The sequence below is a fragment of the Oncorhynchus keta genome, unplaced genomic scaffold (assembly GCF_023373465.1).
Source record: "Oncorhynchus keta strain PuntledgeMale-10-30-2019 unplaced genomic scaffold, Oket_V2 Un_scaffold_6470_pilon_pilon, whole genome shotgun sequence".
NCBI lineage: Eukaryota > Metazoa > Chordata > Actinopteri > Salmoniformes > Salmonidae > Oncorhynchus > Oncorhynchus keta.
In genome coordinates this window covers 332,501-456,011 of record NW_026290984.1, presented here as the reverse complement: position 1 = coordinate 456,011, position 123,511 = coordinate 332,501, and the positions used below count along the sequence as shown (strand labels likewise).

Genomic DNA, 123,511 nt, shown 5'->3' with positions numbered 1-123,511 from the left:
AACAGGAAACAAAGTAAAGAAACAGGAAACAAAGTAAAGAAACAGGAAACAAAGTAAAGATGAACAGGAAACAAAGTAAAGAAACAGGAAACAAAGTAAAGATGAAACAGGAAACAAAGTAAAGATGAACAGGAAACAAAGTAAAGATAAACAGGAAACAAAGTAAAGAAACAGGAAACAAAGTAAAGATGAACAGGAAACAAAGTAAAGAAACAGGAAACAAAGTAAAGATGAACAGGAAACAAAGTAAAGAAACAGGAAACAAAGTAAAGATGAACAGGAAACAAAGTAAAGATGAACAGGAAACAAAGTAAAGATAAACAGGAAACAAAGTAAAGATAAACAGGAAACAAAGTAAAGAAACAGGAAACAAAGTAAAGAAACAGGAAACAAAGTAAAGATGAACAGGAAACAAAGTAAAGATAAACAGGAAACAAAGTAAAGATGAACAGGAAACAAAGTAAAGATAAACAGAAACAAAGTAAAGATGAACAGGAAACAAAGTAAAGATAAACAGGAAACAAAGTAAAGATGAACAGGAAACAAAGTAAAAGATGAACAGGAAACAAAGTAAAGATGAACAGGAAACAAAGTAAAGATGAACAGGAAACAAAGTAAAGATGAACAGGAAACAAAGTAAAGATGAACAGGAAACAAAGTAAAGATGAACAGGAAACAAAGTAAAGATGAACAGGAAACAAAGTAAAGATAAACAGGAAACAAAGTAAAAGATGAACAGGAAACAAAGTAAAGATGAACAGGAAACAAAGTAAAGATAAACAGGAAACAAAGTAAAAGATGAACAGGAAACAAAGTAAAGATGAACAGGAAACAAAGTAAAGATGAACAGGAAACAAAGTAAAGATGAACAGGAAACAAAGTAAAGATAAACAGGAAACAAAGTAAAGATGAACAGGAAACAAAGTAAAGATGAACAGGAAACAAAGTAAAGATAAACAGGAAACAAAGTAAAGATGAACAGGAAACAAAGTAAAGATGAACAGAAACAAAGTAAAAAATGAAACAAAGGAAACAAAACAAAGTAAAGATAAACAGGAAACAAAGTAAAGATGAACAGGAAACAAAGTAAAGATGAACAGGAAACAAAGTAAAGATGAACAGGAAACAAAGTAAAGATGAACAGGAAACAAAGTAAAGATAAACAGGAAACAAAGTAAAGATGAACAGGAAACAAAGTAAAGATGAACAGGAAACAAAGTAAAGATAAACAGGAAACAAAGTAAAGATGAACAGGAAACAAAGTAAAGATGAACAGGAAACAAAGTAAAGATGAACAGGAAACAAAGTAAAGATGAACAGGAAACAAAGTAAAGATGAACAGGAAACAAAGTAAAGAAACAGGAAACAAAGTAAAGATGAACAGGAAACAAAGTAAAGATAAACAGGAAACAAAGTAAAAAAACAGGAAACAAAGTAAAGATGAACAGGAAACAAAGTAAAGAAACAGGAAACAAAGTAAAGATGAACAGGAAACAAAGTAAAGAAACAGGAAACAAAGTAAAGATGAACAGGAAACAAAGTAAAGATAAACAGGAAACAAAGTAAAGATGAACAGGAAACAAAGTAAAGAAACAGGAAACAAAGTAAAGATGAACAGGAAACAAAGTAAAGATGAACAGGAAACAAAGTAAAGATAAACAGGAAACAAAGTAAAGATAAACAGGAAACAAAGTAAAGATAAACAGGAAACAAAGTAAAGATAAACAGGAAACAAAGTGAAAGATAAACAGGAAACAAAGTAAAGATAAACAGGAAACAAAGTAAAGAAACATAAACAGGAAACAAACAAAGTAAAGATGAACAGGAAACAAAGTAAAGATAAACAGAAACAAAGGAAACAAAACAAAGTAAAGATAAACAGGAAACAAAGTAAAGATAAACAGGAAACAAAGTGAAAGATAAACAGGAAACAAAGTAAAGAAACAGGAAACAAAGTAAAGAAACAGGAAACAAAGTAAAGATGAACAGGAAACAAAGTAAAGATAAACAGGAAACAAAGTAAAGATGAACAGGAAACAAAGTAAAGAAACAGGAAACAAAGTAAAGATGAACAGGAAACAAAGTAAAGATAAACAGGAAACAAAGTAAAGATAAACAGGAAACAAAGTAAAGAATGAACAGGAAACAAAGTAAAGAAACAGGAAACAAAGTAAAGATGAACAGGAAACAAAGTAAAGATAAACAGGAAACAAAGTAAAGATAAACAGGAAACAAAGTAAAGATAAACAGGAAACAAAGTAAAGATAAACAGGAAACAAAGTAAAGATAAACAGGAAACAAAGTAAAGATAAACAGGAAACAAAGTAAAGATAAACAGGAAACAAAGTAAAGATAAACAGGAAACAAAGTAAAGATAAACAGGAAACAAAGTAAAGATGAACAGGAAACAAAGTAAAGATAAACAGGAAACAAAGTAAAGATGAACAGGAAACAAAGTAAAGATAAACAGGAAACAAAGTAAAGAAACAAAAAGTAAAGATAAACAGGAAACAAAGTAAAGATAAACAGGAAACAAAGTAAAGAGATAAACAGGAAACAAAGTAAAGATGAACAGGAAACAAAGTAAAGATGAACAGGAAACAAAGTAAAGAAACAGGAAACAAAGTAAAGATAAACAGGAAACAAAGTAAAGATGAACAGGAAACAAAGTAAAGAAACAGGAAACAAAGTAAAGATGAACAGGAAACAAAGTAAAGATGAACAGGAAACAAAGTAAAGATAAACAGGAAACAAAGTAAAGAAACAGGAAACAAAGTAAAAGATAAACAGGAAACAAAGTAAAGATAAACAGGAAACAAAGTAAAAGATAAACAGGAAACAAAGTGAAAGATAAACAGGAAACAAAGTGAAAGATAAACAGGAAACAAAGTAAAGAAACAGGAAACAAAGTAAAGAAACAGGAAACAAAGTAAAGATGAACATGAAACAAAGTAAAGATAAACAGGAAACAAAGTGAAAGATAAACAGGAAACAAAGTAAAGAAACAGGAAACAAAGTAAAAGATAAACAGGAAACAAAGTAAAGATAAACAGGAAACAAAGTAAAAGATAAACAGGAAACAAAGTAAAGATGAACAGGAAACAAAGTAAAGATAAACAGGAAACAAAGTAAAGATAAACAGGAAACAAAGTAAAGAATGAACAGGAAACAAAGTAAAGAAACAGGAAACAAAGTAAAGATGAACAGGAAACAAAGTAAAGATAAACAGGAAACAAAGTAAAGATAAACAGGAAACAAAGTAAAGATAAACAGGAAACAAAGTAAAGATAAACAGGAAACAGAGTAAAAGATAAACAGGAAACAAAGTGAAAGATAAACAGGAAACAAAGTGAGAGAGAAACAGGAAACAAAGTAAAGAAACAGGAAACAAAGTAAAGAAACAGGAAACAAAGTAAAGATGAACATGAAACAAAGTAAAGATAAACAGGAAACAAAGTGAAAGATAAACAGGAAACAAAGTAAAGAAACAGGAAACAAAGTAAAGAAACAGGAAACAAAGTAAAGATGAACAGGAAACAAAGTGAAAGATAAACAGGAAACAAAGTGAAAGATAAACAGGAAACAAAGTAAAGAAACAGGAAACAAAGTAAAGAAACAGGAAACAAAGTAAAGATGAACAGGAAACAAAGTAAAGATAAACAGGAAACAAAGTAAAAGATAAACAGGAAACAAAGTGAAAGATAAACAGGAAACAAAGTAAAGAAACAGGAAACAAAGTAAAGAAACAGGAAACAAAGTAAAGAAACAGGAAACAAAGTAAAGAAACAGGAAACAAAGTAAAGATGAACAGGAAACAAAGTAAAGATGAACAGGAAACAAAGTAAAGATAAACAGGAAACAAAGTAAAGATGAACAGGAAACAAAGTAAAGATGAACAGGAAACACAGTAAAGATGAACAGGAAACAAAGTAAAGAAACAGGAAACAAAGTAAAGATGAACAGGAAACAAAGTAAAGAAACAGGAAACAAAGTAAAGATGAACAGGAAACAAAGTAAAGATGAACAGGAAACAAAGTAAAGAAACAGGAAACAAAGTAAAGATAAACAGGAAACAAAGTAAAGAAACAGGAAACAAAGTAAAGATGAACAGGAAACAAAGTAAAGATAAACAGGAAACAAAGTAAAGATGAACAGGAAACAAAGTAAAGATGAACAGGAAACACAGTAAAGATGAACAGGAAACAAAGTAAAGAAACAGGAAACAAAGTAAAGATGAACAGGAAACAAAGTAAAGAAACAGGAAACAAAGTAAAGATGAACAGGAAACAAAGTAAAGATGAACAGGAAACAAAGTAAAGAAACAGGAAACAAAGTAAAGATAAACAGGAAACAAAGTAAAGAAACAGGAAACAAAGTAAAGATGAACAGGAAACAAAGTGAAAGATAAACAGGAAACAAAGTGAAAGATGAACAGGAAACAAAGTAAAGATGAACAGGAAACAAAGTGAAAGATAAACAGGAAACAAAGTAAAAGATAAACAGGAAACAAAGTGAAAGATAAACAGGAAACAAAGTAAAAGATAAACAGGAAACAAAGTAAAAGATAAACAGGAAACAAAGTAAAAGATAAACAGGAAACAAAGTAAAAGATGAACAGGAAACAAAGTAAAGAAACAGGAAACAACGTAAAGATGAACAGGAAACAAGGTGAAAGATAAACAGGAAACAGAAGTCAGTAAATAGTTGGGTTGGAACTCGTAGGATGTTGCTCCTCACTGTCGGTGCCGTGTGTTGTCCTTCCTGTTCAGCTTCCTGTCTGAACAACGACAGCATTTGTATTTGTATTTTTTTCCAGTTTAGTCTATGGGGGCGCTATTTCATTTTTGGATAAAAAGACGTGCCCGTTTTAAGCTCAATATTTTGTCACAAAAAGATGCTCGACTGTGCATATAATTGATAGCTTTGGAAAGAAAACACTCTGACGTTTCCAGAACTGCAAAGATATTATCTGTGAGTGCCCAAGAACAGAAGCTTCAGGCAAAACCAAGATGAAACTGCAACCAGGAAATGAGCAGGATTTCTGAGGCTCTGTTTTTCATTGTCTCCTTATATGGCTGTGAATGCGACAGGAATGAGCCTGCCCTATCTATCGTTTCCCCAAGGTGTCTGCAGCATTGTGACGTATTTGTAGGCATATCATTGGAAGATTGACCATAAGAGACTACATTTGCCAAGTGTCCCGCACGGTGTCCTGCGTGGAAATTGTTGCGCAAAACCATGCGATTCTGAGACGAAAGCAGGCTTCCACGAACGGCATATCAATGAAGAGATATGTGAAAAAACACCTTGAGGATTGATTCTAAACAACGTTTGCCATGTTTCGGTCGATATTATGGAGATAATTTGGAAAAAAGTTTGACGTTTTGGTGACTGAATTTTCGGTTCGTTTCGGTAGCCAAATGTGATGTACAAAACGGAGCGATTTGTCCTACACAAAGAATCTTTCAGGACAAACTGGACATTTGCTATGTATCTGAGAGTCTCCTCATTGAAAACATTCGAAGTTCTTCAAAGGTAAATTATTTTATTTGATTGCTTTTCTGGTTTTTGTGAAAATGTTGCGTGCTAAATGCTACGCTAAATGCTACAATAGCTATCAAAACTCTTACACAAATGCTTGATTTTCTATGGTTCAAAAGCATATTTTGAAAATATGAGATGACAGTGTTGTTAAGAAAAGGCTAAGCTTGAGAGCAGGCATATTTATTTCATTTAATTTGCGATTTTTAGAAATCGTTAACGTTGCGTTATGGTAATGAGCCTGAGGGTGTAATTCACGATCCCGGATCCGGGATGGGTAGGATCAAGAAGTTTTAACGTAGCTCTTTATTAGCCGGATCCGGGATGGGTAGGATCAAGAAGTTTTAACGTAGCTCTTTATTAGCCGGATCCGGGATGGGTAGGATCAAGAAGTTTTAACGTAGCTCTTTATTAGCCGGATCCGGGATGGGTAGGATCAAGAAGTTTTAACGTAGCTCTTTATTAGCCGGATCCGGGATGGGTAGGCCCCGCCCCCAGTCCCGCCCTGGCCCCGCCCCCAGCCCCGCCCCTGCTTGTGTTCCCTCATGTGCTTTATGTAGCTATAACTGGCATGTTCACGTATGTTTTTAAAATGTATTCATTTATTTATTTTTAATAATAACAAATCAATACATAAAGCACATGAGGGAACACAAGCAGGGGCGGGGCTGGGGGGCGGGGCCAGGGCGGGGCTGGGGGCGGGGCTAGGGGGTACAATATCACATTACAACTATACAAGGACCTTAAGGGACATGCATATACTTACCATTCTAACAGCTTTTTTGTTAGTAGAGCATTTAACCATCTTAAAATACAGTTCCATTTCTTTTTGTAGGTTACGAAAATGTGGCTTTCTGTTTGTAAATTTACATTTTGTGTATATGAAATTTGGCCAAAAGAATAATGAAATTAATTACATAAAAATGATTCCGCTTATTTCTTATTGTATGTAAAGAATCCAAACAGTACATCTCTCCACAATAGTGTGAAATCTGAACGACGACACCATCCGCAGAGAAACACAAGGGAATTACATCACAATGGGAATGTGTAGAATTGTTGGAACTATTGGAATTGAGAGCAAAAGGTTATTATCTCTGAATTCAAAGACTGACCTTTGAAATCATTGAAATGTAATTTAGAGGGAGAGAGTATTTGACTGGAATGAACCCCAACCCTGAGGCACACTTCACTGCATCTCTACTCTGCAGTGTGAACACACACCAATGGCCCTCCCCACCCATTCAGCGTGTTATAGAGAGGGAGGAGGGAGAGGGATAGAGGGAGGGAGAAAGGGAGAGCTCAGGTACAGTCACACATCCCAGAGGAGAGAGAGAGTGAGAGAGAGAGAGAGAGTGAGAGAGAGAGAGAGAGAGAGAGGGGGGAGCTCAGGTACAGTCACGCATCACAGAGAGAGAGAGTGTGTGTGAGAGAGAGAGAGAGAGAGAGAGAGAGAGAGAGAGAGAGAGAGAGAGAGAGAGAGAGAGAGAGAGAGAGAGAGAGAGAGAGAGAGAGAGAGAGAGAGAGAGAGAGAGAGAGAGAGAGAGAGAGAGAGAGAGAGAGAGAGAGAGAGAGAGAGAGAGGGTATATTTATAGCTCAGAGCGAGGCTGCACTAGAGAGATAAGGCTCAAACTGACTGCAGATAGAACAACAGACAGAGAGAGCGAAACGGAGAGAAACAATGAACCGATTCGTGTCGTTGGTGTTGCTGTGGACCCTGGCGGTCCTGTCCACTACCGGGCCCGTTACCGGGGCTGAGGAAGGGGAGATCTCGTTCGAGTATCACCGGTATGAGGAACTACGGAAGGCTCTCGTTTCGGTATGGCTGCAGTGTCCATCAATCACGCGCATCTACACGGTGGGGGAGAGCTTCGAGGGCCGCGAGCTGCTGGTCCTGGAGATGTCAGACAACCCCGGGACGCACGAGGCTGGTCAGTGACACCCCCGTTCCCCGTCTCTCTTTATTAAAACCCGTTGACCTTTTTCACAAGACGGTAATATCGCTCCACGGTATCGCTGCTGTGGCGACGCCTGGTCTGTTTATACAGTCCCTGTTTTAGCGCAGAATGACTAGTCTGTTTATACAGTCCCTGTTTTAGCGCAGAATGACTAGTCCCTGTTTTAGTGCAGAATGACTAGTCTGTTTATACAGTCCCTGTTTTAGCGCAGAATGACTAGTCTGTTTATACAGTCCCTGTTTTAGCGCAGAATGACTAGTCCCTGTTTTAGTGCAGAATGACTAGTCCCTGTTTTAGCGCAGAATGACTAGTCTGTTCATACAGTCCCTGTTTTAGTGCAGAATGACTAGTCCCTGTTTTAGCGCAGAATGACTAGTCCCTGTTTTAGCGCAGAATGGCTGTCTGTAACAGAGGCTACACGTCTGTTTTATGATGTCAGGCCACACTGCCTAGTAAAGGGGTTAGATGATGATGCTGCCTGCGCAGGTGTGTCGTTGTAATGAGGACCGCAGTGTGTGTGTGATGTGTGTGTGTGTGTGTGTGTGTGTGTGTGTGTGTGTGCGTGTTTTGAGGTGGTGTTGAATGGTTTTGGAAGCAAGGCATCGCCGCCATTTTACAGGAGGAGAGGGACTCCCGATATAGGTGCTCCCGGAAGCAGGCCGGGATGCTGAACCAACCGTGATCGCTCTGATCAGACAGTCACTGGCAAAATGGAAGTTAGATGAATTCATCTGTCTCATCATCATCTTTATTCACACCGTTATAGCGACAGTCTGAGCCCCTATTAACACTACGACTCATACCTTTACAATTAGAGAACAGCTGTTTGATGTAAATAGCCTATAGAAAGTAAGGAAGTAAGGACACTGGAAGGAAGGAAGTAAGGACACGGGAAGGAAGGAAGTAAGGACACTGGAAGGAAGGAAGTAAGGACACTGGAAGGAAGGAAGGAAGTAAGGACACTGGAAGGAAGGAAGCAAATATGTGTCTACTTCATTAACCTCCTAGGGTTCTGCTGATGTATCAGTCACCATGACAACAGCGATAGTGCTGTCTGCCCGCTTGCCACTCTGTCTGCCTGTCTGTCTGGTTGCTAGGCTACAGGTGTTAGGGTTACAGTATTATGGGGTGTACACTCTTACCTATAGTGATGTCACGACAGACCCCGTTGATTGACAGATGTAGGCTGAAGAACAGCAGGTGACGTGTGACATGGAATCCCAGTACACATTCCCTGTCTCAGGTCAGTCAGGATCAACACTTTATTTTAAGAATGTGAAATGTCAGAATAATAGTAGAGAGAATGATTTATTTCAGCTTTTATTTCTTTCATCACATTCCCAGTGGGTCAGAAGTTCACATACACTCAATTAGTATTTGGTAGCATTTCCTTATAGTTGTTTAGCTTGGGTCAAATGTTTCGGGTAGCCTTCCACAAGCTTCCCACAATAAGTTGGGTGAATTGTGGCCCATTCCCCCTGACAGAGCTGGTGTAACTGAGTCAGGTTTGTAGGCCTCCTGACCAGAGCTGGTGTAACTGAGTCAGGTTTGTAGGCCTCCTGACAGAGCTGGTGTAACTGAGTCAGGTTTGTAGGCCTCCTGACAGAGCTGGTGTAACTGAGTCAGGTTTGTAGGCCTCCTTGCTCGCACACGCTTTTTCAGTTCTGCCCACACATTTTCTATAGGATTGAGGTCAGGACTTTGTTGTCCTTAAGCTATTTTGCCACAACTTTGGAAGTATGCTTGGGGGTCATTGTCCATTTGGAAGACCCATTTGCGACCAAGCTTTAACTTCCTGTCTGATGTCTTGAGATCTTTCTTCAATATATCCACATAATTTTCCATCCTCATAATGCCATCTATTTTGTGAAGTGCACCAGTCCCTCCTGCAGCAAAGCACCCCCACAACATGATGCTTCCACCCCCGTGCTTCACGGTTGGGATGGTGTTCTTCAGCTTGCAAGCCTCCCCCTTTTTCCTCCAAACATAACGATGGTCATTATGGCCAAACAGTTCTATTTTTGTTTCATCAGACCAGAGGACTTTTCTCCAAAAAGTACGATCTTCGTCCCCATGTGCAGTTGCAAACCGTAGTTTGGCTTTTTTATGGTGGTTTTGTAGCAGTGGCTTCTTCCTTGCCGAGCGGCCTTTCAGGTTATGTTGATATAGGACTCATTTTACTGTGGATATAGATACTTTTGTACCTGTTTCCTCCAGCATCTTCACAAGGTCTTGTGCTGTTGTTCTGGGATTGATTTACACTTTTCGTACCAAAGTACGTTCTAGGATCTCTAGGAGACAGAACGTCTCCTTCCTGAGCGGTATGACGGCTGCGTGGTCCCATGGTGTTTATACTTGCTTACTATTGTTTGTACAGTCGTGACCAAAAGTTTTGAGGATGACACAAATATACATTTTTACAAAGTTTGCTGCTTCAGTGTCTTCAGATATTTTTGTCAGATGTTACTATGGAATACTGAAGTATAATTACAAGCATTTCATAAGTGTCAAAGGCTTTTATTGACAATTACATGAAGTTGATGCAAAGAGTCAATATGTGCAGTGTTGACCCTTCTTTTTCAAGACCTCTGCAATCCGCCCTGGCATGCTGTCAATCAACTTCTGGGCCACATCCTGACTGATGGCAGCCCATTATGGGGCGGCAGGGTAGCCTAGTGGTTAGAGCAGTAACCGAAAGGTTGCAAGTTCAATTCCCGAGCTGACAAGGTACAAAATCTGTCGTTCTGCCCCTGAACATGGCAGTTAACCCACTGTTCCTAGGCCGTCATTGAAAATAAGAATTTGTTCTTAACTGACTTGCCTAGTTAAATAAAGGTTATATAAAAAAATCCTGCATAATCATAAGCTTGGAGTTTGTCAGAATTGGTTTTTGTTTGCCTCTTGAGGATTGACCAGAAGTTCTCAATGGGATTAAGGCCATGGACCCAAAATATCGATGTTTTGTTCCCAGAGCCACATAGTTATCACTTTTGCCTTATGGCAAGGTGCTCCATCATGCTGGAAAAGGCATTGTTCATCACCAAACTGTTCCTGGATGGTTGGGAGAAGTTGCTCTCGGAGGATGTGTTGGTACCATTCTTTATTCACAGCTGTGGTCTTAGGCAACATTGTGAGTGAGCCCTTGGCTGAGAAGGCATGACACTGTTGGCATGACACGGGACTGATATTGGTAGCGTTCACCTTGTCTTCTCCAGACAAGCTTTTTTCCGGATGCCCCAAACAATCGGAAAGGGAATTTATCAGAGAAAATGACTTTACCCCAGTCCTCAGCAGTCCAATCCCTGTACCTTTTGCAGAATATTAGTCTCTCCCTGATGTTTTTCCTGGAGAGAAGTGGCTTCTTTGCTGCCCTTCTTGACACCAGGCCATCCTCCAAAAGTCTTCTCCTCACTGTGCGTGCAGATGCACTCACACCTGCCTGCTGCCATTCCTGAGCAAGCTCTGCACTGGTGGTGCCCCGATCCCACAGCTGAGTCCACTTTAGGAGATGTTCCTGGCGCTTGCTGGACTTTCTTGGGCACCCTGAAGCCTTCTTCACAACAATTCAACCGCTCTCCTTTAAGTTCTTGATGATCCGATAAATGGTTGATTTAGGTGCAATCTTACTGGCAGCAATATCCTTGCCTGTGAAGCTCTTTTTGTGCGAAGCAATGATGACGGCACGTGTTTCCTTGCAGGTAACCATGGTTGACAGAGGAAGAAAAATTATTCCAAGCACCACCCTCCTTTTGAAGCTTCCAGTCTGTTATTCAAACTCAATCAGCATGACAGAGTGATCTCCAGCCTTGTCCTCGTCAACACTCACACCTGTGTTAACGAGAGAATCATTGACATGATGTCAGCTGGTCCTTTTGTGGCAGTGCCGAAATGGAGTGGAATTTTTCATAACATTCTGGAAACGTGCAGCTTGAGTCACGATGGTTATTGGTTCCTGATGAGTTTCCATCCTGTACATGCAGCTCAGCTCCCGTCTCCGGGGGCAACCAGCCTCCCACCCTCCAATGCACACACGCTGTAGAAACACCAGAGAGAGATGGAGAGAGAGAGAGAAAGAAATGGTAGGGAGAGAGAAATAGATAAAAGAGAGAGGGGGAGCGAAAGGGGAAGGGGACGAGAGAGGGGGAGGGGAAGAGAGAGAGAGAGAGAGAGAGGGGACAAGAGAGGGGAAGAGAAAGGGAGAGGGGAAGAGAGAGGGAGAGGGGAAGAGAAAGGGAGAGGGAAGAGAGAGGGGGAGGGGAAGAGAGAGAGAGATAGAGAGAGGAGAAAGGGAGAGGGGAAGAGAGAGGGAGAGGGGAAGAGAAAGGGGGAGGGAAGAGAGAGAGATAGAGAGAGGGGGAGGGAAGAGAGAGAGAGATAGAGAGAGGGGACAAGAGAGGGGAAGAGAAAGGGAGAGGGGAAGAGAGAGGGAGATGAAGAGAAAGGGGGGAGGGAAGAGAGAGAGAGAGAGGGGAAGAGAAAGGGGGAGGGAAGAGAGAGAGAGATAGAGAGAGGGGAAGAGAAAGGGGGAGGGAAGAGAGAGAGAGAGAGGGGAAGAGAAAGGGGGAGGGAAGAGAGAGAGAGAGAGGGGAAGAGAAGGGGGGAAGGAAAAGGGAGAGAGCGATAGAAAGTGAGAGACATTCTCTCCTCTATTTATTTTCATGTTTTCATCTTCTGTCTGTTTCTGTCCATGTTCTGTGTTTTGATCGAACCGTTCTGTCTGAGAGGTGATGGGTCTTTAAGGTGAATCTGAAATAGCTGTGGTTGTCGTGACGACAGATCGGCTTAGTGCTGTGAGCTGCCTGCCTCCCTTCGGGTCGGCCATCTGTCAGGATAGTGTCTCTCTCTCTCTGTGTGTGTGTGGGTAGGGGCGGGTGGGGGTTGTGTGGTGTGTTTGTGTGTGTGGGTAATCAGTTGACAGGAAGTAAATACTCCTACTGAAATTCAGCCACATAACAAACAGGACAAACTATAGAGACTGAGGTAGAGACCAGGTAGAACCAGCCACATAACAAACAGGACAAACTATAGAGACTGAAGTAGAGACCAGTTAGAACCAGCCACATCACAAACTATAGAGACTGAAGTAGAGACCAGGTAGAACCAGCCACATAACAAACAGGACAAACTATAGAGACTGAAGTAGAGACCAGGTAGAACCAGCCACATCACAAACAGGACAAACTATAGAGACTGAAGTAGAGACCAGGTAGAACCAGCCACATCACAAACAGGACAAACTATAGAGACTGAAGTAGAGACCAGGTAGAACCAGCCACATCACGAACAGGACAAACTATAGAGACTGAAGTAGAGACCAGGTAGAACCAGCCACATCACGAACAGGACAAACTATAGAGACTGAAGTAGAGACCAGGTAGAACCAGCCACATCACAAACAGGACAAACTATAGAGACTGAAGTAGAGACCAGGTAGAACCAGCCACATCACAAACAGGACAAACTATAGAGACTGAAGTAGAGACCAGGTAGAACCAGCCACATAACAAACAGGACAAACTATAGAGACTGAAGTAGAGACCAGGTAGAACCAGCCACATCACAAACAGGACAAACTATAGAGACTGAAGTAGAGACCAGGTAGAGACAAACAGAGACTAGAGACCAGGTAGAACCAGCCACCACAAACTATAACAGCCACATCACGAACAGGACAAACTATAGAGACTGAAGTAGAGACCAGGTAGAACCAGCCACATCACAAACAGGACAAACTATAGAGACTGAAGTAGAGACCAGGTAGAGACCAGCCACATAACAAACAGGACAAACTATAGAGACTGAAGTAGAGACCAGGTAGAACCAGCCACATCACAAACAGGACAAACTATAGAGACTGAAGTAGAGACCAGGTAGAACCAGCCACATCACAAACAGGACAAACTATAGAGACTGAAGTAGAGACCAGGTAGAACCAGCCACATAACAAACAGGACAAACTATAGAGACTGAAGTAGAGACCAGGTAGAACCAGCCACATCACAAACAGGACAAACTATAGAGACTGAAGTAGAGACCAGGTAGAACCAGCCACATCACAAACAGGACAAACTATAGAGACTGAAGTAGAGACCAGGTAGAACCAGCCACATAACAAACAGGACAAACTATAGAGACTGAAGTAGAGACCAGGTAGAACCAGCCACATCACAAACAGGACAAACTATAGAGACTGAAGTAGAGACCAGGTAGAACCAGCCACATAACAAACAGGACAAACTATAGAGACTGAAGTAGAGACCAGGTAGAACCAGCCACATAACAAACAGGACAAACTATAGAGACTGAAGTAGAGACCAGGTAGAACCAGCCACATAACAAACAGGACAAACTATAGAGACTGAAGTAGAGACCAGGTAGAACCAGCCACATAACAAACAGGACAAACTATAGAGACTGAAGTAGAGACCAGGTAGAACCAGCCACATCACGAACAGGACAAACTATAGAGACTGAAGTAGAGACCAGGTAGAACCAGCCACATCACAAACAGGACAAACTATAGAGACTGAAGTAGAGACCAGGTAGAACCAGCCACATCACAAACAGGACAAACTATAGAGACTGAAGTAGAGACCAGGTAGAACCAGCCACATAACAAACAGGACAAACTATAGAGACTGAAGTAGAGACCAGGTAGAACCAGCCACATAACGAACAGGACAAACTAAATGTTTCATTATCAGAGAGTGTTGCAGCCAGAGATCATCAATTATACATCTGAGGAAACCCACTCTCTCTCTCTCTCTCTCTCTCTCTGTCTCTCTCTCTCTCTCTCTCTCTCTCTCTCTCTCTCTCTCTCTCTCTCTCTCTCTCTCTCTCTCTCTCTCTGTCTCTCTCTCTCTCTCTCTCTCTCTCTCTGTCTCTCTCTCTCTCTCTCTCTCTCTCTCTCTCTCTCTCTCTCTCTCTCTCTCTCTCTCTCTCTCTCTCTCTCTCTCTCTCTCTCTCTCTCTCTCTCTCTCTCTCTCTCTCTGTCTCTTTCTCTCTCCAACCCTCTCTCTCTCTCTGTCTCTTTCTCTCTCTCCGACCCTCTCTCTCTGTCTCTCTCTCTCTCTCTGTTTGTGCTTGTGTTTCCCAATAAGCTATATAGTTTTGACTGTGTTGTAATTTGGTTTATCCTGATTGATTGAGTTTTGAGTGTTTATTATTAGTGGATATTGGCCTAATTCTGCCCTGCATGAATTGTTTGTAGTTTTCCTCTGGACATGTAGGAGAATCTTACAGAACTCTGCATGCAGGGTTTCAATGGGGTGTTTGTCCCCTTTGATGAAATCTTGTTTTGCAAGTGGACCCCACACCTCACTGCCATAAAGTGGACCCCACACCTCACTGCCATAAAGTGGACCCCACACCTCACTGCCATAAAGTGGACCCCACACCTCACTGCCATAAAGTGGACCCCACACCTCACTGCCATAAAGTGGACCCCACACCTCACTGCCATAAAGTGGACCCCACACCTCTGCCATAAAGTGGACCCAACACCTCACTGCCATAAGTGGATACTGCCAAAAGTGGACCCCACACCTCACTGCCATAAAGTGGACCCCACACCTCACTGCCATAAAGTGGACCCCACACCTCACTGCCATGAAGTGGACCCCACCTCACTGCCATAAAGTGGACCCCACACCTCACTGCCATAAAGTGGACCCCACACCTCACTGCCATAAAGTGGACCCCACACCTCACTGCCATAAAGTGGACCCCACACCTCACTGCCATGTGGACCCCACACCTCACTGCCATAAAGTGGACCCCACACCTCACTGCTAAAGTGGACCCCATCACTGCCATAAAGTGGACCCCACACCTCACTGCTGGACCCCACACCTCACTGCCATAAAGTGGACCCCACACCTCACTGCCATAAAGTGGACCCCACACCTCACTGCCATAAAGTGGACCCCACACACCTCACTGCCATAAAGTGGACCCCACACCATAAAGTGGACCCCACACCTCTGCCATAAAGTGGACCCCACACCTCACTGCCATAAAGTGGACCCCACACCTCACTGCCATAAAGTGGACCCCACACCTCACTGCCATAAAGTGGACCCCACACCTCACTGCCATAAAGTGGACCCCTCACTGCCATAAAGTGGACCCCACACCTCACTGCCATAAAGTGGACCCCACACCTCACTGCCATAAAGTGGACCCCACACCTCACTGCCATAAAGTGGACCCCACACCTCGCTGCCATAAAGTGGACCCCACACCTCGCTGCCATAAAGTGGACCCCACACCTCGCTGCCATAAAGTGGACCCCACACCTCTGCCATAAAGTGGACCCCACACCTCACTGCCATAAAGTGGACCCCACACCTCACTGCCATAAAGTGGACCCCACACCTCGCTGCCATAAAGTGGACCCCACACCTCACTGCCATAAAGTGGACCCCACACCTCACTGCCATAAAGTGGACTCCACACCTCACTGCCATAAAGTGGACCCCACACCTCTCTGCCATAAAGTGGACCCCACACCTCGCTGCCATAAAGTGGACCCCACACCTCGCTGCCATAAAGTGGACCCCACACCTCACTGCCATAAATTGGACCCCACACCTCACTGCCATAAAGTGGACCCCACACCTCGCTGCCATAAAGTGGACTCCACACCTCACTGCCATAAAGTGGACCCCACACCTCACTGCCATAAAGTGGGCCCCACACCTCACTGCCATAAAGTGGACCCCACACCTCACTGCCAAAAGTGGACCCCACACCTCACTGCCATAACGTGGACCTCAACCTCGCTGCCATAAAGTGGACCCCACACCTCACTGCCATAAAGTGGACCCCACACCTCGCTGCCATAAAGTGGACCCCACACCTCACTGCTATAAAGTGGACCCCACACCTAATAAAGTGGACCCCACACCTCGCTGCCATAAAGTGGACCCCACACCTCACTGCCATAAAGTGGACCCCACACCTCGCTGCCATAAAGTGTATATAAAGTGTATATATAGTAAAAAGTATATAAAGTGTACATATATATAAACCTCATTGGCTATATATTTAAACCTCATTAATTGTAGTGTGTATAGTACTCTATATATTTAAACCTCAGTAATTGTAGTGTACAGTACTCTATATATTTAAACCTCAGTAATTGTAGTGTGTACAGTACTCTATATATTTAAACCTCAGTAATTGTAGTGTGTTCAGTACTCTATATATTTAAACCTCAGTAATGTAGTGTGTACAGTACTCTATATATTTAAACCTCAGTATTGTAGTGTGTACAGTACTCTATATATTTAAACCTCATTAATTGTAGTGTGTATAGTACTCTATATATTTAAACCTCAGTAATTGTAGTGTGTATAGTACTCTATATATTTAAACCTCATTAATTGTAGTGTGTATAGTACTCTATATATTTAAACCTCAGTAATTGTAGTGTGTACAGTACTCTATATATTTAAACCTCAGTAATTGTAGTGTACAGTACTCTATATATTTAAACCTCAGTATTGTAGTGTGTACAGTACTCTATATATTTAAACCTCAGTAACTGTAGTGTGTACAGTACTCTATATATTTAAACCTCAGTAATTGTAGTGTGTATAGTACTCTATATATTTAAACCTCAGTATTGTAGTGTGTACAGTACTCTATATATTTAAACCTCAGTAATTGTAGTGTGTACAGTACTCTATATATTTAAACCTCAGTATTGTAGTGTGTACAGTACTCTATATATTTAAACCTCAGTAATTGTAGTGTGTATAGTACTCTATATATTTAAACCTCAGTAATTGTAGTGTGTATAGTACTCTATATATTTAAACCTCAGTAACTGTAGTGTGTACAGTACTCTATATATTTAAACCTCAGTAATTGTAGTGTGTTCAGTACTCTATATATTTAAACCTCAGTAATTGTAGTGTGTATAGTACTCTATATATTTAAACCTCAGTAATTGTAGTGTGTACAGTACTCTATATATTTAAACCTCAGTAATTGTAGTGTGTACAGTACTCCATATATTTAAAGCTCAGTAATTGTAGTGTGTTCAGTACTCTATATATTTAAACCTCAGTAATTGTAGTGTATAGTACTCTATATATTTAAACCTCAGTAATGTAGTGTGTTCAGTACTCTATATATTTAAACCTCAGTAATTGTAGTGTGTACAGTACTCTATATATTTAAACCTCAGTAATTGTAGTGTGTACAGTACTCTATATATTTAAACCTCAGTAATTGTAGTGTGTACAGTACTCTATATATTTAAACCTCAGTAATTGTAGTGTGTACAGTACTCTATATATTTAAACCTCTGTAATTGACAGAACTGTGTTGTGTGTTTCTCCACCAGACAGAACTGTGTTGTGTGTTTCTACACCAGACAGAACTGTGTTGTGTGTTTCTACACCAGACAGAACTGTGTTGTGTGTTTCTACCAGACAGAACTGTGTTGTGTGTTTCTACACAGAACTGTGTTGTGTGTTTCTACACCAGACAGAACTGTGTTGTGTGTTTCTACACCAGACAGAACTGTGTTGTGTGTTTCTGCACCAGACAGAACTGTGTTGTGTGTTTCTGCACCAGACAGAACTGTGTTGTGTGTTTCTGCACCAGACAGAACTGTGTTGTGTGTTTCTACACCAGACAGAACTGTGTTGTGTGTTTCTGCACCAGACAGAACTGTGTTGTGTGTTTCTACACCAGACAGAACTGTGTTGTGTGTTTCTACACCAGACAGAACTGTGTTGTGTGTTTCTACACCAGACAGAACTGTGTTGTGTGTTTCTGCACCAGACAGAACTGTGTTGTGTGTTTCTGCACCAGACAGAACTGTGTTGTGTGTTTCTGCACCAGACAGAACTGTGTTGTGTGTTTCTACACCAGACAGAACTGTGTTGTGTGTTTCTACACCAGACAGAACTGTGTTGTGTGTTTCTACACCAGACAGAACTGTGTTGTGTGTTTCTACACCAGACAGAACTGTGTTGTGTGTTTCTACACCAGACAGAACTGTGTTGTGTGTTTCTACACCAGACAGAACTGTGTTGTGTGTTTCTGCACCAGACAGAACTGTGTTGTGTGTTTCTGCACCAGACAGAACTGTGTTGTGTGTTTCTACACCAGACAGAACTGTGTTGTGTGTTTCTACACCAGACAGAACTGTGTTGTGTGTTTCTACACCAGACAGAACTGTGTTGTGTGTTTCTGCACCAGACAGAACTGTGTTGTGTGTTTCTACACCAGACAGAACTGTGTTGTGTGTTTCTACACCAGACAGAACTGTGTTGTGTGTTTCTGCACCAGACAGAACTGTGTTGTGTGTTTCTACACCAGACAGAACTGTGTTGTGTGTTTCTACACCAGACAGAACTGTGTTGTGTGTTTCTGCACCAGACAGAACTGTGTTGTGTGTTTCTACACCAGACAGAACTGTGTTGTGTGTTTCTACACCAGACAGAACTGTGTTGTGTGTTTCTACACCAGACAGAACTGTGTTGTGTGTTTCTACACCAGACAGAACTGTGTTGTGTGTTTCTGCACCAGACAGAACTGTGTTGTGTGTTTCTACACCAGACAGAACTGTGTTGTGTGTTTCTACACCAGACAGAACTGTGTTGTGTGTTTCTGCACCAGACAGAACTGTGTTGTGTGTTTCTACACCAGACAGAACTGTTTAGTGTTTCTACACCAGACAGAACTGTGTTGTGTGTTTCTACACCAGACAGAACTGTGTTGTGTGTTTCTACACCAGACAGAACTGTTTAGTGTTTCTGCACCAGACAGAACTGTTTAGTGTTTCTACACCAGACAGAACTGTGTTGTGTGTTTCTGCACCAGACAGAACTGTGTTGTGTGTTTCTGCACCAGACAGAACTGTGTTGTGTGTTTCTGCACCAGACAGAACTGTGTTGTGTGTTTCTGCACCAGACAGAACTGTGTTGTGTGTTTCTGCACCAGACAGAACTGTGTTGTGTGTTTCTACACCAGACAGAACTGTGTTGTGTGTTTCTACACCAGACAGAACTGTGTTGTGTGTTTCTACACCAGACAGAACTGTGTTGTGTGTTTCTACACCAGACAGAACTGTGTTTAGTGTTTCTGCACCAGACAGAACTGTGTCGTGTGTTTCTACACCAGACAGAACTGTGTTGTGTGTTTCTGCACCAGACAGAACTGTGTTGTGTGTTTCTGCACCAGACAGAACTGTGTTGTGTGTTTCTGCACCAGACAGAACTGTGTTGTGTGTTTCTACACCAGACAGAACTGTGTTTAGTGTTTCTGCACCAGACAGAACTGTGTTGTGTGTTTCTACACCAGACAGAACTGTGTTGTGTGTTTCTGCACCAGACTGAACTGTGTTGTGTGTTTCTGCACCAGACAGAACTGTGTTTAGTGTTTCTACACCAGACAGAACTGTGTTGTTATGTTTTGTTCTAGTGTTCAGTAGTTAATAAATCATGAACACAAACCACGCAGCCATCTTGGTCCTCTCCTTCAAACAGCCCTTACACAGTAACTAGCAGGTCCAGGCTCTGCTGTTGGCCATGTGCTGTGGGTGTTTACTGCCAGGGCCCAGGTCTGGCAGTACTGCTCTAGCAGGTCCAGGCTCTGTAGGCCATGTGCTGTGGGTGTTTACTGCCAGGGCCCAGGTCTGGCAGTACTACTCTAGCAGGTCCAGGCTCTGTAGGCCATGTGCTGTGGGTGTGTACTGCCAGGGCCCAGGTCTGGCAGTACTACTCTAGCAGGTCCAGGCTCTGTAGGCCATGTGCTGTGGGTGTGTACTGCCAGGGCCCAGGTCTGGCAGTACTGCTCTAGCAGGTCCAGGCTCTGCTGTTGGCCATGTGCTGTGGGTGTGTACTGCCAGGGCCCAGGTCTGGCAGTACTGCTCTAGCAGGTCCAGGCTCTGCTGTTGGCCATGTGCTGTGGGTGTGTACTGCCAGGGCCCAGGTCTGGCAGTACTGCTCTAGCAGGTCCAGGCTCTGTAGGCCATGTGCTGTGGGTGTGTACTGCCAGGGCCCAGGTCTGGCAGTACTGCTCTAGCAGGTCCAGGCTCTGTTGTAGGCCATGTGCTGTGGGTGTTTACTGCCAGGGCCCAGGTCTGGCAGTACTGCTCTAGCAGGTCCAGGCTCTGCTGTAGGCCATGTGTTGTGGGGGTTTACTGCCAGGGCCCAGGTCTGGCAGTACTGCTCTAGCAGGTCCAGGCTCTGTAGGCCATGTGCTGTGGGTGTTTACTGCCAGGGCCCAGGTCTGGCAGTACTGCTCTAGCAGGTCCAGGCTCTGCTGTAGGCCATGTGCTGTGGGGGTTTACTGCCAGGGCCCAGGTCTGACAGTACTGCTCTAGCAGGTCCAGGCTCAGCTGTAGGCCATGTGCTGTGGGTGTTTACTGCCAGGGCCCAGGTCTGGCAGTACTACTCTAGCAGGTCCAGGCTCTGCTGTTGGCCATGTGCTGTGGGTGTGTACTGCCAGAGCCCAGGTCTGTCTGCAGTACTACTCTAGCAGGTCCAGGCTCAGCTGTAGGCCATGTGCTGTGGGTGACAGCAGGCATAGGTCATCTGCCAAGAGAAGGCATTTAACTTCTGAATTGTGGAGACTAACACCAGGGGCTGAGGATTGTTCTAGAATAGAGGCCAGTTCGTTGATGTAAATATTGAAGAGTGCAGGGCTCAGATTACAACCCTGGCGAAGGCCCCGCACCTGGTTAAAGAATTCTGTTATTTTCTTGCCATTTTTAATGCTGCACGTATTGCCAGTAGACATTGATTTAATTATGTCATATGTTTTACCCCCTACACCACTTTCAATTACTGTGTAGAACAGTCCTGTATGCCAAATAGAATCAAATGGTTTTTGGAAGTCGATAAAGCAAGCGTATATTTTGGTATTATTTTGGTGGACATGTTTATCTATTAGGGTGTGTAGGGTGTACATATGATCAGGTGTGCGATGTTTTGGTATGAATCCAATTAGGCTTTTACTCAAGACATTGTGATTATTACGAAGTTTAGAACTGTCTCTCTCCCCAACCCTCTCTCTCTCTCTAACCCTCTCTCTCTCTAACCCCCTCTCTCTCTCTAACCCTCTCTCTCTCCAACCCTCTCTCTCTCTCTCTCTCTCTCTCTCTCTCTCTCTCTCTCTCTCTCTCTCTCTCTCTCTCTCTCTCTAACCCTCTCTCTCTCTCTCTCTCTCTCCTCTCTCTAACCCTCTCTCTCTCTCTCTCTCTCTCCAACCCTCTCTCTCTCTCTAACCCTCTCTCTCTCTCTCTAACCCTCTCTCTCTCTCTAACCCTCTCTCTCTCAACCCTCTCTCTCTAACCCTCTCTCTCTCCAACCCTCTCTCTCTCTCTCTCTCTCTCTCTCTAACCCTCTCTCTTTCTCCAACCCCCCTCTCTCTCTCCAACCCTCTCTCTCTCTCTCTCTCTCTCTCCAACCCTCTCTCTCTCTCTAACCCCCTCTCTCTCCAACCCTCTCTCTCTCTTTCTCTAACCCTCTCTCTCTGCCTCTCTCTCTGTCTCTCTCTCTCTCTCTCTCTCTCTCTCTCTCTCTCAACCCCCTCTTTCTCTCTTTAACCCTCTCTCTCTCCAACCTCTCTCTCTCTCTCCAACCCTCTCTCTCTCTCTCAACCCTCTCTCTCTCTCTCTAACTCTCTCTCTCTCTCTCCAACCCTCTCTCTCTCTCTCAACCCTCTCTCTCTCTCTCTAACCCCTCTCTCTCCAACCCTCTCTCTCTCTCTCTCTCTCTCTAACCCTCTCTCTCCGTCTCTCTCTCTCTCTAACCCCTCTCTCCCCAACCCCCTCTCTCTCTCTTTAACCCTCTCTCTCTCCAACCCTCTCTCTCTCTCTCTCTAACCCTCTCTCTCTCTCCAACCCCCTCTCTCTCTCTAACTCTCTCTCTCTCTCTCTCTCTCTAACCCTCTCTCTCTCTCCCTCTCTCTCTCTCTCTCTCTCTCTCTCTCTCTCTCTCTCTCTCTCTCTCTCTCTCTCTCTCTCTCTCTCTCTCTCTTCAAACCTTTCTCTCTCTCTCTCTCTCTCTCTCTCTCTCTCTCTCTCTCTCTCTCTCTCTCTCTCTCTCTAACCCCATCTCTCTCTTCAAACCTTTCTCTCTCTGTGTTGTGTATGAAGGTGAGGATAGCAGCTGGTGAGATATGAGATAATGGCTGGTCAAAAAACACATGAGTCATTCACCGTGGTTGTCCCTTAATTTGTCTCCTGTATTTGGCACCGTCTCCGTGGTAACAGTGGGAAGTGTAGTGTGACGTGTGTGTGTGTGCGTGTGTTAGCGTGGCAGTGTGAAGCACAGGTCTATCACAGACAGGAGACATCACAGTTCTATCACAGACAGGAGACATCACAGTTCTATCACAGACAGGAGACATCACAGTTCTATCACAGACAGGGGACATCACAGTTCTATCACAGACAGGAGACATCACAGTTCTATCACAGACAGGAGACATCACAGACAGGAGACATCACAGACAGGAGACATCACAGACAGGAGACATCACAGACAGGAGACATCACAGACAGGAGACATCACAGACAGGAGACATCACAGACAGGAGACATCACAGACAGGAGACATCACAGACAGGAGACATCACAGACAGGAGACATCACAGTTCTATCACAGACAGGAGACATCACAGACAGGAGACATCACAGACAGGAGACATCACAGACAGGAGACATCACAGACAGGAGACATCACAGTTCTATCACAGACAGGAGACATCACAGACAGGAGACATCACAGACAGGAGACATCACAGACAGGAGACATCACAGACAGGAGACATCACAGACAGGAGACATCACAGACAGGAGACATCACAGACAGGAGACATCACAGTTCTATCACAGACAGGAGACATCACAGACAGGAGACATCACAGTTCTATCACAGACAGGAGACATCACAGACAGGAGACATCACAGACAGGAGACATCACAGACAGGAGACATCACAGACAGGAGACATCACAGACAGGAGACATCACAGACAGGAGACATCACAGACAGGAGACATCACAGACAGGAGACATCACAGACAGGAGACATCACAGACAGGAGACATCACAGACAGGAGACATCACAGACAGGAGACATCACAGACAGGAGACATCACAGACAGGAGACATCACAGACAGGAGACATCACAGACAGGAGACATCACAGACAGAGACATCACAGACAGGAGACATCACAGACAGGAGACATCACAGACAGGAGACATCACAGACAGGAGACATCACAGACAGGAGACATCACAGACAGGAGACATCGCAGACTGGAGACTCTTGTAGTCTCTCTGACCTGCTGTCAGATTCCATCTCTATTAGACATATTGATGTGTGTATCTGCTGCCATCTTTTGGTTAAATGAAGAACTTCAACTGTTTTCTCAATTTGGTAATTTTATCTCAGCCCCTCCCCCCTGGGGTACTGGGGCACCTCCCCCTGGGGCTCCTCCCCCTGGGCCCTGCCCCCCCCCCCTAGTTCTTGCGGCCCCTCCCCCTTGGTCTTGGGGTCCTTCCCCCCTGAGTCCTAGCGCCCCTCCCCCTGGGTCCTGGCGCCCCTCCCCCTGATTCCTGGCGCCCCTCCCCTGGGTCATGGGGCCCCTCCCCCTGGGTCCTGGGGCCCCTCCCCCTTGGTCCTAGCGACACACCCCTGGGTCCTGGCGCCCCTCCCCTGGGTCCTGGGGCCCCTTCCCCCTGGGTCCTGGGGCCCCTCCCCCTGGGTCCTGGGGCCCCTCCCCCTGGGTCCTGTGGCCCCTCCCCTTGGTCCTAGCGACACTCCCCTGGGTCCTGGGGCCCCTCCCCCTGGTCCTAGAGCCCCTCCCCTGGGTCCTGGCGCCCCTCCCCTTGGGTCATGGGCCCCCCCAGGTACCTGGGTCCTGGGGCCCCTCCCCCTTGGTAATGGGGCCCCTCCCCCTGGGTCCTGGGGCCCCTCCCCTGGGTCCTGGGGCCCCTCGTGTAGGACTGGGTAGATACCTGGGTCCATCAAGCTTTGATTATTATCTGTGTTGCTAGAGGGAAAACCAAAGTGTTCACCCAGGGGGAACAGGTACTCTGTAGGACTGAACATGGGTAGGTACTCTGTAGGACTGAACATGGGTAGATACTCTGTAGGACTGAACATGGGTAGATACTCTGTAGGACTGAACATGGGTAGATACTCTGTAGGACTGAACATGGGTAGATACTCTGTAGGACTGAACATGGGTAGATACTCTGTAGGACTGAACATGGGTAGATACTCTGTAGGACTGAACATGGGTAGATACTCTGTGGGACTGAACATGGGTAGATACTCTGTGGGACTGAACATGGGTAGATACTCTGTAGGACTGAACATGGGTAGATACTCTGTAGGACTGAACATGGGTAGATACTCTGTAGGACTGAACATGGGTAGATACTCTGTAGGACTGAACATGGGTAGATACTCTGTGATACTCTGTAGGACTGAACATGGGTAGATACTCTGTGGGACTGAACATGGGTAGATACTCTGTAGGACTGAACATGGGTAGATACTCTGGGACTGAACATGGACTGAACATGGGTAGATACTCTGTAGGACTGAACATGGGTAGATACTCTGTGGGACTGAACATGGGTAGATACTCTGTAGGACTGAACATGGGTAGATACTCTGTAGGACTGAACATGGGTAGATACTCTGTAGGACTGAACATGGGTAGATACTCTGTAGGACTGAACATGGGTAGATACTCTGTGATACTCTGTAGGACTGAACATGGGTAGATACTCTGTAGGACTGAACATGGGTAGATACTCTGTGATACTCTGTAGGACTGAACATGGGTAGATACTCTGTGGGACTGAACATGGGTAGATACTCTGTAGGACTGAACATGGGTAGATACTCTGTGGGACTGAACATGGGTAGATACTCTGTAGGACTGAACATGGGTAGATACTCTGTAGGACTGAACATGGGTAGATACTCTGTAGGACTGAACATGGGTAGATACTCTGTGGGACTGAACATGGGTAGATACTCTGTAGGACTGAACATGGGTAGATACTCTGTAGGACTGAACATGGGTAGATAATAACATGTGGGACTGAACATGGATTTGTGCAACTTCATATCATAGACCTAACCTGTGTGTGTTGACCTAACCTGTGTGTATTGACCCAACCTGTGTGTGTGTGTGGTGTAGACCTAACCTGTGTGTGTTTTGACCTAACCTGTGTGTGTACTGTGTGTGTTGACCTAACCTGTGTGTGTGTTGACCCAACCTGTGTGTTTTGACCTAACCTGTGTGTGTGTTGACCTAACCTGTGTGTGTGTTGACCTAACCTGTGTGTGTGTTGGCCTAACCTGTGTGTGTTGACCTAACCTGTGTGTGTGTTGACCTAACCTGTGTGTGTGTTGACCCAACCTGTGTGTTTTTTGACCTAACCTGTGTGTGTTGACCCAACCTGTGTGTGTGTTGACCCCTGTGTGTGTTTTGAAACCTGTGTGTTTTGACCTAACCTGTGTGTGTGTTGACCTGTGTGTTTTGACCTAACCTGTGTGTGTTTTAACCTGACCTAACCTGTGTGTGTGTGTGTGTGTTGACCTAACCTGTGTGTGTTTGACCTAACCTGTGTGTGTGTTGACCCAACCTGTGTGTTTTGACCTAACCTGTGTGTGTGTTGACCTAACCTGTGTGTTTTGACCTAACCTGTGTGTGTGTTGACCTAACCTGTGTGTGTTTTGACCTAACCTGTGTGTGTTTTGACCTAACCTGTGTGTGTTGACCTAACCTGTGTGTTTTGACCTAACCTGTGTGTGTTGACCTAACCTGTGTGTTTTGACCTAACCTGTGTGTAACCTGTGTTTTGACCTAACCTGTGACCTGTGTGTGTTGTGTGTGTAACCTGTGTTGACCTAACCTGTGTGTGTTTTGACCTAACCTGTGTGTTGACCTAACCTGTGTGTTTTGACCTAACCTGTGTGTGTTGACCTAACCTGTGTGTTTTGACCCAACCTGTGTGTGTTTGACCTAACCTGTGTGTTTTGACCCAACCTGTGTGTTTTGACCCAACCTGTGTGTATTGACCCAACCTGTGTGTGTTTGACCTTGACCTAACCTGTGTGTTTTGACCTAACCTGTGTGTATTGACCCAACCTGTGTGTTTTGACCTAACCTGTGTGTATTGACCCAACCTGTGTGTGTGTGTTGACCTAACCTGTGTGTTTGACCTAACCTGTGTGTTTTGACCTAACCTGTGTGTGTTGACCTAACCTGTGTGTTTTGACCCAACCTGTGTGTGTTGACCTAACCTGTGTGTTTTGACCTAACCTGTGTGTATTGACCCAACCTGTGTGTTTTGACCTAACCTGTGTGTATTGACCCAACCTGTGTGTGTGTGTTGACCTAACCTGTGTGTTTTGACCTAACCTGTGTGTATTGACCCAACCTGTGTGTTTTGACCCAACCTGTGTGTATTGACCCAACCTGTGTGTGTGTGTTGACCTAACCTGTGTGTGTTTTGACCTAACCTGTGTGTGTTGTGTGTGTTGACCTAACCTGTGTGTGTGTTGACCCAACCTGTGTGTTTTGACCTAACCTGTGTGTGTGTTGACCTAACCTGTGTGTGTGTTGACCTAACCTGTGTGTGTGTTGACCTAACCTGTGTGTGTGTTGACCTAACCTGTGTGTGTTGACCTAACCTGTGTGTGTGTTGACCTAACCTGTGTGTATGTTGACCTAACCTGTGTGTTTTGACCTAACCTGTGTGTTTTGACCTAACCTGTGTGTGTTGACCTAACCTGTGTGTGTGTTGACCTAACCTGTGTGTGTGTTGACCTAACCTGTGTGTTTTGACCTAACCTGTGTGTGTGTTGACCTAACCTGTGTGTGTGTTGACCTAACCTGTGTGTTTTGACCTAACCTGTGTGTGTGTTGACCTAACCTGTGTGTGTTTTGACCTAACCTGTGTGTTTTGACCTAACCTGTGTGTGTGTTGACCTAACCTGTGTGTGTGTTGACCTAACCTGTGTGTGTTGACCTAACCTGTGTGTTTTGACCTAACCTGTGTGTGTGTTGACCCAACCTGTGTGTTTTGACCTAACCTGTGTGTGTGTTGACCTAACCTGTGTGTGTTTTGACCTAACCTGTGTGTGTTGACCTAACCTGTGTGTGTGTTGACCTAACCTGTGTGTGTTGACCTAACCTGTGTGTGTGTTGACCTAACCTGTGTGTTTTGACCTAACCTGTGTGTGTGTTGACCTAACCTGTGTGTGTTGACCTAACCTGTGTGTATTGACCTAACCTGTGTGTATGTTGACCTAACCTGTGTGTGTGTTGACCTAACCTGTGTGTGTTGACCTAACCTGTGTTTCTCTTTCCCCAGGTGAGCCAGAGTTTAAGTACATCGGAAACATGCATGGCAACGAGGCGGTAGGACGGGAACTCATCGTCTACCTGGCTCAGTACCTCTGTAACCAATACCAACAGGTAATATAACCTGTCTGTACCTCTGTAACCAACAGGTAATATAACCTGTCTGTACCTCTGTTACCAACAGGTAATATAACCTGTCTCAGTACCTCTGTTACCAACAGGTAATATAACCTGTCTCAGTACCTCTGTTACCAACAGGTAATATAACCTGTCTCAGTACCTCTGTTACCAACAGGTAATATAACCTGTCTCTGTACCTCTGTTACCAACAGGTAATATAACCTGTCTGTACCTCTGTTACCAACAGGTAATATAACCTGTCTCAGTACCTCTGTTACCAACAGGTAATATAACCTGTCTCTGTACCTCTGTTACCAACAGGTAATATAACCTGTCTCTGTACCTCTGTTACCAACAGGTAATATAACCTGTCTCAGTACCTCTGTTACCAACAGGTAATATAACCTGTCTGTACCTCTGTTACCAACAGGTAATATAACCTGTCTCTGTACCTCTGTTACCAACAGGTAATATAACCTGTCTCTGTACCTCTGTTACCAACAGGTAATATAACCTGTCTCTGTACCTCTGTTACCATCAGGTAATATAACCTGTCTCTGTACCTCTGTTACCAACAGGTAATATAACCTGTCTCTGTACCTCTGTTACCAACAGGTAATATAACCTGTCTCTGTACCTCTGTTACCAACAGGTAATATAACCTGTCTCTGTACCTCTGTTACCAACAGGTAATATAACCTGTCTCTGTACCTCTGTTACCAACAGGTAATATAACCTGTCTCTGTACCTCTGTTACCAACAGGTAATATAACCTGTCTCTGTACCTCTGTTACCAACAGGTAATATAACCTGTCTCTGTACCTCTGTTACCAACAGGTAATATAACCTGTCTCTGTACCTCTGTTACCAACAGGTAATATAACCTGTCTCTGTACCTCTGTTACCAACAGGTAATATAACCTGTCTCTGTACCTCTGTTACCAACAGGTAATATAACCTGTCTCTGTACCTCTGTTACCAACAGGTAATATAACCTGTCTCTGTACCTCTGTTACCAACAGGTAATATAACCTGTCTCTGTACCTCTGTTACCAACAGGTAATATAACCTGTCTCTGTACCTCTGTTACCAACAGGTAATATAACCTGTCTCTGTACCTCTGTTACCAACAGGTAATATAACCTGTCTCTGTACCTCTGTTACCAACAGGTAATATAACCTGTCTCTGTACCTCTGTTACCAACAGGTAATATAACCTGTCTCTGTACCTCTGTTACCAACAGGTAATATAACCTGTCTCTGTACCTCTGTTACCAACAGGTAATATAACCTGTCTCTGTACCTCTGTTACCAACAGGTAATATAACCTGTCTCTGTACCTCTGTTACCAACAGGTAATATAACCTGTCTCAGTACCTCTGTTACCAACAGGTAATATAACCTGTCTCTGTACCTCTGTTACCAACAGGTAATATAACCTGTCTCTGTACCTCTGTTACCAACAGGTAATATAACCTGTCTGTACCTCTGTTACCAACAGGTAATATAACCTGTCTCTGTACCTCTGTTACCAACAGGTAATATAACCTGTCTCTGTACCTCTGTTACCAACAGGTAATATAACCTGTCTCTGTTACCAGTACCTCTCTGTTACCAACAGGTAATATAACCTGTCTCTGTACCTCTGTTACCAACAGGTAATATAACCTGTCTCTGTACCTCTGTTACCAACAGGTAATATAACCTGTCTCTGTACCTCTGTTACCAACAGGTAATATAACCTGTCTCTGTACCTCTGTTACCAACAGGTAATATAACCTGTCTCTGTACCTCTGTTACCAACAGGTAATATAACCTGTCTCTGTACCTCTGTTACCAACAGGTAATATAACCTGTCTCTGTACCAACAGGTCTGTTACCAACAGGTAATATAACCTGTCTCTGTACCTCTGTTACCAACAGGTAATATAACCTGTCTCTGTACCTCTGTTACCAACAGGTAATATAACCTGTCTCTGTACCTCTGTTACCAACAGGTAATATAACCTGTCTCTGTACCTCTGTTACCAACAGGTAATATAACCTGTCTCTGTACCTCTGTTACCAACAGGTAATATAACCTGTCTCTGTACCTCTGTTACCAACAGGTAATATAACCTGTCTCTGTACCTCTGTTACCAACAGGTAATATAACCTGTCTCTGTACCTCTGTTACCAACAGGTAATATAACCTGTCTCTGTACCTCTGTTACCAACAGGTAATATAACCTGTCTCTGTACCTCTGTTACCAACAGGTAATATAACCTGTCTCTGTACCTCTGTTACCAACAGGTAATATAACCTGTCTCTGTACCTCTGTTACCAACAGGTAATATAACCTGTCTCTGTACCTCTGTTACCAACAGGTAATATAACCTGTCTCTGTACCTCTGTTACCAACAGGTAATATAACCTGTCTCTGTACCTCTGTTACCAACAGGTAATATAACCTGTCTCTGTACCTCTGTTACCAACAGGTAATATAACCTGTCTCTGTACCTCTGTTACCAACAGGTAATATAACCTGTCTCTGTACCTCTGTTACCAACAGGTAATATAACCTGTCTCTGTACCTCTGTTACCAACAGGTAATATAACCTGTCTCTGTACCTCTGTTACCAACAGGTAATATAACCTGTCTCTGTACCTCTGTTACCAACAGGTAATATAACCTGTCTCTGTACCTCTGTTACCAACAGGTAATATAACCTGTCTCTGTACCTCTGTTACCAACAGGTAATATAACCTGTCTCTGTACCTCTGTTACCAACAGGTAATATAACCTGTCTGTACCTCTGTACAGGTAATATAACCTGTCTGTTACCAACAGGTAATATAACCTGTCTCTGTACCTCTGTTACCAACAGGTAATATAACCTGTCTCAGTACCTCTGTTACCAACAGGTAATATAACCTGTCTCTGTACCTCTGTTACCAACAGGTAATATAACCTGTCTGTACCTCTGTTACCAACAGGTAATATAACCTGTCTCTGTACCTCTGTTACCAACAGGTAATATAACCTGTCTCTGTACCTCTGTTACCAACAGGTAATATAACCTGTCTCTGTACCTCTGTTACCAACAGGTAATATAACCTGTCTCTGTACCTCTGTTACCAACAGGTAATATAACCTGTCTGTACCTCTGTACCTAATATAACTGTCTACCAACAGGTAATATAACCTGTCTCTGTACCTCTGTTACCAACAGGTAATATAACCTGTCTCTGTACCTCTGTTACCAACAGGTAATATAACCTGTCTCTGTACCTCTGTTACCAACAGGTAATATAACCTGTCTCTGTACCTCTGTTACCAACAGGTAATATAACCTGTCTCTGTACCTCTGTTACCAACAGGTAATATAACCTGTCTCTGTACCTCTGTTACCAACAGGTAATATAACCTGTCTCTGTACCTCTGTTACCAACAGGTAATATAACCTGTCTCTGTACCTCTGTTACCAACAGGTAATATAACCTGTCTCTGTACCTCTGTTACCAACAGGTAATATAACCTGTCTCTGTACCTCTGTTACCAACAGGTAATATAACCTGTCTCTGTACCAACAGGTCTGTTACCAACAGGTAATATAACCTGTCTCTGTACCTCTGTTACCAACAGGTAATATAACCTGTCTCTGTACCTCTGTTACCAACAGGTAATATAACCTGTCTCTGTACCTCTGTTACCAACAGGTAATATAACCTGTCTCTGTACCTCTGTTACCAACAGGTAATATAACCTGTCTCTGTACCTCTGTTACCAACAGGTAATATAACCTGTCTCTGTACCTCTGTTACCAACAGGTAATATAACCTGTCTCTGTACCTCTGTTACCAACAGGTAATATAACCTGTCTCTGTACCTCTGTTACCAACAGGTAATATAACCTGTCTCTGTACCTCTGTTACCAACAGGTAATATAACCTGTCTCTGTACCTCTGTTACCAACAGGTAATATAACCTGTCTCAGTACCTCTGTTACCAACAGGTAATATAACCTGTCTCAGTACCTCTGTTACCAACAGGTAATATAACCTGTCTCTGTACCTCTGTTACCAACAGGTAATATAACCTGTCTCTGTTACCAACAGTACCTGTCTGTTACCAACAGGTAATATAACCTGTCTCTATACCTCTGTTACCAACAGGTAATATAACCTGTCTCTGTACCTCTGTTACCAACAGGTAATATAACCTGTCTCTGTACCTCTGTTACCAACAGGTAATATAACCTGTCTCTGTACCTCTGTTACCAACAGGTAATATAACCTGTCTCTGTACCTCTGTTACCAACAGGTAATATAACCTGTCTCTGTACCTCTGTTACCAACAGGTAATATAACCTGTCTCTGTACCTCTGTTACCAACAGGTAATATAACCTGTCTCTGTCTCTGTACCTCTGTTACCAACAGGTAATATAACCTGTCTCTGTACCTCTGTTACCAACAGGTAATATAACCTGTCTCTGTACCTCTGTTACCAACAGGTAATATAACCTGTCTCTGTACCTCTGTTACCAACAGGTAATATAACCTGTCTCAGTACCTCTGTTACCAACAGGTAATATAACCTGTCTCTGTACCTCTGTTACCAACAGGTAATATAACCTGTCTCTGTACCTCTGTTACCAACAGGTAATATAACCTGTCTCTGTACCTCTGTTACCAACAGGTAATATAACCTGTCTGTACCTCTGTTACCAACAGGTAATATAACCTGTCTCAGTACCTCTGTACCAACAGGTAATATAACCTGTCTCTGTACCAACAGGTAATATAACCTGTCTCTGTACCTCTGTTACCAACAGGTAATATAACCTGTCTCTGTACCTCTGTTACCAACAGGTAATATAACCTGTCTCTGTACCTCTGTTACCAACAGGTAATATAACCTGTCTCTGTACCTCTGTTACCAACAGGTAATATAACCTGTCTCTGTACCTCTGTTACCAACAGGTAATATAACCTGTCTCTGTACCTCTGTTACCAACAGGTAATATAACCTGTCTCTGTACCTCTGTTACCAACAGGTAATATAACCTGTCTCTGTACCTCTGTTACCACCAACAGGTAATATAACCTGTCTCAGTACCTCTGTTACCAACAGGTAATATAACCTGTCTCTGTACCTCTGTTACCAACAGGTAATATAACCTGTCTGTACCTCTGTTACCAACAGGTAATATAACCTGTCTCAGTACCTCTGTTACCAACAGGTAATATAACCTGTCTGTACCTCTGTTACCAACAGGTAATATAACCTGTCTCAGTACCTCTGTTACCAACAGGTAATATAACCTGTCTGTACCTCTGTTACCAACAGGTAATATAACCTGTCTCAGTACCTCTGTTACCAACAGGTAATATAACCTGTCTCAGTACCTCTGTTACCAACAGGTAATATAACCTGTCTCAGTACCTCTGTTACCAACAGGTAATATAACCTGTCTCTGTACCTCTGTTACCAACAGGTAATATAACCTGTCTCAGTACCTCTGTTACCAACAGGTAATATAACCTGTCTCTGTACCTCTGTTACCAACAGGTAATATAACCTGTCTGTACCTCTGTTACCAACAGGTAATATAACCTGTCTCTGTACCTCTGTTACCAACAGGTAATATAACCTGTCTCTGTACCTCTGTTACCAACAGGTAATATAACCTGTCTCTGTACCTCTGTTACCAACAGGTAATATAACCTGTCTGTAATATAGTTAATATGTTGTTGTGTTGTATCAGTGCAACTAAACGATCACAGAGTTAATATGTTGTTGTGTTGTATCAGTGCAACTAAACGATCACAGAGTTAATATGTTGTTGTGTTGTATCAGGGCAACTAAACGATCACAGAGTTAATATGTTGTTGTGTTTTCACAGGGCAACTAAACGATCACAGAGTTAATATGTTGTTGTGTTGTAACAGAGCAACTAAACGATCACAGAGTTAATATGTTGTTGTGTTGTATCAGAGCAACTAAACGATCACAGAGTTAATATGTTGTTGTGTTGTATCAGGGCAACTAAACGATCACAGAGTTAATATGTTGTTGTGTTTTAACAGAGCAACTAAACGATCACAGAGTTAATATGTTGTTGTGTTGTATCAGAGCAACTAAACGATCACAGAGTTAACATGTTGTTGTGTTGTATCAGAGCAACTAAACGATCACAGAGTTAATATGTTGTTGTGTTTTCACAGGGCAACTAAACGATCACAGACTTAATATGTTGTGTTGTATCAGTGCTACTAAACGATCACAGAGTTAATATGTTGTTGTGTTTTAACAGAGCAACTAAACGATCACAGAGTTAATATGTTGTTGTGTTGTATCAGTGCAACTAAACGATCACAGAGTTAACATGTTGTGTTGTATCAGTGCAACTAAACGATCACAGAGTTAACATGTTGTGTTGTATCAGTGCAACTAAACGATCACAGAGTTAATATGTTGTTGTGTTGTATCAGAGCAACTAAACGATCACAGAGTTAATATGTTGTTGTGTTGTATCAGTGCAACTAAACGATCACAGAGTTAATATGTTGTGTTGTATCAGTGCAACTAAACGATCACAGAGTTAGTATGTTGTGTTGTATCAGTGCAACTAAACGATCACAGAGTTAATATGTTGTTGTGTTGTATCAGTGCAACTAAACGATCACAGAGTTAATATGTTGTTGTGTTGTATCAGTGCAACTAAACGATCACAGAGTTAGTATGTTGTGTTGTATCAGTGCAACTAAACGATCACAGAGTTAATATGTTGTTGTGTTTTAACAGAGCAACTAAACGATCACAGAGTTAATATGTTGTTGTGTTGTATCAGAGCAACTAAACGATCACAGAGTTAACATGTTGTGTTGTATCAGTGCAACTGAACGATCATAGAGTTAACATGTTGTGTTGTATCAGTGCAACTAAACGATCACAGAGTTAACATGTTGTTGTGTTGTATCAGAGCAACTAAACGATCACAGAGTTAATATGTTGTTGTGTTGTATCAGTTCAACTAAACGATCACAGAGTTAATATGTTGTTGTGTTGTATCAGTGCAACTAAACGATCACAGAGTTAAAATGTTGTTGTGTTTTAACAGGGCAACGAGTCGATCACAGAGTTAATATGTTGTTGTTTTATCATAGGGCAACGAGTCGATCATCGATCTGATCCACACCACACGTATCCACCTGATGCCCTCCATGAACCCTGATGGCTTTGAGAAAGCTGCCTCCCAGGTAACACACACACCACAACTGACACACACACAGACTGGTTCATGGGTTTTTGTCTTGTGGACAGACCAGGTAACATCTCTCCTCCCTCTGTGTGTCAGTCGGGGGAGCTGAAGGATTGGTTCGTAGGTCGTAGTAACGCCCAGGGGATTGACCTGAACAGGAACTTCCCTGACCTGGACCGCATCGTCTACGGCAACGAGAAGGAGGGCGGAGCCAACAACCACCTGCTCAACAACATGAAGAAGGCCGTGGACGAAAATACCAAGGTAACACACCTGTCTGTCTGTCTGGTAACACACCTGTCAGTCTGTCTGGTAACACACCTGTCAGTCTGTCTGGTAACACACCTGTCTGTCTGGTAACACGTCTGTCTGTCTGTCTGTCTGTCTGTCTGTCTGTCTGTCTGTCTGCCTGTCTGCCTGCCTGCCTGCCTGCCTGCCTGCCTGCCTGCCTGTCTGTCTGTCTGTCTGTCTGTCTGTCTGTCTGTCTGTCTGTGTTGTCTCCAGCTGGCTCCAGAGACCTAGTCAGTGATCCTGTCTGTCTGTGTCTGTGTTGTCTCCAGCTGGCTCCAGAGACCTAGTCAGTGATCCTGTCTGTCTGTGTCTCTGTTGTCTCCAGCTGGCTCCAGAGACCTAGTCAGTGATCCTGTCTGTCTGTGTCTGTGTTGTCTCCAGCTGGCTCCAGAGACCTAGTCAGTGATCCTGTCTGTCTGTGTCTGTGTTGTCTCCAGCTGGCTCCAGAGACCTAGTCAGTGATCCTGTCTGTCTGTGTTGTCTCCAGCTGGCTCCAGAGACCTAGTCAGTGATCCTGTCTGTCTGTGTCTGTGTTGTCTCCAGCTGGCTCCAGAGACCTAGTCAGTGATCCTGTCTGTCTGTGTCTGTGTTGTCTCCAGCTGGCTCCAGAGACCTAGTCAGTGATCCTGTCTGTCTGTGTTGTCTCCAGCTGGCTCCAGAGACCTAGTCAGTGATCCTGTCTGTCTGTGTCTGTGTTGTCTCCAGCTGGCTCCAGAGACCTAGTCAGTGATCCTGTCTGTCTGTGTCTGTGTTGTCTCCAGCTGGCTCCAGAGACCTAGTCAGTGATCCTGTCTGTCTGTGTCTGTGTTGTCTCCAGCTGGCTCCAGAGACCTAGTCAGTGATCCTGTCTGTCTGTGTCTGTGTTGTCTCCAGCTGGCTCCAGAGACCAAGGCAGTGATCCTGTCTGTCTGTGTCTATGTTGTCTCCAGCTGGCTCCAGAGACCTAGTCAGTGATCCTGTCTGTCTGTGTCTCTGTTGTCTCCAGCTGGCTCCAGAGACCTAGTCAGTGATCCTGTCTGTCTGTGTCTGTGTTGTCTCCAGCTGGCTCCAGAGACCTAGTCAGTGATCCTGTCTGTGTCTGTGTTGTCTCCAGCTGGCTCCAGAGACCTAGTCAGTGATCCTGTCTGTGTCTGTGTTGTCTCCAGCTGGCTCCAGAGACCAAGGCAGTGATCCTGTCTGTCTGTGTCTGTGTTGTCTCCAGCTGGCTCCAGAGACCTAGTCAGTGATCCTGTCTGTCTGTGTCTCTGTTGTCTCCAGCTGGCTCCAGAGACCTAGTCAGTGATCCTGTCTGTCTGTGTCTGTGTTGTCTCTAGCTGGCTCCAGAGACCTAGTCAGTGATCCTGTCTGTCTGTGTCTGTGTTGTCTCCAGCTGGCTCCAGAGACCAAGGCAGTGATCCTGTCTGTCTGTGTTGTCTCCAGCTGGCTCCAGAGACCTAGTCAGTGATCCTGTCTGTCTGTGTCTGTGTTGTCTCCAGCTGGCTCCAGAGACCTAGTCAGTGATCCTGTCTGTCTGTGTCTGTGTTGTCTCCAGCTGGCTCCAGAGACCTAGTCAGTGATCCTGTCTGTCTGTGTCTGTGTTGTCTCCAGCTGGCTCCAGAGACCTAGTCAGTGATCCTGTCTGTCTGTGTCTGTGTTGTCTCCAGCTGGCTCCAGAGACCTAGTCAGTGATCCTGTCTGTCTGTGTCTGTGTTGTCTCCAGCTGGCTCCAGAGACCTAGTCAGTGATCCTGTCTGTCTGTGTTGTCTCCAGCTGGCTCCAGAGACCTAGTCAGTGATCCTGTCTGTCTTGTCTCCAGCTGGCTCCAGAGACCTGTCAGTGATCCTGTCTGTCTGTGTTGTCTCCAGCTGGCTCCAGAGACCTAGTCAGTGATCCTGTCTGTCTGTGTCTCTGTTGTCTCCAGCTGGCTCCAGAGACCAAGGCAGTGATCCTGTCTGTCTGTGTCTCTGTTGTCTCCAGCTGGCTCCAGAGACCTAGTCAGTGATCCTGTCTGTCTGTGTCTGTGTTGTCTCCAGCTGGCTCCAGAGACCTAGTCAGTGATCCTGTCTGTCTGTGTCTGTGTTGTCTCCAGCTGGCTCCAGAGACCTAGTCAGTGATCCTGTCTGTCTGTGTCTGTGTTGTCTCCAGCTGGCTCCAGAGACCTAGTCAGTGATCCTGTCTGTCTGTGTCTGTGTTGTCTCCAGCTGGCTCCAGAGACCTAGTCAGTGATCCTGTCTGTCTGTCTGTGTCTCCAGCTGGCTCCAGAGACCTGTCTCCTGCTGGCTCCAGCTGGCTCTAGAGACCTAGTCAGTGATCCTGTCTGTCTGTGTCTGTGTTGTCTCCAGCTGGCTCCAGAGACCTAGTCAGTGATCCTGTCTGTCTGTGTCTGTGTTGTCTCCAGCTGGCTCCAGAGACCTAGTCAGTGATCCTGTCTGTCTGTGTCTGTGTTGTCTCCAGCTGGCTCCAGAGACCTAGTCAGTGATCCTGTCTGTCTGTGTCTGTGTTGTCTCCAGCTGGCTCCAGAGACCTAGTCAGTGATCCTGTCTGTCTGTGTCTGTGTTGTCTCCAGCTGGCTCCAGAGACCTAGTCAGTGATCCTGTCTGTCTGTGTCTGTGTTGTCTCCAGCTGGCTCCAGAGACCTAGTCAGTGATCCTGTCTGTGTCTGTGTTGTCTCCAGCTGGCTCCAGAGACCTAGTCAGTGATCCTGTCTGTGTCTGTGTTGTCTCCAGCTGGCTCCAGAGACCAAGGCAGTGATCCTGTCTGTCTGTGTCTCTGTTGTCTCCAGCTGGCTCCAGAGACCTAGTCAGTGATCCTGTCTGTCTGTGTCTGTGTTGTCTCCAGCTGGCTCCAGATACCTAGTCAGTGATCCTGTCTGTCTGTGTCTGTGTTGTCTCCAGCTGGCTCCAGAGACCTAGTCAGTGATCCTGTCTGTCTGTGTCTGTGTTGTCTCCAGCTGGCTCCAGAGACCTAGTCAGTGATCCTGTCTGTCTGTGTCTGTGTTGTCTCCAGCTGGCTCCAGAGACCAAGGCAGTGATCCTGTCTGTCTGTGTCTGTGTTGTCTCCAGCTGGCTCCAGAGACCTAGTCAGTGATCCTGTCTGTCTGTGTCTGTGTTGTCTCCAGCTGGCTCCAGAGACCTAGTCAGTGATCCTGTCTGTCTGTGTTGTCTCCAGCTGGCTCCAGAGACCTAGTCAGTGATCCTGTCTGTCTGTGTCTGTGTTGTCTCCAGCTGGCTCCAGAGACCAAGGCAGTGATCCTGTCTGTCTGTGTTGTCTCCAGCTGGCTCCAGAGACCTAGTCAGTGATCCTGTCTGTCTGTGTCTGTGTTGTCTCCAGCTGGCTCCAGAGACCTAGTCAGTGATCCTGTCTGTCTGTGTCTGTGTTGTCTCCAGCTGGCTCCAGAGACCTAGTCAGTGATCCTGTCTGTCTGTGTCTGTGTTGTCTCCAGCTGGCTCCAGAGACCTAGTCAGTGATCCTGTCTGTCTGTGTCTGTGTTGTCTCCAGCTGGCTCCAGAGACCTAGTCAGTGATCCTGTCTGTCTGTGTCTGTGTTGTCTCCAGCTGGCTCCAGAGACCTAGTCAGTGATCCTGTCTGTCTGTGTTGTCTCCAGCTGGCTCCAGAGACCTACTCAGTGATCCTGTCTGTCTGTCTGTGTTGTCTCCAGCTGGCTCCAGAGACCTAGTCAGTGATCCTGTCTGTCTGTGTTGTCTCCAGCTGGCTCCAGAGACCTAGTCAGTGATCCTGTCTGTCTGTGTCTCTGTTGTCTCCAGCTGGCTCCAGAGACCAAGGCAGTGATCCTGTCTGTCTGTGTCTGTGTTGTCTCCAGCTGGCTCCAGAGACCTAGTCAGTGATCCTGTCTGTCTGTGTTTGTCTTGTCTCCAGCTGGCTCCAGAGACCTAGTCAGTGATCCTGTCTGTCTGTGTCTGTGTTGTCTCCAGCTGGCTCCAGAGACCTAGTCAGTGATCCTGTCTGTCTGTGTCTGTGTTGTCTCCAGCTGGCTCTAGAGACCTAGTCAGTGATCCTGTCTGTCTGTGTCTGTGTTGTCTCCAGCTGGCTCCAGAGACCTAGTCAGTGATCCTGTCTGTCTGTGTCTGTGTTGTCTCCAGCTGGCTCCAGAGACCTAGTCAGTGATCCTGTCTGTCTGTGTCTGTGTTGTCTCCAGCTGGCTCCAGAGACCTAGTCAGTGATCCTGTCTGTCTGTGTTGTCTCCAGCTGGCTCCAGAGACCTAGTCAGTGATCCTGTCTGTCTGTGTTGTCTCCAGCTGGCTCCAGAGACCTAGTCAGTGATCCTGTCTGTCTGTGTCTGTGTTGTCTCCAGCTGGCTCCAGAGACCAAGGCAGTGATCCGATGGATAATGGAGATTCCATTCGTCCTCTCAGCGAATCTGCATGGAGGAGATGTGGTGGCCAACTACCCCTACGACGAGACACGCAGTGGTAAACACACACACACACCACGCTACACACACACCACGCTACACACACACCACGCTACACACACACCACGCTACACACACACCACGCTACACACACACCACGCTACACACACACCACGCTACACACACACCACGCTACACACACACACCACGCTACACACACACCACGCTACACACACACCACGCTACACACACACCACGCTACACACACACACCACGCTACACACACACCACGCTACACACACACCACGCTACACACACACCACGCTACACACACACCACGCTACACACACACCACGCTACACACACACCACGCTACACACACACCACGCTACACACACACCACGCTACACACACACCACGCTACACACACACCACACACACCACGCTACACACACACCACGCTACACACACACCACGCTACACACACATAAACCACTGTGAACCAGACTCTCCTACAGTATAGTGTAGAGCATCTTCTTAGACTTCATTTCAATGAGAATTTCAGATCTATAACTCATATTTCTATGTGAATTTGGTCAGGTCACCCAAAAAGTTACATAATGCCAATAAGTGCAAATAAGTTATCCCCTCCCTCCCTCCCTCCCACCTCCCTCCCTCCCCATCCTCTCTCCCATCCTCCCTCCCTCCCTCCCTCTCCCATCCTCCCTCCCACCCCCCTCCCTCCCTCCCATCCTCCCCCTCCCTCCCTCCCTCCCTCTCCCATCCCCCCCCTCCCCTCCCTCTCTCCCATCCTCCCTCCCTCCCTCCCTCCCTCTCCCATCCTCCCTCCCACCCCCTCCCTCCCTCCCTCCCTCCCATCCTCCCCCTCCCTCCCTCCCTCCCTCTCCCATCCCCCCCCCTCCCCTCCCTCTCTCCCATCCTCCCTCCCTCCCTCCCTCCCTCTCCCATCCTCCCTCCCACCCCCCCCTCCCTCCCTCCCTCCCACCTCCCTCCCTCCCCATCCTCTCTCCCATCCTCCCTCCCTCCCTCCCTCCCTCCCTCCCTCCCATCCTCCCCCTCCCTCCCTCCCTCCCTCTCCCTCCCTCTCCCATCCTCCCTCCCACCCCCCCTCCCTCCCTCCCATCCTCCCCCTCCCTCCCTCCCTCCCTCTCCCATCCCCCCTCCCCTCCCTCTCTCCCATCCTCCCTCCCTCCCTCCCTCCCTCTCCCATCCTCCCTCCCACCCCCCCCTCCCTCCCTCCCTCCCTCCCATCCTCCCCCTCCCTCCCTCCCTCTCCCATCCCCCCTCCCCTCCCTCTCTCCCTCCCTCCCTCCCTCCCTCCCTCCCTCCAGGTTCGACCCATGAGTACAGCGCCAGTCCTGATGACGTCACCTTTAAGTCTCTGGCGAAGTCCTACTCCCAGTTTAATCCTGTGATGTCAGACCCCCAACGGGCTCCGTGCAGGAAGAACGACGATGATACCAGCTTCACAGACGGCATCACCAACGGAGGGGCCTGGTACAGCGTACCCGGAGGTACCACACAGACATTAGGTTACCTGTGTAGTGTCAGTAGGTTACCTGTGTAGTGTCAGTAGGTTACCTGTGTAGTGTCAGTAGGTTACCTGTGTAGTGTCAGTAGGTTACCTGTGTAGTGTCAGTAGGTTACCTGTGTAGTCTCAGTAGGTTACCTGTGTAGTGTCAGTAGGTTACCTGTGTAGTGTCAGTAGGTTACCTGTGTAGTGTCAGTAGGTTACCTGTGTAGTGTCAGTAGGTTACCTGTGTAGTCACAGTAGGTTACCTGTGTAGTGTCAGTAGGTTACCTGTGTAGTGTCAGTAGGTTACCTGTGTAGTGTCAGTAGGTTACCTGTGTAGTGTCAGTAGGTTACCTGTGTAGTGTCAGTAGGTTACCTGTGTAGTCTCAGTAGGTTACCTGTGTAGTGTCAGTAGGTTACCTGTGTAGTGTCAGTAGGTTGCCTGTGTAGTGTCAGTAGGTTACCTGTGTAGTGTCAGTAGGTTACCTGTGTAGTGTCAGTAGGTTACCTGTGTAGTGTCAGTAGGTTACCTGTGTAGTGTCAGTAGGTTACCTGTGTAGTGTCAGTAGGTTACCTGTGTAGTGTCAGTAGGTTACCTGTGTAGTGTCAGTAGGTTACCTGTGTAGTCTCAGTAGGTTACCTGTGTAGTGTCAGTAGGTTACCTGTGTAGTGTCAGTAGGTTACCTGTGTAGTGTCAGTAGGTTACCTGTGTAGTGTCAGTAGGTTACCTGTGTAGTGTCAGTAGGTTACCTGTGTAGTGTCAGTAGGTTACCTGTGTAGTGTCAGTAGGTTACCTGTGTAGTGTCAGTAGGTTACCTGTGTAGTGTCAGTAGGTTTCCTGTGTAGTGTCAGTAGGTTACCTGTGTAGTGTCAGTAGGTTACCTGTGTAGTCTCAGTAGGTTACCTGTGTAGTGTCAGTAGGTTACCTGTGTAGTGTCAGTAGGTTACCTGTGTAGTGTCAGTAGGTTACCTGTGTAGTGTCAGTAGGTTACCTGTGTAGTGTCAGTAGGTTACCTGTGTAGTCTCAGTAGGTTACCTGTGTAGTGTCAGTAGGTTACCTGTGTAGTGTCAGTAGGTTACCTGTGTAGTGTCAGTAGGTTACCTGTGTAGTGTCAGTAGGTTACCTGTGTAGTCTCAGTAGGTTACCTGTGTAGTGTCAGTAGGTTACCTGTGTAGTGTCAGTAGGTTACCTGTGTAGTGTCAGTAGGTTACCTGTGTAGTGTCAGTAGGTTACCTGTGTAGTGTCAGTAGGTTACCTGTGTAGTGTCAGTAGGTTACCTGTGTAGTGTCAGTAGGTTACCTGTGTAGTGTCAATAGGTTACCTGTGTAGTGTCAGTAGGTTACCTGTGTAGTGTCAGTAGGTTACCTGTGTAGTGTCAGTAGGTTACCTGTGTAGTGTAGTAGTCTCAGTAGGTTACCTGTGTAGTGTAGTAGTCTCAGTAGGTTACCTGTGTAGTGTAGTAGTCTCAGTAGGTTACCTGTGTAGTCTCAGTAGGTTACCTGTGTAGTCTCAGTAGGTTACCTGTGTAGTGTAGTAGTCTCAGTAGGTTACCTGTGTAGTGTAGTAGTCTCAGTAGGTTACCTGTGTAGTGTAGTAGTCTCAGTAGGTTACCTGTGTAGTGTAGTAGTCTCAGTAGGTTACCTGTGTAGTCTCAGTAGGTTACCTGTGTAGTCTTAGTAGGTTACCTGTGTAGTGTTGTAGTCTCAGTAGGTTACCTGTGTAGTGTAGTAGTCTCAGTAGGTTACCTGTGTAGTGTAGTAGTCTCAGTAGGTTACCTGTGTAGTGTTGTAGTCTCAGTAGGTTACCTGTGTAGTGTAGTAGTCTCAGTAGGTTACCTGTGTAGTGTAGTAGTCTCAGTAGGTTACCTGTGTAGTGTTGTAGTCTCAGTAGGTTACCTGTGTAGTGTAGTAGTCTCAGTAGGTTACCTGTGTAGTGTAGAAGTCTCAGTAGGTTACCTGTGTAGTGTAGTAGTCTCAGTAGGTTACCTGTGTTGTCTCAGTAGGTTACCTGTGTAGTGTAGTAGTCTCAGTAGGTTACCTGTGTAGTGTAGTAGTCTCAGTAGGTTACCTGTGTAGTCTCAGTAGGTTACCTGTGTAGTCTCAGTAGGTTACCTGTGTAGTGTCAGTAGGTTACCTGTGTAGTGTCAGTAGGTTGCCTGTGTAGTGTCAGTAGGTTACCTGTGTAGTGTCAGTAGGTTACCTGTGTAGTGTCAGTAGGTTACCTGTGTAGTGTCAGTAGGTTACCTGTGTAGTGTCAGTAGGTTACCTGTGTAGTGTCAGTAGGTTACCTGTGTAGTGTCAGTAGGTTACCTGTGTAGTGTCAGTAGGTTACCTGTGTAGTGTCAGTAGGTTACCTGTGTAGTGTCAGTAGGTTACCTGTGTAGTGTCAGTAGGTTACCTGTGTAGTGTCAGTAGGTTACCTGTGTAGTGTCAGTAGGTTACCTGTGTAGTGTCAATAGGTTACCTGTGTAGTGTCAGTAGGTTACCTGTGTAGTGTCAGTAGGTTACCTGTGTAGTGTCAGTAGGTTACCTGTGTAGTGTCAGTAGGTTTCCTGTGTAGTGTCAGTAGGTTACCTGTGTAGTGTCAGTAGGTTACCTGTGTAGTCTCAGTAGGTTACCTGTGTAGTGTCAGTAGGTTACCTGTGTAGTGTCAGTAGGTTACCTGTGTAGTGTCAGTAGGTTACCTGTGTAGTGTCAGTAGGTTACCTGTGTAGTGTCAGTAGGTTACCTGTATAGTGTCAGTAGGTTTCCTGTGTAGGGTCAGTAGGTTACCTGTGTAGTGTCAGTAGGTTACCTGTGTAGTCTCAGTAGGTTACCTGTGTAGTGTCAGTAGGTTACCTGTGTAGTGTCAGTAGGTTACCTGTGTAGTGTCAGTAGGTTACCTGTGTAGTGTCAGTAGGTTACCTGTGTAGTCTCAGTAGGTTACCTGTGTAGTGTCAGTAGGTTACCTGTGTAGTGTCAGTAGGTTACCTGTGTAGTGTCAGTAGGTTACCTGTGTAGTGTCAGTAGGTTACCTGTGTAGTGTCAGTAGGTTACCTGTGTAGTGTCAGTAGGTTACCTGTGTAGTGTCAGTAGGTTACCTGTGTAGTGTCAGTAGGTTACCTGTGTAGTGTCAATAGGTTACCTGTGTAGTGTCAGTAGGTTACCTGTGTAGTGTCAGTAGGTTACCTGTGTAGTGTCAGTAGGTTACCTGTGTAGTGTAGTAGTCTCAGTAGGTTACCTGTGTAGTGTAGTAGTCTCAGTAGGTTACCTGTGTAGTGTAGTAGTCTCAGTAGGTTACCTGTGTAGTCTCAGTAGGTTACCTGTGTAGTCTCAGTAGGTTACCTGTGTAGTGTCAGTAGGTTACCTGTGTAGTGTAGTAGTCTCAGTAGGTTACCTGTGTAGTGTAGTAGTCTCAGTAGGTTACCTGTGTAGTGTAGTAGTCTCAGTAGGTTACCTGTGTAGTGTAGTAGTCTCAGTAGGTTACCTGTGTAGTCTCAGTAGGTTACCTGTGTAGTCTTAGTAGGTTACCTGTGTAGTGTTGTAGTCTCAGTAGGTTACCTGTGTAGTGTAGTAGTCTCAGTAGGTTACCTGTGTAGTGTAGTAGTCTCAGTAGGTTACCTGTGTAGTGTTGTAGTCTCAGTAGGTTACCTGTGTAGTGTAGTAGTCTCAGTAGGTTACCTGTGTAGTGTAGAAGTCTCAGTAGGTTACCTGTGTAGTGTAGTAGTCTCAGTAAGTTACCTGTGTAGTGTAGTAGTCTCAGTAGGTTACCTGTGTAGTGTTGTAGTCTCAGTAGGTTACCTGTGTAGTGTAGTAGTCTCAGTAGGTTACCTGTGTTGTCTCAGTAGGTTACCTGTGTAGTGTAGTAGTCTCAGTAGGTTACCTGTGTAGTGTAGTAGTCTCAGTAGGTTACCTGTGTAGTCTCAGTAGGTTACCTGTGTAATGTAGTAGTCTCAGTAGGTTACCTGTGTAGTGTCAGTAGGTTACCTGTGTAGTGTTGTAGTCTCAGTAGGTTACCTGTGTAGTCTCAGTAGGTTACCTGTGTAGTGTAGTAGTCTCAGTAGGTTACCTGTGTAGTGTAGTAGTCTCAGTAGGTTACCTGTGTAGTCTCAGTAGGTTACCTGTGTAGTGTAGTAGTGTCAGTAGGTTACCTGTGTAGTCTCAGTAGGTTACCTGTGTAGTCTCAGTAGGTTACCTGTGTAGTGTAGTAGTCTCAGTAGGTTACCTGTGTAGTGTAGTAGTCTCAGTAGGTTACCTGTGTTGTCTCAGTAGGTTACCTGTGTTGTCTCAGTAGGTTACCTGTGTTGTCTCAGTAGGTTACCTGTGTAGTGTCAGTAGGTTACCTGTGTAGTGTCAGTAGGTTACCTGTGTAGTGTCAGTAGGTTACCTGTGTAGTGTCAGTAGGTTACCTGTGTAGTCTCAGTAGGTTACCTGTGTAGTGTCAGTAGGTTACCTGTGTAGTGTCAGTAGGTTACCTGTGTAGTGTCAGTAGGTTACCTGTGTAGTGTCAGTAGGTTACCTGTGTAGTGTCAGTAGGTTACCTGTGTAGTGTCAGTAGGTTACCTGTGTAGTGTCAGTAGGTTACCTGTGTAGTGTCAGTTGGTTACCTGTGTAGTGTAGTAGTCTCAGTAGGTTACCTGTGTAGTGTAGTAGTCTCAGTAGGTTACCTGTGTAGTGTAGTAGTCTCAGTAGGTTACCTGTGTAGTGTAGTAGTCTCAGTAGGTTACCTGTGTAGTCTCAGTAGGTTACCTGTGTAGTGTAGTAGTCTCAGTAGGTTACCTGTGTAGTGTTGTAGTCTCAGTAGGTTACCTGTGTAGTGTAGTAGTCTCAGTAGGTTACCTGTGTAGTGTAGTAGTCTCAGTAGGTTACCTGTGTAGTCTCAGTAGGTTACCTGTGTAGTGTTGTAGTCTCAGTAGGTTACCTGTGTAGTCTCAGTAGGTTACCTGTGTAGTGTAGTAGTCTCAGTAGGTTACCTGTGTAGTCTTAGTAGGTTACCTGTGTAGTGTTGTAGTCTCAGTAGGTTACCTGTGTAGTGTAGTAGTCTCAGTAGGTTACCTGTGTAGTGTAGTAGTCTCAGTAGGTTACCTGTGTAGTGTTGTAGTCTCAGTAGGTTACCTGTGTAGTGTTGTAGTCTCAGTAGGTTACCTGTGTAGTCTCAGTAGGTTACCTGTGTAGTGTAGTAGTCTCAGTAGGTTACCTGTGTAGTGTAGTAGTCTCAGTAGGTTACCTGTGTAGTGTAGTACTCTCAGTAGGTTACCTGTGTAGTCTCAGTAGGTTACCTGTGTAGTGTAGTAGTCTCAGTAGGTTACCTGTGTAGTGTTGTAGTCTCAGTAGGTTACCTGTGTAGTGTTGTAGTCTCAGTAGGTTACCTGTGTAGTGTTGTAGTCTCAGTAGGTTACCTGTGTAGTGTAGTAGTCTCAGTAGGTTACCTGTGTAGTGTTGTAGTCTTAGTAGGTTACCTGTGTAGTGTTGTAGTCTCAGTAGGTTACCTGTGTAGTCTCAGTAGGTTACCTGTGTAGTGTAGTAGTCTCAGTAGGTTACCTGTGTAGTGTTGTAGTCTCAGTAGGTTACCTGTGTAGTGTTGTAGTCTCAGTAGGTTACCTGTGTAGTGTTGTAGTCTCAGTAGGTTACCTGTGTAGTGTAGTAGTCTCAGTAGGTTACCTGTGTAGTCTCAGTAGGTTACCTGTGTAGTGTTGTAGTCTCAGTAGGTTACCTGTGTAGTGTAGTAGTCTCAGTAGGTTACCTGTGTAGTGTTGTAGTCTCAGTAGGTTACCTGTGTAGTCTCAGTAGGTTACCTGTGTAGTGTAGTAGTCTCAGTAGGTTACCTGTGTAGTGTTGTAGTCTCAGTAGGTTACCTGTGTAGTGTTGTAGTCTCAGTAGGTTACCTGTGTAGTGTTGTAGTCTCAGTAGGTTACCTGTGTAGTGTAGTAGTCTCAGTAGGTTACCTGTGTAGTCTCAGTAGGTTACCTGTGTAGTGTAGTAGTCTCAGTAGGTTACCTGTGTAGTGTAGTAGTCTCAGTAGGTTACCTGTGTAGTGTTGTAGTCTCAGTAGGTTACCTGTGTAGTGTAGTAGTCTCAGTAGGTTACCTGTGTAGTGTTGTAGTCTCAGTAGGTTACCTGTGTAGTGTTGTAGTCTCAGTAGGTTACCTGTGTAGTGTAGTAGTCTCAGTAGGTTACCTGTGTAGTGTAGTAGTCTCAGTAGGTTACCTGTGTAGTGTAGTAGTCTCAGTAGGTTACCTGTGTAGTGTAGTAGTCTCAGTAGGTTACCTGTGTAGTGTAGTAGTCTCAGTAGGTTACCTGTGTAGTGTTGTAGTCTCAGTAGGTTACCTGTGTATTGTTGTAGTGTCAGTAGGTTACCTGTGTAGTGTAGTAGTCTCAGTAGGTTACCTGTGTAGTCTCAGTAGGTTACCTGTGTAGTGTAGTAGTCTCAGTAGGTTACCTGTGTAGTGTAGTAGTCTCAGTAGGTTACCTGTGTAGTGTAGTAGACTCAGTAGGTTACCTGTGTAGTGTAGTAGTCTCAGTAGGTTACCTGTGTAGTGTAGTAGTCTCAGTAGGTTACCTGTGTAGTGTAGTAGTCTCAGTAGGTTACCTGTGTAGTCTCAGTAGGTTACCTGTGTAGTCTCAGTAGGTTACCTGTGTAGTGTTGTAGTCTCAGTAGGTTACCTGTGTAGTGTTGTAGTCTCAGTAGGTTACCTGTGTAGTCTCAGTAGGTTACCTGTGTAGTGTTGTAGTCTCAGTAGGTTACCTGTGTAGTGTTGTAGTCTCAGTAGGTTACCTGTGTAGTGTAGTAGTCTCAGTAGGTTACCTGTGTAGTGTTGTAGTCTCAGTAGGTTACCTGTGTAGTGTTGTAGTCTCAGTAGGTTACCTGTGTAGTCTCAGTAGGTTACCTGTGTAGTGTTGTAGTCTCAGTAGGTTACCTGTGTAGTGTTGTAGTCTCAGTAGGTTACCTGTGTAGTGTTGTAGTCTCAGTAGGTTACCTGTGTAGTGTTGTAGTCTCAGTAGGTTACCTGTGTAGTCTCAGTAGTGTAGTAGTCTCAGTAGGTTACCTGTGTAGTCTCAGTAGGTTACCTGTGTAGTGTTGTAGTCTCAGTAGGTTACCTGTGTAGTGTAGTAGTCTCAGTAGGTTACCTGTGTAGTGTTGTAGTCTCAGTAGGTTACCTGTGTAGTCTCAGTAGGTTACCTGTGTAGTGTAGTAGTCTCAGTAGGTTACCTGTGTAGTGTAGTAGTCTCAGTAGGTTACCTGTGTAGTGTTGTAGTCTCAGTAGGTTACCTGTGTAGTGTTGTAGTCTCAGTAGGTTACCTGTGTAGTGTAGTAGTCTCAGTAGGTTACCTGTGTAGTCTCAGTAGGTTACCTGTGTAGTGTAGTAGTCTCAGTAGGTTACCTGTGTAGTGTAGTAGTCTCAGTAGGTTACCTGTGTAGTGTTGTAGTCTCAGTAGGTTACCTGTGTAGTGTAGTAGTCTCAGTAGGTTACCTGTGTAGTGTTGTAGTCTCAGTAGGTTACCTGTGTAGTGTTGTAGTCTCAGTAGGTTACCTGTGTAGTGTAGTAGTCTCAGTAGGTTACCTGTGTAGTGTAGTAGTCTCAGTAGGTTACCTGTGTAGTGTAGTAGTCTCAGTAGGTTACCTGTGTAGTGTAGTAGTCTCAGTAGGTTACCTGTGTAGTGTAGTAGTCTCAGTAGGTTACCTGTGTAGTGTTGTAGTCTCAGTAGGTTACCTGTGTATTGTTGTAGTGTCAGTAGGTTACCTGTGTAGTGTAGTAGTCTCAGTAGGTTACCTGTGTAGTCTCAGTAGGTTACCTGTGTAGTGTAGTAGTCTCAGTAGGTTACCTGTGTAGTGTAGTAGTCTCAGTAGGTTACCTGTGTAGTGTAGTAGTCTCAGTAGGTTACCTGTGTAGTGTAGTAGTCTCAGTAGGTTACCTGTGTAGTGTAGTAGTCTCAGTAGGTTACCTGTGTAGTGTAGTAGTCTCAGTAGGTTACCTGTGTAGTCTCAGTAGGTTACCTGTGTAGTCTCAGTAGGTTACCTGTGTAGTGTTGTAGTCTCAGTAGGTTACCTGTGTAGTGTAGTAGTCTCAGTAGGTTACCTGTGTAGTCTCAGTAGGTTACCTGTGTAGTGTTGTAGTCTCAGTAGGTTACCTGTGTAGTCTCAGTAGGTTACCTGTGTAGTGTAGTAGTCTCAGTAGGTTACCTGTGTAGTGTAGTAGTCTCACTAGGTTACCTGTGTAGTGTAGTAGTCTCAGTAGGTTACCTTTGTAGTCTCAGTAGGTTACCTGTGTAGTGTAGTAGTCTCAGTAGGTTACCTGTGTAGTCTCAGTAGGTTACCTGTGTAGTGTTGTAGTCTCAGTAGGTTACCTGTGTAGTGTTGTAGTCTCAGTAGGTTACCTGTGTAGTGTCAGTAGGTTACCTGTGTAGTGTTGTAGTCTCAGTAGGTTACCTGTGTAGTCTCAGTAGGTTACCTGTGTAGTGTTGTAGTCTCAGTAGGTTACCTGTGTAGTCTCAGTAGGTTACCTGTGTAGTGTAGTAGTCTCAGTAGGTTACCTGTGTAGTGTAGTAGTCTCAGTAGGTTACCTGTGTAGTGTAGTAGTCTCAGTAGGTTACCTGTGTAGTCTCAGTAGGTTACCTGTGTAGTGTAGTAGTCTCAGTAGGTTACCTGTGTAGTGTAGTAGTCTCAGTAGGTTACCTGTGTAGTCTCAGTAGGTTACCTGTGTAGTCTCAGTAGGTTACCTGTGTAGTGTTGTAGTCTCAGTAGGTTACCTGTGTAGTGTAGTAGTCTCAGTAGGTTACCTGTGTAGTCTCAGTAGGTTACCTGTGTAGTGTTGTAGTCTCAGTAGGTTACCTGTGTAGTCTCAGTAGGTTACCTGTGTAGTGTAGTAGTCTCAGTAGGTTACCTGTGTAGTGTAGTAGTCTCACTAGGTTACCTGTGTAGTGTAGTAGTCTCAGTAGGTTACCTTTGTAGTCTCAGTAGGTTACCTGTGTAGTGTAGTAGTCTCAGTAGGTTACCTGTGTAGTCTCAGTAGGTTACCTGTGTAGTGTTGTAGTCTCAGTAGGTTACCTGTGTAGTGTTGTAGTCTCAGTAGGTTACCTGTGTAGTGTCAGTAGGTTACCTGTGTAGTGTTGTAGTCTCAGTAGGTTACCTGTGTAGTGTTGTAGTCTCAGTAGGTTACCTGTGTAGTGTTGTAGTCTCAGTAGGTTACCTGTGTAGTGTAGTAGTCTCAGTAGGTTACCTGTGTAGTCTCAGTAGGTTACCTGTGTAGTGTTGTAGTCTCAGTAGGTTACCTGTGTAGTCTCAGTAGGTTACCTGTGTAGTGTCAGTAGGTTACCTGTGTAGTCTCAGTAGGTTACCTGTGTAGTCTCAGTAGGTTACCTGTGTAGTGTCAGTAGGTTACCTGTGTAGTCTCAGTAGGTTACCTGTGTAGTGTTGTAGTCTCAGTAGGTTACCTGTGTAGTGTAGTAGTCTCCGTAGGTTACCTGTGTAGTGTTGTAGTCTCAGTAGGTTACCTGTGTAGTGTAGTAGTCTCCGTAGGTTACCTGTGTAGTGTTGTAGTCTCAGTAGGTTACCTGTGTAGTCTCAGTAGGTTACCTGTGTAGTGTAGTAGTCTCAGTAGGTTACCTGTGTAGTCTCAGTAGGTTACCTGTGTAGTGTTGTAGTCTCCGTAGGTTACCTGTGTAGTGTAGTAGTCTCCGTAGGTTACCTGTGTAGTGTAGTGTTCTCAGTTGGCTGCAGTACTTAATGCAGCTGGTGGCCACACCAGATACTGACTGTTACTTTTTATATTGACCCCCCCTTTGTTCAGGGACACTTTATTCCATTTCTGTTTGTCACATGTCTGTGGAACTTGTTCAGTTTATGAATCTTGTTGTATACTAATATTTACACATGTTAAGTTTGCTGAATTTATTCCCCTCTCTCTCTCTCTCTCTCTCTCTCTCTCTCTCTCTCTCTCTCTCTCTCTCTCTCTCTCTCCCCCCTCCCTCCCTCTCTTGCCCCTCCCCTCTCCCATCCCCCTCCCTCCCTCTCTTGCCCCTCCCCCTCTCCCATCCCTCTCCCCCTCCCTCCCTCCCTCCCTCCCTCCCTCCCTCCCTCCCTCCCTCCCTCCCTCCCTCCCTCCCCCTCCCTCCCTCCCTCCCTCTCTCCCCCCCCCCTCTCCCCCCCCTCCATCCCTCTCTCTCTTTCTCTCCCTCCCTCCCTCCCTCCCTCCCTCCCCCCTCCCCTCCCCTCCATCCCTCTCTCTCTTTCTCTCTCTCTCTCCCTCCCTCCCTCCCTCCCTCCCTCCCTCCCCCCTCTCCCATCCCCCTCCCTCCCTCTCTTGCCCCTCCCCCTCTCCCTCCCTCCCTCCCTCCCTCTCCCCAGGCATGCAGGATTTTAACTACCTGAGCAGTAACTGTTTTGAGATAACTCTGGAGCTGAGCTGTGACAAGTTTCCTGCTGAAGACACACTGAAGACTTATTGGGAGGAGAACCGCAACTCACTGGTCAACTACATAGAACAGGTACACCTACACACACACACACACTCACTGGTCAACTACACAGGTACACCTACACACACATACACATACACACACACACCGACAACTCACTGGTCAACTACATAGAACAGGTACACCTACACACACACACACACACACACACACACACACACACACACACACACACACACACACACACACTACACACACACACACACACACACACAACACACACACACACACACACACACACACACACACACACACACACACACACACACACACACACACACACACACACACACACACAGACACACACACACACACACACACACACACACACACACACACACACACACACACACACACACACACACACACACACACACACACACACACACACACACACACACACACACACACACACACACACACACACACACACACACACACACACACACACACACACACACACACACACACACACACACAACACACACAGACACACACAACACACACACACACACACAGACAAACACACACCACAACTCACTGGTCACACACACAGAACAGGTACACACACACACACACACACAGACACACACACACACACACACACACAACTCACTGGTCAACTATATAGAACAGGTACACCTACACACACACACACACACACACACACACCGCAACTCACTGGTCAACTACATAGAACAGGTACACCTACACACACACACACACACACACACACACTGGTCACACACACACAACACACACACACACACACACACACACACACACACACACACACACACACACACACACACACACACACACACACACTGGTCAACTACACAGGTACACACACACACACACACACACACACACACACACACACTCACTGGTCACTACACAGAACACACACACACACACACACACACACACACACACACACACCACAACTCACTGGTCAACTACATAGAACAGGTACACCTACACACACACACACACACAACTCACTGGTCAACTACATAGAACAGGTACACCTACACACACACACACACACACACACACACACACACACACACACACACACACACACACACACACACACACACACACACACACACACAACTCACTGGTCAACTACATAGAACAGGTACACCTACACACACACACACACACACACACACACACACACACACACACACACACACACACACACACACACCACAACTCACTGGTCAACTATATAGAACAGGTACACCTACACACACACACACACACTCACTGGTCAACTACATAGAACAGGTACACCTACACACACACACACACACAACTCACTGGTCAACTACATAGAACAGGTACACCTACACACACACACACAGACATACACACACACACACACACCACAACTCACTGGTCAACTACATAGAACAGGTACACCTACACACACACACACACACACCGCAACTCACTGGTCAACTACATAGAACAGGTACACCTACACACACACACACACACACACACACACACACACACACACACACACACACACACACAACACACATAAACACACACACACAAACATGAACTCACTGGTCAACTACATAGAACAGGTACACCTACACACACACACACACACACACCACACCATCACACACCATCTCACAGGGCACACACACACACACACACACACATCACACACCACACCTCACACCACACACTCACTGGTCATGACTTACATAGAACAGGTATATTGTTGATTGGAGAAAACACATTACCATATTGATCACTGGTTAACTGATTATTATGAACAGGTACACCTGATTAGAGTTGATTGATTATTATGATATTGATTACAGTTCACTGATTATTATATATTGATTAGGTACATTGATTATTATGACATTGATTATAGTTGATTGATTATGGTCATCATATTGATTAGGTTTATTGATTATTATGATATTGATTAGAGTTGATTGATTACACATATTGATTAGAGTTGATTGATTATTATGATATTGATTAGAGTTGATTGATTATTACAGATATTGATTAGAGTTGATTGATTATTAAGATATTGATCAGAGTTATTATTGAATATTAAGATATTGATTAGAGGTATTATCATATTGATTAGACACATTGATTATTATCATATTGACAGAGTTTATTGATCATTATCATATTGATTAGAGTTTATTGATTATTATTATATTGATAAATTGTTATTGATTATTACAGATATTGATACACACACACACACACTGGTTTATTATTATCATATTGATTAGAGTTGATTGATTATTATCATATTGATTAGAGTTTATTGATCATTATCATATTGATTAGAGTTTATTGATTATTATTATATTGATAAATTGTTATTGATTATTAAGATATTGATAAGGTTGATTTATTATTATCATATTGATTAGAGTTGATTGATTATTATTATATTGATAAATTGTTATTGATTATTATGATATTGATCATAGTTAAGGACTGTGATAATGTTATTGATAACTATATATTGATTATTCAGTGTATTGATTACTAATGTACTTTCTTATTGTAGCAACTCACTGGTCATTACATTGATTGGTATTACACACACACTCCTGGCACAGGACACACACTACTCACACACACACACACACACACACACACACACACATACACACACACACACACACTGTTCAGTACAGGTTACACACACACACACAGTCAACTACTAGAACAGGTATGTTACAGTAGAACACATGACAACACATATTGATTACCAGTAGTAACACCATGACACACACACATGTTCACACATACACACACATGACAACAGCTATGTTCAGTACAGTTACACATGACAACAGCTATGTTCAGTACATAGAACAGGTACACCTACACATGTTCAGTAGTAGTTACACATGACACAGTCATGGTCATTAGTAGTAGTTACCATGACAACACATGTTCAGTAGTAGTTACCATGACACACCACAGCTATGTTCAACTAGTAGTTAACATGACATCAGTATTACAGTAGTAGTTACACATGACAACAGTATGTCACTAGTAGTTACCATGACAGGTACAGCTATGTTCAGTAGTAGTTACCATGACAACACATGTTCACAGTAGTTACACACACACCACACACACACACACACACACACACATGTTCACAGTAGTTACCATGACAACAGTATGTTCAGTAGTAGTTACACATGACAACAGTATGCACACTAGTAGTTACATGACAACAGGTATGTTCAGTAGTAGTTACCATGACAACAGTATGTTCAGTAGTAGTTAACATGACAACAGTATGTTCAGTAGTAGTTACACATGACAACAGTATGTTCAGTAGTAGTTACCATGACAACAGTATGTTCACTGGTAGTTACATGACAACAGTATGTTCTAGTAGTAGTTACCATGACACACAGTATGTTCACTAGTAGTTACCATGACAACAGGTATGTTCAGTAGTAGTTACACATGACAACAGTATGTTCAGTACAGTTAACATGACAACAGTATGTTCAGTAGTAGTTAACATGACAACAGTATGTTCAGTAGTAGTTACCATGACAACAGTATTTTCACACAGTATTTACCATGACAACAGTATGTTCAGTAGTAGTTACCATGACACATATGTTCAGTACACAGTTAACATGACAACAGTATGTTCAGTACTAGTTACCATGACAACAGTATGTTCAGTAGTAGTTACCATGACAACAGTATGTTCTGGTAACTACCATGACAACAGTATGTTCAGTACAGTTACCATGACAACAGTATGTTCAACTATATAACAGTTACCATGACAACAGTATGTTCAGTACTAGTCAACATGACAACAGTATGTTCAGTAGTAGTTACCATGACAACAGTACTAGTTACCATATTTTCTGTAGTAGTTACCATGACAACAGTATGTTCAGTAGTAGTTACCATGACAACAGTATGTTCATAAATATGTTACCATGACAAAACAGTATGTTCAGTAGTAGTTACCATGACAACAGTATGTTCAGTGTAGTAGTGAACCATGACAACAGTATGTTCAGTGACAACAGTATGTTCGTGACCATCATGACAACAGTATGTTCTCAGTAGTAGTTACCATGACAACAGTATGTTACAGTGACCAATCCCAGTAGTAGTTACATGACAACAGTATGAGTTACTGTGAGTATATTGTTGATTGGAGAAAACATGTATTTCATATTGATGACAACAGTATTGATTATTATGATATTGACAATAGTTGATTGATTATTATCATATTGATTAGAGTTGTTGATTATTATGATATGACAAGAGTATGTTGATTAGTAAGATATTGACAACAGTATATTCTGATTATTTACCATGACAACAGTATGTTCATAGTATTATCATGACAACATTATGTTCAGTACTAGTTACCATGACAACAGTATGTTCAGTATTAGTTATATGACAAGAGTATGTTGATTATTATTATATGATAAAGTATGTTATTAGATTACCATGACATTGTTCAGTAGTTAGTTACTGTGATAATGTATTGTTAATATAGTATTGATTATTAATGTATGTTCAGTACTAATGTACTTTCTTACAGCTAAGTACAGTGATATTGATGATTGATGTTCTGTAGTAGTTAACATGACAACAGTATGTTCAGTAGTATTGACAACAGTATGTTCGGTAGACTACTATGCGTTACCATGACAACAGTATGTTCAAGGTTCTGCCTATGTTCAGTTACTTGACATGACAACAGTATGTTCTGTCCTGTATTTAAGAACCATGACATGACAGTATGTTCAGTAGTAGTTACCATGACAACAGTATGTTCATGACACTATTAACATGACAACAGTATGTTCAGTAGTAGTTAACATGACAACAGTATGTTCAGTAGTAGTTACCATGACAACAGTATGTTCAGTAGTAGTTACCATGACAACAGTATGTTCAGTAGTAGTTACCATGACAACAGTATGTTCAGTACTAGTTAACATGACAACAGTATGTTCAGTAGTAGTTACCATGACAACAGTATGTTCAGTAGTAGTTAACATGACAACAGTATGTTCAGTACTAGTTAACATGACAACAGTATGTTCAGTAGTAGTTAACATGACAACAGTATGTTCAGTAGTAGTTAACATGACAACAGTATGTTCAGTACTAGTTACCATGACAACAGTATGTTCAGTACTAGTTAACATGACAACAGTATGTTCAGTAGTAGTTAACATGACAACAGTATGTTCAGTACTAGTTAACATGACAACAGTATGTTCAGTAGTAGTTAACATGACAACAATATGCTCAGTAGTAGTTACCATGACAACAGTATGTTCAGTAGTAGTTACCATGACAACAGTATGCTCAGTAGTAGTTAACATGACAACAGTATGCTCAGTAGTAGTTACCATGACAACAGTATGTTCAGTAGTAGTTAACATGACAACAGTATGTTCAGTACTAGTTACCATGACAACAGTATGTTCAGTAGTAGTTAACATGACAACAGTATGTTCAGTAGTAGTTACCATGACAACAGTATGTTCAGTACTAGTTAACATGACAACAGTATGTTCAGTAGTAGTTAACATGACAACAGTATGTTCAGTAGTAGTTACCATGACAACAGTATGTTCAGTAGTAGTTACCATGACAACAGTATGTTCAGTACTAGTTACCATGACAACAGTATGTTCAGTACTAGTTACCATGACAACAGTATGTTCAGTACTAGTTAACATGACAACAGTATGTTCAGTACTAGTTAACATGACAACAGTATGTTCAGTAGTAGTTACCATGACAACAGTATGTTCAGTAGTAGTTAACATGACAACAGTATGTTCAGTAGTAGTTAACATGACAACAGTATGTTCAGTACTAGTTAACATGACAACAGTATGTTCAGTAGTAGTTAACATGACAACAGTATGTTCAGTACTAGTTAACATGACAACAGTATGTTCAGTAGTAGTTAACATGACAACAGTATGTTCAGTACTAGTTAACATGACAACAGTATGTTCAGTAGTAGTTAACATGACAACAGTATGTTCAGTACTAGTTAACATGACAACAGTATGTTCAGTAGTAGTTAACATGACAACAGTATGTTCAGTACTAGTTAACATGACAACAGTATGTTCAGTACTAGTTAACATGACAACAGTATGTTCAGTACTAGTTAACATGACAACAGTATGTTCAGTACTAGTTAACATGACAACAGTATGTTCAGTACTAGTTAACATGACAACAGTATGTTCAGTACTAGTTACCATGACAACAGTATGTTCAGTACTAGTTAACATGACAACAGTATGTTCAGTAGTAGTTAACATGACAACAGTATGTTCAGTACTAGTTACCATGACAACAGTATGTTCAGTACTAGTTAACATGACAACAGTATGTTCAGTACTAGTTAACATGACAACAGTATGTTCAGTACTAGTTACCATGACAACAGTATGTTCAGTACTAGTTACCATGACAACAGTATGTTCAGTACTAGTTAACATGACAACAGTATGTTCAGTACTAGTTAACATGACAACAGTATGTTCAGTACTAGTTAACATGACAACAGTATGTTCAGTACTAGTTACCATGACAACAGTATGTTCAGTACTAGTTACCATGACAACAGTATGTTCAGTACTAGTTAACATGACAACAGTATGTTCAGTACTAGTTAACATGCATTATCTACAGGTGGAGAGGATTAGTGTTTAACTGTTTGTCTAACCGTCTAACCTGTGTGTGTCTCCAGGTGGACTTTGAGCTGGAGTCCTTGGTAGAGAGGAAGGAAGAGGAAAAGGAGGAGCTGATGGACTGGTGGAAGATGATGTCAGAGACACTCAACTTCTGAACACTCTGATTGGTCCATAGGGCCACTGGCACGTCTGATTGGTTGACAGGTTGATTGACGTGTGCGTCTACAAATGGGTGTACTATATTGTGTGTTGTCCCGCCCACTGTACAGGTCTTCTCTCTTCTCTCTTTTTCTGTCTTTATTTAATTTGGTTTAATGGTTGATGTTGTTGTCAAGGGTTACCCCATTCCAGGGGGCTCCAACCTTTTCTAGCATGCGATCTACTCATTATTTATCTGGCTTTCCAATAGGCCCTTTTCTCCCCTGCAACTCTTCCCTGGTCCTTAGTGACCTAGAGGAAGTAGGGCACTATGTTGTCAACTCTTCCCTGGTCCTTAGTGACCTAGAGGAAGTAGGGCACTATGTTGTCAACTCTTCCCCTGGTCCTTAGTGTACTAGAGGAAGTAGGGCACTATGTTGTCAACTCTTCCCTGGTCCTTAGTGACCTAGAGGAAGTAGGGCACTATGTTGTCAACTCTTCCCTGGTCCTTAGTGTACTAGAGGAAGTAGGGCACTATGTTGTCAACTCTTCCCTGGTCCTTAGTGTACTAGAGGAAGTAGGGCACTATGTTGTCAACTCTTCCCTGGTCCTTAGTGTACTAGAGGAAGTAGGGCACTATGTTGTCAACTCTTCCCTGGTCCTTAGTGTACTAGAGGAAGTAGGGCACTATGTTGTCAACTCTTCCCTGGTCCTTAGTGTACTAGAGGAAGTAGGGCACTATGTTGTCAACTCTTCCCTGGTCCTTAGTGTACTAGAGGAAGTAGGGCACTATGTTGTCAACTCTTCCCTGGTCCTTAGAGAGGAAGTAGGACACTGTTGTCAACTCTTCCCTGGTCCTTAGTGTACTAGAGGAAGTAGGGCACTATGTTGTCAACTCTTCCCTGGTCCTTAGTGTACTAGAGGAAGTAGGGCACTATGTTGTCAACTCTTCCCTGGTCCTTAGTGTACTAGAGGAAGTAGGGCACTATGTTGTCAACTCTTCCCTGGTCCTTAGTGTACTAGAGGAAGTAGGGCACTATGTTGTCAACTCACCCTATAAAATCTGTTATTATGTTTTCTGTCAATATACCTAGTTAATAAACAGCTCTAAGGCCCTATAAAATCTGTTATGTTTTCTGTCAATATACCTGTATAATAAACAGCTCTAAGGCCCTATACAATCTGTTATGTTTTCTGTCAATATACCTAGTTAATAAACAGCTCTAAGGCCCTATACAATCTGTTATGTTTTCTGTCAATATACCTAGTTAATAAACAGCTCTAAGGCCCTATACAATCTGTTATGTTTTCTGTCAATATACCTAGTTAATAAACAGCTCTAAGGCCCTATACAATCTGTTATGTTTTCTGTCAATATACCTAGTTAATAAACAGCTCTAAGGCCCTATAAAATCTGTTATGTTTTCTGTAAATATACCTAGTTAATAAACAGCTCTAAGGCCCTATACAATCTGTTATGTTTTCTGTCAATATACCTAGTTAATAAACAGCTCTAAGGCCCTATACAATCTGTTATTATGTTTTCTGTCAATATACCTAGTTAATAAACAGCTCTAAGGCCCTATACAATCTGTTATGTTTTCTGTCAATATACCTAGTTAATAAACAGCTCTAAGGCCCTATAAAATCTGTTATTATGTTTTCTGTCAATATACCTGTATAATAAACATTTACTTTACATTTAAGTCATTTAGCAGACGCTCTTATCCAGAGCGACTTACAAATTGGTGCATTACCTTATGACATCCAGTGGAACAGCCACTTTACAATAGTGCATCTAAATCTTTTAAGGGGGGTGAGAAGGATTACTTTATCCTATCCTAGGTATTCCTTAAAGAGGTGGGGTTTCAGGTGTCTCCGGAAGGTGGTGATTGACTCCGCTGTCCTGGCGTCGTGAGGGAGTTTGTTCCACCATTGGGGGGCCAGAGCAGCGAACAGTTTTGACTGGGCTGAGCGGGAACTGTACTTCCTCAGTGGTAGGGAGGCGAGCAGGCCAGAGGTGGATGAACGCAGTGCCCTTGTTTGGGTGTAGGGCCTGATCAGAGCCTGGAGGTACTGAGGTGCCGTTCCCCCTCACAGCTCCGTAGGCAAGCACCATGGTCTTGTAGCGGATGCGAGCTTCAACTGGGAGCCAGTGGAGAGAGCGGAGGAGCGGGGTGACGTGAGAGAACTTGGGAAGGTTGAACACCAGACGGGCTGCGGCGTTCTGGATGAGTTGTAGGGATTTAATGGCACAGGCAGGGAGCCCAGCCAACAGCGAGTTGCAGTAATCCAGACGGGAGATGACAAGTGCCTGGATTAGGACCTGCGCCGCTTCCTGTGTGAGTCAGGGTCGTACTCTGCGGATGTTGTAGAGCATGAACCTACAGGAACGGGCCACCGCCTTGATGTTAGTTGAGAACGACAGGGTGTTGTCCAGGATCACGCCAAGGTTCTTAGCGCTCTGGGAGGAGGACACAATGGAGTTGTCAACCGTGATGGCGAGATCATGGAACGGGCAGTCCTTCCCCGGGAGGAAGAGGAGCTCCGTCTTGCCGAGGTTCAGCTTGAGGTGGTGATCCGTCATCCACACTGATATGTCTGCCAGACATGCAGAGATGCGATTCGCCACCTGGTCATCAGAAGGGGGAAAGGAGAAGATTAATTGTGTGTCGTCTGCATAGCAATGATAGGAGGGACCATGTGAGGTTATGACAGAGCCAAGTGACTTGGTGTATAGCGAGAATAGGAGAGGGCCTAGAACAGAGCCCTGGGGACACCAGTGGTGAGAGCGCGTGGTGAGGAGACAGATTCTCGCCACGCCACCTGGTAGGAGCGACCTGTCAGGTAGGACGCAATCCAAGCGTGGGCCGCGCCGGAGATGCCCAACTCGGAGAGGGTGGAGAGGAGGATCTGATGGTTCACAGTATCGAAGGCAGCCGATAGGTCTAGAAGGATGAAAGCAGAGGAGAGAGAGTTAGCTTTAGCATTGCGGAGCGCCTCCGTGATACAGAGAAGAGCAGTCTCAGTTGAATAACTAGTCTTGAAACTTGACTGATTTGGATCAAGAAGGTCATTCTGAGAGAGATAGCGGGAGAGCTGGCCAAGGACGGCATGTTCAAGAGTTTTGGAGAGAAAAGAAAGAAGGGATACTGGTCTGTAGTTGTTGACATCGGAGGGATCGAGTGTAGGTTTTTTCAGAAGGGGTGCAACTCTCACTCTCTTGAAGACGGAAGGGACGTAGCCAGCGGTCAGGGATGAGTTGATGAGCGAGGTGAGGTAAGGGAGAAGGTCTCTGGAAATGGTCTGGAGAAGAGAGGAGGGGATAGGGTCAAGCGGGCAGGTTGTTGGGCGGCCGGCCGTCACAAGACGAAATTTCATCTGGAGAGAGAGGGAGAAAGAGGTCAGAGCATAGGGTAGGGCAGTGTGAGCAGAACCAGCGGTGTCGTTTGACTTAGCAAACGAGGATCGGATGTCGTCGACCTTCTTTTCAAAATGGTTGACGAAGTCATCTGCAGAGAGGGAGGAGGGGGTGGGGGAGGAGGATTCAGGAGGGAGGAGAAGGTGGCAAAGAGCTTCCTAGGGTTAGAGGCAGATGCTTGGAATTTAGAGTGGTAGAAAGTGGCTTTAGCAGCAGAGACAGAGGAGGAAAATGTAGAGAGGAGGGAGTGAAAGGATGCCAGGTCCGCAGGGAGGCGAGTTTTCCTCCATTTCCGCTCGGCTGCCCGGAGCCCTGTTCTGTGAGCTCGCAATGAGTCGTCGAGCCACGGAGCGGGAGGGGAGGACCGAGGCGGCCTGGAGGATAGGGGACATAGAGAGTCAAAGGATGCAGAAAGGGAGGAGAGGAGGGTTGAGGAGGCAGAATCAGGAGATAGGTTGGAGAAGGTTTGAGCAGAGGGAAGAGATGATAGGATGGAAGAGGAGAGAGTAGCGGGGGAGAGAGAGCGAAGGTTGGGACGGCGCGATACCATCCGAGTAGGGGCAGTGTAGGAAGTGTTGGATGGGAGCGAGAGGGAAAAGGATACAAGGTAGTGGTCGGAGACTTGGAGGGGAGTTGCAATGAGGTTAGTGGAAGAACAGCATCTAGTAAAGATGAGGTCGAGCGTATTGCCTGCCTTGTGAGTAGGGGGGAAGGTGAGAGGGTGAGGTCAAAAGAGGAGAGGAGTGGAAAGAAGGAGGCAGAGAGGAATGAGTCAAAGGTAGACATGGGGAGGTTAAAGTCGCCCAGAACTGTGAGAGGTAAGCCGTCCTCAGGAAAGGAGCTATCAAGGCATCAAGCTCATTGATGAACTCTCCGAGGGGAGAGCATGGAATTCAAACGAGGCGATAGACAGATGGGTAAGGGGAGAAAGAGAGAATGACCACTTGGGAGAGATGAGGATCCCGGTGCCACCACCCCGCTGACCAGAAGCTCTCGGGGTGTGCGAGAACACGTGGGCGGACGAAGAGAGAGCAGTAGGAGTAGCAGTGTTATCTGTGGTGATCCATGTTTCCGTCAGTGCCAAGAAGTCGAGGGACTGGAGGGAGGCATAGGCTGAGATGAACTCTGCCTTGTTGGCCGCAGATCGGCAGTTCCAGAGGCTACCGGAAACCTGGAACTCCACGTGGGTCGTGCGCTGGGACCACCAGATTAGGGTGGCCGCGGCCACGCGGTGGAGCGTTTGTATGGTCTGTGCAGAGAGGAGAGAACAGGGATAGACAGGCACATAGTTGACAGGCTACAGAAGAGGCTACGCTAATGCAAGGAGATTGGAATGTCAAGTGGACTACACGTCTCGAATGTTCAGAAAGTTAAGCTTACGTAGCAAGAATCTTATTAACTAAAATGATTAAAATGATACAGTACTGCTGAAGTAGGCTAGCTGGCAGTGGCTGCGTTGTTGACTTTGTAGGCTAGCTGGCAGTGGCTGCGTTGTTGACACTACACTAATCAAGTCGTTCCGTTGAGTGTAATAGTTTCTACTGTGCTGCTATTCGGGGCTAGCTGGCTAGCTAGCAGTGTTGATTACGTTACGTTGCGTTAAAAGAACGACAATAGCTGGCTAGCTAACCTAGAAAATCGCTCTAGACTACACAATTATCTTTGATACAAAGACGGCTATGTAGCTAGCTATGTAGCTAGCTACGATCAAACAAATCAAACCGTTGTGCTGTAATGAAATGAAATGAAAATGTGATACTACCTGTGGAGCGAGCGAAAATGCGACCGGGTTGTTGAGTGCGGAAGTTCTATTCGGTAGACGTTGGCTAGCTGTTGGCTAGCTAGCAGTGTCTCCTACGTTAAGGACGACAAATAGCTGGCTAGCTAACCTCGGTAAATTAAGATAATCACTCTAAGACTACACGCTCTAAACTACACAATTATCTTGGATACGAAGACAGCAAAGACAACTATGTAGCTAGCTAACACTACACTAATCAAGTCGTTCAGTTGAGTGTAATAGTTTCTACAGTTCTGCTATTCGGTAGACGGTGGACGCTTGCTAGCTGGCTAGCTGCTGGGCAGATAGCAGTGTAGACTACGTTAGGACGACGAAATACGATAATTACGCAATTATCTTTGATACAAAGACGGCTATGTAGCTAGCTAAGAAGAAATTGCTAAGATTAGACAAATCAAACCGTTGTACTATAATGAAATGTAATGAAATGTAATGAAAAGTTATACTACCTGCGGAGCGAAGTGCGGATGCGACCGCTCACTCCAATAAAATCTGTTATTATGTTTTCTGTCAATATACCTAGTTAATAAACAGCTCTAAGGCCCTATACAATCTGTTATGTTTTCTGTCAATATACCTATATAATAAACAGCTCTAAGGCCCTATACAATCTGTTATGTTTTCTGTCAATATACCTAGTTAATAAACAGCTCTAAGGCCCTATAAAATCTGTTATTATGTTTTCTGTCAATATACCTGTATAATAAACAGCTCTAAGGCCCTATACAATCTGTTATGTTTTCTGTCAATATACCTAGTTAATAAACAGCTCTAAGGCCCTATACAATCTGTTATTATGTTTTCTGTCAATATACCTAGTTAATAAACAGCTCTAAGGCCCTATACAATCTGTTATTATGTTTTCTGTCAATATACCTGTATAATAAACAGCTCTAAGGCCCTATACAATCTGTTATGTTTTCTGTCAATATACCTAGTTAATAAACAGCTCTAAGGCCCTATAAAATCTGTTATGTTTTCTGTAAATATACCTAGTTAATAAACAGCTCTAAGGCCCTATACAATCTGTTATGTTTTCTGTCAATATACCTGTATAATAAACAGCTCTAAGGCCCTATACAATCTGTTATGTTTTCTGTCAATATACCTAGTTAATAAACAGCTCTAAGGCCCTATACAATCTGTTATTATGTTTTCTCATTTTTATCTTTCTTGGATTTAGGTTTTGTTTTTTACTCTCAAAATATATATTTTTCAACGAAATTAGATTAAATTAGATTACATTAGATTAAATTAGATTACATTAGATTACATTAGATTAAATTAGATTACATTAGATTAAATTAGATGAAATTAGATTACATTAGATGAAATTAGATTACATTAGATTACATTAGATTACATTAGATTACATTAGATTAAATTAGATTACATTAGATTAAATTAGATTACATTAGATTACATTAGATTACATTAGATTAAATTTGATTACATTAGATGACATTCGATTAAATTAGATTACATTAGATTAAATTAGATTACATTAGATTAAATTAGATTACATTAGATTACATTAGATTAAATTAGATTACATTAGATTAAATTAGATTACATTAGATTAAATTAGATTACATTAGATTACATTAGATTACATTAGATTAAATTAGATTACATTAGATCACATTTGATTAAATTAGATTACATTAGATTACATTACAATACATTCGATTACATTAGATTAAATTAGATTACATTAGATTCAATTAGATTACATTAGATTAAATTAGATTACATTAGATTAAATTAGATTACATTAGATACAATTAGATTACATTAGATTAAATTAGATTACATTAGATTAGATTACATTAGATTACATTAGATTACATTAGATTAAATTAGATTACATTAGATTACATTACATTACATTCGATTACATTAGATTAAATTAGATTACATTAGATTCAATTAGATTACATTAGATTAAATTAGATTACATTAGATTACATTAGATTAAATTAGATTACATTAGATTAAATTACATTACATTAGATTAAATTACATTACATTAGATTACATTAGATTAAATTAGATTACATTAGATTAAATTAGATTACATTAGATTACATTAGATTAAATTAGATTACATTAGATTAAATTACATTACATTAGATTACATTAGATTAAATTAGATTACATTAGATTAAATTAGATTACATTAGATTAAATTAGATTACATTAGATTACATTAGATTAAATTAGATTACATTAGATTAAAATAGATTACATTAGATTACATGAGATTAAATTAGATTACATTAGATTAAATTAGATTACATTAGATTAGTTCTGAGTCCATGTCAATACTTAATGAAATGAAATAATGAAAAATAAAAGTAGGTCGAAGAAAACAAACACATTTAGATTTTGGGGTGTAATTCCCCTTTAATTGTGCGTCTGGCCCTTTAATTATGGGTCTGGCCCTTTAATTATGCGTCTGGCCCTTTAATTATGCGTCTGGCCCTTTAATTATGCGTCTTGCCCTTTAATTATGAGTCTGGCCCTTTAATTATGCGTCTGGCCCTTTAATTATGAGTCTGGCCCTTTAATTATGCGTCTGGGCCTTTAATTATGCGTCTGGCCCTTTAATTATGCGTCTGGCCCTTTAATTATGAGTCTGGCCCTTTAATTATGCGTCTGGCCCTTTAATTATGCGTCTGGCCCTTTAATTATGCGTCTGGCCCTTTAATTATGCGTCTGGCCCTTTAATTCTGCATCTAGTGAGTGAGGGATGTCCCATCTAATGTACCAGTTTAGTGACGTTTTAAAATAACAAGTATTACATACAGATGATGTACTTCCTCATTAATATACCTCTGCCAGGTCAGGCTACTTTACAGTTAACATTTAATTGAGAAGGGTTTTGGGTAAAATATTTCAGTCAACCCACAAGACGGTTAATCACGTCAACTTGCTACACACGGTGTGATAGACAAACGCACGCAACCGCACAGACACACAGGGGCCATATTACTGGAAATGAAATGGGCAGATATTGTGTTAGGATTGGCTTGTTTTTTAAAGGCAGTAGTGGCTAACCAGGGGTGGGATTATATCAACGTTGTGTTGATTAGTGGGTAGCTGGCAGCTTGTTCCGATACTGTGTGAGATTTAGTTTATTACCGTTTGCAGTGGTTGAACACGTGAACATTTCATGTACTATTCAGAATAGTTTGGCGAGCAACTCATAGGTGGGCTGGTAGCTACCGGCAGCTGGAGATCGACCTGTTGGAGAGGCCTACACCCTAACCTACCCAGAAATAGTCTGACTCACACAGACTGATCCCTGGAAATACTCTGACTCACACAGACTGATCCCTGGAAATACTCTGACTCACACAGACTGATCCCCGGAAATACTCTGACTCACACAGACTGATCCCCGGAAATACTCTGACTCACACAGACTGATCCCTGGAAATACTCTGACTCACACAGACTGATCCCCAGAAATACTCTGACTCACACAGACTGATCCCTGGAAATACTCTGACTCACACAGACTGATCCCCGGAAATACTCCGACTCACACAGACTGATCCCCGGAAATAGTCTGACTCACACAGACTGATCCCCGGAAATACTCTGAGTCACACAGACTGATCCCCGGAAATACTCTGAGTCACACAGACTGATCCCTGGAAATACTCCGACTCACACAGACTGATCCCCGGAAATACTCCGACTCACACAGACTGATCCCCGGAAATACTCTGACTCACACAGACTGATCCCCGGAAATACTCCGACTCACACAGACTGATCCCTGGAAATAGTCTGACTCACACAGACTGATCCCCGGAAATACTCTGACTCACACAGACTGATCCCCGGAAATACTCTGACTCACACAGACTGATCCCTGGAAATACTCTGACTCACACAGACTGATCCCTGGAAATACTCCGACTCACACAGACTGATCCCTGGAAATACTCCGACTCACACAGACTGATCCCCGGAAATACTCTGACTCACACAGACTGATCCCCGGAAATACTCCGACTCACACAGACTGATCCCTGGAAATAGTCTGACTCACACAGACTGATCCCCGGAAATACTCTGACTCACACAGACTGATCCCCGGAAATACTCTGACTCACACAGACTGATCCCTGGAAATACTCTGACTCACACAGACTGATCCCTGGAAATACTCCGACTCACACAGACTGATCCCTGGAAATACTCCGACTCACACAGACTGATCCCTGGAAATAGACCACGATTTCGGGCGTTTGAAAAGGACACCCAGAACGTCGATATAATGATTGGCCGGCAGATTGAACTGGTGATGCTCAGACCAGTGCAGTTCAGAACGCTCGAGCCAGCCGTCAGATTACTTGATGGCAAAAGCGAGTCATTTGTTATTATTTTGTTCCTTGTCTTCCCCAAACCACAGCCCTAACTTTAACCACTCTGGATGAATACCTTGTCTTCCCCAAACCATAGCCCTAACTTTAACCACTCTGGATGAATACCTTGTCTTCCCCAAACCACAGCCCTAACTTTAACCACTCTGGATGAATACCTTGTCTTCCCCAAACCATAGCCCTAACTTTAACCACTCTGGATGAATACCTTGTCTTCCCCAAACCACAGCCCTAACTTTAACCACTCTGGATGAATACCTTGTCTTCCCCAAACCACAGCCCTAACTTTAACCACTCTGGATGAATACCTTGTCTTCCCCAAACCACAGCCCTAACTTTAATCACTCTGGATGAATACCTTGTCTACCCCAAACCATAGCCCTAACTTTAACCACTCTGGATGAATACCTTGTCTTCCCCAAACCATAGCCCTAACTCTAACCACTCTGGATGAATACCTTGTCTTCCCCAAACCACAGCCCTAACTTTAACCACTCTGGATGAATACCTTGTCTTCCCCAAACCACAGCCCTAACTTTAACCACTCTGGATGAATACCTTGTCTTCCCCAAACCATAGCCCTAACTTTAACCACTCTGGATGAATACCTTGTCTTCCCCAAACCACAGCCCTAACTTTAACCACTCTGGATGAATACCTTGTCTTCCCCAAACCACAGCCCTAACTTTAACCACTCTGGATGAATACCTTGTCTTCCCCAAACCACAGCCCTAACTTTAACCACTCTGGATGAATACCTTGTCTTCCCCAAACCATAGCCCTAACTTTAACCACTCTGGATGAATACCTTGTCTTCCCCAAACCATAGCCCTAACTTTAACCACTCTGGATGAATACCTTGTCTTCCCCAAACCATAGCCCTAACTTTAACCACTCTGGATGAATACCTTGTCTTCCCCAAACCATAGCCCTAACTTTAACCACTCTGGATGAATACCTTGTCTTCCCCAAACCACGGCCCTAACTTTAACCACTCTGGATGAATACCTTGTCTACCCCAAACCATAGCCCTAACTTTAACCACTCTGGATGAATACCTTGTCTACCCCAAACCATAGCCCTAACTTTAACCACTCTGGATGAATACCTTGTCTTCCCCAAACCATAGCCCTAACTTTAACCACTCTGGATGAATACCTTGTCTTCCCCAAACCATAGCCCTAACTTTAACCACTCTGGATGAATACCTTGTCTTCCCCAAACCATAGCCCTAACTTTAACCACTCTGGATGAATACCTAAACTTCACCCTTTGAGTTGTTTAAACCCTGTAACCATGCAGAATTTACCTTGTAACCACACAGAATTAATGGGTCAAAAATAGACAGTCATCCACAATACACCCACACACACACACACACACACACACACACACACACACACACACACACACACACACACACACACACACACACACACACACACACACACACACACACACACACACACACACACACACGTAACAGTACAATTTTAAACCGTCCCCTCGCCCATACCCTGGCTCGAACCAGGGACCCTCTGCACTCATCAACAACAGTCACCCAGAGCAAGGGGAACCACTACTTCAAGGTCTCAGAGCAAGTGACGTAAACGATTGAAACGCTATTTAGCGCGAACCACCGCTAACTTAGCTAGCCGTTTCACATCCTTTACACACACACACACACACACACACACACACACACACACACACACACACACACACACACACACACACACACACACACACACACACACACACACACACACACACACACACACACACACACACACAGGTGGACGAGCATCTCGAGGTGGTTTTGTGATTGGTGTAGGGCAGCGACATCATCTTTCGTCACTTCCCGTTGTGCTGTGTTCTGTATCGTCATGTGACCAGTAACCACGGTAACACCCATCTCTGTAGTCAACGACCAGAGTCGTCAACGTGTATCATGTATGTGCTATATCCTCTAACAGACAAACCTTAATCATGTATGTGCTATATCCTCTAACAGACAAACCTTAATCATGTATGTTCTATATCCTCTAACAGACAAACCTTAATCATGTTAATTCTATACCATGATAATATAATATACTGCTGAACCTCTGTGAATGATACCATGATAATATAATATACTGCTGAACCTCTGTGAATGATACCATGATAATATAATATACTGTAGAACCTCTGTGAATGATAATATAATATACTGTAGAACCTCTGTGAATGATAATATAATATACTGTTGAACCTCTGTGAATGATACCATGATAATATAATATACTGTAGAACCTCTGTGAATGACACCATGATAATATAATATACTGCTGAACCTCTGTGAATGATAATATAATATACTGTAGAACCTCTGTGAATGATAATATAATATACTGTAGAACCTCTGTGAATGATAATATAATATACTGTTGAACCTCTGTGAATGATACCATGATAATATAATATACTGTAGAACCTCTGTGAATGATACCATGATAATATAATATACTGCTGAACCTCTGTGAATGATACCATGATAATATAATATACTGTTGAACCTCTGTGAATGATACCATGATAATATAATATACTGTTGAACCTCTGTGAATGATACCATGATAATATAATATACTGTTGAACCTCTGTGAATGATAATATAATATACTGTAGAACCTCTGTGAATGATAATATAATATACTGTTGAACCTCTGTGAATGATACCATGATAATATAATATACTGTTGAACCTCTGTGAATGATACCATGATAATATAATATACCGTTGAACCTCTGTGAATGATACCATGATAATATAATATACTGCTGAACCTCTGTGAATGATACCATGATAATATAATATACTGCTGAACCTCTGTGAATGATACCATGATAATATAATATACTGTTGAACCTCTGTGAATGATACCATGATAATATAATATACTGTTGAACCTCTGTGAATGATAATATAATATACTGCTGAACCTCTGTGAATGATACCATGATAATATAATATACTGTAGAACCTCTGTGAATGATACCATGATAATATAATATACTGCTGAACCTCTGTGAATGATACCATGATAATATAATATACTGTTGAACCTCTGTGAATGATACCATGATAATATAATATACTGCTGAACCTCTGTGAATGATACCATGATAATATAATATACTGTAGAACCTCTGTGAATGATACCATGATAATATAATATACTGCTGAACCTCTGTGAATGATACCATGATAATATAATATACTGTTGAACCTCTGTGAATGATACCATGATAATATAATATACTGCTGAACCTCTGTGAATGATACCATGATAATATAACATACTGTTGAACCTCTGTGAATGATACCATGATAATATAATATACTGCTGAACCTCTGTGAATGATAATATAATATACTGCAGAACCTCTGTGAATGATACCATGATAATATAACATACTGCTGTACCTCTGTGAATGATACCATGATAATATAACATACTGTTGAACCTCTGTGAATGATACCATGATAATATAATATACTGCTGAACCTCTGTGAATGATACCATGATAATATAATATACTGCTGAACCTCTTTGAATGATACCATGATAATATAATATACTGCTGAACCTCTGTGAATGATAATATAATATACTGTTGAACCTCTGTGAATGATACCATTATAATATAATATACTGTAGAACCTCTGTGAATGATGCCATTATAATATAATATACTGTATAACCTCTGTGAATGATACCATGATAATATAACATACTGCTGAACCTCTGTGAATGATAATATAATATACTGTTGAACCTCTGTGAATGATACCATGATAATATAACATACTGTTGAACCTCTGTGAAAGATACCATGATAATATAATATACTGCTGAACCTCTGTGAATGATAATATAATATACTGTTGAACCTCTGTGAATGATAATATAATATACTGCTGAACCTCTGTGAATGATACCATGATAATATAATATACTGCTGAACCTCTGTGAATGATACCATGATAATATAATATACTGCTGAACCTCTGTGAATGATACCATGATAATATAATATACTGTTGAACCTCTGTGAATGATACCATGATAATATAATATACTGCTGAACCTCTGTGAATGATACCATGATAATATAATATACTGTTGAACCTCTGTGAATGATACCATGATAATATAATATACTGTAGAACCTCTGTGAATGATACCATGATAATATAAAATACTGCTGAACCTCTGTGAATGATACCATGATAATATAAAATACTGCTGAACCTCTGTGAATGATACCATGATAATATACTGTTGAACCTCTGTGAATGATACCATGATAATATAATATACTGTTGAACCTCTGTGAATGATACCATGATAATATAATATACTGCTGAACCTCTGTGAATGATAATATAATATACTGTAGAACCTCTGTGAATGATAATATAATATACTGTTGAACCTCTGTGAATGATACCATGATAATATAATATACTGCAGAACCTCTGTGAATGATATCATGATAATATAACATACTGCTGAACCTCTGTGAATGATAATATAATATACTGTTGAACCTCTGTGAATGATACCATTATAATATAATATACTGCTGAACCTCTGTGAATGATACCATGATAATATAATATACTGCTGAACCTCTGTGAATGATACCATGATAATATAAAATACTGTTGAACCCCTGTGAATGATACCATGATAATATAACATACTGCTGAACCTCTGTGAATGATACCATGATAATATAATATACTGTTGAACCTCTGTGAATGATACCATGATAATATAACATACTGTTGAACCTCTGTGAATGATACCATGATAATATAATATACTGTAGAACCTCTGTGAATGATACCATGATAATATAATATACTGCTGAACCTCTGTGAATGATAATATAATATACTGTAGAACCTCTGTGAATGATAATATAATATACTGTTGAACCTCTGTGAATGATACCATGATAATATAATATACTGTAGAACCTCTGTGAATGATACCATGATAATATAATATACTGTAGAACCTCTGTGAATGATACCATTATAATATAATATACTGTAGAACCTCTGTGAATGATACCATGATAATATAATATACTGTTGAACCTCTGTGAATGATACCATGATAATATAATATACTGTTGAACCTCTGTGAATGATACCATGATAATATAATATACTGCTGAACCTCTGTGAATGATACCATGATAATATAATATACTGTTGAACCTCTGTGAATGATACCATGATAATATAATATACTGTTGAACCTCTGTGAATGATACCATGATAATATAATATACTGTTGAACCTCTGTGAATGATACCATGATAATATAATATACTGTTGAACCTCTGTGAATGATACCATGATAATATAATATACTGTTGAACCTCTGTGAATGATACCATGATAATATAATATACTGCTGAACCTCTGTGAATGATAATATAATATACTGTAGAACCTCTGTGAATGATAATATAATATACTGTTGAACCTCTGTGAATGATACCATGATAATATAATATACTGTAGAACCTCTGTGAATGACACCATGATAATATAATATACTGCTGAACCTCTGTGAATGATAATATAATATACTGTAGAACCTCTGTGAATGATAATATAATATACTGCTGAACCTCTGTGAATGATACCATGATAATATAACATACTGTTGAACCTCTGTGAATGATACCATGATAATATAATATACTGCTGAACCTCTGTGAATGATACCATGATAATATAATATACTGCTGAACCTCTGTGAATGATACCATTATAATATAATATACTGTAGAACCTCTGTGAATGATACCATGATAATATAATATACTGTAGAACCTCTGTGAATGATACCATGATAATATAATATACTGCTGAACCTCTGTGAATGATACCATGATAATATAATATACTGCTGAACCTCTGTGAATGATACCATGATAATATAATATACTGTTGAACCTCTGTGAATGATACCATGATAATATAATATACTGTAGAACCTCTGTGAATGATACCATTATAATATAATATACTGTAGAACCTCTGTGAATGATACCATGATAATATAATATACTGCTGAACCTCTGTGAATGATAATATAATATACTGTAGAACCTCTGTGATGATAATATAATATACTGTTGAACCTCTGTGAATGATACCATGATAATATAATATACTGTTGAACCTCTGTGAATGATACCATGATAATATAATATACTGCTGAACCTCTGTGAATGATACCATGATAATATAATATACTGTTGAACCTCTGTGAATGATACCATGATAATATAATATACTGTTGAACCTCTGTGAATGATACCATGATAATATAATATACTGCTGAACCTCTGTGAATGATACCATGATAATATAACATACTGTAGAACCTCTGTGAATGATACCATGATAATATAATATACTGCTGAACCTCTGTGAATGATACCATGATAATATAATATACTGTAGAACCTCTGTGAATGATACCATGATAATATAATATACTGCTGAACCTCTGTGAATGATACCATGATAATATAATATACTGTTGAACCTCTGTGAATGATACCATGATAATATAATATACTGTTGAACCTCTGTGAATGATACCATGATAATATAATATACTGTAGAACCTCTGTGAATGATACCATGATAATATAATATACTGTAGAACCTCTGTGAATGATACCATGATAATATAATATACTGCTGAACCTCTGTGAATGATAATATAATATACTGTAGAACCTCTGTGAATGATACCATGATAATATAATATACTGTTGAACCTCTGTGAATGATACCATGATAATATAATATACTGTAGAACCTCTGTGAATGATACCATGATAATATAATATACTGCTGAACCTCTGTGAATGATACCATGATAATATAATATACTGTTGAACCTCTGTGAATGATATCATGATAATATAACATACTGTTGAAACTCTGTGAATGATACCATGATAATATAATATACTGCTGAACCTCTGTGAATGATAATATAATATACTGTAGAACCTCTGTGAATGATACCATGATAATATAATATACTGTTGAACCTCTGTGAATGATACCATGATAATATAATATACTGTAGAACCTCTGTGAATGATACCATGATAATATAATATACTGTAGAACCTCTGTGAATGATACCATGATAATATAATATACTGCTGAACCTCTGTGAATGATACCATGATAATATAATATACTGCTGAACCTCTGTGAATGATACCATGATAATATAATATACTGTAGAACCTCTGTGAATGATACCATGATAATATAATATACTGCTGAACCTCTGTGAATGATAATATAATATACTGCTGAACCTCTGTGAATGATACCATGATAATATAATATACTGTTGAACCTCTGTGAATGATACCATGATAATATAATATACTGCTGAACCTCTGTGAATGATACCATGATAATATAATATACTGCTGAACCTCTGTGAATGATAATATAATATACTGTAGAACCTCTGTGAATGATACCATGATAATATAACATACTGTTGAACCTCTGTGAATGATACCATGATAATATAACATACTGTTGAACCTCTGTGAATGATACCATGATAATATAATATACTGCTGAACCTCTGTGAATGATACCATGATAATATAATATACTGCTGAACCTCTGTGAATGATACCATGATAATATAATATACTGCTGAACCTCTGTGAATGATACCATGATAATATAACATACTGCTGAACCTCTGTGAATGATACCATGATAATATAATATACTGTTGAACCTCTGTGAATGATACCATGATAATATAATATACTGCTGAACCTCTGTGAATGATACCATTATAATATACTGTAGAACCTCTGTGAATGATACCATGATAATATACTGCTGAACCTCTGTGAATGATACCATGATAATATAATATACTGTAGAACCTCTGTGAATGATACCATGATAATATAATATACTGTTGAACCTCTGTGAATGATACCATGATAATATAATATACTGCTGAACCTCTGTGAATGATACCATGATAATATAATATACTGTGAATGTTCTTTGAATACACACTTACAACATAACTAGTGTCCTAGTGTCCATTTATTCCTGACAAGATTGTGCTTCATGCAAGTTTGATATAATATATATATATATATATATATATATAGCTAGGGTTTATAATGGAGTCCATATGTCATGGTATCTCTACCTCCTAGCTAGGGTTTATAATGGAGTCCATATGTAATGGTATACTCTACCTCCTAGCTAGGGTTTATAATGGAGTCCATATGTCATGGTATCTCTACCTCCTAGCTAGGGTTTATAATGGAGACCATATGTCATGGTATCTCTACCTCCTAGCTAGGGTTTATAATGGAGACAGACCATATGTCATGGTATCTCTACCTCCTAGCTAGGGTTTATAATGGAGACAGACCATATGTCATGGTATCTCTACCTCCTAGCTAGGGTTTATAATGGAGACCATATGTCATGGTATCTCTACCTCCTAGCTAGGGTTTATAATGGAGACCATATGTCAGACCATATGTCATGGTATCTCTACCTCCTAGCTAGGGTTTATAATGGAGACAGACCATATGTCATGGTATCTCTACCTCCTAGCTAGGGTTTATAATGGAGACAGACCATATGTCATGGTATCTCTACCTCCTAGCTAGGGTTTATAATGGAGACCATATGTCATGGTATCTCTACCTCCTAGCTAGGGTTTATAATGGAGTCCATATGTCATGGTATCTCTACCTCCTAGCTAGGGTTTATAATGGAGACCATATGTCATGGTATCTCTACCTCCTAGCTAGGGTTTATAATGGAGTCCATATGTCATGGTATCTCTACCTCCTAGCTAGGGTTTATAATGGAGACCATATGTCATGGTATCTCTACCTCCTAGCTAGGGTTTATAATGGAGTCCATATGTCATGGTATCTCTACCTTCTAGCTAGGGTTTATAATGGAGTACATATGTCATGGTATCTCTACCTCCTAGCTAGGGTTTATAATGGAGACCATATGTCATGGTATCTCTACCTCCTAGCTAGGGTTTATAATGGAGACAGACCATATGTCATGGTATCTCTACCTCCTAGCTAGGGTTTATAATGGAGACAGACCATATGTCATGGTATCTCTACCTCCTAGCTAGGGTTTATAATGGAGACCATATGTCATGGTATCTCTACCTCCTAGCTAGGGTTTATAATGGAGACCATATGTCATGGTATCTCTACCTCCTAGCTAGGGTTTATAATGGAGACAGACCATATGTCATGGTATCTCTACCTCCTAGCTAGGGTTTATAATGGAGTCCATATGTCATGGTATCTCTACCTCCTAGCTAGGGTTTATAATGGAGACCATATGTCATGGTATCTCTACCTCCTAGCTAGGGTTTATAATGGAGACCATATGTCATGGTATCTCTACCTCCTAGCTAGGGTTTATAATGGAGACCATATGTCATGGTATCTCTACCTCCTAGCTAGGGTTTATAATGGAGACAGACCATATGTCATGGTATCTCTACCTCCTAGCTAGGGTTTATAATGGAGACCATATGTCATGGTATCTCTACCTCCTCCTAGCTAGGGTTTATAATGGAGTCCATATGTCATGGTATCTCTACCTCCTAGCTAGGGTTTATAATGGAGACCATATGTCATGGTATCTCTACCTCCTAGCTAGGGTTTATAATGGAGACCATATGTCATGGTATCTCTACCTCCTAGCTAGGGTTTATAATGGAGACCATATGTCATGGTATCTCTACCTCCTAGCTAGGGTTTATAATGGAGACCATATGTCATGGTATCTCTACCTCCTAGCTAGGGTTTATAATGGAGACCATATGTCATGGTATCTCTACCTCCTAGCTAGGGTTTATAATGGAGACCATATGTCATGGTATCTCTACCTCCTAGCTAGGGTTTATATAATGGAGACCATATGTCATGGTATCTCTACCTCCTAGCTAGGGTTTATAATGGAGTCCATATGTAATGGTATACTCTACCTCCTAGCTAGGGTTTATAATGGACAGACCATATGTCATGGTATCTCTACCTCCTAGCTAGGGTTTATAATGTCCATATGTCATGGTATCTCTACCTCCTAGCTAGGGTTTATAATGGAGACCATATGTCATGGTATCTCTACCTCCTAGCTAGGGTTTATAATGGAGACAGACCATATGTCATGGTATCTCTACCTCCTAGCTAGGGTTTATAATGGAGACAGACCATATGTCATGGTATCTCTACCTCCTAGCTAGGGTTTATAATGGAGACCATATGTCATGGTATCTCTACCTCCTAGCTAGGGTTTATAATGGAGACCATATGTCATGGTATCTCTACCTCCTAGCTAGGGTTTATAATGGAGACAGACCATATGTCATGGTATCTCTACCTCCTAGCTAGGGTTTATAATGGAGACAGACCATATGTCATGGTATCTCTACCTCCTAGCTAGGGTTTATAATGGAGACCATATGTCATGGTATCTCTACCTCCTAGCTAGGGTTTATAATGGAGTCCATATGTCATGGTATCTCTACCTCCTAGCTAGGGTTTATAATGGAGCCATATGTCATGGTATCTCTACCTCCTAGCTAGGGTTTATAATGGAGTCCATATGTCATGGTATCTCTACCTCCTAGCTAGGGTTTATAATGGAGACAGACCATATGTCATGGTATCTCTACCTCCTAGCTAGGGTTTATAATGGAGACCATATGTCATGGTATCTCTACCTCCTAGCTAGGGTTTATAATGGAGACCATATGTCATGGTATCTCTACCTCCTAGCTAGGGTTTATAATGGAGACAGACCATATGTCATGGTATCTCTACCTCCTAGCTAGGGTTTATAATGGAGACAGACCATATGTCATGGTATCTCTACCTCCTAGCTAGGGTTTATAATGGAGACCATATGTCATGGTATCTCTACCTCCTAGCTAGGGTTTATAATGGAGTCCATATGTCATGGTATCTCTACCTCCTAGCTAGGGTTTATAATGGAGACAGACCATTTATGTCATGGTATCTCTACCTCCTAGCTAGGGTTTATAATGGAGACCATATGTCATCTCTACCTCCTAGCTGGTATCTCTACCTCCTAGCTAGGGTTTATAATGGAGACCATATGTCATGGTATCTCTACCTCCTAGCTAGGGTTTATAATGGAGACAGACCATATGTCATGGTATCTCTACCTCCTAGCTAGGGTTTATAATGGAGTCCATATGTCATGGTATCTCTACCTCCTAGCTAGGGTTTATAATGGAGACCATATGTCATGGTATCTCTACCTCCTAGCTAGGGTTTATAATGGAGACCATATGTCATGGTATCTCTACCTCCTAGCTAGGGTTTATAATGGAGACCATATGTCATGGTATCTCTACCTCCTAGCTAGGGTTTATAATGGAGACAGACCATATGTCATGGTATCTCTACCTCCTAGCTAGGGTTTATAATGGAGACCATATGTCATGGTATCTCTACCTCCTAGCTAGGGTTTATAATGGAGTCCATATGTCATGGTATCTCTACCTCCTAGCTAGGGTTTATAATGGAGACCATATGTCATGGTATCTCTACCTCCTAGCTAGGGTTTATAATGGAGACCATATGTCATGGTATCTCTACCTCCTAGCTAGGGTTTATAATGGAGACCATATGTCATGGTATCTCTACCTCCTAGCTAGGGTTTATAATGGAGACCATATGTCATGGTATCTCTACCTCCTAGCTAGGGTTTATAATGGAGACCATATGTCATGGTATCTCTACCTCCTAGCTAGGGTTTATAATGGAGACCATATGTCATGGTATCTCTACCTCCTAGCTAGGGTTTATAATGGAGACCATATGTCATGGTATCTCTACCTCCTAGCTAGGGTTTATAATGGAGTCCATATGTCATGGTATCTCTACCTCCTAGCTAGGGTTTATAATGGAGTCCATATGTCATGGTATCTCTACCTCCTAGCTAGGGTTTATAATGGAGACCATATGTCATGGTATCTCTACCTCCTAGCTAGGGTTTATAATGGAGACAGACCATATGTCATGGTATCTCTACCTCCTAGCTAGGGTTTATAATGGAGACAGACCATATGTCATGGTATCTCTACCTCCTAGCTAGGGTTTATAATGGAGACCATATGTCATGGTATCTCTACCTCCTAGCTAGGGTTTATAATGGAGACCATATGTCATGGTATCTCTACCTCCTAGCTAGGGTTTATAATGGAGACAGACCATATGTCATGGTATCTCTACCTCCTAGCTAGGGTTTATAATGGAGACAGACCATATGTCATGGTATCTCTACCTCCTAGCTAGGGTTTATAATGGAGACCATATGTCATGGTATCTCTACCTCCTAGCTAGGGTTTATAATGGAGACCATATGTCATGGTATCTCTACCTCCTAGCTAGGGTTTATAATGGAGACCATATGTCATGGTATCTCTACCTCCTAGCTAGGGTTTATAATGGAGTCCATATGTCATGGTATCTCTACCTCCTAGCTAGGGTTTATAATGGAGACCATATGTCATGGTATCTCTACCTCCTAGCTAGGGTTTATAATGGAGTCCATATGTCATGGTATCTCTACCTCCTAGCTAGGGTTTATAATGGAGTACATATGTCATGGTATCTCTACCTCCTAGCTAGGGTTTATAATGGAGACCATATGTCATGGTATCTCTACCTCCTAGCTAGGGTTTATAATGGAGACAGACCATATGTCATGGTATCTCTACCTCCTAGCTAGGGTTTATAATGGAGACAGACCATATGTCATGGTATCTCTACCTCCTAGCTAGGGTTTATAATGGAGACCATATGTCATGGTATCTCTACCTCCTAGCTAGGGTTTATAATGGAGACCATATGTCATGGTATCTCTACCTCCTAGCTAGGGTTTATAATGGAGACAGACCATATGTCATGGTATCTCTACCTCCTAGCTAGGGTTTATAATGGAGTCCATATGTCATGGTATCTCTACCTCCTAGCTAGGGTTTATAATGGAGACCATATGTCATGGTATCTCTACCTCCTAGCTAGGGTTTATAATGGAGACAGACCATATGTCATGGTATCTCTACCTCCTAGCTAGGGTTTATAATGGAGACCATATGTCATGGTATCTCTACCTCCTAGCTAGGGTTTATAATGGAGTCCATATGTCATGGTATCTCTACCTCCTAGCTAGGGTTTATAATGGAGACCATATGTCATGGTATCTCTACCTCCTAGCTAGGGTTTATAATGGAGACCATATGTCATGGTATCTCTACCTCCTAGCTAGGGTTTATAATGGAGACCATATGTCATGGTATCTCTACCTCCTAGCTAGGGTTTATAATGGAGACCATATGTCATGGTATCTCTACCTCCTAGCTAGGGTTTATAATGGAGACCATATGTCATGGTATCTCTACCTCCTAGCTAGGGTTTATAATGGAGACCATATGTCATGGTATCTCTACCTCCTAGCTAGGGTTTATAATGGAGACCATATGTCATGGTATCTCTACCTCCTAGCTAGGGTTTATAATGGAGTCCATATGTCATGGTATCTCTACCTCCTAGCTAGGGTTTATAATGGAGACAGACCATATGTCATGGTATCTCTACCTCCTAGCTAGGGTTTATAATGGAGACCATATGTCATGGTATCTCTACCTCCTAGCTAGGGTTTATAATGGAGTCCATATGTCATGGTATCTCTACCTCCTAGCTAGGGTTTATAATGGAGTCCATATGTCATGGTATCTCTACCTCCTAGCTAGGGTTTATAATGGAGACCATATGTCATGGTATCTCTACCTCCTAGCTAGGGTTTATAATGGAGACCATATGTCATGGTATCTCTACCTCCTAGCTAGGGTTTATAATGGAGACAGACCATATGTCATGGTATCTCTACCTCCTAGCTAGGGTTTATAATGGAGACCATATGTCATGGTATCTCTACCTCCTAGCTAGGGTTTATAATGGAGACCATATGTCATGGTATCTCTACCTCCTAGCTAGGGTTTATAATGGAGACAGACCATATGTCATGGTATCTCTATCTCCTAGCTAGGGTTTATAATGGAGTCCATATGTCATGGTATCTCTACCTCCTAGCTAGGGTTTATAATGGAGACCATATGTCATGGTATCTCTACCTCCTAGCTAGGGTTTATAATGGAGACCATATGTCATGGTATCTCTACCTCCTAGCTAGGGTTTATAATGGAGACCATATGTCATGGTATCTCTACCTCCTAGCTAGGGTTTATAATGGAGACAGACCATATGTCATGGTATCTCTACCTCCTAGCTAGGGTTTATAATGGAGACCATATGTCATGGTATCTCTACATCCTAGCTAGGGTTTATAATGGAGTCCATATGTCATGGTATCTCTACCTCCTAGCTAGGGTTTATAATGGAGACCATATGTCATGGTATCTCTACCTCCTAGCTAGGGTTTATAATGGAGACCATATGTCATGGTATCTCTACCTCCTAGCTAGGGTTTATAATGGAGACCATATGTCATGGTATCTCTACCTCCTAGCTAGGGTTTATAATGGAGACAGACCATATGTCATGGTATCTCTACCTCCTAGCTAGGGTTTATAATGGAGACCATATGTCATGGTATCTCTACCTCCTAGCTAGGGTTTATAATGGAGTCCATATGTCATGGTATCTCTACCTCCTAGCTAGGGTTTATAATGGAGTCCATATGTCATGGTATCTCTACCTCCTAGCTAGGGTTTATAATGGAGTCCATATGTCATGGTATCTCTACCTCCTAGCTAGGGTTTATAATGGAGACCATATGTCATGGTATCTCTACCTCCTAGCTAGGGTTTATAATGGAGTCCATATGTCATGGTATCTCTACCTTCTAGCTAGGGTTTATAATGGAGTACATATGTCATGGTATCTCTACCTCCTAGCTAGGGTTTATAATGGAGACCATATGTCATGGTATCTCTACCTCCTAGCTAGGGTTTATAATGGAGACAGACCATATGTCATGGTATCTCTACCTCCTAGCTAGGGTTTATAATGGAGACAGACCATATGTCATGGTATCTCTACCTCCTAGCTAGGGTTTATAATGGAGACCATATGTCATGGTATCTCTACCTCCTAGCTAGGGTTTATAATGGAGACCATATGTCATGGTATCTCTACCTCCTAGCTAGGGTTTATAATGGAGACAGACCATATGTCATGGTATCTCTACCTCCTAGCTAGGGTTTATAATGGAGTCCATATGTCATGGTATCTCTACCTCCTAGCTAGGGTTTATAATGGAGACCATATGTCATGGTATCTCTACCTCCTAGCTAGGGTTTATAATGGAGACAGACCATATGTCATGGTATCTCTACCTCCTAGCTAGGGTTTATAATGGAGACCATATGTCATGGTATCTCTACCTCCTAGCTAGGGTTTATAATGGAGTCCATATGTCATGGTATCTCTACCTCCTAGCTAGGGTTTATAATGGAGACCATATGTCATGGTATCTCTACCTCCTAGCTAGGGTTTATAATGGAGACCATATGTCATGGTATCTCTACCTCCTAGCTAGGGTTTATAATGGAGACCATATGTCATGGTATCTCTACCTCCTAGCTAGGGTTTATAATGGAGACCATATGTCATGGTATCTCTACCTCCTAGCTAGGGTTTATAATGGAGACCATATGTCATGGTATCTCTACCTCCTAGCTAGGGTTTATAATGGAGACCATATGTCATGGTATCTCTACCTCCTAGCTAGGGTTTATAATGGAGACCATATGTCATGGTATCTCTACCTCCTAGCTAGGGTTTATAATGGAGTCCATATGTCATGGTATCTCTACCTCCTAGCTAGGGTTTATAATGGAGACAGACCATATGTCATGGTATCTCTACCTCCTAGCTAGGGTTTATAATGGAGACCATATGTCATGGTATCTCTACCTCCTAGCTAGGGTTTATAATGGAGTCCATATGTCATGGTATCTCTACCTCCTAGCTAGGGTTTATAATGGAGTCCATATGTCATGGTATCTCTACCTCCTAGCTAGGGTTTATAATGGAGACCATATGTCATGGTATCTCTACCTCCTAGCTAGGGTTTATAATGGAGACCATATGTCATGGTATCTCTACCTCCTAGCTAGGGTTTATAATGGAGACAGACCATATGTCATGGTATCTCTACCTCCTAGCTAGGGTTTATAATGGAGACCATATGTCATGGTATCTCTACCTCCTAGCTAGGGTTTATAATGGAGACCATATGTCATGGTATCTCTACCTCCTAGCTAGGGTTTATAATGGAGACAGACCATATGTCATGGTATCTCTATCTCCTAGCTAGGGTTTATAATGGAGTCCATATGTCATGGTATCTCTACCTCCTAGCTAGGGTTTATAATGGAGACCATATGTCATGGTATCTCTACCTCCTAGCTAGGGTTTATAATGGAGACCATATGTCATGGTATCTCTACCTCCTAGCTAGGGTTTATAATGGAGACCATATGTCATGGTATCTCTACCTCCTAGCTAGGGTTTATAATGGAGACAGACCATATGTCATGGTATCTCTACCTCCTAGCTAGGGTTTATAATGGAGACCATATGTCATGGTATCTCTACATCCTAGCTAGGGTTTATAATGGAGTCCATATGTCATGGTATCTCTACCTCCTAGCTAGGGTTTATAATGGAGACCATATGTCATGGTATCTCTACCTCCTAGCTAGGGTTTATAATGGAGACCATATGTCATGGTATCTCTACCTCCTAGCTAGGGTTTATAATGGAGACCATATGTCATGGTATCTCTACCTCCTAGCTAGGGTTTATAATGGAGACAGACCATATGTCATGGTATCTCTACCTCCTAGCTAGGGTTTATAATGGAGACCATATGTCATGGTATCTCTACCTCCTAGCTAGGGTTTATAATGGAGTCCATATGTCATGGTATCTCTACCTCCTAGCTAGGGTTTATAATGGAGACCATATGTCATGGTATCTCTACCTCCTAGCTAGGGTTTATAATGGAGACCATATGTCATGGTATCTCTACCTCCTAGCTAGGGTTTATAATGGAGACAGACCATATGTCATGGTATCTCTACCTCCTAGCTAGGGTTTATAATGGAGACCATATGTCATGGTATCTCTACCTCCTAGCTAGGGTTTATAATGGAGTCCATATGTCATGGTATCTCTACCTCCTAGCTAGGGTTTATAATGGAGTCCATATGTCATGGTATCTCTACCTCCTAGCTAGGGTTTATAATGGAGACCATATGTCATGGTATCTCTACCTCCTAGCTAGGGTTTATAATGGAGACCATATGTCATGGTATCTCTACCTCCTAGCTAGGGTTTATAATGGAGTCCATATGTCATGGTATCTCTACCTCCTAGGTAGGGTTTATAATGGAGACAGACCATATGTCATGGTATCTCTACCTCCTAGCTAGGGTTTATAATGGAGACCATATGTCATGGTATCTCTACCTCCTAGCTAGGGTTTATAATGGAGACCATATGTCATGGTATCTCTACCTCCTAGCTAGGGTTTATAATGGAGACCATATGTCATGGTATCTCTACCTCCTAGCTAGGGTTTATAATGGAGTCCATATGTCATGGTATCTCTACCTCTACCAAGTGTTTATAATAAAACACACCACTACTACTAATCTAACTGTCTGTAGGTCCAACAGAACACAACACACCACTACTACTAATCTAACTGTCTGTAGGTCCAACAGAACACATTAAAACACACCACTACTACTAATCTAACTGTCTGTAGGTCCAACAGAACACAACACACCACTACTACTAATCTAACTGTCTGTAGGTCCACCAGAACACATTAAAACACACCACTACTACTAATCTAACTGTCTGTAGGTCCAACAGAACACATTAAAACACACCACTACTACTAATCTAACTGTCTGTAGGTCCAACAGAACACAACACACCACTACTACTAATCTAACTGTCTGTAGGTCCAACAGAACACATTAAAACACACCACTACTACTAATCTAACTGTCTGTAGGTCCAACAGAACACAACACACCACTACTACTAATCTAACTGTCTGTAGGTCCAACAGAACACAACACACCACTACTACTAATCTAACTGTCTGTAGGTCCAACAGAACACATTAAAACACACCACTACTACTAATCTAACTGTCTGTAGGTCCAACAGAACACAACACACCACTACTACTAATCTAACTGTCTGTAGGTCCAACAGAACACAACACACCACTACTACTAATCTAACTGTCTGTAGGTCCAACAGAACACATTAAAACACACCACTACTACTAATCTAACTGTCTGTAGGTCCAACAGAACACATTAAAACACACCACTACTACTAATCTAACTGTCTGTAGGTCCAACAGAACACATTAAAACACACCACTACTACTAATCTAACTGTCTGTAGGTCCAACAGAACACAACACACCACTACTACTAATCTAACTGTCTGTAGGTCCAACAGAACACATTAAAACACTACCACTACTACTAAGAACACAACACACCACTACTACTAATCTAACTGTCTGTAGGTCCAACAGAACACATTAAAACACACCACTACTACTAATCTAACTGTCTGTAGGTCCAACAGAACACAACACACCACTACTACTAATCTAACTGTCTGTAGGTCCAACAGAACACATTAAAACACACCACTACTACTAATCTAACTGTCTGTAGGTCCAACAGAACACATTAAAACACACCACTACTACTAATCTAACTGTCTGTAGGTCCAACAGAACACATTAAAACACACCACTACTACTAATCTAACTGTCTGTAGGTCCAACAGAACACATTAAAACACACCACTACTACTAATCTAACTGTCTGTAGGTCCAACAGAACACAACACACCACTACTACTAATCTAACTGTCTGTAGGTCCAACAGAACACATTAAAACACACCACTACTACTAATCTAACTGTCTGTAGGTCCAACAGAACACAACACACCACTACTACTAATCTAACTGTCTGTAGGTCCAACAGAACACATTAAAACACACCACTACTACTAATCTAACTGTCTGTAGGTCCAACAGAACACATTAAAACACACCACTACTACTAATCTAACTGTCTGTAGGTCCAACAGAACACAACACACCACTACTACTAATCTAACTGTCTGTAGGTCCAACAGAACACAACACACCACTACTACTAATCTAACTGTCTGTAGGTCCAACAGAACACATTAAAACACACCACTACTACTAATCTAACTGTCTGTAGGTCCAACAGAACACATTAAAACACACCACTACTACTAATCTAACTGTCTGTAGGTCCAACAGAACACATTAAAACACACCACTACTACTAATCTAACTGTCTGTAGGTCCAACAGAACACATTAAAACACACCACTACTACTAATCTAACTGTCTGTAGGTCCAACAGAACACAACACACCACTACTACTAATCTAACTGTCTGTAGGTCCAACAGAACACATTAAAACACACCACTACTACTAATCTAACTGTCTGTAGGTCCAACAGAACACATTAAAACACACCACTACTACTAATCTAACTGTCTGTAGGTCCAACAGAACACAACACACCACTACTACTAATCTAACTGTCTGTAGGTCCAACAGAACACAACACACCACTACTACTAATCTAACTGTCTGTAGGTCCAACAGAACACAACACACCACTACTACTAATCTAACTGTCTGTAGGTCCAACAGAACACATTAAAACACACCACTACTACTAATCTAACTGTCTGTAGGTCCAACAGAACACATTAAAACACACCACTACTACTAATCTAACTGTCTGTAGGTCCAACAGAACACATTAAAACACACCACTACTACTAATCTAACTGTCTGTAGGTCCAACAGAACACAAACACACCACTAAAACACACCACTACACACTAATCTAACTAATCTGTGTAGGTCCAACAGAACACAACACACCACTACTACTAATCTAACTGTCTGTAGGTCCAACAGAACACAACACACCACTACTACTAATCTAACTGTCTGTAGGTCCAACAGAACACAACACACCACTACTACTAATCTAACTGTCTGTAGGTCCAACAGAACACAACACACCACTACTACTAATCTAACTGTCTGTAGGTCCAACAGAACACATTAAAACACACCACTACTACTAATCTAACTGTCTGTAGGTCCAACAGAACACATTAAAACACACCACTACTACTAATCTAACTGTCTGTAGGTCCAACAGAACACAACACACCACTACTACTAATCTAACTGTCTGTAGGTCCAACAGAACACAACACACCACTACTACTAATCTAACTGTCTGTAGGTCCAACAGAACACAACACACCACTACTACTAATCTAACTGTCTGTAGGTCCAACAGAACACAACACACCACTACTACTAATCTAACTGTCTGTAGGTCCAACAGAACACAACACACCACTACTACTAATCTAACTGTCTGTAGGTCCAACAGAACACAACACACCACTACTACTAATCTAACTGTCTGTAGGTCCAACAGAACACAACACACCACTACTACTAATCTAACTGTCTGTAGGTCCAACAGAACACATTAAAACACACCACTACTACTAATCTAACTGTCTGTAGGTCCAACAGAACACAACACACCACTACTACTAATCTAACTGTCTGTAGGTCCAACAGAACACAACACACCACTACTACTAATCTAACTGTCTGTAGGTCCAACAGAACACAACACACCACTACTACTAATCTAACTGTCTGTAGGTCCAACAGAACACATTAAAACACACCACTACTACTAATCTAACTGTCTGTAGGTCCAACAGAACACATTAAAACACACCACTACTACTAATCTAACTGTCTGTAGGTCCAACAGAACACAACACACCACTACTACTAATCTAACTGTCTGTAGGTCCAACAGAACACATTAAAACACACCACTACTACTAATCTAACTGTCTGTAGGTCCAACAGAACACATTAAAACACACCACTACTACTAATCTAACTGTCTGTAGGTCCAACAGAACACAACACACCACTACTACTAATCTAACTGTCTGTAGGTCCAACAGAACACAACACACCACTACTACTAATCTAACTGTCTGTAGGTCCAACAGAACACAACACACCACTACTACTAATCTAACTGTCTGTAGGTCCAACAGAACACAACACACCACTACTACTAATCTAACTGTCTGTAGGTCCAACAGAACACAACACACCACTACTACTAATCTAACTGTCTGTAGGTCCAACAGAACACAACACACCACTACTACTAATCTAACTGTCTGTAGGTCCAACAGAACACATTAAAACACACCACTACTACTAATCTAACTGTCTGTAGGTCCAACAGAACACATTAAAACACACCACTACTACTAATCTAACTGTCTGTAGGTCCAACAGAACACAACACACCACTACTACTAATCTAACTGTCTGTAGGTCCAACAGAACACAACACACCACTACTACTAATCTAACTGTCTGTAGGTCCAACAGAACACAACACACCACTACTACTAATCTAACTGTCTGTAGGTCCAACAGAACACAACACACCACTACTACTAATCTAACTGTCTGTAGGTCCAACAGAACACATTAAAACACACCACTACTACTAATCTAACTGTCTGTAGGTCCAACAGAACACAACACACCACTACTACTAATCTAACTGTCTGTAGGTCCAACAGAACACATTAAAACACACCACTACTACTAATCTAACTGTCTGTAGGTCCAACAGAACACAACACACCACTACTACTAATCTAACTGTCTGTAGGTCCAACAGAACACAACACACCACTACTACTAATCTAACTGTCTGTAGGTCCAACAGAACACAACACACCACTACTACTAATCTAACTGTCTGTAGGTCCAACAGAACACATTAAAACACACCACTACTACTAATCTAACTGTCTGTAGGTCCAACAGAACACAACACACCACTACTACTAATCTAACTGTCTGTAGGTCCAACAGAACACATTAAAACACACCACTACTACTAATCTAACTGTCTGTAGGTCCAACAGAACACATTAAAACACACCACTACTACTAATCTAACTGTCTGTAGGTCCAACAGAACACATTAAAACACACCACTACTACTAATCTAACTGTCTGTAGGTCCAACAGAACACAACACACCACTACTACTAATCTAACTGTCTGTAGGTCCAACAGAACACAACACACCACTACTACTAATCTAACTGTCTGTAGGTCCAACAGAACACAACACACCACTACTACTAATCTAACTGTCTGTAGGTCCAACAGAACACAACACACCACTACTACTAATCTAACTGTCTGTAGGTCCAACAGAACACACACACACCACTACTACTAATCTAACTGTCTGTAGGTCCAACAGAACACAACACACCACTACTACTAATCTAACTGTCTGTAGGTCCAACAGAACACAACACACCACTACTACTAATCTAACTGTCTGTAGGTCCAACAGAACACAACACACCACTACTACTAATCTAACTGTCTGTAGGTCCAACAGAACACAACACACCACTACTACTAATCTAACTGTCTGTAGGTCCAACAGAACACAACACACCACTACTACTAATCTAACTGTCTGTAGGTCCAACAGAACCATTAAAACACACCACTACTACTAATCTAACTGTCTGTAGGTCCAACAGAACACAACACACCACTACTACTAATCTAACTGTCTGTAGGTCCAACAGAACACAACACACCACTACTACTAATCTAACTGTCTGTAGGTCCAACAGAACACAACACACCACTACTACTAATCTAACTGTCTGTAGGTCCAACAGAACACATTAAAACACACCACTACTACTAATCTAACTGTCTGTAGGTCCAACAGAACACAACACACCACTACTACTAATCTAACTGTCTGTAGGTCCAACAGAACACAACACACCACTACTACTAATCTAACTGTCTGTAGGTCCAACAGAACACAACACACCACTACTACTAATCTAACTGTCTGTAGGTCCAACAGAACACATTAAAACACACCACTACTACTAATCTAACTGTCTGTAGGTCCAACAGAACACAACACACACCACTACTACTAATCTAACTGTCTGTAGGTCCAACAGAACACAACACACCACTACTACTAATCTAACTGTCTGTAGGTCCAACAGAACACAACACACCACTACTACTAATCTAACTGTCTGTAGGTCCAACAGAACACAACACACCACTACTACTAATCTAACTGTCTGTAGGTCCAACAGAACACAACACACCACTACTACTAATCTAACTGTCTGTAGGTCCAACAGAACACAACACACCACTACTACTAATCTAACTGTCTGTAGGTCCAACAGAACACATTAAAACACACCACTACTACTAATCTAACTGTCTGTAGGTCCAACAGAACACAACACACCACTACTACTAATCTAACTGTCTGTAGGTCCAACAGAACACATTAAAACACACCACTACTACTAAATCTAACTGTCTGTAGGTCCAACAGAACACATTAAAACACACCACTACTACTAATCTAACTGTCTGTAGGTCCAACAGAACACAACACACCACTACTACTAATCTAACTGTCTGTAGGTCCAACAGAACACATTAAAACACACCACTACTACTAATCTAACTGTCTGTAGGTCCAACAGAACACAACACACCACTACTACTAATCTAACTGTCTGTAGGTCCAACAGAACACAACACACCACTACTACTAATCTAACTGTCTGTAGGTCCAACAGAACACATTAAAACACACCACTACTACTAATCTAACTGTCTGTAGGTCCAACAGAACACATTAAAACACACCACTACTACTAATCTAACTGTCTGTAGGTCCAACAGAACACATTAAAACACACCACTACTACTAATCTAACTGTCTGTAGGTCCAACAGAACACAACACACCACTACTACTAATCTAACTGTCTGTAGGTCCAACAGAACAAAACACACCACTACTACTAATCTAACTGTCTGTAGGTCCAACAGAACACAAAAACACACCACTACTACTAATCTAACTGTCTGTAGGTCCAACAGAACACAACACACCACTACTACTAATCTACAACAGAACACACACACCACTACTACTAATCTAACTGTCTGTAGGTCCAACAGAACACAACACACCACTACTACTAATCTAACTGTCTGTAGGTCCAACAGAACACAACACACCACTACTACTAATCTAACTGTCTGTAGGTCCAACAGAACACATTAAAAACACACAGAACACAACACACCACTACTACTAATCTAACTGTCTGTAGGTCCAACAGAACACAACACACCACTACTACTAATCTAACTGTCTGTAGGTCCAACAGAACACAACACACCACTACTACTAATCTAACTGTCTGTAGGTCCAACAGAACACATTAAAACACACCACTACTACTAATCTAACTGTCTGTAGGTCCAACAGAACACATTAAAACACACCACTACTACTAATCTAACTGTCTGTAGGTCCAACAGAACACAACACACCACTACTACTAATCTAACTGTCTGTAGGTCCAACAGAACACAACACACCACTACTACTAATCTAACTGTCTGTAGGTCCAACAGAACACATTAAAACACACCACTACTACTAATCTAACTGTCTGTAGGTCCAACAGAACACATTAAAACACACCACTACTACTAATCTAACTGTCTGTAGGTCCAACAGAACACAACACACCACTACTACTAATCTAACTGTCTGTAGGTCCAACAGAACACAACACACCACTACTACTAATCTAACTGTCTGTAGGTCCAACAGAACACATTAAAACACACCACTACTACTAATCTAACTGTCTGTAGGTCCAACAGAACACATTAAAACACACCACTACTACTAATCTAACTGTCTGTAGGTCCAACAGAACACAACACACCACTACTACTAATCTAACTGTCTGTAGGTCCAACAGAACACAACACACCACTACTACTAATCTAACTGTCTGTAGGTCCAACAGAACACATTAAAACACACCACTACTACTAATCTAACTGTCTGTAGGTCCAACAGAACACAACACACCACTACTACTAATCTAACTGTCTGTAGGTCCAACAGAACACAACACACCACTACTACTAATCTAACTGTCTGTAGGTCCAACAGAACACAACACACCACTACTACTAATCTAACTGTCTGTAGGTCCAACAGAACACATTAAAACACACCACTACTACTAACCACTAACTGTCTGTAGGTCCAACAGAACACAACACACCACTACTACTAATCTAACTGTCTGTAGGTCCAACAGAACACATTAAACACACACTACTACTAATCTAACTGTCTGTAGGTCCAACAGAACACAACACACCACTACTACTAATCTAACTGTCTGTAGGTCCAACAGAACACAAAAACACACCACTACTACTAATCTAACTGTCTGTAGGTCCAACAGAACACAACACACCACTACTACTAATCTAACTGTCTGTAGGTCCAACAGAACACATTAAAACACACCACTACTACTAATCTAACTGTCTGTAGGTCCAACAGAACACAACACACCACTACTACTAATCTAACTGTCTGTAGGTCCAACAGAACACATTAAAAGGTCCAACAGAACACACACCACTACTACTAAAACAACAGAACACAACACACCACTAACTGTCTGTAGGTCCAACAGAACACAACACACCACTACTACTAATCTAACTGTCTGTAGGTCCAACAGAACACATTAAAACACACCACTACTACTAATCTAACTGTCTGTAGGTCCAACAGAACACAACACACCACTACTACTAATCTAACTGTCTGTAGGTCCAACAGAACACAAAAACACACCACTACTACTAATCTAACTGTCTGTAGGTCCAACAGAACACAACACACCACTACTACTAATCTAACTGTCTGTAGGTCCAACAGAACACATTAAAACACACCACTACTACTAATCTAACTGTCTGTAGGTCCAACAGAACACAACACACCACTACTACTAATCTAACTGTCTGTAGGTCCAACAGAACACATTAAAACACACCACTACTACTAATCTAACTGTCTGTAGGTCCAACAGAACACAACACACCACTACTACTAATCTAACTGTCTGTAGGTCCAACAGAACACACCACTACTACTAATCCTAACTGTCTGTAGGTCCAACAGAACACAACACACCACTACTAATCTAAAAACAGAACACCACTACTACTAATCTAACTGTCTGTAGGTCCAACAGAACACATTAAAACACACCACTACTACTAATCTAACTGTCTGTAGGTCCAACAGAACACAACACACCACTACTACTAATCTAACTGTCTGTAGGTCCAACAGAACACAACACACCACTACTACTAATCTAACTGTCTGTAGGTCCAACAGAACACAACACACCACTACTACTAATCTAACTGTCTGTAGGTCCAACAGAACACAAAAACACACCACTACTACTAATCTAACTGTCTGTAGGTCCAACAGAACACAAAAACACACCACTACTACTAATCTAACTGTCTGTAGGTCCAACAGAACACAACACACCACTACTACTAATCTAACTGTCTGTAGGTCCAACAGAACACAACACACCACTACTACTAATCTAACTGTCTGTAGGTCCAACAGAACACATTAAAACACACCACTACTACTAATCTAACTGTCTGTAGGTCCAACAGAACACAACACACCACTACTACTAATCTAACTGTCTGTAGGTCCAACAGAACACAAAAACACCACTACTACTAATCTAACTGTCTGTAGGTCCAACAGAACACAACACACCACTACTACTAATCTAACTGTCTGTAGGTCCAACAGAACACATTAAAACACACCACTACTACTAATTTAACTGTCTGTAGGTCCAACAGAACACATTAAAACACACCACTACTACTACTAATCTAACTGTCTGTAGGTCCAACAGAACACATTAAAACACACCACTAATACTAATCTAACTGTCTATAGGTCCAACAGAACACAACACACCACTACTACTAATCTAACTGTCTGTAGGTCCAACAGAACACAACACACCACTACTACTAATCTAACTGTCTGTAGGTCCAACAGAACACAACACACCACTACTACTAATCTAACTGTCTGTAGGTCCAACAGAACACATTAAAACACACCACTACTACTAATCTAACTGTCTGTAGGTCCAACAGAACACAAAAACACACCACTACTACTAATCTAACTGTCTGTAGGTCCAACAGAACACAACACACCACTACTACTAATCTAACTGTCTGTAGGTCCAACAGAACACATTAAAACACACCACTACTACTAATCTAACTGTCTGTAGGTCCAACAGAACACAACACACCACTACTACTAAACTCTAACAGAACACAACACACCACTGTCTGTAGGTCCAACAGAACACAAAAACACACCACTACTACTAATCTAACTGTCTGTAGGTCCAACAGAACACAACACACCACTACTACTAATCTAACTGTCTGTAGGTCCAACAGAACACAACACACCACTACTACTAATCTAACTGTCTGTAGGTCCAACAGAACACATTAAAACACACCACTACTACTAATCTAACTGTCTGTAGGTCCAACAGAACACATTAAAACACACCACTACTACTAATCTAACTGTCTGTAGGTCCAACAGAACACAACACACCACTACTACTAATCTAACTGTCTGTAGGTCCAACAGAACACATTAAAACACACCACTACTACTAATCTAACTGTCTGTAGGTCCAACAGAACACAACACACCACTACTACTAATCTAACTGTCTGTAGGTCCAACAGAACACAACACACCACTACTACTAATCTAACTGTCTGTAGGTCCAACAGAACACAACACACCACTACTACTAATCTAACTGTCTGTAGGTCCAACAGAACACAAAAACACACCACTACTACTAATCTAACTGTCTGTAGGTCCAACAGAACACAAAAACACACCACTACTACTAATCTAACTGTCTGTAGGTCCAACAGAACACAACACACCACTACTACTAATCTAACTAGGTCCAACAGAACACAACACAACTACTCTAACTGTCTGTAGGTCCAACAGAACACAAAAACACACCACTACTACTAATCTAACTGTCTGTAGGTCCAACAGAACAGAACACACTACTACTAATCTACACCACTACAGAACACTAAAACACCACTCTAACTAACTGTCTGTAGGTCCAACAGAACACATTAAAACACACCACTACTACTAATCTAACTGTCTGTAGGTCCAACAGAACACAACACACCACTACTACTAATCTAACTGTCTGTAGGTCCAACAGAACACAACACACCACTACTACTAATCTAACTGTCTGTAGGTCCAACAGAACACAACACACCACTACTACTAATCTAACTGTCTGTAGGTCCAACAGAACACATTAAAACACACCACTACTACTAATCTAACTGTCTGTAGGTCCAACAGAACACAACACACCACTACTACTAATCTAACTGTCTGTAGGTCCAACAGAACACATTAAAACACACAGAACACAACACACCACTACTAATCTAACTGTCTGTAGGTCCAACAGAACACAACACACCACTACTACTAATCTAACTGTCTGTAGGTCCAACAGAACACATTAAAACACACCACTACTACTAATCTAACTGTCTGTAGGTCCAACAGAACACAACACACCACTACTACTAATCTAACTGTCTGTAGGTCCAACAGAACACAAAAACACCACTACTACTAATCTAACTGTCTGTAGGTCCAACAGAACACAACACACCACTACTACTAATCTAACTGTCTGTAGGTCCAACAGAACACATTAAAACACACCACTACTACTAATCTAACTGTCTGTAGGTCCAACAGAACACATTAAAACACACCACTACTACTAATCTAACTGTCTGTAGGTCCAACAGAACACAACACACCACTACTACTAATCTAACTGTCTGTAGGTCCAACAGAACACAACACACCACTACTACTAATCTAACTGTCTGTAGGTCCAACAGAACACAACACACCACTACTACTAATCTAACTGTCTGTAGGTCCAACAGAACACAACAGGTCCACAGAACACAACACACCACTACTACTAATCTAACTGTCTGTAGGTCCAACAGAACACATTAAAACACACCACTACTACTAATCTAACTGTCTGTAGGTCCAACAGAACACAAAAACACACCACTACTACTAATCTAACTGTCTGTAGGTCCAACAGAACACAACACACCACTACTACTAATCTAACTGTCTGTAGGTCCAACAGAACACACCACAACACCAACAGAACTACTACTAATCTAACTGTCTGTAGGTCCAACAGAACACAACACACCACTACTACTAATCTAACTGTCTGTAGGTCCAACAGAACACATTAAAACACACCACTACACACCACTACTACTAATCTAACTGTCTGTAGGTCCAACAGAACACAACACACCACTACTACTAATCTAACTGTCTGTAGGTCCAACAGAACACAACACACCACTACTACTAATCTAACTGTCTGTAGGTCCAACAGAACACATTAAAACACACCACTACTACTAATCTAACTGTCTGTAGGTCCAACAGAACACATTAAAACACACCACTACTACTAATCTAACTGTCTGTAGGTCCAACAGAACACAACACACCACTACTACTAATCTAACTGTCTGTAGGTCCAACAGAACACAACACACCACTACTACTAATCTAACTGTCTGTAGGTCCAACAGAACACAAAACACCACTACTACTAATCTAACTGTCTGTAGGTCCAACAGAACACATTAAAACACACCAATCTAACTGTCTGTAGGTCCAACAGAACACAAAAACACACCACTACTACTAATCTAACTGTCTGTAGGTCCAACAGAACACAACACACCACTACTACTAATCTAACTGTCTGTAGGTCCAACAGAACACAACACACCACTACTACTAATCTAACTGTCTGTAGGTCCAACAGAACACAACACACCACTACTACTAATCTAACTGTCTGTAGGTCCAACAGAACACAACACACCACTACTACTAATCTAACTGTCTGTAGGTCCAACAGAACACATTAAAACACACCACTACTACTAATCTAACTGTCTGTAGGTCCAACAGAACACAACACACCACTACTACTAATCTAACTGTCTGTAGGTCCAACAGAACACAACACACCACTACTACTAATCTAACTGTCTGTAGGTCCAACAGAACACAAAAACACACCACTACTACTAATCTAACTGTCTGTAGGTCCAACAGAACACAACACACCACTACTACTAATCTAACTGTCTGTAGGTCCAACAGAACACATTAAAACACAACAGAACACTACTACTAATCTAACTGTCTGTAGGTCCAACAGAACAGAACACATTAAACACACCACTACTACTAATCTAACTGTCTGTAGGTCCAACAGAACACAACACACCACTACTACTAATCTAACTGTCTGTAGGTCCAACAGAACACAACACACTACTACTAATCTAACTGTCTGTAGGTCCAACAGAACACAAAAACACACCACTACTACTAATCTAACTGTCTGTAGGTCCAACAGAACACACTAATAAAAACAGAACACAACACTACTACTAATCTAACTGTCTGTAGGTCCAACAGAACACATTAAAACACACCACTACTACTAATCTAACTGTCTGTAGGTCCAACAGAACACAACACACCACTACTACTAATCTAACTGTCTGTAGGTCCAACAGAACACAAAACACACCACTACTACTAATCTAACTGTCTGTAGGTCCAACAGAACACATTAAAACACACCACTACTACTAATCTAACTGTCTGTAGGTCCAACAGAACACAACACACCACTACTACTAATCTAACTGTCTGTAGGTCCAACAGAACACAACACACCACTACTACTAATCTAACTGTCTGTAGGTCCAACAGAACACAACACACCACTACTACTAATCTAACTGTCTGTAGGTCCAACAGAACACAACACACCACTACTACTAATCTAACTGTCTGTAGGTCCAACAGAACACATTAAAACACACCACTACTACTAATCTAACTGTCTGTAGGTCCAACAGAACACAAAAACACACCACTACTACTAATCTAACTGTCTGTAGGTCCAACAGAACACAACACACCACTACTACTAATCTAACTGTCTGTAGGTCCAACAGAACACAAAAACACACTACTACTACTAATCTAACTGTCTGTAGGTCCAACAGAACACAACACACCACTACTACTAATCTAACTGTCTGTAGGTCCAACAGAACACACCACTTAAAACACACCACTACTACTAATCTAACTGTCTGTAGGTCCAACAGAACACAACACACCACTACTACTAATCTAACTGTCTGTAGGTCCAACAGAACACAACACACCACTACTACTAATCTAACTGTCTGTAGGTCCAACAGAACACAACACACCACTACTACTAATCTAACTGTCTGTAGGTCCAACAGAACACAAAAACACACCACTACTACTAATCTAACTGTCTGTAGGTCCAACAGAACACATTAAAACACACCACTACTACTAATCTAACTGTCTGTAGGTCCAACAGAACACAACACACCACTACTACTAATCTAACTGTCTGTAGGTCCAACAGAACACAACACACCACTACTACTAATCTAACTGTCTGTAGGTCCAACAGAACACAACACACCACTACTACTAATCTAACTGTCTGTAGGTCCAACAGAACACAAAAACACACCACTACTACTAATCTAACTGTCTGTAGGTCCAACAGAACACAACACACCACTACTACTAATCTAACTGTCTGTAGGTCCAACAGAACACAACACACCACTTAAAACACACAGAACACTACTACTACTAATCTAACTGTCTGTAGGTCCAACAGAACACAACACACACACTACTACTAATCTAACTGTCTGTAGGTCCAACAGAACACAACACACCACTACTACTAATCTAACTGTCTGTAGGTCCAACAGAACACAACACACCACTACTACTAATCTAACTGTCTGTAGGTCCAACAGAACACATTAAAACACACCACTACTACTAATCTAACTGTCTGTAGGTCCAACAGAACACATTAAAACACACCACTACTACTAATCTAACTGTCTGTAGGTCCAACAGAACACAACACACCACTACTACTAATCTAACTGTCTGTAGGTCCAACAGAACACAAAAACACACCACTACTACTAATCTAACTGTCTGTAGGTCCAACAGAACACAAAACACCACTACTACTAATCTAACTGTCTGTAGGTCCAACAGAACACAACACACCACTACTACTAATCTAACTGTCTGTAGGTCCAACAGAACACATTAAAACACACCACTACTACTAATCTAACTGTCTGTAGGTCCAACAGAACACAAAAACACACACTACTACTAATCTAACTGTCTGTAGGTCCAACAGAACACAACACACCACTACTACTAACTAACTGTCTGTAGGTCCAACAGAACACAACACACCACTACTACTAATCTAACTGTCTGTAGGTCCAACAGAACACATTAAAACACACCACTACTACTAATCTAACTGTCTGTAGGTCCAACAGAACACAACACACCACTACTACTAATCTAACTGTCTGTAGGTCCAACAGAACACAACACACCACTACTACTAATCTAAATCTGTCTGTAGGTCCAACAGAACACAACACACCACTACTACTAATCTAACTGTCTGTAGGTCCAACAGAACACAAAACACACCACTACTACTAATCTAACTGTCTGTAGGTCCAACAGAACACAACACACCACTACTACTAATCTAACTGTCTGTAGGTCCAACAGAACACAAAAACACACCACTACTACTAATCTAACTGTCTGTAGGTCCAACAGAACACAACACACCACTACTACTAATCTAACTGTCTGTAGGTCCAACAGAACACAAAAACACACCACTACTACTAATCTAACTGTCTGTAGGTCCAACAGAACACAACACACCACTACTACTAATCTAACTGTCTGTAGGTCCAACAGAACACATTAAAACACACCACTACTACTAATCTAACTGTCTGTAGGTCCAACAGAACACAACACACCACTACTAACAGAACAGAACACAAAACACACCACTACTACTAATCTAACTGTCTGTAGGTCCAACAGAACACAACACACCACTACTACTAATCTAACTGTCTGTAGGTCCAACAGAACACAACACACCACTACTACTAATCTAACTGTCTGTAGGTCCAACAGAACACAACACACCACTACTACTAATCTAACTGTCTGTAGGTCCAACAGAACACAAAAACACACCACTACTACTAATCTAACTGTCTGTAGGTCCAACAGAACACAACACACCACTACTACTAATCTAACTGTCTGTAGGTCCAACAGAACACAAAAACACACCACTACTACTAATCTAACTGTCTGTAGGTCCAACAGAACACAACACACCACTACTACTAATCTAACTGTCTGTAGGTCCAACAGAACACAACACACCACTACTACTAATCTAACTGTCTGTAGGTCCAACAGAACACATTAAAACACACCACTACTACTAATCTAACTGTCTGTAGGTCCAACAGAACACAACACACCACTACTACTAATCTAACTGTCTGTAGGTCCAACAGAACACAACACACCACTACTACTAATCTAACTGTCTGTAGGTCCAACAGAACACAACACACCACTACTACTAATCTAACTGTCTGTAGGTCCAACAGAACACAACACACCACTACTACTAATCTAACTGTCTGTAGGTCCAACAGAACACAACACACCACTACTACTAATCTAACTGTCTGTAGGTCCAACAGAACACATTAAAACACACCACTACTACTAATCTAACTGTCTGTAGGTCCAACAGAACACAACACACCACTACTACTAATCTAACTGTCTGTAGGTCCAACAGAACACAACACACCACTACTACTAATCTAACTGTCTGTAGGTCCAACAGAACACAAAAACACACCACTACTAATCTGTCTGTAGGTCCAACAGAACACAACACACCACTACTACTAATCTAACTGTCTGTAGGTCCAACAGAACACAACACACCACTACTACTAATCTAACTGTCTGTAGGTCCAACAGAACACAACACACCACTACTACTAATCTAACTGTCTGTAGGTCCAACAGAACACAACACACCACTACTACTAATCTAACTGTCTCTGTAGGTCCAACAGAACACAACACACCACTACTACTAATCTAACTGTCTGTAGGTCCAACAGAACACAACACACCACTACTACTAATCTAACTGTCTGTAGGTCCAACAGAACACAACACACCACTACTACTAATCTAACTGTCTGTAGGTCCAACAGAACACAAAAACACCACTACTACTAATCTAACTGTCTGTAGGTCCAACAGAACACAACACACCACTACTACTAATCTAACTGTCTGTAGGTCCAACAGAACACAACACACCACTACTACTAATCTAACTGTCTGTAGGTCCAACAGAACACATTAAAACACACCACTACTACTAATCTAACTGTCTGTAGGTCCAACAGAACACAACACACCACTACTACTAATCTAACTGTCTGTAGGTCCAACAGAACACAACACACCACTACTACTAATCTAACTGTCTGTAGGTCCAACAGAACACATTAAAACACACCACTACTACTAATCTAACTGTCTGTAGGTCCAACAGAACACAACACACCACTACTACTAATCTAACTGTCTGTAGGTCCAACAGAACACAACACACCACTACTACTAATCTAACTGTCTGTAGGTCCAACAGAACACAACACACCACTACTACTAATCTAACTGTCTGTAGGTCCAACAGAACACATTAAAACACACCACTACTACTAATCTAACTGTCTGTAGGTCCAACAGAACACACACCACTACTACTAAAACACACAGAACACTACTACTAATCTAACTGTCTGTAGGTCCAACAGAACACAACACACCACTACTACTAATCTAACTGTCTGTAGGTCCAACAGAACACAAAAACACACCACTACTACTAATCTAACTGTCTGTAGGTCCAACAGAACACATTAAAACACACCACTACTACTAATCTAACTGTCTGTAGGTCCAACAGAACACAACACACCACTACTACTAATCTAACTGTCTGTAGGTCCAACAGAACACACAACACACCACTACTACTAATCACTACTAACTGTCTGTAGGTCCAACAGAACACAACACACCACTACTACTAATCTAACTGTCTGTAGGTCCAACAGAACACAACACACCACTACTACTAATCTAACTGTCTGTAGAACACAACACACCACTCCAACAGAACAGAACACAAAAACACACCACTACTACTAATCTAACTGTCTGTAGGTCCAACAGAACACAACACACCACTACTACTAATCTAACTGTCTGTAGGTCCAACAGAACACAACACACCACTACTACTAATCTAACTGTCTGTAGGTCCAACAGAACACAACACACCACTACTACTAATCTAACTGTCTGTAGGTCCAACAGAACACAACACACCACTACTACTAATCTAACTGTCTGTAGGTCCAACAGAACACAACACACCACTACTACTAATCTAACTGTCTGTAGGTCCAACAGAACACATTAAAACACACCACTACTACTAATCTAACTGTCTGTAGGTCCAACAGAACACAACACACCACTACTACTAATCTAACTGTCTGTAGGTCCAACAGAACACAACACACCACTACTACTAATCTAACTGTCTGTAGGTCCAACAGAACACAACAAACACCCACTACTACTAATCTAACTGTCTGTAGGTCCAACAGAACACAACACACCACTACTACTAATCTAACTGTCTGTAGGTCCAACAGAACACAACACACCACTACTACTAATCTAACTGTCTGTAGGTCCAACAGAACACAACACACCACTACTACTAATCTAACTGTCTGTAGGTCCAACAGAACACAACACACCACTACTACTAATCTAACTGTCTGTAGGTCCAACAGAACACAACACACCACTACTACTAATCTAACTGTCTGTAGGTCCAACAGAACACAACACACCACTACTACTAATCTAACTGTCTGTAGGTCCAACAGAACACATTAAAACACACCACTACTACTAATCTAACTGTCTGTAGGTCCAACAGAACACAACACACCACTACTACTAATCTAACTGTCTGTAGGTCCAACAGAACACATTAAAACACACCACTACTACTAATCTAACTGTCTGTAGGTCCAACAGAACACATTAAAACACACCACTACTACTAATCTAACTGTCTGTAGGTCCAACAGAACACATTAAAACACACCACTACTACTAATCTAACTGTCTGTAGGTCCAACAGAACACAACACACCACTACTACTAATCTAACTGTCTGTAGGTCCAACAGAACACAACACACCACTACTACTAATCTAACTGTCTGTAGGTCCAACAGAACACAACACACCACTACTACTAATCTAACTGTCTGTAGGTCCAACAGAACACAACACACCACTACTACTAATCTAACTGTCTGTAGGTCCAACAGAACACAACACACCACTACTACTAATCTAACTGTCTGTAGGTCCAACAGAACACAACACACCACTACTACTAATCTAACTGTCTGTAGGTCCAACAGAACACAACACACCACTACTACTAATCTAACTGTCTGTAGGTCCAACAGAACACAACACACCACTACTACTAATCTAACTGTCTGTAGGTCCAACAGAACACAACACACCACTACTACTAATCTAACTGTCTGTAGGTCCAACAGAACACAACACACCACTACTACTAATCTAACTGTCTGTAGGTCCAACAGAACACAACACACCACTACTACTAATCTAACTGTCTGTAGGTCCAACAGAACACAACACACCACTACTACTAATCTAACTGTCTGTAGGTCCAACAGAACACATTAAAACACACCACTACTACTAATCTAACTGTCTGTAGGTCCAACAGAACACAACACACCACTACTACTAATCTAACTGTCTGTAGGTCCAACAGAACACAACACACCACTACTACTAATCTAACTGTCTGTAGGTCCAACAGAACACAACACACCACTACTACTAATCTAACTGTCTGTAGGTCCAACAGAACACAACACACCACTACTACTAATCTAACTGTCTGTAGGTCCAACAGAACACAACACACCACTACTACTAATCTAACTGTCTGTAGGTCCAACAGAACACAACACACCACACCACTACTACTAATCTAACTGTCTGTAGGTCCAACAGAACACAACACACCACTACTACTAATCTAACTGTCTGTAGGTCCAACAGAACACATTAAAACACACCACTACTACTAATCTAACTGTCTGTAGGTCCACCAGAACACAACACACCACTACTACTAATCTAACTGTCTGTAGGTCCAACAGAACACACCACACCACTACTACTAATCTAACTGTCTGTAGGTCCAACAGAACACAACACACCACTACTACTAATCTAACTGTCTGTAGGTCCAACAGAACACATTAAAACACACAAAAACACACCACTACTACTAATCTAACTGTCTGTAGGTCCAACAGAACACAAACACACCACTACTACTAATCTAACTGTCTGTAGGTCCAACAGAACACAACACACCACTACTACTAATCTAACTGTCTGTAGGTCCAACAGAACACAACACACCACTACTACTAATCTAACTGTCTGTAGGTCCAACAGAACACATTAAAACACACCACTACTACTAATCTAACTGTCTGTAGGTCCAACAGAACACAACACACCACTACTACTAATCTAACTGTCTGTAGGTCCAACAGAACACATTAAAACACACCACTACTACTAATCTAACTGTCTGTAGGTCCAACAGAACACATTACACACCACTACTACTAATCTAACTGTCTGTAGGTCCAACAGAACACAACACACCACTACTACTAATCTAACTGTCTGTAGGTCCAACAGAACACAACACACCACTACTACTAATCTAACTGTCTGTAGGTCCAACAGAACACAACACACCACTACTACTAATCTAACTGTCTGTAGGTCCAACAGAACACAAAAACACACCACTACTACTAATCTAACTGTCTGTAGGTCCAACAGAACACAACACACCACTACTACTAATCTAACTGTCTGTAGGTCCAACAGAACACAACACACCACTACTACTAATCTAACTGTCTGTAGGTCCAACAGAACACAACACACCACTACTACTAATCTAACTGTCTGTAGGTCCAACAGAACACAACACACCACTACTACTAATCTAACTGTCTGTAGGTCCAACAGAACACATTAAAACACACCACTACTACTAATCTAACTGTCTGTAGGTCCAACAGAACACAACACACCACTACTACTAATCTAACTGTCTGTAGGTCCAACAGAACAGAACACATTAAAAACACAGAACACACCACTACTACTAATCTAACTGTCTGTAGGTCCAACAGAACACAAAACACACCACTACTACTAATCTAACTGTCTGTAGGTCCAACAGAACACAACACACCACTACTACTAATCTAACTGTCTGTAGGTCCAACAGAACACATTAAAACACACCACTACTACTAATCTAACTGTCTGTAGGTCCAACAGAACACATTAAAACACACCACTACTACTAATCTAACTGTCTGTAGGTCCAACAGAACACAACACACCACTACTACTAATCTAACTGTCTGTAGGTCCAACAGAACACAAAAACACACCACTACTACTAATCTAACTGTCTGTAGGTCCAACAGAACACAACACACCACTACTACTAATCTAACTGTCTGTAGGTCCAACAGAACACAAAAACACACCACTACTACTAATCTAACTGTCTGTAGGTCCAACAGAACACAACACACCACTACTACTAATCTAACTGTCTGTAGGTCCAACAGAACACAACACACCACTACTACTAATCTAACTGTCTGTAGGTCCAACAGAACACATTAAAACACACCACTACTACTAATCTAACTGTCTGTAGGTCCAACAGAACACAACACACACTACTACTACTAATCTAATCTGTCTGTAGGTCCAACAGAACACAACACACCACTACTACTAATCTAACTGTCTGTAGGTCCAACAGAACACAACACACCACTACACTAATCTAACTGTCTGTAGGTCCAACAGAACACAACACACCACTACTACTAAACAGAACACATTAAAACACACCACTACTAATCTAACTGTCTGTAGGTCCAACAGAACACAAAAACACACCACTACTACTAATCTAACTGTCTGTAGGTCCAACAGAACACATTAAAACACACCACTACTACTAATCTAACTGTCTGTAGGTCCAACAGAACACAAAAACACACCACTACTACTAATCTAACTGTCTGTAGGTCCAACAGAACACATTAAAACACCACTACTACTAATCTAACTGTCTGTAGGTCCAACAGAACACAACACACCACTACTACTAATCTAACTGTCTGTAGGTCCAACAGAACACAACACACCACTACTACTAATCTAACTGTCTGTAGGTCCAACAGAACACAACACACCACTACTACTAATCTAACTGTCTGTAGGTCCAACAGAACACAACACACCACTACTACTAATCTAACTGTCTGTAGGTCCAACAGAACACAAACAGAACACACCACTACTACTAATCTAACTGTCTGTAGGTCCAACAGAACATTAAAACACACCACTACTACTAATCTAACTGTCTGTAGGTCCAACAGAACACATTAAAACACACCACTACTACTAATCTAACTGTCTGTAGGTCCAACAGAACACAACACACCACTACTACTAATCTAACTGTCTGTAGGTCCAACAGAACACAACACACCACTACTACTAATCTAACTGTCTGTAGGTACAACAGAACACATTAAAACACCACTACTACTAATCTAACTGTCTGTAGGTCCAAAAGAACACAACACACCACTACTACTAATCTAACTGTCTGTAGGTCCAACAGAACACAACACACCACTACTACTAATCTAACTGTCTGTAGGTCCAACAGAACACAACACACCACTACTACTAATCTAACTGTCTGTAGGTCCAACAGAACACAACACACCACTACTACTAATCTAACTGTCTGTAGGTCCAACAGAACACAACACACCACTACTACTAATCTAACTGTCTGTAGGTCCAACAGAACACAAAAACACACCACTACTACTAATCTAACTGTCTGTAGGTCCAACAGAACACAAAAACACACCACTACTACTAATCTAACTGTCTGTAGGTCCAACAGAACACAACACACCACTACTACTAATCTAACTGTCTGTAGGTCCAACAGAACACAACACACCACTACTACTAATCTAACTGTCTGTAGGTCCAACAGAACACAACACACCACTACTACTAATCTAACTGTCTGTAGGTCCAACAGAACACAACACACCACTACTACTAATCTAACTGTCTGTAGGTCCAACAGAACACAACACACCACTACTACTAATCTAACTGTCTGTAGGTCCAACAGAACACAACACACCACTACTACTAATCTAACTGTCTGTAGGTCCAACAGAACACAACACACCACTACTACTAATCTAACTGTCTGTAGGTCCAACAGAACACAACACACCACTACTACTAATCTAACTGTCTGTAGGTCCAACAGAACACAACACACCACTACTACTAATCTAACTGTCTGTAGGTCCAACAGAACACAAAAACACACCACTACTACTAATCTAACTGTCTGTAGGTCCAACAGAACACAACACACCACTACTACTAATCTAACTGTCTGTAGGTCCAACAGAACACAACACACCACTACTACTAATCTAACTGTCTGTAGGTCCAACAGAACACAAAAACACACCACTACTACTAATCTAACTGTCTGTAGGTCCAACAGAACACATTAAAACACACCACTACTACTAATCTAACTGTCTGTAGGTCCAACAGAACACAACACACCACTACTACTAATCTAACTGTCTGTAGGTCCAACAGAACACATTAAAACACACCACTACTACTAATCTAACTGTCTGTAGGTCCAACAGAACACATTAAAACACACCACTACTACTAATCTAACTGTCTGTAGGTCCAACAGAACACAACACACCACTACTACTAATCTAACTGTCTGTAGGTCCAACAGAACACAACACACCACTACTACTAATCTAACTGTCTGTAGGTCCAACAGAACACAAAAACACACCACTACTACTAATCTAACTGTCTGTAGGTCCAACAGAACACAACACACCACTACTACTAATCTAACTGTCTGTAGGTCCAACAGAACACAACACACCACTACTACTAATCTAACTGTCTGTAGGTCCAACAGAACACAACACACCACTACTACTAATCTAACTGTCTGTAGGTCCAACAGAACACAACACACCACTACTACTAATCTAACTGTCTGTAGGTCCAACAGAACACAACACACCACTACTACTAATCTAACTGTCTGTAGGTCCAACAGAACACAACACACCACTACTACTAATCTAACTGTCTGTAGGTCCAACAGAACACAACACACCACTACTACTAATCTAACTGTCTGTAGGTCCAACAGAACACAACACACCACTACTACTAATCTAACTGTCTGTAGGTCCAACAGAACACATTAAAACACACCACTACTACTAATCTAACTGTCTGTAGGTCCAACAGAACACAACACACCACTACTACTAATCTAACTGTCTGTAGGTCCAACAGAACACATTAAAACACACCACTACTACTAATCTAACTGTCTGGTCCAGGTCCAACAGAACACAGAACACACACACTACTACTAATCTAACTGTCTGTAGGTCCAACAGAACACAAAAACACACCACTACTACTAATCTAACTGTCTGTAGGTCCAACAGAACACAACACACCACTACTACTAATCTAACTGTCTGTAGGTCCAACAGAACACAACACACCACTACTACTAATCTAACTGTCTGTAGGTCCAACAGAACACAACACACCACTACTACTAATCTAACTGTCTGTAGGTCCAACAGAACACAACACACCACTACTACTAATCTAACTGTCTGTAGGTCCAACAGAACACAACACACCACTACTACTAATCTAACTGTCTGTAGGTCCAACAGAACACATTAAAACACACCACTACTACTAATCTAACTGTCTGTAGGTCCAACAGAACACAACACACCACTACTACTAATCTAACTGTCTGTAGGTCCAACAGAACACAAAAACACACCACTACTACTAATCTAACTGTCTGTAGGTCCAACAGAACACATTAAAACACACCACTACTACTAATCTAACTGTCTGTAGGTCCAACAGAACACAACACACCACTACTACTAATCTAACTGTCTGTAGGTCCAACAGAACAGAACACAACACACCACTACTACTAATCTAACTGTCTGTAGGTCCAACAGAACACAACACACCACTACTACTAATCTAACTGTCTGTAGGTCCAACAGAACACAACACACCACTACTACTAATCTAACTGTCTGTAGGTCCAACAGAACACAACACACCACTACTACTAATCTAACTGTCTGTAGGTCCAACAGAACACAACACACCACTACTACTAATCTAACTGTCTGTAGGTCCAACAGAACACATTAAAACACACCACTACTACTAATCTAACTGTCTGTAGGTCCAACAGAACACAACACACCACTACTACTAATCTAACTGTCTGTAGGTCCAACAGAACACAACACACCACTACTACTAATCTAACTGTCTGTAGGTCCAACAGAACACAACACACCACTACTACTAATCTAACTGTCTGTAGGTCCAACAGAACACAACACACCACTACTACTAATCTAACTGTCTGTAGGTCCAACAGAACACATTACACACCACTACTACTAATCTAACTGTCTGTAGGTCCAACAGAACACAAAAACACACCACTACTACTAATCTAACTGTCTGTAGGTCCAACAGAACACAACACACCACTACTACTAATCTAACTGTCTGTAGGTCCAACAGAACACAACACACCACTACTACTAATCTAACTGTCTGTAGGTCCAACAGAACACATTAAAAACACACCACTACTACTAATCTAACTGTCTGTAGGTCCAACAGAACACAACACACCACTACTACTAATCTAACTGTCTGTAGGTCCAACAGAACACAACACACCACTACTACTAATCTAACTGTCTGTAGGTCCAACAGAACACAACACACCACTACTACTAATCTAACTGTCTGTAGGTCCAACAGAACACAAAAACACACCACTACTACTAATCTAACTGTCTGTAGGTCCAACAGAACACAAAAACACACCACTACTACTAATCTAACTGTCTGTAGGTCCAACAGAACACAACACACCACTACTACTAATCTAACTGTCTGTAGGTCCAACAGAACACAACACACCACTACTACTAATCTAACTGTCTGTAGGTCCAACAGAACACAACACACCACTACTACTAATCTAACTGTCTGTAGGTCCAACAGAACACAACACACCACTACTACTAATCTAACTGTCTGTAGGTCCAACAGAACACAACACACCACTACTACTAATCTAACTGTCTGTAGGTCCAACAGAACACAAAAACACACCACTACTACTAATCTAACTGTCTGTAGGTCCAACAGAACACAACACACCACTACTACTAATCTAACTGTCTGTAGGTCCAACAGAACACAACACACCACTACTACTAATCTAACTGTCTGTAGGTCCAACAGAACACATTAAAACACACCACTACTACTAATCTAACTGTCTGTAGGTCCAACAGAACACAACACACCACTACTACTAATCTAACTGTCTGTAGGTCCAACAGAACACAACACACCACTACTACTAATCTAACTGTCTGTAGGTCCAACAGAACACAACACACCACTACTACTAATCTAACTGTCTGTAGGTCCAACAGAACACAACACACCACTACTACTAATCTAACTGTCTGTAGGTCCAACAGAACACAACACACCACTACTACTAATCTAACTGTCTGTAGGTCCAACAGAACACAACACACCACTACTACTAATCTAACTGTCTGTAGGTCCAACAGAACACAACACACCACTACTACTAATCTAACTGTCTGTAGGTCCAACAGAACACAACACACCACTACTACTAATCTAACTGTCTGTAGGTCCAACAGAACACAACACACCACTACTACTAATCTAACTGTCTGTAGGTCCAACAGAACACAACACACCACTACTACTAATCTAACTGTCTGTAGGTCCAACAGAACACAACACACCACTACTACTAATCTAACTGTCTGTAGGTCCAACAGAACACAACACACCACTACTACTAATCTAACTGTCTGTAGGTCCAACAGAACACATTAAAACACACCACTACTACTAATCTAACTGTCTGTAGGTCCAACAGAACACAACACACCACTACTACTAATCTAACTGTCTGTAGGTCCAACAGAACACAACACACCACTACTACTAATCTAACTGTCTGTAGGTCCAACAGAACACAACACACCACTACTACTAATCTAACTGTCTGTAGGTCCAACAGAACACAAAAACACACCACTACTACTAATCTAACTGTCTGTAGGTCCAACAGAACACAACACACCACTACTACTAATCTAACTGTCTGTAGGTCCAACAGAACACATTAAAACAACACACCACTACTACTAATCTAACTGTCTGTAGGTCCAACAGAACACAACACACCACTACTACTAATCTAACTGTCTGTAGGTCCAACAGAACACAACACACCACTACTACTAATCTAACTGTCTGTAGGTCCAACAGAACACAACACACCACTACTACTAATCTAACTGTCTGTAGGTCCAACAGAACACAACACACCACTACTACTAATCTAACTGTCTGTAGGTCCAACAGAACACAACACACCACTACTACTAATCTAACTGTCTGTAGGTCCAACAGAACACAACACACCACTACTACTAATCTAACTGTCTGTAGGTCCAACAGAACACAACACACCACTACTACTAATCTAACTGTCTGTAGGTCCAACAGAACACAACACACCACTACTACTAATCTAACTGTCTGTAGGTCCAACAGAACACAAAAACACACCACTACTACTAATCTAACTGTCTGTAGGTCCAACAGAACACAACACACCACTACTACTAATCTAACTGTCTGTAGGTCCAACAGAACACAACACACCACTACTACTAATCTAACTGTCTGTAGGTCCAACAGAACACAACACACCACTACTACTAATCTAACTGTCTGTAGGTCCAACAGAACACAACACACCACTACTACTAATCTAACTGTCTGTAGGTCCAACAGAACACAACACACCACTACTACTAATCTAACTGTCTGTAGGTCCAACAGAACACAACACACCACTACTACTAATCTAACTGTCTGTAGGTCCAACAGAACACAACACACCACTACTACTAATCTAACTGTCTGTAGGTCCAACAGAACACATTAAAACACACCACTACTACTAATCTAACTGTCTGTAGGTCCAACAGAACACATTAAAACACACCACTACTACTAATCTAACTGTCTGTAGGTCCAACAGAACACAACACACCACTACTACTAATCTAACTGTCTGTAGGTCCAACAGAACACAACACACCACTACTACTAATCTAACTGTCTGTAGGTCCAACAGAACACAACACACCACTACTACTAATCTAACTGTCTGTAGGTCCAACAGAACACAACACACCACTACTACTAATCTAACTGTCTGTAGGTCCAACAGAACACAACACACCACTACTACTAATCTAACTGTCTGTAGGTCCAACAGAACACATTAAAACACACCACTACTACTAATCTAACTGTCTGTAGGTCCAACAGAACACAACACACCACTACTACTAATCTAACTGTCTGTAGGTCCAACAGAACACAACACACCACTACTACTAATCTAACTGTCTGTAGGTCCAACAGAACACAACACACCACTACTACTAATCTAACTGTCTGTAGGTCCAACAGAACACATTAAAACACACCACTACTACTAATCTAACTGTCTGTAGGTCCAACAGAACACAACACACCACTACTACTAATCTAACTGTCTGTAGGTCCAACAGAACACAACACACACCACTACTACTAATCTAACTGTCTGTAGGTCCAACAGAACACATTAAAACACACCACTACTACTAATCTAACTGTCTGTAGGTCCAACAGAACACAACACACCACTACTACTAATCTAACTGTCTGTAGGTCCAACAGAACACAACACACCACTACTACTAATCTACCTGTCTGTAGGTCCAACAGAACACATTAAAACACACACTACTACTAATCTAACTGTCTGTAGGTCCAACAGAACACAACACACCACTACTACTAATCTAACTGTCTGTAGGTCCAACAGAACACAACACACCACTACTACTAATCTAACTGTCTGTAGGTCCAACAGAACACAACAAAACACCCACTACTACTAATCTAACTGTCTGTAGGTCCAACAGAACACATTAAAACACACCACTACTACTAATCTAACTGTCTGTAGGTCCAACAGAACACAACACACCACTACTACTAATCTAACTGTCTGTAGGTCCAACAGAACACAACACACCACTACTACTAATCTAACTGTCTGTAGGTCCAACAGAACACAACACACCACTACTACTAATCTAACTGTCTGTAGGTCCAACAGAACACAACACACCACTACTACTAATCTAACTGTCTGTAGGTCCAACAGAACACAACACACCACTACTACTAATCTAACTGTCTGTAGGTCCAACAGAACACAACACACCACTACTACTAATCTAACTGTCTGTAGGTCCAACAGAACACAACACACCACTACTACTAATCTAACTGTCTGTAGGTCCAACAGAACACAACACACCACACCACTACTACTAATCTAACTGTCTGTAGGTCCAACAGAACACAACACACCACTACTACTAATCTAACTGTCTGTAGGTCCAACAGAACACAACACACCACTACTACTAATCTAACTGTCTGTAGGTCCAACAGAACACATTAAAACACACCACTACTACTAATCTAACTGTCTGTAGGTCCAACAGAACACAACACACCACTACTACTAATCTAACTGTCTGTAGGTCCAACAGAACACATTAAAACACACCACTACTACTAATCTAACTGTCTGTAGGTCCAACAGAACACATTAAAACACACCACTACTACTAACTGTCTAACTGAACACTGTAGGTCCAACAGAAACACAACACACCACTACACTAACTCTAACTGTCTGTAGGTCCAACAGAACACAACACACCACTACTACTAATCTAACTGTCTGTAGGTCCAACAGAACACAACACACCACTACTACTAATCTAACTGTCTGTAGGTCCAACAGAACACATTAAAACACACCACTACTACTAATCTAACTGTCTGTAGGTCCAACAGAACACAACACACCACTACTACTAATCTAACTGTCTGTAGGTCCAACAGAACACATTAATACACACCACTACTACTAATCTAACTGTCTGTAGGTCCAACAGAACACATTAAAACACACCACTACTACTAATCTAACTGTCTGTAGGTCCAACAGAACACATCATTAAAACACACCACTACTACTAATCTAACTGTCTGTAGGTCCAACAGAACACATTAAAACACACCACTACTACTAAATCTAACTGTCTGTAGGTCCAACAGAACACAACACACCACTACTACTAATCTAACTGTCTGTAGGTCCAACAGAACATTAAAACACACCACTACTACTAAGGAACTGTCTGTAGGTCCAACAGAACACATTAAAACACACCCCTACCCCCCCCCACACTGTCCCCCTCCCACCCACCCCCACACTGTCCCCTCCCCCACACTGCCCCCCCCCCACACTGCCCCCCACACTGCCTCCCCCTCCCACACTGTCCCCCCCCCCACTGTCCCCCTCCCACTGCTCCCCCCTCCCCCCCCCCCCCCCCACAGAGGTTCCCCCTCCCACACTGCTCCCCCTCCCACACTGTTCCCCCTCCACACTGCCCCCCCCACACTGTCCCCCTCCACACTGCTCCCCCCCCCACACTGCCCCCTCCCCCACACTGTCCCCCCCCCACACTGCCCCCCCCACACTGTTCCCCCCACACTGTTCCCCCTCCCACACTGGGAGGACACTGCCCCCTCCCACACTGTTCCCCCCCACTGCTCCCCTCCACTGCTCCCCCCCCACACTGCTCCCCTCCCACACTGTTCCCCCCACACTGCTCCACACTGCTCCCCCCCACACTGTTCCCCCCCCACACTGCTCCCCCCCCACACTGCTCCCCCCCACACTGTTCCCCCTCCACACTGCTCCCCCTCCCACACTGTTCCCCCTCCCCCCCCCTCCCACACTGCTCCCCCTCCCACACTGTTCCCCTCCCACACTGCTCCCCCCCCCACACTGTTCCCCCTCCACACTGCTCCCCCCACACTCCCCCTCCACTGCTCCCCCCCACACTGTTCCCCCTCCACACTGGACACTGACACTGCTCCCCCTCCCACACTGTTCCCCCCCTGTCCCCCTCCACTGCTCCCCCCACACTGGGACTGTCCCCCCACACTGTTCCCCCCACACTGCTCCCCCTCCCACACTGCTCCCCCCCTAGGAGAGGGGACACTGGGAGAAGGGAGGAGAGGGGAGAGGGGAGGAGAGAGGAGAGGGGAGAGAGAGGAGAGGGGAGGAGGGAAGGAGAGAGGAGAGAGAGGGGAGGGGAGGGGAGGGTCCTGGAGAGGGGAGGGGAGGAAGAGAGCACTCTCCTGCCCAATGTATGACCATATTAGAGACACATATTTCCCTCAGATTACACAGATCCACAAAGAATTCGAAAACAAATCCAATTTTGAAAAACTCCCAAATCTACTGGGTGAAATTCCACAGTGTGACATCACAGCAGCAAGATGTGTGACCTGTTGCCACGAGAAAAGGGCAACCAGTGAAGAACAAACACCATTGTAAATACAACCCATATTTATGCTTATTTATTTTCCTTTTGTACTTCAACTATTTGTACATCGTTACAACCCTGTATATATATATAATATGACATTTAAAATGTCTCTATTCTTTTGGAACTTCAATGAGTAACTGTTTTTATTGTTTATGATCTACTTTGCTTTACTAATGTTAACGTTTCCCATCAGCCAATGAAACCCTTTGATTTAATTTAATTGGGAGGAGACGAGGGAGAGGAGGTCTGTCTGTCTGTCTGTCTGTCTGTCTGTCTGTCTGTCTGTCTGTCTGCCTGCCTGCCTGCCTGCCTGTCTGTCTGTCTGTCTGTCTGTCTGTCTGTCTGTCTGTCTGTCTGTCTGTCTGTCTGTCTCTGTCTCTGTCTGTCTGTACGTCTGTTATTGGCCAGATTGTCCACCAGAGGGCAGTCTTGTCTGTCTGTTAGAGGAGAGGAGAGTCCCCCCAGTGTCTAGGCTCAGATAGAGATAGATTAACACCGACACAGAATGGGTGACAGATTGTTTCAGTTATTTAAACCAACAACCATATTCAAGTCATTAATGAACCTGGAAACTCTTCCTGCTCTGTTTGTTCAGCAAAGATATTCCAACTCATTGATCGTGCTTTGAAGTGGCCCACCTATTCCCTATATAGAGGGCTCCCTGGTGGTGCAGCGGTCTATGGCACCTCCTCTCAGTGCTAGAGGGCTCCCTGGTGGTGCAGAGGTCTAAGGGACCTCCTCTCAGTGCTAGAGGGCTCCCTGGTGGTGCAGAGGTCTAAGGCACCTCCTCTCAGTGCTAGAGGGCTCCCTGGTGGTGCAGAGGTCTAAGGCACCTCCTCTCAGTGCTAGAGGGCTCCCTGGTGGTGCAGAGGTCTAAGGCACCTCCTCTCAGTGCTAGAGGGCTCCCTGGTGGTGCAGAGGTCTAAGGCACCTCCTCTCAGTGCTAGAGGGCTCCCTGGTGGTGCAGAGGTCTAAGGCACCTCCTCTCAGTGCTAGAGGGCTCCCTAGTGGTGCAGAGGTCTAAGGCACCTCCTCTCAGTGCTAGAGGGCTCCCTGGTGGTGCAGAGGTCTAAGGCACCTCCTCTCAGTGCACCTCCTCTCAGTGCTGAGGGCTCCCTGGTGGTGCAGTGCAGGTCCTCTCAGTGCACCTCCTCTCAGTGCTAGAGGGCTCCCTAGTGGTGCAGAGGTCTAAGGCACCTCCTCTCAGTGCTAGAGGGCTCCCTGGTGGTGCAGAGGTCTAAGGCACCTCCTCTCAGTGCTAGAGGGCTCCTCTGGTGGTGCAGCCTCCTCTAAGGCACCTCCTCTCAGTGCTAGAGGGCTCCCTGGTGGTGCAGAGGTCTAAGGCACCTCCTCTCAGTGCTAGAGGGCTCCCTAGTGGTGCAGAGGTCTAAGGTACCTCCTCTCAGTGCTAGAGGGCTCCCTGGTGGTGCAGAGGTCTAAGGCACCTCCTCTCAGTGCTAGAGGGCTCCCTGGTGGTGCAGCGGTCTAAGGCACCTCCTCTCAGTGCACCTCCTCTCAGTGCTAGAGGGCTCCCTGGTGGTGCAGAGGTCTAAGGCACCTCCTCTCAGTGCTAGAGGGCTCCCTAGTGGTGCAGAGGTCTAAGGCACCTCCTCTCAGTGCTAGAGGGCTCCCTAGTGGTGCAGAGGTCTAAGGCACCTCCTCTCAGTGCTAGAGGGCTCCCTAGTGGTGCAGAGGTCTAAGGCACCTCCTCTCAGTGCTAGAGGGCTCCCTAGTGGTGCAGAGGTCTAAGGTACCTCCTCTCAGTGCTAGAGGGCTCCCTGTGGTGCAGAGGTCTAAGGCACCTCCTCTCAGTGCTAGAGGGCTCCCTAGTGGTGCAGAGGTCTAAGGCACCTCCTCTCAGTGCTAGAGGGCTCCCTGGTGGTGCAGAGGTCTCAAGGCACCTCCTCTCAGTGCTAGAGGGCTCCCTAGTGGTGGGTTTGAGGTCTAAGGCACCTCCTCCCAGTGCTAGAGGGCTCCCTAGTGGTGCAGAGGTCTAAGCACCTCCTCTCAGTGCTGTTGTGAGGGCTCCCTAGTGGTGCAGAGGTCTCTGAAGGCACCTCCTCCCTCAGTGCTAGAGGGGCTCCCTAGTGGTGCAGAGGTCTAAGGCACCTCCTCTCAGTGCTAGAGGGCTCCCTAGTGGTGCAGAGGTCTAAGGCACCTCCTCTCAGTGCTAGAGGGCTCCCTGGTGGTGCAGAGGTCTAAGGCACCTCCTCTCAGTGCTAGAGGGCTCCCTAGTGGTGCAGAGGTCTAATGCACCTCCTCTCAGTGCACCTCCTCTCAGTGCACCTCCTCTCAGTGCTAGAGGGCTCCCTGGTGGTGCAGAGGTCTAAGGCACCTCCTCTCAGTGCTAGAGGGCTCCCTAGTGGTGCAGAGGTCTAAGGCACCTCCTCTCAGTGCTAGAGGGCTCCCTAGTGGTGCAGAGGTCTAAGGCACCTCCTCTCAGTGCTAGAGGGCTCCCTAGTGGTGCAGAGGTCTAAGGCACCTCCTCTCAGTGCTAGAGGGCTCCCTAGTGGTGCAGAGGTCTAAGGCACCTCCTCTCAGTGCTAGAGGGCTCCCTGGTGGTGCAGCGGTCTAAGGCACCTCCTCTCAGTGCTAGAGGGCTCCCTGGTGGTGCAGAGGTCTAAGGCACCTCCTCTCAGTGCTAGAGGGCTCCCTAGTGGTGCAGAGGTCTAAGGCACCTCCTCTCAGTGCTAGATGAGTCACTACAGACACCCTGGTTCGAATCCAGGCTGTATCACAACCGGCCGTGATTGGGAGTCCCGTAGGGCGGTGCACAATTGCCCCAGTGTCGCCTGGGTTTGGCCGTCATTGTAAATAGGAATTTGTTCTCATCTGACTTGCCTAGTTATTAAATAGTGCTTTTAGCCTCTCAGCCAGTTTAGTGCTGTTGTGTCTAATTGGTTCTATTTTCTGCCTGGATCGATCTGACCAAGTCTCTGAAACTATGAAAGTACCAACGCCAGCATTCTGCCCTAACACTGTACCAGAGACACCAGAGGTTGGTGACACCGAGACACACCACACACACAAACACACACACACACACACACACACACACACACACACACACACAACACAGGAGGTTGGTGACACACACAGACTACTGCACTTACAGAAACACACAGGAGGTTGGTGACACACTGCCCATACAGAGACACCACAGGAGGTCTCTCTGACACTCTCTACTCTCTCACTACAGGAGGTTGGTGCTCTCTCTCTCTCTCTCTCTCTCTCTCTCTCTCTCTCTCTCTCTCTCTCTCTCTCTCTCTCTCTGTCTCTCTCTCTCTGGTGACTCTCTCTCTCTCTCCTCTCAGAGACTCTCTCTCTCTCTCTGGTGACACCTCTCTCTCTGCTTTCTCTCTTGGTCTCTCTCTCTCTGCCCTCAGAGACTCTCAGGAGGTTGGGGACTCTGTCTCTCAGAGACTCACAATGCTCCTCATTTAGAGGAAGACCGTGGCCAGGATTCAATACAAGGCATTTTCCCTTAACGGCTCAAACTGAAATGCCCTTTTAAAACCCTTTCGACCATACAGTGAAGTGGTCTCCCCTAAAGTCAACAAAGTGACTGGCGCGAGGGAGGGGAGGAGAGGAAGAGAGGATATCCTCTGGTTTGAACTCCACGCTGGGTTCATGGGACTATGTCTCTTTCTCTGCCCTCTACGTGTAACGGGCTTCCACCCGGTTATCAAGCATAGACCTTAGAGACGACTGCCCTTACAGAGACACCGCAGGAGGTTGGTGCCCTCTGTACAGAGACACCGCAGGAGGTTGGTGCCCTATGTACAGAGACACCGCAGGAGGTTGGTGACACCTTAGAGACTACTGCCCTTACAGAGACACCACAGGAGGTTGGTGACACCGTAGAGACTACTGCCCTATGTACAGAGACACCACAGGAGGTTGGTGACACCTTAGAGACTACTGCCCTTACAGAGACACCACAGGAGGTTGGTGACACCTTAGAGACTACTGCCCTTACAGAGACACCACAGGAGGTTGGTGCCCTATGTACAGAGACACCACAGGAGGTTGGTGACACCTTAGAGACTACTGCCCTATGTACAGAGACACCACAGGAGGTTGGTGACACCTTAGAGACTACTGCCCTATGTACAGAGACACCACAGGAGGTTGGTGACACCTTAGAGACTACTGCCCTATGTACAGAGACACCACAGGAGGTTGGGGGCACCTGTTAATTGTGGTGGTGTTGGTGGTGGTGGTGGTGGTGGTGATGGTGGTGGTGGTGGTGGTAGTTGTGGTTGTGGTGGTGTTGGTGGTGGTGTTAGTGGTGTTGGTGGCGGTTTTGGTGCTGGTGGCGGTGTTGGTGGTGTTGCTGGTGGGGTTGGTGGAGGTGGTGGTGTGGGAGGTGGTGGTGATGGTGGCCACAGTGTCTCCTGACCCCTCCTGTCTCAGCCTCCAGTATTTATGCTGCAGTAGTTTGTGTCGGGGGGCTAGGGTCAGTTTGTTATATCTGGAGTACTTCTCCTGTCCTATTCGGTGTCCTGTGTGAATCTAAGTGTGCGTTCTCTAATTCTCTCCTTCTTTCTTTCTCTCTCTAGGAGGACCTGAGCCCTAGGACCATGCCCCAGGACTACCTGACATGATGACTCCTTGCTGTCCCCAGTCCACCTGGCCATGCTGCTGCTCCAGTTTCAACTGTTCTGCCTTATTATTATTCGACCATGCTGGTCATTTATGAACATTTGAACATCTTGGCCATGTTCTGTTATAATCTCCACCCGGCACAGCCAGAAGAGGACTGGCCACCCCACATAGCCTGGTTCCTCTCTAGGTTTCTTCCTAGGTTTTGGCCTTTCTAGGGAGTTTTTCCTAGCCACCGTGCTTCTACACCTGCATTGCTTGCTGTTTGGGGTTTTAGGCTGGGTTTCTGTACAGCACTTTGAGATATCAGCTGATGTACGAAGGGCTATATAAATAAATTTGATTTGATTTGATGGTTCCGACCTTGAATATGTGGACACCTATAAGTACCTAGGTGTCTGGCTAGACTGTAAACTCTCCTTCCAGACTCATATCAAACATCTCCAATTGAAAATCAAATCAAGAGTCGGCTTTCTATTCCGCAACAAAGCCTCCTTCACTCACGCCGCCAAACTTACCCTAGTAAAACTGACTATCCTACCCATCCTCGACTTCGGCGATGTCATCTACAAAATTGCGTCCAACACTCTACTCAGCAAACTGAATGCAGTTTATCACAGTGCCATCCGTTTTGTCACTAAAGCACCTTATACCACCCACCACTGCGACCTGTATGCTCTAGTCGGCTGGCCCTCGCTACATATTCGTCGCCAGACTTATTAGACCCACTGGCTCCAGGTCATCTACAAGTTCATGCTAGGTAAAGCTCCGCCTTATCTCAGTTGGTCACGATGGCAACACCCACCCGCAGCACTCGCTCCAGCAGGTGTATCTCACTGATCATCCCTAAAGCCAACACCTCATTTGGCCGCCTTTCGTTCCAGTTCTCTGCTGCCTGTGACTGGAACGAATTGCAAAAATCACTGAAGTTGGAGACTTTTATCTCCCTCAACAACAAAGACAGCTAACCGATCGCTGCAGCTGTACATAGTCTATTGGTAAATAGCCCACCCATTTTCACCTACCTCATCCCCATGCTGTTTTTATTTATTTACTTTTCTGCTCTTTTGCACACCAATATCTCTACCTGTACAT

At 42.8% G+C, this 123,511-nt stretch overlaps 1 protein-coding gene and 4 long non-coding RNA genes across 22 annotated transcripts; 1 reads left to right on the top strand and 4 right to left on the bottom strand.

Annotated features, from left to right (window-relative positions):
- The first annotated feature begins 7,079 nt into the window (after positions 1-7,079).
- cpe (carboxypeptidase E) lies at positions 7,080-60,163 on the top strand. The gene is made up of 8 exons (XM_052517292.1): positions 7,080-7,473; positions 27,873-27,976; positions 35,134-35,226; positions 35,325-35,492; positions 39,811-39,928; positions 41,223-41,405; positions 51,729-51,885; positions 58,592-60,163. The coding sequence occupies exons 1-8, from the start codon at positions 7,224-7,226 to the stop codon at positions 58,746-58,748; spliced, it is 1,230 nt and encodes a 409-aa protein (XP_052373252.1). The 5' UTR covers positions 7,080-7,223; the 3' UTR covers positions 58,749-60,163.
- Positions 28,017-33,680, bottom strand: LOC127929321 (uncharacterized). 3 transcript variants are annotated; one of them, XR_008134424.1, is made up of 6 exons: positions 33,120-33,680; positions 32,636-32,719; positions 31,952-32,062; positions 30,861-30,969; positions 29,348-29,493; positions 28,017-28,422 (listed from the first exon to the last, which is right to left on the bottom strand). It is a non-coding gene; the product is annotated as an uncharacterized LOC127929321 (long non-coding RNA). The 3 variants fall into 3 exon arrangements; XR_008134423.1 differs by lacking the exon at positions 31,952-32,062 and having other exon boundaries at positions 30,861-31,043; positions 32,525-32,719; positions 33,083-33,680; XR_008134425.1 differs by lacking the exons at positions 29,348-29,493; positions 31,952-32,062 and having other exon boundaries at positions 30,935-31,127; positions 32,648-32,719.
- LOC127929322 (uncharacterized) lies at positions 45,723-50,561 on the bottom strand. Its single transcript, XR_008134426.1, has 3 exons — positions 49,648-50,561; positions 47,943-48,098; positions 45,723-46,304 (listed from the first exon to the last, which is right to left on the bottom strand). It is a non-coding gene; the product is annotated as an uncharacterized LOC127929322 (long non-coding RNA).
- A 4,354-nt stretch (positions 60,164-64,517) lies between the features above and the next one.
- On the bottom strand, positions 64,518-65,130 carry LOC127929320 (uncharacterized). The gene is made up of 3 exons (XR_008134422.1): positions 64,830-65,130; positions 64,650-64,768; positions 64,518-64,588 (listed from the first exon to the last, which is right to left on the bottom strand). It is a non-coding gene; the product is annotated as an uncharacterized LOC127929320 (long non-coding RNA).
- A 3,230-nt stretch (positions 65,131-68,360) lies between these two features.
- LOC127929319 (uncharacterized) lies at positions 68,361-69,664 on the bottom strand. Of its 16 annotated transcripts, none has more exons than XR_008134420.1 (5): positions 69,459-69,664; positions 69,109-69,308; positions 68,909-68,958; positions 68,509-68,558; positions 68,361-68,458 (listed from the first exon to the last, which is right to left on the bottom strand). It is a non-coding gene; the product is annotated as an uncharacterized LOC127929319 (long non-coding RNA). The 16 variants fall into 16 exon arrangements; XR_008134416.1 differs by adding an exon at positions 68,759-68,808 and having other exon boundaries at positions 68,371-68,608; XR_008134421.1 differs by lacking the exon at positions 68,509-68,558 and adding an exon at positions 68,759-68,808 and having other exon boundaries at positions 68,371-68,508.
- Between the last annotated feature and the right edge of the window lie 53,847 nt (positions 69,665-123,511).

Coding starts and splice junctions, on each gene's coding strand:
- cpe (XM_052517292.1), top strand. CDS start 7,224: ATGAACCGATTCGTGTCGTTGGTGTTGCTGTGGACCCTGGCGGTCCTG. Junction 39,929..41,222: donor CTACGACGAGACACGCAGTG/GTAAACACACAC, acceptor CCCTCCCTCCAG/GTTCGACCCATGAGTACAGC. Junction 41,406..51,728: donor CTGGTACAGCGTACCCGGAG/GTACCACACAGA, acceptor CCCTCTCCCCAG/GCATGCAGGATTTTAACTAC.